Here is a 132,470-nt window from a genome sequence, read left to right on the forward strand (position 1 = left end):
GTTGAAAAATTATAGAGAACAACTGACACGGCTTTTATGAAAAGTTAAAGTCCTAAATAAGTTAAGTTTCCTAAAGAAAATTAAAATATGTTTGAATTAGCCACGCTATTGTATGAATAAGAGAGAAAATTACAAAAAACTAGAGCCTGAACTGTAGGACTATCAATCAGAAAATCAATTGATAATAGACGCCTGAATTATGGAAAAATCCCCAGCTGGAGAATGTAGAACAGTAAATAAACAATTGCCATGCCGGCGCCACAGCTTTATCTGCCAATCAATCTTCTCCCAACCAAAAAGAAAGTGTACCTGTTTGACTACAGTTACGTTATAAACAATAGTTAAACTAGTTCTACAAACTGTTGACAGTTTTGTTTTAACGGTACACGCACAGCTTCGCGTTATTGTAACCTTCAAAAGAGAGAACGTTGCGTCGCCAGCACGTCCAATGTCCCAACTCTTTTTATGTGGTGGTTTCGCAATTTTTTTATAAATAATTTTGCCTTCGACCTTTGTGAGCCGCCCAATTTAGCCCGATTGGTATTCCTGAGGCGGCGCCGCGCCGTGGGCTTTTCGTAACGTGTGCTACGACACTAGGGTTGACAAGTCGGAAGGGACTAGCTAGAACGGTTTCAAAACCAATTACAGCTAAACCGTATGAAACGAAATTCAAGAGAAAACTATCCAAGAGTACACACCATAATGCAATAGATTTGGTTTAAAAATTAAAATTCAGCCAATCGCAACAGACTAGACTTGTTGTTGTTAGCTCTACCTAGGCTTGAATCTGAACGGTTTATGAAAAGAAGTACTTAACTTTTGCTTCTTTTCAAAGTTTTTTATCATTTCCAATTTAGATGTAGTTTATAATATAAGATGTAGATGTTAATAATGATAGCAAATCTGAATACATTTTTTTTTAATTGAAAAAATCCTTTCTAACTGGAACTATTTCATACTAGGTGTAAGAAAATATCAGACAATGACTGCAAGTCTTATCAACCCTATAGGCTGCGCACGCGCTTATGTCCACGTGACTGCCATAAAGTAATGCTCACCCACGATACAAGATCCATTTTTGGGGTTTACAAACGCGATTTATCAATGTACCGATGAACGTGCTACACGAGACTTTATTGTTGGAGATATCATATTTTATTGAAGATAAATCGAATAGTACGTCCTTAACATTAACAACGCGACAATTTATTAAAAATAAATGTCAAATAAGAAAATATTAAAGAAGACATTGCAACATTAAACGGTGCCTGTTTATTTACTTTTATTTATTAGTTAGGTAGGTTTTTTATATTCGAAATCATACGAAACGGTGGTTAATTTAACTGAAATCACAGAAATTTAATAATGCCTGGTACATAAAGCTGAAAGAATGACCATTATGAAAAAAATATAATGCTCTTAGGTTGTATGTAAGTATTTTAGCTGTTATGAATCACAAAATGCTTTATTGAGTGCAGTTTGCAATATGATGGCCAAAAACAATAAAATTAAGAGAGCCATTTCACCTCAGCATTTCTTGTTTTATTGTTACCAATTTTAACCGTACCGTTAAACGTTGACAATTTCTCCGTTCACTTCTTTGCTTATTCTGATTACACGTCCGTAGAAAGCGTCACATTGCTTATACAACTCTTTAGCGCATGACAACACAGGCCCTGCTTTACTAACTCTGGTGGTTCGCGAACACCTCATAGGGTTGTCTCTATTGTTCAATTTCATGTATTGATTTCAACGTGTGTAAAAATAGACACAAGACTCAATCGAAATTTTAATAAACTAGTTTCAGTCTACGGCGTCATCCGCGTGGATTTCAGCGTTAGAGAAAGTTTTTATCATGAACTACACCTACGAGTAAAATCAAAACTTATAAAATATTATTTCATCACGAGCTTCATATCTCTAGCTTGAGAAATGATTGTTTCTACCTGCAAACTTTCATAGAGGCTCTTTGATTTTATCATCCCCTTTAAGTTTTCTGGAAAGGTAGTCTACTATGTCCGTCGCCAAGTTTCAATGTCTATTGTCTATACTAAAATTAATTAAAATTGTTCACCAGCTTGTTTAGGTAGTCAAATCGACGGACAGAGTTACTTTCGCATTTATATTAGAAAACTTATTGCAGTTTTTTTAGTCGCTGTCACCGCAATGGTAATAATAATTAGGTCACTGCTTTAAATAACTTTCCAGTAGCGCTGAAAAACTTCTGGTATGGTTTTTCTACCTGAATTTTAGTTCGGAATACTGAACCAAACTACAGGTGCTATGAAGAAGAGGCCGTTAACTTAGAAATTAATAGTTAATGGTTGAATTATGATGTCGATCCAAAAAATACACTGAAAATTGCACTGAAACAACATTAAATTGTATATAGAATTATGAAAATTAATGAAAAATGGACATAAATAAAGAACGTTCAGCTTTCAATCCCCTTTTTCAGGGATATCAAATGTGTGCCAGTGACCAGAATTTTAAGTTGGACCAACCCTAGTGACACAAGGTTCATTGACCATGCTGACCGGCTCTAAGATGATTTCTGAAACAGCTGCGCAACAATGTTGGCCCGCGGTCGCTGCTGCGGTTGTCATGTGTGATACCGAGTTTTTACGAAATGAACCTGTAGTAGTCTACAGGATTTGGTTACATTAAAAATCGTCCAATAAACTGAAGAAAAGTATGTATGTACTTAAAGTTCTTGAGAGTTTTTTGAGTAAGCTCTGAAGAAACAAGTAGATGAATATTGCCAAAAGTGAAGAAGTTGGTACGTCTTATTACAGAGAACATGAAGGTGACTGTTTCACTATTTCAACCCACAGTTAGGTATCAAACACCATAATAACATACTAACTTGTTTATAGGTATGCTAACACTCTATTTCACCAAACTCAAATGAGAGAAGTTCTCACGCAAAATACCAACGATTCTAATCGCTTGAATCACGAACAGAATGACCTTATTAAACTTTTCATGGCTATCCAGCGTAGGTACGTACCCAAATTAAGGAAAAGGACCTTGAAAGGGCTATGCTGTAAAGCCATTACTTTGATTGACAAGCCCTATTAATTTCGATTGCAATTATTTAAGCGTATGAATGGAATGTTAACGTTAAGAATTTGATTTTATGAAGGTTCAATGCTATATGTTGATTCAAGGAGAGTTGGAACAATAAGCTTTGTTATGTTGAACGGAGATCAACGCTAAGTTAAAGGCGTGCTAGCATTGCTACACGTACCTACAAAATGATCGAATTGAACGATAAGATTTAATCGGTACTCTTTAGTAGATAATCTAGAGCTGCTATAATCCCTTTTATCAAATGGTAGTAACGACAGTACTTCCAGGATAATCATCATAATAAAACCCGCGTGACCTAGGTAAATGACTTCTTAATCATTTATTTTGGTCATGCTAACCACATTTTCTTATGAAAGGTGCAATAAGCCTATACCATACTCGTTTCTTTTGTCGAGGTGCATAGCAACAGAATTCCATGCGTCGGATTATCGGTGCAAAACGCGGGCGCCGGCAACTGGCACCGGATCGCACGCGTGCACGCAGCCTTTCACGCACTTAATTTGGCAGGACCCCCTTCTCACCTCACCGGGCTGCCCCTGTCGAGAGAAAGTAGCTAGCCTACGCAATGCTAGGGTCAACGGCCGAACTCGAAAATACATACTTCTGACGAAAAGTGACACATTAACAGTACACATTTCATATTCAGTGTGTGCGGCCAATTTCTTGCACGGATGTTGAATGGGCACTATTAGCCTCGGAGCTTGAGACCATTGTTATGGATAGGCACGTAGCCTACGCAAACCATGGCATATCCCCCATGTTTGGCGAGTTGCATTATAAACGTATCGATCAATAAAAAGGGTTATAGCGCATTGTCCGCTTTTATGTCGCAAATACCATTGAGTGTAATCCATTTGTAAGAAACGAACCTGCAAATCGATTGCTCGTAACTTTTGTGATGGGAATATTTTCTTTACTAATAATTGTATACACCATAAAGCTACATAAACGGAGAATGTTATCAACATCTTATTTTAATAACACAAACATTATTTACCAGCATCATTTAGATGATAAATTGGGCCCTTAAAACATAACAGTCGATCTCATTCCGATGAGAATGTGAACGGTTTTTGAGAAGCATAATAGCGAAGGGCTTAGCACGACTCGTTCAGGGTCATCGGTTAAAAAAAAATAACCGTATTAATAATAACTGTAATAACTGAATAGTGCTCCACTACTCTACTAAGCACATAGCAACGCGAGCGCATTAGAGGCTGCGCAGAATTTATGAGTGAACGAGGTTGAAAAAAAAAACGATTAAAAAACGATACCAAACAAATTTTTTTCGAGAAGCACTCACGTAACACAAAGCTGAAGATGCTGTTACTGGAGACGCAAGTTGGTCTGCTATTTTTAAAAGATGCACTTAGCAGTAGGAACAAAATTCCCCTTTTCATTTAAATAAGACAATGGAACATAAAATATGTATACGTTGGTAATCTTTGTAAACATAGGTTAAGCTTTCCGGTGAATAATGATATTTTTGTTTGTGAAATTATCAATATTGCTCGGATTATTTATGGTTGGCCTTAAGGTTGCCAAATTAATGCCCCGTTTTCTAATAACCCTTATCAGGTGCCGTTTATGCTGAAAATATTGATAACGTTTCTTTTCTATTCGCTCGCGTTTATAATGATCGTTTATTTTATGTTGGTCATTTTATAAAATAGTGAACCAGAGTAGGTACATGTATCTGCGCAGTTGTTTGACTAGTCGTGTCTTGTCAGGCGATAATTTATTGTATAAGCTTGCATGAGGAATGAGAATAGGCAGCGGAGTATGTAGTAGGCACCGTGCTCTTAGCTACGGCGCGTGCCATGGAAAATCACAGAAAACAAGGACACAATGCAATGGTTCATTCAACCTCACGTTATTATTCAACGAGCGGTCTGTGATGAAACCATTGATCTTCATTATTATTAGCGGAGTGCCGTGTCGAAATATTGGACCATGTACGCGCAAGTCCGCGCAACCAACCTAAGGGCCAGCCGAAATATCGCGTGGTACTTAGAACAACGCACTTGCAATAATAATAGGTCTTAAACGAATATGGTGTCGACACTACGAAGGGCTCACTAAAGAGCCACTACTTTTAATTTATAGTTAACTCTACATTTGTAAGTATGGGACATACCTAATGTAGTCTTGTTTGAAGGATCATTAATTTCAATATGTAATAAGTAGCACTTTTTACGGAGGTCCTGGATTTGATTTTCATCTGAAAATGTAATGTATCTAATGTACCTTATCTGAAATCTGATAAATGTGTATTGTGTACTTATCTATCTACCTACACACTTTGAAAAAATTAAGCAGGTTGAATTGAATCAAAAACATAATTATGGCGGTTTATGATGATAATCCAGTGTTCCTATAGATAGATTGACCAACTCGAACGAAGAACGAATGTTCTAAATATCGGCGTTCACAATTTATTAGTAGATAGCCATTGCTATGACTTTCCTCATGTAGAGTCGTATTGTTGAATCCCCTGATATACTGAAATCAAATTCCTAGACTCATTATTTGTGTTTTAACTGAGCTTTTAGTAAGTTTAGTATATTGATCAATCATCAATCAGTCACGCACGGCTGAACTGAAGATTTTAAACTTTGTTTAAACTTTAACTTTTAACTTTGTTGAGTAAGCTTTTCGTTATATAGGTATCTATATGTAGATTTCCTTTTGACAGGTTAGAAATTTCCCAATCTCACTGATAAATATGTATACTTTCAAACTAACTAATTTGCGGTTTTGAATTTAAATTAACAAACTTGCGGAATTTTATTATCCTCAACAACACGTGTCGTGAAGATTATGACGTTGGAAAGAGCCTAATTTACTGGTTTATGGTTGCCTAATACAATGTTACATAAACGTTAAACTACTTTCCACTTTTAACATCGGAAATAACAAGGGAAAAACCAACCACAAATAAAATGTGTTAATGTTAAACATGACGTCCACGATACCACATGATCGAATTTAATCTATCATTGTCTTGATCCCCTGAGAAATAACGGAATTGAATGATTTATACGGCGTTGAGGGATTACAGATCAGGCAAAAGCTGCATTATTAGGCTGGGTTGCACCAACTTACTTTGATCGTAACTTTAACGGTAACCAGTGTATTTGTGGTCAATAAAGAATTTATTTATTTATTTTGTATGGAGTTCGGCAGATTTTTGACTTTTGAGACTCCATACAAAAAATACCGGTTATCGTTATAGTTATCGTCAAAGTTAGGTGGTGCAACTCAGCCTAAGTAGGTACTCATTTGGGAAACATTTAGCGCTATTCAACTGTACAGTTTGTTTATGCTTGTTAGTATGCTAGTGAAATAGTCGTAGATAGAGTTCGAAATTATCTACCTTTTTGTTTTCTTCAGTGATTATATTGACTAATTTCTCAATGATACTTCTATACCTACCTAACCTACTCATTAATGCGTTATATTGCTCCGGTCAGTAAGTAGGTATACTTCGCTGTTCAATGCCAAGCTTTATACCCACTCACCCATTACCTAACACATTCATGATCTACCTGAATTAAACCTCGAATGGCATTGGCGATTATGTTTTTACTCTCTTATCTCTTACTGCAACAAACGTAAGGCTCATAATAAGGTGTTCAAACAGAATCTGCTTGACTATTTACGTAGCACCATCAACGTTACAATGCGTGTAACTACTTCCAAATAGTTTTTATTGTGGGACCGCGAAGATTCGAGACGTTCGTATAAATAAATGTTTATTAATAGAACAATAGAAAAACAACGGTAAGCGGTGCATCGTGGAGAAATCTAAACATCGGGTACATAGGGTGATTAGTATTCATACCTACATCAAACGTAGCCAAAATCGAGTTGGGTGATGGTGTAACCGCGTGAGTGCGGTAGTAATGGCCAGGGTTCGTTCGCCGTGGAAAGCGAAAGTGCGTTCACTGGGACAACGACCGGCTCCTGCCTCTGCCCGCTTCCTGCGCGATACATTATCATCGGAGGCGCGTCACACCTTTGCCGAACGGGCTCCATAGGCGCGCGCGCCTCCCGCTTCCTTGGTAACCGACGATCGGTGCGCTAGGGTTGCCAGGTCCAAAAACACAAAAGCCAGACATTTTACCCTAAAACCCGGACATATCACGGGGGGGTGGGTGCAATTAGTGTCATACGTGTCATACTCACGAGTGAGTACTCTCATCATCGGATCGGCGGTTGCCCAACATCTTGATGCGTGCGCTTGATAATTATTCTATAGCTCGACTAAAAAGCCAAACATGCCAACTAAAGCCGGCCACCTGGCAACACGTCTATCGTAGAGTACTGTTTTATTTGAAACTAATAAAAATAGATGTGTTTTTACATTACACAACTGAACCGATTAGATGCCTAATTGTCTGATCATAAAATTTCACTGACCGTAGAACCTTTTCACGAAAATATCCTAACCGAAATAATGAACTAAGCTTTGTAATTAGCCTTGTTAAAGATAGGAGGATGTTGTTTTCCTAAATGGTCACTTCAGCCCTAATACCTCCGTATTAGGGCTTTAATCAAGCTTTAATTAAGTCGGAATCTCAGGGCTCTACTTTATTTCCGTGTGTTGGAGGTGATTTGAGAATAGGGTAGAATATTAAGCGGATATCTGGGAAACTAAGGTAGTAATCGAGGCGAAGTAATGAGATTTTGGCAATGTCTGTTACTCCCAGGATAGAGTCCTGAAAATTAGGTAGAGCTGTAGCCTTTGTTAGAGCTGGAAAATAGATAGGTGGATGTAGAGCGAGTCAGTAAAATTTTCAGCGATATATTCTGCGCCTAGTGAAAAATATAGATGGTGTAATCTGTGTGGTATAGTTTGTCCTAGCGAATAGAAAAGCCCAAGCAATCTGAAAGCTAACGAAAAAGGGATGAAAGCAAAGCGTCGTTTCACAAATTAGGGATCTGAAAGTTGATATTTATGGTTGTGGTTAGTAATGTTTCAGAATAGTTCAGAATTTACGACCCCGTTTTTTAATGCGAGACGCCCATTAAAGATGTTTGGAAACGAGAATCCAGGAATCTTCGCGGACAACGCCATAGCATTATGCTAGTATTACGAAATGTCCGTAACTCCATTTTTTTCAGTGAGATTTGAACCCGTAACCCCTAGGATTGCAGATGAAAACGTATACTTACCTACTATTAGCTATTTACTGGACCAGAAGCCTATTCAGTATTTTTTATTTTAAACCATTAAAAATGAAATTAAGTAATTAGATACCTACATATAAGGTAAAAAAACAAATCGATTCGCTTTTTCTGACAAAATAACGCCACCAACAAGTTAATTTCATAATTTTAATGGATCTAATGAATACAAATTGGCCGGTTTATGATTTACACGCTGAAATCTACATCCTGAATAAAAGAAATCGCAGGAATGATTTGAACACGCAGAAATTTAATTTTAACAATAAAATTTAATTCTTGTTTACCTAAAAATTATTGTTACCTATATATTTTGTGTTAATTATTTAAGCGAACACCAATCTGCAGACCAAAACTTCTCATCGCTAGTAGTTTTTGTTTGTTTCTATTTAGAAAGGAGTCAAAAGTAGGTATTATTTTTATAATTAACATTAAATAAATATACTTATTGCTTACGTAGTTTCAGCCAACACTTTATAGTTTCAGTTCGATACGCGAGTTATCGAGTTGTACCGCTTAGCTTCCTGAAAAAAAGTTTTCACAGATCTTAGAAAATTATGTGGTCCCAGTAGAAAATCATGCACATCATTATATTTGGGATTTTTAATGGATAATACGTTCTACTCACTTTTTTAATACTTAAATTGATAACGGTTAATAACGAGCACCTATGTAATGTTATCGCCTAAAAATGATAATGCTGCAAATTCGCCTTGTGAAGAAAGATTGCTATAAAATAGTGGCAAGGAGTAAAGAGTTGATAAAAAGAATATTATCACTGCACCCTAATAGAGAAGTGATTCACTAAGCAAGAAGATTATTGTTGTCAAATTAATTAATCAATCTTAATATAATCTATAAGATAAATAATAATAAACTTAACTTATTAGGTAATTCACGATGACACACGATACACACCCAGTGTGCTACTGCTGTGCTTAATTCACGTAATTGTGGGTAAAATTAAAGTAATTTACTTGAAATTACTTCTAATTCAAATGGAGATAATATGTCTCAAATATTATATTCTAAAAGGATCCCTCTACGTATCATATTAGACTCTAGTTTATGTTCTTAAGTGTAGCCTTAGTACCATCCTTAAATTACCTGAAACTTTACGAGAATGTGGTCTATTAATAAGTTTCAAAATTAAATAACTCTCGTGAACATTCTTAAGCATTCACCATTTTTTACTAGGTAGAGATCTAGTTTATAAAACTCCGTCATATTCTGTAAACAAAAAGCTATCAAAACAAACAGCTAACAATAACATAACAATGACGCATACACTGTTAGTGCTGCATTGTTCAAATTTCCCTCTTGCCGATGGAGACAGCCAGTCGCGTACCTGTCTGGCGGGCGCAATCGTTACCGCGTCGGTCTGCATCGACAGGCATGCGCAGTGCGCACCACCGTGCGAGCATTCGACCAAGTGGGAAGTGAGGAGGAACGGCGCTGCACGCTGTAAATGGTCGCCTCCGAGCCGCTCCGCCGCGCCGCCCCGCACCCGCAGTCCTCCCGCCGCGCCGGCTTCGCACGCTCCTCGCTAACCGCATCATGGTGAGTCATACCTCAGTGCGAAACTATTCATTTACGGCGACCTTTATACGATAGACACGGGCAAAAATAAAACACGACACCAGACCTGCCATAAAATCAACGAACGTGCTACAACGCACCTATCCGGCTTCGACGCGAATTGCAATAAATAAATCTAATTATGTGAATATTGAACTTAAAGAAATCGAGGAGTCTCACGTATAAACACTGAAAGTCAATTAAACGTTTCGCCTAGAATCATTTAACAAAGTCTAACACGCGTTTCAGGTAATGGACAACCGGATGAACGAAGAAACTGACAATGAACACAACTCCTCGATATTCGTGACCAATTTTCAAAATGGAGAAATAGTTAATTACTCCCTTGTTTTGATTAAAGGATTCATAACAAGAGGTAACACAACAAACCAGGACCAATTGACATGCACATTAAAAAATGAAAAAACACAAACAAAATCACAGTGGTCAGTTTATAATGGCGAATTTAAGGTCATCACTGAATTAACCAGAGGAAACAACACGATTGAACTAGAATATGCAGAACAAAAGAAATCATTTATATTGGAGTATGAGCCTCGTAAAACGAATCTCAGAGTTACACCAGTTTACATAATTTGTCAAGGCCATGACGGATGCTTCCAAAGTCCTCAAGATGTTGATTGTTCTGTAGAAAGTGCTAGCTCTCGTATAGTCCTCGGATCAAAATTAATCCAATGCTTAACAGCTGAAAAACTTTTTGAAAGTGGAGTTGGGAGAAAAACTTTCCAACTTGAACATGAAGTAAATTCCAAAAAGCCTGAGTGTGTCATATTCAGCAGCAGCTTAAATGTAAATAAAGCAAGAAAAATGAAGCAAGCAGAACTATGGACTCACTTCGGAAGAGAACTAATGCTCTCTGATTTAGGGAGTAATGAAAGGAAGTTTCTGGGATTTATATCATGTACGAGATTTAAAGGGACTGACATTGAAAAACCAATGACTCACGATGAAATCGTTTCACTAACAGAAGCTTACGCCGCACTTGGAGGCGGAGGTCTAGCTCTGTTTGGTACTGCTTGTTTATACACATGGCCCACAGCAGTGGATGATATCATCCCAAGATTCATGGACACAACACCAGTAAACAACCGAAGATTTATGGACGACAGCGGATACAGAGGAACCCTTGGAGGCTGTTTTGCGACAACATTGGGCTCAGTTTTCCATGAATTAGGTCACACCTTTGATTTAGGACATACTAAAGATGGTATCATGGGAAGAGGATTTGATAATATTGACCGTGTCTTTACTGTTGGAGAAAGAAGGTCATCGCTGATAAAAGATAATATGAATAATTATAGCGGTAAACCCGTACAACATTCCACAGTTTCACTACAGCGAAACATTAGTGTTACCATGAACGTGGCGGAACCACTACGCTTGTTGGGGCCAAGAAGTAAAACCACGTTAGGGAACTTTGCTTCAATGTCAAAATCTGACATCGTACGAAGAAGTCCAAATGTTACACCAATAACTAGACCATCCAGTGTATATTCAAGCATTACAAATAAACTCACAGACTCCAAGAGAAACATCAACCGAGTAAACGGAAATGATTCAATTTACTGGACCAGAAATTGTGCAGTGCTATTATCATATCACCGATGGTTCAACAATGAATATGGGAGAGAAAGACAAGCAATAACGAGATATCTGAAATTTGACAAAAACAAAATGCTGATTATCTCAACGGCTGGCATAAGAATAGTTGAAGTAAGAGATGAATCGAATGGAATGGTGTTGGATTCGTATGAATTCACTAACCTATTGCCAGAAAAAAGATTTTTGGTCCCATTTACCTTTTCTCCTAAGAGCAAAGTCTTGACCATTGTCGTAGAAGACGATTTGGGCAATGTATTGAAGCAAACATTTTCTTATTGATTTCATTCCAAGCTAAGAATAGAATAGATTAATGTATTGACAATAAAGTGAAAATGTAATTGGGAAGTATTAATTTATGAGAAGGACATGTATATAAGTAATTTACGTGATAACAAAAACATGTAATTTTAACTTTGCCTATGTTATTATATTTATTAAGATTCTCAGTAACTAACCGCGATAGCTTCGCTTCTGTGATTTTGAAAGTGTACATTTTCAATTTTAAATTGTGGAAACATCGCTCTGTGTAATGGCAACTGGAAATTTGACAATTAATAACTGGCATGACATTAATGACATTCCGTGTTGTTTGTTTACACTTAAAATTTTCAGGAAACTGGTGGGCTTATTTTATCAGCTTAATTTTATCATTTGAATGTAAATACTCATTTGCAATGACTTAGTTATCTATAGGTAACCAGTGTAGAAATTTGGCGTGCAGATGATAAATGGTTTTTAGTCATATTGGACATTACTAATAATTTCTTACAAATGGCAAGTTCTTCGGGTCAATTATCGCATCAAAGCAGTTTCTGGAGAAACATGAAAGAATTTCCACCTGTAATTGATGGAAGAATACATTTTGTGAGTTTCTTAGAAGCTGCAAATGATTTGATATCGTTAGTGGGTATGTACGTGAAATGTATCTGCAATGCACTGTAATAAAAATCACGTAAAATGTTTAGTTAAAGGCTTAAATATCAATTACAATTTATTACAGAACGTCTTGGCAAGGTGTTTGTGCCAGTTAAATATGATATGCAAGGGAATATTGATGTAAGTGAACATACAAAAAATATTGTACCTACTTTACAAAAACTTTGTATGTTAACTGGTAATAATTATTGCAAATTGTTCACCTACATGTATTTTTACATTATAGAAAGTAAAGAAGCATTATCAATACGATGAAGCATCCTGCTTGCTTGAGTTAATGCTTGATGAATATAGCAGAGGAAAACTGAATGCACTAGAGGGCATATTATGGCTTAATAGGTGAGGGTTTTTTCTGTCTTATATTATTATACTTCACCATTATCTAGTTACTATGCCTTTATCGACCTTACTAAAAATGTTAATTATACTTCATTATGTCTTATTACCTATTAGTCTGTCATTTTGTATACTTTTGCACTATTTTCAATTTTAAATAGAAGAGGTATGTAATTTAACTTTCTTGTTTGCATATTCCAACTGGCAATATCTGTCTTTGTTCACAGAGCATTCTTGTTTTTCGAACTGGCATTTCAAGAAATAATTAAATGTCTGCAGTCTGGTAACTATGATATAAACATGGCCAAAATATTTACAGTGGCATACGAAGGATCTGTCAAAAAATACCACAATTGGGTAACACAACAAATATTTTTTGTAAGTTGATTGAATGTATTTGGTAATGACAAATTGAGAATGATCTTTTAAAATTTTATTTAATAACTTTGATAATCAGAAGTCCAAAAAGACATAATCAGTAAATAGAATAGCATGAATTATTTTTGTGTAATTTTAATTTTTCAGTTTATCTGCAAAATGTCTCCGTCGTTGCTTCAACTTTTGAAATCCCTTGAAGTTGATAGTGATATGAAAACATTTGAAACGAAATTAGTCCAATTCAACATAACATTGCATTTAAATAGGTGTAAAATTGATGACTTTTTTAAAGATCACCAATTGTTCGAAGATTAGATGATAAGCTATCCAATTCAAATCCCAAAGTGTCCTAATTTAAAATATGAATACAGTTAGATTTTGTTATTTGTAACAATAAATTGACTAGAAATAGATTTTGTATATAATACACTAAAAATTATTGTAAAGGATCACTTCTATTATTATTATCAATTACCTAACTACTTAATTTTTTTAAATAATCATGTAATGTGTTTAACCATTAAATAGAGGTGGTCCTAACTGTAACCTAAGATAACCTACACCTAAATGCTGTGTTAGTACCTATAGAGCAAGAGGCTATTATAAAATAGATATTTATTAATTACATTACCAATAGGATTTTTTGTATTGTGAACCAAAAACTTGTGTATGTATAATAAATCGCATTATTTATTACTCATATTATACCAACTAGAAGTGGAATATATTTTTGTGTAATAACATTTCTGTTAACATCTATGGAAGCAAATACACACAGATTTTCGAAGACTAGTGCCTTGAGTGGTTGACAGCAAGAATTACAAATTATTGTGTATAAGAAAGGTTCAAAACATTTTAATGAAATACATTATGAAGATGTTATATTTTGTACCAGTAGCTATAATGACAATGCTCTAAAAATAATTTTAACCCAGGATAATTAAGCAATGAGATGTGTAGAGTATTAAGGTGCTAGTAATAGTTTGAGAGATGTCACTTAGATCTTTGTTTGTGTATTACAAAATTGTGTTAATTATATATTTATTCTTATAAATATTACTGTAAAACCGATTGGAGCTTTGCTGCTACACATGTTAGCTTATAATGAATTCATTATAAATCTTGAGTGACTATGGAAGTTGTCAAACAACATAAATAAACATTTTTAAAATGCTTTCATTTTGTATTTATTACGAGTATTCTTAATTAACTTGTAACATTATTCTTTGGAATGTTTTAAATATACACTTTTAGCAATATTAGAGGCCTGTTTCAAAGCTAAATAACTAAATATAATTTCCGCAATGGTAATGGACCATAAACATGCATGTAAAATAATCTCTGTGGGTGTACTCAGTAAATAAGGGTTAAATAAAAAGAAACTAACTAGTGGCATCTGCATCAGGGTTGTCAACATCAGAAATCCAGCAAGCTCTGGCACCTGGAAAGTGGGTAAAGAGGCATTTCTATAGGCAAAATTCAGGTGGTGATGATGTTGAACTTAATAATTTATATTGATGTTTTCTAAAACTCTTACACCCAATTTTTTTAGACTTGAAGAATTGAATAATTGAGCTGTAAAAGACTACCCATAGATTTTGTATGACAAAGGGAAGCTATGATTTTAAACCTAAATAAAATAGGACGCACAAGTGTGTAAGAAAAAAATTAAGGGTAAGAATGAAGTTTAGTAAGATTGTCTTGAAAATACAGTTAATTCTTCCCACCCTATTAATAATAAATAATTGTGTCAACTATTAGTAGTGGTATGTGAGTAAACTAAATAATAAAAATAAAATACAACTTACTCTGCAGGATAAGTTCCCATAGTGACCTAAGTAAAGTCTTGCTGATTCTATTATTGTAAGTAGCATAAACACTGTGAGAGACAGATATTTTGTGAGATGGCCCAAGACATGTAGCTGAAATAAAAGAAAATAGTATTTAATTTTCATACATAAATCATTCAATAGATTTAAAAAACATTTTCTTAAATCAAACTCTATATTGGACTGTAAAAGTTTCATACAATACAAAAGAATATTAATGTTATCGGATCATACCGTTAATAAGTCTATGAATTTACCTTATCGTACAGAAAAAATCCAACTACGATTATCCAAATCACAAAAAGGTATACATTCAGGTAAAGGCATTTTTGGAGACGCAGCATCGTCCGGTATTCCATGATTAAAGAACCTGTTCACTAACATGCATGTTCTGGCGATGAGTCTACTTTAAACCATGTTTAAACCAAAATGATTATTTCCTCTATTTCATTCTTGTAATTCGAAAGTAAAAACTTTTTCTCACACAACAACAAAATCAAAACTCGCAAACAAAAACATGTCACATATTTTTTTAAATAAACTTTACAGCCTGTGAACTTAACAGTTTAGCCAAATCCACTAAGCTAAATTTGCGGTCCACCAAAAGAACTTTGTATAAAACCGGTAAACCGGTAAAAGTTCTACAGTAGAACCGGTAAATCGCATGTTTGTGGCGACCTATTTTTTTTTCATGGCAATGAATCTGACAGTCGGTAAAATAGCTACACTTTGCATAACCTCAAAATTTTTCGAAATCATTGAAAAATAGTATTTTTCATTTCAAGGGAATAAATTAATAAATAGTCTGAATCAAAAGGACAATGATTTTATCACGAACATTTCGTTTTACACTAGGTAACGTTCTTAAGTTCAAAAGTTGCAATATTAAAGTTTATGCCATAATATTATCTTTTATTTTGTGTATAATAAAATATATTTTTAATTTAAGGCTTACTTCGACCAGAAAGTGTTGAAACAACTTTGAGTGCTGGTATTAAGTATTTTGCACCACCAAAAAATTATGACCGTAAGTTACCCAATAACAATGATCATTATAGAGAAAGGCACAAGCAGGAATAATTCTCATCTTTCACATTTTCAGACATTGAGATACCTGAACGTCAAAGGCTCAAGGTATACGAGAAAGTCCCAGTGTACCCACCTAACTTGAAACCACCCAAAATGCAAAAGAGACTGCGATACATGAGAGGACCTGAACCTTTACACACCACTTTACAGTTGAAGCAATATGGTGTTATTGTAAGTAAATATATAGAATAAAAATAAATAAACTAAACCTAAATTAAATAAAAACCATCAAAAGTGTTGTATTTTCCCTAGTCAAAGCTAGAGTACAAAATGCTAGACAATTTTGGGGTTTCCAAACTGTGCGTTGCAACACCCTGGGGCGAAGTAAAAAAGTTTTAGCTTTCTGTTCCTTTGATAAAAAGATGGTCTGTTACTTTTTTAACACTACAGTGTAAAGTACACTGTAGTTAACAGGATACACAGTTACAACAGGGTAATTCTCAAAAAAGCTGATCACATCTCATAAATAGGGTGTTTTTTTTAGAGGTATAGAACTTGAAAATGAAATAAAATATGTAAAAATATGTTTGATTCACATGGTATTGGTTTTGTTTAACAGATGTTCTTATGCCATTTATGCTTCAAAATGATTTTGGGCCAAAGGGCGCCACGGTTGGCTCAAATATAGCGTAATCGAGATGTCCAATTTTCAATTTCTTTTTCGAGCAACTGGGGCCATACATCGGCAATAACGCGACGAATGTTGGTATTTAATTCCGTAGTTTATCTGCGCAGTAGTGGACTTCAGATATCCCCAGAGAAAATAATCCATATGTGTGAGATCACCCGATTGTGGAGGCAAATTCAAAGATCTATCGAGTGAAATATTGCGCTCATCGAATGTTTCCCGCAATAAATCGAATGTGTCGCGTGCTGGTTGGATGGTAACACCATCTTGTTGAAACCATAGCTCTGCCACATTAATATCATTCATCTGAGGAATGAAAAGTTACGAAAATTACGTCGACCGTAATATGGACGTTTGTATGGAAAACTGAACCATGTTTTTTAAAATACATTTTTGCACAATTTGCAAACGTTTTTCTGAAGTAATTCTATTTAATTATAAAATGGCAAAACCTACTAATGTACCACCAACTATCAAATTAATTATCACTAGAAACAGTGCAACCAATTTAAAGTTGTATACCTGTAAAAAAAAACACCCGTTATTTGAGTTAATCTAAAGATTAAGTCAATGCCTGGTGTTAATATTAGTGGAAAGTTTAATTGATTCCATGCATTCATTCACAGCATTAAGTTCACCTTGTGTTTCAAATTTTGGCATTAAAGTTTAAATAATTAAAAAAAAATCATTAAAAACCTTAAAATTTCAGGCAACTGGTGGAGGTAGGATGAGCATAGAGCATTTTGAAATGGCTCGTCTGGTTGTGGCTCGCAAACTCGACCAAAAGAGAATGTTCGCCATCTGGCGGATCGACCCTCCATGGCAGCCGGTGACTAAGAAGGGGCAGGGACAGCGTATGGGTGGAGGAAAAGGTGCCATCGACCACTACGTCACTCCTGTCAAAGCTGGCAGAGTGATATTGGAAGTTGGTGGCAAATGCGAATATGCTGAGGTAAGATAATAACTCTTTATTACATAATATCTCTTATTTTTTATGATAATTTTCTATGTAATATCGATAATCCAACCTTCGGAGGGTGGACTGTATCGGTGCTCTATGGATTTATTTATACCTACAAACATAAGCCGCGTAGTTGCTCGCGCCGGAAAATCCGCTTAGAACAGTGAACGCAGTGCTATCTGCCACCCACAATACAAATTTGCTTAGTTTGGCACTAGATGGCGCTGTGTAAAGTGTTAAGTATTACAAGGGATATTTTAGGTACCTATTTAAATAGTGAATTTAAGTATAGGCGCCCGCGCATACTAGGCGACATGCGACAGCTCAGCGACTAGACGCCTATTTTAAGCCTGCAATACATGTTGGCCGAGCGTCGCCGAGTGAACGCTAATACCAAGGTGTAGGCAGGCAGTAAGTTACAACTTGCGATCACTCGCGACCACTTGCCGCACTTCGGAAGGTTGTCGGTTTTTCAGCACAAATCAAAGGCGCTCGCGCGCACTCGGCCAATAGTGTTCACATGTTTGTCTACGCGGTTTGCATTGGCATTCGACAAACTTGCCAAACGTCGAGGCAGTACCACTTGTCAATTTCAAACATTAGCTTGTCGTCGCGACTCTGCGACTCTGACGCCAGTCGTCAAGTGTGAGGAGCTTTGAACAAAGTATATGAAAGTTTCGGTCGCAGCCTGTCGTCGCGTCTAAGTCGCCGATTTATTACTGTAGCTGTCGCGTGTCACCCAGTGTGTGCCTACACTAAGCTGGAAGCACCAATATTTACTGCACAATTTCTCAAGAGCTCCTTTATCATTTTCAGGTCCACAATATGCTGAAGATTGTAGCAGAAAGATTACCATTCAAAGCAGAGGCTGTATCTATGGAGATTTTAGAAAAGAAGGCTGCCAAAGAAAAATGGCAAGAGGAAAATAATCAGAACCAGTACACAATGAAGTACATCATCCAAAACAACATGGGCGGCTGCCACAAGATGTTGTCGCCGGTCGACCACAAGTGGTATGGAAAGTACTTGTAATTATGTTATTTATTTTAATTGTTGTAGAAATATATTGTATAGTTAAGTAAACAAATGAGTTCTTTGTTCTTGATAGGTATACCATCTTTTTTACTCCTAAATAGACAGAGAGTTGATCAGTTTTCAAAATCAAATTCATGACTTTCATTTGAAAAAGTGATATTGTTGAATGTATATACAAAACTCGAATCTACTACTAGGTGTGTGTCTATGGAAACGCATTCTTGATGTAGGTAGGTAGTTGTCTATTATACAGTTCAGTTTAAACGGAATAAGTATAAATTAATTAATAAAACCAGTCAAATGTTTTATAATGGTTTATTAAATTTGACATTTTATGAAAGGATCTGTGACAAGCCTCAGTTTGCGTACATGTATAAACCTTGTAGCGTTAATCGTTTATAAACTCCTTTCTCATATAATTACGGTTTTAAATTCAACAAAAACAGATGTTACAGTAACAAATACTACAGCATAGAGTACTTATGTCTCGTGACTCCCTAACCTAACGACGAAAGCCAAACAACACGCTATCAGTAGTGAGCCTGTTCAGACAAGCGATATTCGCTTCTGTCGCGCAATATGGATACAAGATATAACACGAAAACGCGAAATATCGCTTGTCAGAATCGGCCTAAGAGTATCGATACAGGTTCCTAGACTCAATCGTTCAGGCCAAACATGTTTGACACTGCACAACCGCATGCTAAATTAATATTTCAAATTTTCTGACATTGCGTTTTGCTCTATTTAGGATTCACATTAATACACAAATACAAGATCAAAACATTTACTATTACGATAGTGTACAACTTGTAACAGACACATCATCTCCTCTGTGTGCAACTCTACTCCGTCCACATGTTAAGCGATTCTACCACATTTATTTTCTATATATGTGTTACAGGAAATGTATGAAATCCGTCATTGTACACAATTCCTAGGAATTGTGTATAAATCCTAAAATCACCCGGAAATGTGTGATGTAAATTATATTAGACACATTTCCTAGGAAAATTACACATTTCCTAAACAGCAATCGGAAATGTAATTAAGATATTTTTTTTTTACAAAATCATTTTTATTACGCCACTTTTGGTTCTCCGAAACTTAAATGGCGCTACCGCGCCGCGGCAGCTGTGTATGTGTAAGGTCGCAAGTCTAACCTAACCTAACGGAGACTTTGTTATCCAGCTACAGGAGTACTAAAACCTTCATGCCAATAATAGTTTAATAAAAGAGATGTTAAAATTAGGCATTTCCAATACTTCAGCGTAACATGCGTGATGCCGAAAGCAAGGTATGCCAATAAATTTTAGGCAAATATTTTTTTCGATCAAAGTATAATAGTGCGAAAACAACTGTCAAGCTAAACAATAATAAGTAATTATGAGTTAAAAGTACCTATCGGCCAATGTGGTTTGGCTAAATGAAATTTTAGGCGTACCGAGGGGCACCCGATCACACGACCGCGCTTGAGCCGCTTAATTTTATACATTTCCTAATACAATATTGGAATTCTATAAAATTCCTAGGAAAAGTATACATTTCCTAGGATATGTGCGTATTAAAAAATCTCTGAAGCAATATTTTATACATTTCCTAAATAGCTTCGGAATTGTATACATTTCCTAGGAATAGTATACAATTCCTAGAATTCATACATTTCCTGTAACATATGCACTGTCTTCTCCACGTACCTATAAATTATATAACGTCATAACAATATTTACAAAGCCTAAAGAACTAACTTACGAGTAAATGCAATTTACATCTTCAATAAATTAAATATAGTGTTTACAATATCATACAAGCACTAGATTTCATATATGATATGGCTTTTTTATTTATAAAATCGACTGCATACAAAATAAACCCCAAGCAGTCATTTTATCACAAGTAGAAATTATTTATCTTTATCTGTTATACATATCAATGGCTATTTATTGATTATGATTAACTTACATAAAGTGTATACATTTATGGAATCCACAGAAAACAATTTATAGCCTGACCAGGAACATAAAAACCCTGGCATAGAGGCGCGTCAATTGCATTTGATAGTGCAACACTGAGTACAGTCGTACCTGTGTTAAAATAATAGGCTAACCACAAGGCTAACTTTATGTATCAGGATTCAGGATTACGGGCTACTTTGATATTTTCATAAATTAACGAAAAAAGATAGGTAACCTGGTTAAAATAAATTACCTAAATGAAACCATCAATCGAGCTAGTAGGATTTATTTTATTATTCATCAATAATCAAATTCAGAACTTGAATATTCAACTGCAATGTCTGCTCATGAACGCTTCAAACTCGGTACTTCTTTCCCAATTTCATAAAATTCAACACTTAGAAAGTGACAAAAAATTTTAAAGTAGGTAGTTGAAACAAACCACAGCTAATTTTCATAGTGGACTATACTATACGATAAACATGTCAGTCCATTTGACAACCTTTGTCGGAAACCTTATTCAATGAAAATATTCTCCGAACCCTTAGTATTTCTCTTCGACAAATACTTTAACACATTGTGAACCACTTTTCTTTCACGACTATAAAAATATTTTAGCAATTTAATTCACAAAATCAATTGCGCACATTTAAAATAAAGTTTGTTTACACTTTGACAGCAATAGACTGACATGCAAGGTGACATGTCAATGAAGTTTTCAGTTACTGTTGCCATTAAAAGAAATTAGTACCATTAGTTTTCCGCAACATGGCGAGGGTTTTTATGTTCTTGGTCGGGCTATACTACATATCATAAATAGTTACCTTACATTTATTTAAATAGAACATAAGTTATTATGAAAGTATGTAATAAGTAATAAATTAAACCATAACGGTGGCAACAATAAGGAACTATCAGTCGCGGGACCGACAACGTAGATGAGTAGAGGACAGTACAACAGACTTGAGAATACTAAAGCCCCTGGCACACAGCTGGCGTGAATGTAGCGTTATATTTCTATACAATTCGAAACGGAACACATGAACGAACACGCTTTCACGTGACTTTCAATTTGTACAGATCTCACGACCGTGTGCCAGAGGCCTTAAAGCTCACATTATAATAAATTTGACTAGTTCTGTGTCTTATACTCTAACCTTACCAAACTATAATTATTTCCCTAACACTGGCAATTCGTACTCATAGGATCATTGATTTTATATCAATCAGGTAAACAAACAAAACATCTAATTCGAAAAGGAGAAAACAACGTACAAACTTTGCTTAGGTTTGCGGAATCATACATACGAATATTATGTAATAGATACAAGCTAAGCTATATATAAAGTTAAGACAAAAGTGAGGTAGCATTTTTACTTTCTAATGGAAAAATATGTACAGATCTAGTTCAAATGCAAGGGTGTTTTGTATTTGGTTCGGGATATTACTATTACAGTAGCGACGACGCTAGGCTAGGCAAATATACAGATTCAGATGTCTCAAGTAGCCCACGATAAACAGGAATAATTTTACCAATACAGATAATACAACGCGTGTATTACAATCTATTATAGTCATTGACATAATGAGTATTAACTACATGCACACTATTAATTACTCGAATATGTGCAGCTTTGTAGATGACTAGAGTAAATATGTTTTAACGATATAATATATTATGTATAAAACAGTTACATTTTGTATATTCGTTTTCGATCACTGCAAGGATCCATTGATAGACACATATTGTGAGGATAATACATTGACGTTGCAACAATTATTCGTACGCCTCGCTCAGATGTTCCAATAAAAAGGTTAGTTGTCTTTTCATGAAAACGTTTTTGTGAGCGATGGAGTCGCATAGCGCCTGCGTGGGCGCCGTGTTACCGTCCGCGTTGTTGTTGTCAACAGTACTATCCTCCGGTGCCTCAGCGGCCGCATTGAATACGTCGATCGGAGCTTTGCTGATATGCTGATATTTAAACGTAGACAATATCTGCCGGATCTTTGCAATGATCTGCTCTACTCAGGCGTTCGATTCCTGCGAAAAATTTGAAAACAGACGTGAGTCAGATTCTGTGAGACAAATCCACTACAGGATTTATTGATTCTAATCGAAAGTGAGGTTCACACTCTACTGCTATGCTAATGAGATAATCAGCTGCAGTCTAGCTCGCTACGTTGATGGGAGAATGAGGGATCGAAACGGTGAGTGTGCCAGTGATCGGGCGAAGTCTAAAGTCAAACGCTGCAGGGCCGTGACGCTAACCTTATCCGTACTTAAATACCGTTATAATAATACTGCGCGGTATTAAATGTATATTCGTATAAAACGTAGTACTCATATAAAATACTATGCTAAGATTCATTTTAAATGCATCAAAATTTAGGCTCTATCGTCATAAGAAAGTAGGAGGACATCGAACATCGAGATAGTGACAGAGCGGCCGCGCGACGCAAGCGACACAGCGATACTATGCTAGAAGCGTGGTGGGACGGCGTGTGGTTTATACCTTGAGGTTGTGGAAATAGTGCATGATCTGGTCGTAGTCCATGTGGAGGTCGTCGAGCCCGAGGGACTCGGCGGGCGGCGCGCGCGGCGCGTGCTCGCGCGAGTACATCGGGTTGCCGACGATGGTGGCGCGCTTCACCTCGGGCGAGTTGCTGCCTGTGGATAGAAGCATTGCATTAATATCGGAAAAACTGGATTATATGAAGAGAGAGGCTCAGGTTGTCTACTTGGGTTAGTTTATCAAACAAGTAGTGCGTTGTACAAAAAAATGTCCGTGTCATTTTTAAGTCGCATGTTTGTGTCAATATTGTGTAGGAATCTGTAGGATAACTGCAAAGTTGGGCTGTGAGACTTCTAGCACTTCCATCAGTTTATACTGCACTCTACGTGTTATGACAGACTCATTTAATTACTATCGCAATCTCCCAAAATGTAAGCAGTTTTTTTTATCATAAATAGTAACAAAATCTTGATACCTTTGTTCTGGCTGGAAGCCTCCACGAAATCTCCCTTAGGCTCTTTGGTCCGCTTGTGCCTCAGTTGTACCTCTGGCAGTCCTGCAAGCAATCCATATTTATATTAGCGATAGCCTTACTTCAACTTCCTTTGACTTAGCCAGCTTTTGCGTCTATGAATTCGGGAAGGGGAAAACTTGTGTAGGGTAGAGGAGAAGATCATTCACTAGGATTAGCTATCTCACAGGACACCTACAGTAAAATGATTTTCAGTATCAGACAACAAACGAAACCTCTAAATCCCAAAGCATCCAAAAATTTTAAGTCTCACCTATTCCCGAATCGTGCATGTAGTCAGGACTTTGAGGCTTAGCGAACGTGCGCCTGGAGTCGTCAGTTCCTCTGTTAAGACCGACGATCTCCCTGTAATCCTTGTTCTCCATCACGAGGGGGGCGTCGTTGTCGAACTCGAAGAGCCTGGCGCAGTCCTCCTTGTTGGTCAGCTTCTCCACTGGGTTGTCGTCGAATTCCGGTCGTGAGTCTCGCTTGTAGTCTTTCATGTCTCGGCTCGATATGTAAGGGGCGTCGGTCTTGTTCAGATCAATAATTCTGGAATGGATAAGTGGGTGATTTCAGAAAAGCAAGTAAAAAATTCCCCTCCGTCGTACTTACTGCTTTGGCGGTCGGTAGTACGACGGGATTTTTTTACCAGTACTTATAACTACTGGTAGAACGATTGGTGTTAAGAAAACGTACAATACATTTTAATAATTTGTAAAAGATTCCAATGAGGGTAACATTAGTCCTCATAGTTGAAAGCATCGCTGATTCTAATAGGGTATGTTCCGGATCACTGGATTCGGAATTTCCTTGATCACATGTGCACATAGATATTCACTGACTCGGTACTAGATTAAGCCTTTATTACATTGTTGCTATCCGGTATGCTAATAATTTGGTAATTAGCCAGATAGCATAGCAAATCATAGTTTATGGGATAGATTGTATTTTTATACTAGAAAGCAATGAAGATTGTGTTTTGATGGCAATGTAAAATAACCTTTATGTTAGAGTGTCAGAGCTTTTTTAAACTCACCTGTCGGGGCGGCGGCCATTTTCCGGAGATATCTTGGTGGAATCGTGCTCGCGGTCGTGTTTCTTGTGGTGGTTGCGGGAGTGGCTCCGCCTTGAAGGAGGCATGACGGTCTCGGGCAAAATCTGAAAGATAAAAAGATACAATACTTATTTAATTGTAACTAATTAAGAATGTTATTCTTACAATTAATTTTACAACTTACATTTAAGTTGTACTTAGACAAGCTCCTTAAAATTTCTTACTAAAATGTTTATCGTGGCACGGGTAAAAGCTAAGAAAATAGTTTTAGCTGTTCAGAGGGCTGAGTGTGAGTTTTCGTCAAACGTTAGCTCACACTCAGCCTACTGTAGTAATGTACTAAATATCATCAACAAGAAAGCTTTTTGAGACTCTCCATAGAGTCACTGTATGCTGTAAGAACTTTGTTTAAAACAAAAATCTGAGTAGGTAGTTTGAAGTTTAATAGCTATTATATTTGCTATGTTACTAATTTATTGCTTCTAAAATCTAGATTATTAGAAAGAAATCTCACTTTGGGGTTTCGCGGTGGCACTGGCACTTGCGGCTGTGGCGTGGAGGAGTTTCGGTGCGGCGGCACCGGCGGTCGGTAGTCGTCCTGGCCGGCGGGCTCGGTCCTGAAGACCAAATGTAGTAAATTATACCTCAATTACACAATACAAACAGTTATCACTACCACACTACATAAGCGCTATTAATTCAAGCATTTGAACAATGATTTTGACAACACTGAAAGGCACACGTTACGATATATTGCAAGTTGGGGAAAACCAGGATTACAAAAGATAGATTTGACTGTGACCTCACGCAAAACTAGTTATAATTCATCGGAATTTATCTCGAGAATTATCACACAAAAGACTTGATAAGGTTTTGTACAGGGTGTGCTAGGCAGTCACAATATTAATAGGCTCACTCACTACATATTCAGTTCCAGAATGCATGCAGTCTTTTAGTACTTAATTACAGCATTGCTGTGTATGAAATACTAAATCACTACTCACTGCCAATGAACGTCTCCCGACTGCGTACGCGCATGCCTCGCCGGTTTCTTGCAATACGTCGTCGAGTCAATCGTTCGCTTCTCGCTCTGCGAAGGCAGCTCGATCGAGTTTGGATTATCGAAGCTGGTCACCATGACGTTGCCGTTCTCTCGTATAGCGTCGTCTGGGTCTACGTAGTTGTAGTTGAGAGGATTAGCCGTGATCCGCATCTCAGTGGTATTGCCGTTGTCGACAGGTTGCGTGGAGTTGCGATTGGCCGGGTGACGGTTGCCGTTGCGCTCGATGGTTGCGCGTCCTGAAAGATAGCGATAGTCATTTATTTTTACTGTCAACTTAAAATAACTGACGGCTGAGTGTGAGTTTTCATCAAACGCGCTCACTAATGAGCGCGTAAATGACATAAAATGTACGACGGATTATACAGCGCCCCTAGCGGAAACTTTCAAGAACTAAAATTTTCATATATTTTAAACGCGCTCTGTGATGTAAACTCATACTAAGCCCTCTGATAGTGTTTTTTATTTTTATTTAAGTTTTGTTTAGCATTCCATGTAGAAAAATATGGTGGCCGTGTGCTTGATTTAAGAGTTTGTTTAAGAAAGTAGAATTCTTATGCAAATCGTGTCAAATCGCGTGCTCTTGCCACGTAATGCTAACCAGATTTCGTGACACGAGGGAATTATAGAAACTTTTGCCACTTTAGACATGAATTCTTCACATAACTAAAGTTTAATTTGGCGACCGATAGTGAGTTGTTCGTATGCCTACAGGTCTTCCCTCTGTATGTAGTATACCCATCTACGTGAAGGTTACCTGAAAAATATTGCTTTCTGGCGATAAGATCGCCAATAGCATCTCAAATCATATTTTCTGAAATTTATTTTTTACGGTGCTCAACAAATCTACTTACCTAGCCAAACCCAATCGTGAGCATTGGTAGTCGACTCCCTAGACTGCTTGTCGCGCGCCAGCCCAAGCGTGGTCCCGACCAGCCCGGCAACTTGGATCCGTCCGCCCTCCGCCACCGCCGGCATTGCCCGCCCGCCCCCGGTCCCGCCCTCGGCGCGAGTCGGCTTGAGACGGAACGCGTAAACGACACAGGATACGACAAAAACCTGTGAGAGATAAAAGGTTTGGTTAGAGATGTTAGATAGATAAAGATAGAACAGTCATCCATTTAGGTACAGTCAGCGTCAAATAGTTCATAACACCCAAAGTGGTCAAAAAGTTGGCAACCCAACCTTATTCTAATTGTACCAAAGACGTGTTACGAACTCTTTTACTACTTACTTTGGATCCAACGAACTATTTGAAGTAGACTGTACAACAATCAATAATGAATGATTTAGAATGAGTGACCAAATGCTAGAGATGCTAAACTAATGGTAAATTAGATAATGTTTATTCCTGCAATGGAAACTAAATGGCCTGATTAAACTAAAGATTGTTTAATTACTTAGTTGTAAATTTTTGTTACTTACCACAATAGCCAGGCAGAATACTCCAAGTAGGACTGACATTCCTGAAAGAGTACATAAATTGATTAGTGTCCCCGATTTTTGAGTCTCATTTTTTATAACTGTATCATTTTCTTAGTTTAGTGACGTACCAATCTCAACTGGCCTCATGTTATTGGCGGGAGGGTGTCGATTCTGAATCGATGGGTTGTTGCGGAAGATCGAGGAGCCATACTGCTGCGCCTGCACTGTAGGCTCGTGGTTATTCTCATCCTTCATGTTGGAGTTGCCATAACCTGCAAAAATATAAGCTAGTATGAATCAAGTAAAAATGTTGATAATCTGACGCCAACATTTTCTTGAATGAGGGTTTTCGCGTATGAAAAATACGTAGACGCGAGGTCCAAATGCTACATGATTAGTTATTTTTGACATGTCAAAATCCACCAATCACGCAGCAGTCAGACCCCACATCCACGTCCCGCCATCTAGCGGATCTTTCATACGCGAAAACCCCCATTGAGCTCTACAGTTTATACTTAAGTATAAACTTAAAGGCCATTTAAAATGTAAAAAGATATCTCAAAGTAAGAATCACCTTTAAGCATATCTGTGAGATCCGCGATCCCAGACCTGAGTCCGCCTCGCACCATGATATCGTCATTCTGTGGTGTATCTGGTCTCTGAGGAGCGTCTCCACCGCTGAAGTCCACGTCCACACTCGCAGCAGCGCTGGCCAAAGCACCAGGAATGTTCTTGATGTTGGCCGGAGTCTTCGCATCGCCTTTCCCTGGGAGGGCTACCCTACGAAGAGGACCATTGCGGCATTGTTCAGGAGTTAAGAGGGTCACACGGAGTAGTTCGCCGCTACCTGATAAAGTAAGAAAAAATATTTAGAAATCGGGCATTAATTCATTATCATCATGTTCCAACGAAGACAGCTTTGATCCAAGTTTTTAGTACCCCTCATAATGAGGTCATTTTAGACACGGTCATAAATCTCAACTTTACAACCTTTACAAAGTGGAACATTAAAAATTAAACAGCATTAAAAAGTTCCTAACCTTCACCGACGGCTATAACTCGTGGGTGTTTCGAAGCGAGCATCGGGGCGAACGCCACGACCTCGGGGTCCAGGCTCTCGACCAGTAAGAAGTAGTCTGTGACGGCAACATCCCGTAGGGCTGTACGACTGCCGTCCGAAAACTCGATATCGATGTCCAGTAGTCCTTCCTGTAAGATTCCCAATGTTTCAGTTGCAAAGAATGTTTCTTGCTTTAAGAGGCTGTTATTTCACACTTGCTGAAGACTTAAATAGAGAAATTAACTTATCGGTCAGACAAATTACAAGTTTTGGTTTCACGGGTAACAACAAGCTCTACCTTTAATGTTAGCTGAAATTGTTTCAGGAATCGGTTTAATTACTGGCTTAACTTAATATTTAATATTAGAAATTCTATGAAAGACGAGACATTTTGAAGGACGGCGCTAATTAGTTAAAACAAACGAACTTCGCCTTAAATTCGAATTCTTGCCCGTTAACCGTTTCCTTGATAATTACGGGAAGCGTTTATTAGAATAGTTTCAGACTCACTAAAACTTTGTTTCGGCAGCTAGTTGAGTTTCGGATAGTTGAATGAAAAATGGCCCTAACTTACTAACCTGATACTGGGCTGTTAGTCGCCTAGTGACGGTAGTTTCCGAGACGTATCCATCGGTAATGGCGGAGTCGGGGGAAATGTTCAACTGTAGCCCCGATATGACGCGAACTAGCAGCCGCGAGATAGAAACTTTGTCGTTCACCACGCGAACTTCGCGCAGCCCAATCACGCGACCTGGCAAATAACAAATAATAGAAAAGTTTAGAACTGAGCGAGTACGGAACCAATTCCCTCAAGGCTATTTGTCTTTTAGGTACTATTTTTGTTACGTTTTGTTGCCATTCGATGGAATGGATTGCGCCTGAAGGCTGAAAAATGTACACGCTACGTTTTGGATAAAATGCGACAGTCTGTTTTTGAAATAGGCATGTATTAAAACTGTGGTGCTGAGCTACGGACAGATCCGTAGATATTTATAAGAATCAGTTTTTTCGTTTTTAAAAACGCCCTTATGAAACGCACGTTGCCGCTGTGACGGCAGCTTTTTAAGCTGTTTTTGTATATCGAGATAGTTATTAAAATCTGGTTAACTGCTCAAAATCCCATGAAGATATTCTGACTACTCTACATAAAAATATTATAGAAGTTAATAAGAAGCAACTCAACTCACCAGTAATAGGCGACAGCACTTGCACCTCAGTGCGGCCAGTGCTCCGCCCTTGGAGGACGCGTCCCCGCAGCGACGCGATGCGAGGGTCGGAGACACGCATCAGGGTCAGAACCAACTCCGTGACCTTGAGCCACGTGCGACGAGACACGAAGTACGACACACGCCCCGAGTCGTGGTCTTTGGCTAGGAAACGGGCGTAGACCTGTGGGAAGATCGTGTATTTATGATCCCATCCTCTACATAACTATATTTTGTTCGCCTTTATTATAAAAAGATAGTACACGTAACTGGATACTAGATAAAGGTACAGCTTAGGGCATTTTAAAATACTCAACGTGTGTGTAGGTAAGTTTTTTCCTGTAAGTGTCTTTAGCTAAAAAAATATGCTATCAATTATTTGCGAACCGAAACCTACCAACGAATAATTATTAAAATTATACAACTGGTTCAAACCAATAAACCTGATGATCTGATAAACTGAAAATAGTTTATTGTCCCTATTTAACTAGCCGTTCAAACACTAATATCCTAAGGATAGGTATACCTACCCCACAAAACTTTTTCAATATCGAAACTTCACACAATACCCGTATCGACGGTTTAGGGCGAGAAATATACTAAAATAGTCAAATTTTTTTTTTTTTTTTTTTTTCGGCACTTTTTCGATTTTGGTTAAAGTACCTAATAATGTGCTCACAGTTTTTATTGAACTTCGAAAGTTCTGAGCTCCAAGGGCGTTTAGTTGCAGTCTGCTAATGGATACAGTCTGCTACCAAACGTGAAAAGAGAGAGAGATCCAACAATACGTAGCTTACAAGCTATGTTTTGTTGATCCCCTTGAGTTGATGGACTATTGAGTTAATGAGGGCTATGAACGTGACGATTGGTTGGGATTTTGTTATGATTTGTTGTGGTTTATAGGGGTCAATCCGTAAATTGTTGCATGTCATCTCGTGCTCATGCCGGAGTCTGCTAAATATTGGGCAGTCTCGCATGAGATGGTCAATATCCTGTAAGCTGGAGTCATCGCAGGGGCAGTAGGGGTTGTCTATGATCTTGAAGCGGTGACTAAAATAGAGTTGTAAAGTTGTTTGCGAACTATCCTGGGCTACTAAACGGTACCGATACAATTTAAACTTAATTAAGATACGAATTCGATTAACGTTTTTGCTAGCTGTAGACTTTACATAAAAGTTATTTTCATTTTCTATCGCACAATATCGTTATTTTAAGACCTGTCACTATTACTACTTCGTAATTATTTTAGTACCTAATTAACGGCGTCTGCAGACGAAACTAATTAAAGTTTTGATTCCACCATATTTTACGCGAAAGCGTAAGTTTTCATTGAATATTAAATGAAAATCTTTAAATACAGAAAAGTTTAAACTTAAATGAACTGTTTTTACACTATAACTCCTACAATTTAGTTTATTCGACAGCAAGTTCTTGTAAAGAACAACGGATTTTTTATTTTTGCTGTCACCATTGATCCCAAAGTTAAATTTATGCATTCTGTATATATTAAAAATTATCCTGCATGACATACCCTGCATACAGAGTAAATTACCCTGTAAACAACTACACAGGGTAATTTTCAAGATAAACATCTAGTAACTCACCTCAACGTTACTCTGCTGGTATCGGAGCCGGCACGAGCGCTGGTCAGTCAGAGCGTTAGTGCCGTCTGGCCTCGCACCACCCCATCCTCGAGCTGACAGCGACCTCTTCATCCGATCTTTCGTGCCTGCTTCGTCTGACACCTTCCAGCCTAGACACAATAATTAGTTAATTATCAAAGACTGTTACTCATATTGATGCGTTGTTTTGAACCAAGGTGAGACTTATTAAAACGATTGTGACTCGCAAATCTCTCAAGATAATTGTAGTCGACAGTTTTATGAATTCGATGAAACGTTGCCATTACTATCGTGCGCAAGTAATATAAAGTTATTTTAGTGAAAATGTGCATCTAAAGCACCTTATGGTTATTGACAAAGACAAGTAGCTTTAATTACCGTAAGACTAAATTAACTTCTACAAGTTAGTCACTGGTAAATTACCTTTAATTTGCGACAGCCTATTGTCATCCACGTCGATCTCCAAAGGGTACTCGGGCATCCAAACGGTGAACCGAGCGAGGCCAGTGTATGTTCCGTACTTCACGATGACTGACGCGTTTGAAGACCCTCGGATCTCGGAGCCGTCTACGTACACCGAACTGCATGACGAAGAGACCTAAAAGAAATAGAAGCTTGAGTAGTTATTTAAAGTAAGGAGGTAAAGGAACTCAATTTTGAAATCTAAGGCTTTACCTACTTATGTGTTTGACCATCTAAAACTATAAGTAACGGCAAAAAATACAGAAGAGCTAGTCTTATTTTGGGAATAAGATTTTGATCGACCTTGAAGATTTGGAAAAAATATGCTCGCCATAATATTATTATCAATACTGTGGCCACTATAAGTCCGACCAATGTTTTCAGATTTTTCAGATGAGGCACCTAAATAGTTATTTAATTTTTAGCGTTAAGAGTCGCATCTCAAACTAATTTGAAAATTATAAATAACTTGAACTCGTGGGTTCAATTCCCGCCTTAGGCAGTTCGATTTTTTCAAGAGGCACCTAAATCCTGAAAATACCTACTTGAATAATGTTCTAAGCACTTCTTTGACTTTATTAAATCAATAAACATACCTTCAAAACGCTCTCATCTTCGGAATGACAGGAGCTCTGCAGCGTGACGTCAGCAACCTGTCCAGCCTGAGACACGATGAGCACCTTCATGGCTTGAGACACTTGGCGGCCAGTCAGAACCGCTGTGTTCAGCACTTCCCAATTCTAAAACAAACATAAAATATAAATGTCATAAAAATCCAAAACGTATACAACTTTGTAATCGTCTAGCTATCGTAGAGCTAAAATCTTAAGGTAACCTCCAACAGTAGAGACTTAAATTGTGTTTATAACTTATTTTTAACCCATCCCTCTACCAAAATAGAAAGAAAAGAAAAGAAAATAAGTACCTACGTAGGTAACAACAAAAGCTCGGATTAAGATTAGCTCGATAGAGACGATACTCGTATGACCGCCCACATTGCCTATTAATCCTCCAAGGGTAGTATTTAATGCCTATTAGCCAGCCCTTCGACTAGAAAATAAATGTTGGCTAAGATTGCGGCTCACTATTAGAAAAGGGTAGACTAGATTACTATTATTATTATAATAATCTATATTACATTTAATTGGTAGCTTCTAGGCATGTTCTGTGCAAATAAAGTACCCACGCAGCTTTGATATAACATGTCTGTAATACTTATTTCTCGGTAGCACTGTAATTAAATAAGTGTAGGTGCCACCGAAAATAGCATTTTGTCAAAGTTCATTCGACTCTACTCTTCAATAAATAAGTACGAGTATAGTATAACATGCCTTGATGTGTGACCTCTTGGTACACTTGACTCAAATAAATGTGCGTAGGTGGTCTTAAAATAAACGTTTTTCGTATAAATAGCTTAGTTTTTTAAGTACTTAGTTATAACAATTCTGAAAATGATCAATATGTAAGACAAGTGTGTTAATCAACAATGTTGTAAGACTGTTTGTGTGAGTTAGTGAATCATGTATGTATTTATGCAAGTGTAATAGGATTTGCTTAGACATCCAGTACAATATACTAATCGGATGAACTTCACAAGGGGACACCTCACAAAGGTGTGCACGACCGACGATTGTCGTCACAGTTCTCTTACTATCAGGTTTAACAATGGGTAGTAAAACTATACTAGGTATATTCCCTCCATAAACGAGTGAGTAAAGTTCTCCAGTGGTTTATGGTTCGTTTGAACAATGTTCAACATAAATGTGTGGACCGATCAGCCAGGGAGCTCAGGGAGTAACCTGTTCCTACATAATATGTATTATTTTAACTCCTATGTAGTCAAATTGTAGACAACTTGACCGCCAAAAGCAGTACTTAGTAAAGGCTAATTTAATAAGCACCACCAGGAAAATGATAAAGACTGTCTCTGGGCTCGCTCGTAACGAAATAAAAAATAGGAATTGGATTGGAACCTAAAGATTGTCTAGTACCTAGGTACTTATTGCAAAATGAGATGTGAATTTACCTACAATGTAGGTATTAGGTATTGTGTCCGTGTAACAATTTTGTTTTTATCTAACTACTAGCTGACCCGGCGAACTTTGTTCCGCCTTAATGGCAATAAATAAGCAGACTTTTTTTTTATTTCGAACGGGACAAAAAGTATCCTATGTCCTTCTCCTGGCTCTAAACTACCTCCCTGACAATTTTCAGCTAAATCGGTTCAGCCGTTCTTGAGTTATAAGTGGAGTAACTAACACGACTTTCTTTTATATATATAGATAGCGATATTGTGCTTAATTACAATACACTTACCTAATTAAGAGCTACCTAAAGGTGATTAATAGTCCACAGCTGAACAACTCTGAACGGACCTCGTTTAAAACAAGTGACAAGCGGGTAGAGACTGATAAGGACTTTGTATCTAATCGAAATACACTTTAGAATTGTGGTGTATTAATTTCCTGAAATAGGACGAACAGCATTACTTAACCTGGAAAATTCCCTGTAGAAGTGCTTTTCCATGTTATCAAGTTTGATATCAACTAAGGATTCTTCAAAATTTCCAAGTAATTACTTAGGAATAGACGTAAAATGTCTCAACTTCACAGAATAATTTTAAGCGCAATTTAATTTAGTTAAAATAAACCATTTCTAAAGTTCCTGCTTTTGACACTTTCAACCTAGTTACAATTTTATTACAAAAACATTTTCCTGAGCGAACTACGCTAAAATTCACAGCACATTAGATATTTCCTTTGAAAAAACGCCCTTGTTCTAAATTACCTTTTAAAATACATTAAAACTCTATCATTCTTCTTTATAAAAAAAAGCATTTTAATAGATATAGAGACACTAGGTAGAAGACACATTTCCATGTAGTTTTATCACAAATATACAATAGATGTTACTGGCAAAAAGCTTTATCAATACACAAGCAACTTAATTATCTTGTACTATACCGCTATTCTTATTACATAGTGTGTAATAAACAGTGCCTATCTATATGGACGTTGTAATCGCTTTGTCGACTTCAAGAGTCATTAATCAAGCCGAACGCCGCCTGAATAACAATAAGTGTATTGTCTATCCTCTATCCAGACCTGCCAAAGTCATTCACAGACTAATTACTGTAACATGCATTAATAACATCGTTTGCATTTCATCACTAGCACACAGCTAAAATAGTACAGCCCCAACAACAGACCTCACAGTCTAGTCTAGTCATGACTCATACAATCAGATATTACATAACTTTATGAACAATAATAGCATAAATACAGCTTCATAATCTACTCCTTACTATGCTTAAAGTATGTTCCTAAATACTTCATTATACGAATTACTAACAACACTACTCTAACCATCGTATACACATTTTTTTCAAGTTATTAAAAATTTAAGTATCATGTTCTATACCTTAACTAAAAAGAAAAAGATTCTAGTATTTCATTAAACTTCAGTCGTGTGAGTGTAATAAAAATACTCACATCAGTATACAAAATGGAGACTGAAACTACTAGCACATAACTTGGTTGTTCCTCCCCAGCTATGCCGCCTAGTTTAATTACTCCAATCATGTAGAGTACGTATAAACAAGGAACCCGTTTATCCCTCATTGAGCTCCGTCTACAGAGGCTCAGCCCGAGGCAGCTTTGAGGCTGCTAATATTCAGATAAACTAATTTGTCCCAAGCAATACGAGAAACTTGTTTAAATAATTGTTGTGCTGTGTTGGGTATGTTGATTGTTAACTATGTTACAAACAGTGAAGTTTATGTTTAGGGGTAATTAAGAGCTAGGTCGGGCTTTTCTCGTTTAGCTGCAAGTTGTTAAAAGTTTAGGCACAAACAATTTATATTCAATTTATAATTTTAATTATTTTTAACATTATGAACTAACGCCCGTATTCACAAACAATCAGCAAATGGAACACATAGCATTGAATAGAGCTCTGTGATTGGTTCGTGTGTCACCCTGTGCATCCACGCGCACTGTGAGACCTCATAGCAATGTTTGTGAATACGGGCGTAAATGTACTTAGTTTTCCTTTGGACAGCTTTATTAATCTAAGCTTTGGACCATAACCATAAGAGTAAAAATTTGTTTCTTTATTTCTAGTGCCATTCAAGAAATTGAAATTCATTACATACATTTTCACTTTGGTGACATGTGAATCAGTTTACGACACGTTTAGGTACTCACTTAGATTCAAACTTGCTCTCATATTCAACAGATTTAGGTTAAAACAAGAAACCGCTAGAGCTCATAAAATTCTAATGCTGTCGGCAAAATCGGGATCGGATTACAATACATTTCCTCAAACCCATATTTGAGTACGCCCACGCATACACTTGTACGTACAATTGTTTAATTCCATACCACGTGGGTGTCGGGTCCGCTCCTGGCTCATGTTTGTCTGTCATCCCGTCCCATTAATTCATAATTGGTTTACCCACAAGATGTGATCGTTTAATTAAGTTTTCCCGTTGTTGTTCTACGTATTATTTCAATGGAATTATTTGCTTCTTACGAGTACATCAATGGTGCAAATGTACGAGAAGGAATGGAAGGTTTTGACTTGGCGGGAATAGTGAATGTGATATATGCGTATTTGCCGCATTTACATAGGATGAAAGCCTACGTCTACCCACTTTTCACGGGTAGGTAGGGTGGGTATTTTTTTAGGGTTCTGTTACCTCAAAAAAAGAAAAACAAAAAATTCTGTCTCTTGTCTTTAACGTCTATACATAGAAATACATTCCATCCATTTTTAATTTGTGTTGCTCTTATGAGAAAATGCTTCATGCCCATTTCAGTCTCTACATTATTCAACCTTTTTCCAAATATTATTTATTTGTGGAAAGTTTTTCCAAATAATATTTATGATTATAGAATTGATGAAAAATTAAACAGCGCCCCCTAGGGCGGCTATAATATAGGGGGCGCTGTTTAATTTTTCATACAAAATTTTTCGATGGCACTTTGAATACGCAAACGAAACGAACTCGAAAGTTTTTCGTAATAGAGGTACAGTTCGCGATCCGCCGTCGGCTGTTTTTATCAGAATGATTTCGGAATATCTAATATTTATGCTGATATCTGATATTAACAAAGTTGTATATCTTCGCTACAATTTATGAATGACAGTTGCTGATAAATCCAACATACAGAGATATACGAGTATTCTATATTACCTACGGATGGATTGAATTAGATAATAGTGATTAAGGAAGAATAAAATACGTCACCCGAGTCGGGAATGAAAGTAAATTTTAAATGCAGGGAGGTACTATGTATAAATAAGAGAAAAGGGTAAGCCCTTTTTTCATCAATCTTCCTATGTTACCAAAACACGGAAAACGAATTCGCAGTTTCATTACCTCGACGAAACGGACAAAAAACATTAAACATGATACATTGGATTCGTGGCATCAATTATGGGATTGTGTATGTTAGTACTGCGGGCTATAATGCCTACCACATGACAGAGTAAATGTAATTAACGAGATTTTTCAGCGCAAAGGTTCAGATGACATTGCCTTTAATAAAACGGAATTAATTCAAGCAAAGAAAATAAAAATATATCGCCAAACAAGTTGCGTTAAAATGCGGCAAAGGCTTATTCAAAAATTAATCGTCAGCAACAAGCGAGGCGGCGAAAGGCGGCGGCGTCGTAGGCGGCTCTTTCCCAGCCTCCATTAGCCCGCTATAAAGCCCCATTACACGCCACTTCATTCATGCTAAGAGTACACCATTAAACGCTAATCCTCAACATTTGCTTGCTTCTAACCTTCGTTAAATAATTGCAACCACAACATTTTTCCAGAATAAGACACGGGAATGTCACCATTTTTTCTCCTTAATTAGATACTACGTTTTACGGTCCAATTAACAGACAATAGTGGCCGGCCGACCGTCTCGTAAAGCCCTTGAAACCCGATAAAGATATCGTTATGGCAATAAAAGGTGCTCTTGCCCCACCATTAATTACTAGGAAAATACCTTTGGTAAATTTATCGCCACAATCGATGTCTCTATAAATTGTTGATTCCCGGCATCTGTGACGCTCGTAATGACCGAATAATGGAGTGGGTTGTCGAGATTGTGGCCCACATTTGCCCGTAATATTCCCGCGTTGGACAATATTTCCATAGCGCTCCATAGTTTGTCACGTCGACCGCGAGATAAAATAATTTAAAAATAGCCCGGTGCGTTTCAGCGTGGAACATATTTACATGAGGTTCGAAAAAGCTTTTTGTTGTATTATTTATAGTGAATGCTAGACTATCGTTGTCAACATAACTATGACCTGAACTGACTTTTACTACAAAAATATTAATTTAGGATTCAAAATTATAAATTGAAACTTACCTTTGATATAGGCAGGACTGCTTGAATATCATCCTTTTCGATGTCCAGGCGAGTGTTGACGCGATGCTCATGCGGGGGTTCCTCCGTGGTGGACGTGGACCCTGGGTTGGTGGAGACCCTGGCGGACCAGCTCAAGCGTGCTGTCCCCCGGCCAGATTCGCCTTCAGATCCCTCAGTGTCGCCTTCACCTTCAGCTCCAACTTCGACTAGCCACGTCAGGATCTCTTCCCAGCCTGGACCTCCTGCACCACTGGTTTCTTCCACCGCTCTACACAATATGAAAATATTTATTAGGTATATGAAAAAACACACCAGTAATCCTAGTTCGTAAAATTGTCATCGAAAAGATATTTACGGAGAAAATACAGGATAAAATAAGAGTAGCACAGAAAAAGCCGATTCAGGACTGCTTTGTCAGCAAAAATCAGCGATCCGCTACGCCTCGTGTCTGACCCACCCCGTATTGTGCAAAAACAGATTTTATCCGGACAATATTGCTTGACACATAATATTTCAGCGTATGTGGCGCGGCGCAATTTTTAACATGGAAATTGAATTACCCTGCCTCTGTTTATTTGAAGGTTCTACAAATATTCACTGCAATCATGATAGCATTGGTCAAGCTGGTATCTAGTATACTACCTCAGAAGGGTATAATTTTAAAAGTCGTGACATCGAGTTTCATTAAGCAGCACCAGCGCCAGTCGGATTTATGGCCTCGCAAATGCCAGCTCCAAGTAAATACACAGTCGTGAGCGAAATTGTGAACAAATTCCACAAAAGAAATGAAAACGCGGCTTTATTTCGTTTCTAAAGAAATATGTTTTCATTTGCGTATAAAACTCGTTAACAAGTACGAGGGGGGATCAGTAAATAAATTCCAGATGAAATTTCTAAGTGGAGCAAATGACGCGCGTCTTCCCACAAATGGTGTGATTCGCACTTGGGTCTTATAAAAGCGGCACACCTTGCGGCTTTATTCGGTTAGCCTTTTGTAGTAGTGTTCCCTAGCCTGAGATTTCGTTTTACTCGAAGTTGACCCACTTACTTTCAATGGTGTCGTGGAATGCGAATAGCTGGGAGGCGAAGATGGAGAAAATAGAAACGAAATGGCTCCTTTAAATCCGCGTTGAAATGCGCCGTGGCCGTAAGCGAGTCTGCAGATGCGCTGCCCGCTATGAAAGCACAGCCGGACTAAGACGCTTGCAATCCCATTCCTATCGTATCTCGCTCGTGCAATGCAAACGCAAGCCTGTGTATGTAATAGATGCTACAATAAATAAATCTCCGAATTTCTTGGGAACGTTTGCAATAAATCTTTGCTCCGGGGAATGCAACCAATCCGTTCATGTTCTTTGAAATAAGTTTCGGTTTCGAATTTGCTTGGTTACTAAAATACGAAATATTTTATGTGAGCGCAGAAAATGTTCAATTAAGCTACTCCTAATATGGCGTGACGGGTAGGCTCTATAAAACCCTCCAGTAATAGACGTTCGCCGAAATAAACAGCTTTTCGAGAGAATGGAGGTGACACGGAATAATCGTATAAAATACTAAGCTACCATCTACCTGGCCCCAACTGGTGCCAAGATTTCTTTGCGGACGGATGAAATAATGGCTCACGACATAAACGTGTAGAGCCGCCGCTTTTCGCATAGTAAGTGGAAATGTCTAGATTGATGTACCTACTCTTGAGCCGGCTTCTTACCTAAATTCAACGTGAAAATATACCGATACTAAAAGAAACTGACAGGTTTTTTCGTTAATTTAAACTTATTATTGTTTCATTTCTTTCAACTTCCCAATGACGTCAAAATAATTATCCCAAGGCACACAAAAATCTACACACTCGTAATTAATTCATGTTGTTTACCTAGTTTCCGCTAATAACTGCAACATAGTAGACCTTGCCTCCTAATCATGTTACAGTCCTAACAGTAGGTAGAACAGTAGCTATTCAGTATCAAAGTTGCAAACTGCAATTACAACTGCAGAGTTTTCACCGTCATAACTCCAACTGGATACCATGATTAATTTACTACAATTTTATAAAGCACTACATACCTACCTTACCTATTTTTCTTTTTCTAGCATTTGCGTGTTTCTTTTTTTTTATTTGTGGAACAATTAATGCAATTTTATCAAAATTCTTCCACTTCTCTTAAAAGATGTAGACTGATGTATGACTTTTCTGATTAATTCAAAATTATTACACTCTAGCTTGAGTTTAGAGTGACCAAACAAAAACAAAACTGCAGTTAATAACTGAAGTCCACTTACGTGTCAGTTCCATCGTCATCCTGCAGCGGCTGTTCAAGTCGCGTTGCGGTGACGGTCGCAGCCCGCTGCTTCACCTCCGCGGTCACCGCCCACCGCGAGTTGGCTGCGGTCACGCTCACCAACCGAAGGCCGGACTTCACTTTCATTCTGGTGACAAAGATTGATCTAGCATTAATTTGTGCTGCAAAAGTCATATTTCAAAAGTAACCTAAATGTCGCTGATATTTAATTAAAAACTTTTCTTAAGGTACCTACTGGCAAAGAAGCAAACAAAAAATATATGACGTATTTGTAACTTGTTGTAGCCACTGCACTGAAACCACGACACCCATTCAAGTAAGAACAATGTTTTTTGTTAATTTGGATTGTCTGTGTTAATTAAGGTATTGTTACTCGTATTGTAAAATAAAATACTTGGATATTGCATAGATTTAAACCGAATAAATACACTGCAACCAATACAGTCATTTCATCGGCTACCTATACAACATCACATAAATTGAACGGCTCCTCACGTATGAATATCGTCAGCCGCAGCGCTATACATCACACGGGTTATCAAAGTTTCGACACAATTTCAGGCTGGCCCGCTGTAAGACATTACAGCGTATTGTGTGCTATCTCCGGCAGAACCGAAGTAGTTATAAATTTCCATTTAGGCGCAAACGCCGTTCCCGAACGCCCCGACGGCTATAACTCTGTGAAGCAGTTTGGAAGCAGGTGGCGCGGGAACTGCCAGTCTCTATCGTTCTGAATCTTTGGGAAGATTTTCTAGAATACAGATTTTATGATATTTTAGATATATTTTATGGTTTTGAATTGTAGCCTGTGTTACCAATTATGAATTGTAGCCTGTATCACCAAAAAGATCTTATATAAAATTTTATTTACTTCATTGCACTATGTAAGTAAACTATGCCACACGTGTCCAAAACAAGGACAAAGCTTTTTAAGGAGGAAGTTTGCTCCAACACGTTTAGTAAACAGAAACGTGTCTAGATAGTTACTTTATTTAGAACTTAATGAGTTTCTGGGAAACCTATGTAAACAAAGGCAGTTCATGTGACGAAGTCCACGAGCGTTAGGTTCTACCTAGGTATTAAAACAATAGGTTGTAAATTTCTCGTACTACGCTCGAGTTTACGCGACGGCTACGCGACGCGCGTGTCGGGCGGTCGTATATCAAAATTTGCAGTGTTCTTTGCGGTTTCGTTAATAGCAGTATTGTTGTAAATTACTCTGACGCTACATCACGCTATTTCCAACTCAACACTATGTTGATTTGAAGTTTCATATGTAGTAACTAAACTTCTATCCTAACACTCTATAATCTATAAGACCATATTCATCATATCTCACTTATTTGTTACGAACACATTAGCAGCTATGTTGTTTGTTTGAACATAACGTTGCTTAAGTTTAATCTTATCAAAATCAATCCCCTTAACATAAAATGTTAACCGCGAATAAGAAAATGTATAAGTCCTATAAGTTTGTCTGAAACAATAGGGCTTGTACAAATAAGCCGATAACGTTATATTATGCCATTTACATTAATGTATTCTCCGAACTTTTCTCGGCGGATTATCTTGAAAAGCTCAAAGGAGTCTAGAAATGGTTTACAAACTAACGTAAGTTTGTAAAGTAAGATTAAACAAATGTAGAAGTCTTGTTTGATCGACCTTTGCCAAAGAATGATTATTACAGAGCTTAATTTTCGGGGAGGGGCTTAACCTATAGAGGAAAAGTTTTAATTGGAGATTCGAGGCCAACACAGCGGGCACTTGAAGCGCATTGTGGAATACTAGCGCGTCTCGAGCGCCTGTTAAAAGTTGCAAAGCGTTCCAATAGCCCATTATTTTTATGAACGTCAATACCGCGCCTACTCCATGGGAGTGTAACGGGTTTATCGTGGAAATAAAACTAAAGCAATCCACAATACGTGTTAGCTTTACGTATCGCGTGGGCTTTGTGAACCTAACAGCCAATCCATTTAAGCTGAAAGACCTTTGTGAATGTATCATGTTTCAAATTCTTTGGTAACGTTAATTGCTTTTGGTTTACCTAGCGGGATGGACTGCGGTGCGTGTTGCGATAGGTCGTTAAAATTGTCAATTACGTTATCAAGGATACACATTTATGCTGTGTTATTGTTTAATTTTGCACCAAATATAAACCTAACGACCTGAAAATATGCATTTAATTATGTAGATTTCGTAAAAAACAGTTGCACCAATCTGTTTGTTCAATGTCGTTTTAAACTATTAAAGTGTTATCACAAACTTAATTCAAATCAAAACCAATGACGAGCAATCTCGGCTAACGGAACCCAGTGTGTGGTGTGTTAAATCGTCGCCGTGACATCAAGTGCCTGCCGGTGACAGCATTTCCACTGCTGTGGGCCGAGACGTCAGGCTGCCGGGTAGGCGGCTGCATAATCACTTACCAATTGACAGGTCTATCTGGTGCGTGCTTGTACTAGACGTGTAGCTTGTGGACTTGTGTTTAACTAAATATTCAGTGAGCTTTTCATTAACTAACGCACTTTGGAACAGTGTTTTGATAATGCGCTTCTTAATACGATGGTGGTCCACATCCCACATCATACATTGTTTTTGCAAAATCCTAACTATTCAGTTCGATTAACTCATGTAGTACCATTATAAAATTTGTTATTGATTGGGTAAATTAGCCAACTTTGTAACACATTAAAATTATAAAACTTCGTTTTGGGCAAACCTCCAGTGAATCAAATGGTTAATGTAATCCCAGTTCAATATGTAAGGCCAGTCTTATTCCTTACCTACGTCAAGCCTTAATCTGGCTTATTTGACCCAATGCCTCTTTACACAAATCTTTCAACGGGTCGATTTATCCCTCCATATTTATATGTTTTATCTTTTCAAGTCATATCTCACAAAATAAACTACCCCTTGTTGAAATCTTATTATGATTGAAATTCAATTTAGCATCTCTATCGACCATTTATTGTTTTTTACAATCGCCATTTGTTGAGAAAATTACTAGGTACATACTATGTTCGTTTATTTAGTTGTACGTATATCAAAGCGTTTCATTTCAGAAAATGAAACAGGCTGTCCTAAGCCCTTCTCTACCTACCAATTACGGCATAACGTTGCTTAATTTCAAATTTTTGTAGCATCGGTAATCGAAGTAGCTATTCGAAATTTATTGATCAGTGTGTAATAACTGCTACTGTGTGGTCGAATGTCAGCTGACGGTTGCCTAATTTGACGAACTCGAGGCGGCCAGCTCGATTTCAATTAAAGATTACCACTTTAGAGACGGGTTCGAAGAGTGCTTAACTCGTTTTGAACGATGTAAAAGTGTAAGAAGAACTTAATCGAATATGATAGTATCTAAAACTATGAATATAAATGAGAATGAAATTCTAAGCTGTTTTACATTGTTACTCTTTAAAACTATTCATGTATAGGTAGGTTCCTATACAGTAAATTAGTTACATTGTATAATTGTATGTGTTTCAAACCAAATAAAGCGTTTTGAAAACTGTTGAACTAAAATAAACATCCACTTTCCAGCAGAAACAAATATTTATTGTTATCATAAAGCAAGTTGATCAAGACCGACAGTCTCTACTGCGGACTAAAATAAACGAAACTATCCACAACTTCGGTTTTAAAAGCTGTTAAATTGAAAACGAGGCGCTCGGTGAGTGACAATCGGAGAGACGCTCTCGGAGAACTCTCGACTCAATCAATAAATGTAAAGCAAAATAGCTTCTCCAGCAAGATTTTTCGACTGACGCGTAAAAATAGAGCGCTGGAAAAAACTTTTACAAGTCTGGCTGTGCGGAGTTACTAGGTTCAACTTAATAATGCACAGAGCCTAAGTGGTCAGTTGAAATCTAGAACGATAAAATATAGTATTTAAAAATGAAATACAATTTTTTACCTGATAACGACATGTCCAATAGTGTGGCTGGTGTCTCGGCGCACAACAAAGGGAAGATGCAGTCTTGAGTGTGGATACAATGGTGCTCGCGGTAACAGCAAGGCAGCGTCTCCAGCTCGGGCCTCGCGGTAGCCAGCGCGGGCGCCGGCCAGCGTCACTGAGCCCAGGGGCCAGGCTGGTTGCACAGACACTCGTCCACAGGCCCCGTCACCTGTCTCGCCACTTCCCGCTTCCGCAGCGCTATATGCCAGCTTCACAGTCCGCGGAGGACGCTTGCCCTTTCCATCAGCGGGCCACCACGCAGCTGGCACAGTCAACTCGGCTAAGCACGCGCCCTCTTCACCCTCCGGCCCACATGTCGCAGTTAACGTTCGCGAACCGAGACTCGCGTGTAAAGTTATGCACACCCGCCTTGGACGAGCGGCCGCTCGTCGCGCGCCTCCCTCACCACCAGTGTGGAACAAAACGCGCAGAACGGGAGCATCTCGAGGAAGCTCCCGAAAGACGAGATGAGCTGACACATCTAGCCTGTGGGCGGTCGCTTCTTGTAGTTCTAACAGTGTGGCATTTCTTCGGGGTGGCTCTAGGGGATCGGGCACTGCGTATCGAGCTGGCACGGTTTGCTTCGTGGAAAATGGGCCGTAAGTAGCTCGCACCGATGCTGGCGCAGACCCTTGCAAGACCGTGAACCTGTCGAGAGACAGTAGCGCGCCGGGAAGGGCCGTGCCCATCGGTTCGGGAGGTGGACCCGCACCGCTCCATCGCGCCGTGTGCTTCAGGAAGAACCCGCTGTCTTTGTTCTCGAAGTGAACTTCGACGGCCAGCGCCGCCCCTGCAACGAAAGAAAACATCCCATTACAAACGTGCATAAAACACTCATCAGCGTAAAAATGTATGACATGTGTAAAATGTTAAGTAAGTATTTTATTTTCATTCCCGACGTGAGATAAAAGGGCGCCAAACGGAATATCTGGCACGTTTCCAACTGCATTTGTGTTCTGCAGAGTTGTCAGTTTACGTCAGTTTATGTTTACAAACAAACCAATATTCTTAAATTAGGTTATTTCAGAATCTAATCAAAGACAATTTACGTAAGATTAATTCCCACAGTTTCACATTTTGTAAGAAAAAATTCTGCGTGTAACGCAGAATTTTTTAAGTGATACGTATCATTTCAATGACGGATGAAATAACCAGTCGTCCTGCTGGCTGAGGCCTCGGCAGTTCCTTGAGCTAGATTTGTGTCACGCGCCGCATTGATGGGATGCTTCCAAGAACTTATTATGCTGCTAAAATATTCAGCAGGCGATCATTATTAGAATGTGTTCTATTTTGTGGAGGAACGCGTGTTTTTTCTGACTATAACAAGATAATTTAGAGATTATACGACAAATGACAATAGTTTAAAACCTTGAAGAAATACTTGTAGGTAGGTACTCTGGTTTAGCATAATTATTTCACTAAAACGCATTATTAGAAAACTATACTGGAAATACAAACACATTGTAGTTAGTGTCAGAAGATTTACGTAAAGAAGGTTCGAGTATTTAGTACACTGCAAGATCTAAATAACCAAGCCTTGTTTCAATTAGTGGGGTTAACCGTGGGTTTCAGACGTGCTTTGATTAGCTACAATAAGAAATGGCTCCTTAATCCTGCAAGATTAACCCTAATAATGGTCGGCGTGAGAAAGTAATGAGCAAATCTCTGATTAACTTAGACCTCTGCACAGGTAGCGCATAGTTTTTGGTAGGACTGTTCAGTTCAGCTCAGCTTATGAAAATAGATGTTATAACATAACTTACAAGATGCTCGTTTATTTTCAAGTAGGCTCTTCGTTTAAAAAACTTGTTGCTATAACGGTGACATCTTGTAAAGGTGCACTGAATCAAAAGAAAAGTTTTTATGAAAAGCGCCCCACGTCGCGGACTTTAAAATATCTCTACGAAAAATGGGATTCGCTGGAAAACTTTAATAAAGAGCGGACTTTAAAAACACTGGTTCAAATAGTAGTATTACTTAAGTAGAAAGCGATTGCTTCATTTGCAAGCAAAGGGCACTATTCCGGCAACGCTCACACCCGCGGAGAGGATAATAAAAAGCTTTAGCACGTGACGTGCTGGAACAAAGAAAATTCACACCGCTTTCTGGTTTTAACCCCTTCAGTGGAGATCTTTTCATTAGGTTCGCTTGTTAACACGTCAAGTTTTTGCAGGAGATGCAGGTGCATGTAAAAATAGAGTTTTCCATTTTGTTCCGGAATCTGGTGTATTTTTTGAGGAAGGACCTGGTGCTTTGCTACTTTTCGTTTACTTTTTGAACAGTAACGCTAGTCGTAAAGGAAATTCTTTTCTTTCTTTTCTTTTTTCAGCCAAATGACGTCCACTGCTGGACAAAGGCCTCCCCCAAGGTTTTCCACAATGAACGGTCCTGCGCTGCCCGCATCCAGGCTCTTCCCGCGATCTTTACCAGATCGTCGGTCCACCTAGTAGGAGGCCTGCCCACGCTACGTCTTCCAGCCCGTGGTCGCCACTCGAGAACTTTCCTGCCCCAACGGCCATCGTCTCTACGAGCTATGTGCCCCGCCCACTGCCACTTGATTTTAAAGGTAAAGGAAATTATTAGTTTGGAATCGAAAAAACACTACATTTATCAAATGTGTCACTTGATTAACCCTATGGTGTTACTAAAGTATTATGACGTTATAAAATAGTAGATATTATGACGTTATGAAATCTGAATATTTTTTGGTAAATCCAGATGGTAAGAATATGAAATACTGAAGAAAAAACTGGCTACTGATGCAAATAAATTCACTCCACCGAGATATGAAATGCCGCGCTCCAAAAAAACTAGGTAGAAAATGTTAAAAGTGACGGAGTCTAGTAATAAAGGTGAGGCGCAAGGATGAAGGAGACTGCGAATTCAGAGAGCCAACTATCCCTAAATTAAATTATAATATTCATCGTGACAGTATTTCACACAAGCCAGATTAAAAGTTACTGATGAAAGATATATATATATACTTGTCGGCCGTTTGGTGTAGTGGTTCAGAACGGACTACTATGCCGAGAGGTCCCGGGTTCGATTCCCGGCCGGGCAGAAATTGAAATGATGAATTTTGTCGGCCGTTTGGTGTAGTGGTTCAGAACGGACTACTATGCCGAGAGGTCCCGGGTTCGATTCCCGGCCGGGCAGAAATTGAAATGATGAATTTTAATTTCTGTGACGGGTCTGGGTGTGACTATGTATAATATTTATGTATTTAAAAAAAAAACAAAGTATACATATAAGTAGTATACCCGTTAAGCTAGCACCCATAACACAAGCATTAAGTTGCTTACTTTGGGGCTAGCTGGCGCTGTGTGAAATTGTCCAAAGATTTATTTATTTATTTATTTATATAACCGGATTTTATTCAAAAGACGGAAGATTTTATGGATAAATTAAAGATTAAACTTTCTATCACTCTTAATAAAAGCCTGCACTGAGTCCGGTGGTTTGTGTGGTATTACAGCTGCCTTTGCTTGCTGGTTCCAATCCCACTAAAGCCAATTTTATGCTAAAACATTGTGAATTTATATTTGAATTCATGACCGTTTAACAGCATTAAATTTACTTTATGTTTATTAAACCATTCAGTTCTTACGTAGGTATATCGGCTTATAATAGGAACCTAACGTGCCCATTTTGTTTAAAAGGCACCCCAGTTTCCCATCCGTTGCTCCAGTGAGCAGCGGGATTGGAAACGTGACTCGTGCTAAGCGAATGGCCTCCCCGGGAAAATTAAATAAGCAAGTCCTTGCAGGCGGCCAATGCAAACACTGCGGTGCAGCGGTAAACACACAGAAAATGTGGGTGCTAAAACTATCAGCAGCCTTTACTTAGCTAAAGTTTTATGGATTTACTTTAGTTTCTATACAACAATTTGCCATTGCTATGCCACGGCTGTATAAAAGAGGCTTTTATTATTTTAATTTAAATACTATGGTAGGTAATTTAATGCGTAGGTATTAAGGATTATTTTTAAATGAATACTTTGCTGTCGGTAATAAATAAATAAATAAATAACAAAATAAAAATACTTATTTAACTGTGTAACAGAGAACACACAGAAAATAAAAATTTTAAAACATTCAACGGTTAGCTGAGCTTAAAACTGAAATTTATATTTTTGCTGTGTTTTAAACAGTAAGCGTCCAGTAGAACAATATGGCCTTGCTGAAGTTCTTTTTACCCGACTGCGCGACGCAAAGGAGTGGTAATTTAGACTTTTAATAGCTTTATATAAATCAATGCAGCGTTTAAGAAAATTTAATAAGCGTCTTACAGCCAGGTCATGCAAATATTACGGTGCAGCGGGAAACAAACGGCAAATGAAGAGGGTAAACCTCGGCGGCCAGCTGAGCTTGCTTGCATACCAAATTTTAGGGTGTTTCAGTGTACGTTTTACGGCTCGAAGGACTCCTTTCCAAGTTGCCAGTGTTATTTTTTGTGGAATATGATTTGCAGTTGGTAATTAAAATAAGTTATTGAGCTTTTTCTATTTACCAAGTTAATTTTCATTGTGTTAACATACCATAATTGGAAAAGTACTAACTATAACTGGAAAATTATTTTACTGGCAGAGAACAATTTTAGTAAATATCAAAGTGATTAGACAATGGACAGCGATTACATTACTTACGGTAAAACTAGTAATTAAAATTTTGTAACCAATTTATCAATAATTACCTATTTTTATAATAAGCATATTACTTAATATAACAACACATGTTTCGTTAAAGAAAATACCCCATATTAAGTAAAATACTACGAGTGTTAAGAGATTACAATGGTCAATAATGTATTTCAGAAATTCATTATCGTATTCAATATCTTACCTTGTTAATTAATAAGTACTTTTGTTCCATTATGAAACAGCTTAATTTCATTTCATTCGTAAAAAAAAACATTTTAAGAGTATTGTTTCCTTTTAAATCCACCATTAATAAAATCAAGATCAATTTGTAACTTTTCATTTTAACGCATGAATAAGTATCATTTTATCCTGGCTACTGCTGAAAAACAGCTCTCTCAACTATCTCACCAAATGATCGACGAAAATACATCGTTCAGAAATCGCTATTTTATTACCCTTGTAATTTATGAAGATCTAGATAGCTCTTATTTTCTCCTCGCCAAGGACGGAAATTGCTTTCACGTGAAATCTGTATAGCCCAACTTCAGCCCTGCTATGTAAATTCGGAGTAATAATGGCGTGACGTCAAATAGCCAACGCAGCGGCAACACGGCATGACAAATTAACAAATATTTGCCCGCTAATGGAGTCCACATATTACGGGATGGTGTTCCACTACTGCGATAATACGCGCCCGAAATTAAATTCAGTCTGACGGCTTCCAAGCGCTTACGGGTATAAGAATGGATTTATGTTGCTGAAAATATTGTTAATTTCAGGATCAACGTAAAAACATATTTAAGCTTTCACTTTTTTCATAATATGTGAACAGGCTAAGAACCTACAGTAGGTATATTGTGTTACATTGTTGCCACTGTGACTGTGGTGTGGTACATATGTATGAATTAATATTATATATAGTGAAATACATAAGGTTATTCCAATATTTATTACATGAATCTTCATGTAAACATCTGTTTTCAGATTCTTGACCCTATTCAGTAAAGTAGTTAACGTTTTATTTGACGAACTTTTCACAATTGTGAAAAGCTTTCTTTCATTAAGTGATATTGCAGCGTATAGTGGACAGCAGGCTTAATTGTCGTTCCAGGGTATAATATCAATGTTCCTACCGTTCGAAACACCAGTTCATCATCGGAATCCATGTTCTGCTATTAGTTTTGAATGATACCCGATTATTTATTGTTGTCATTGATTGATTCGGTGTACCGTTGAATGAATAAACAAAGGTCGTATCGACGGTCTTTTAAGTACTACCTACTGAATGTTTAATTTAAAGATAGCTACTGCATTCGTTGTTAAAATAAACAGAAAGCTTTTTCTACCTTTTCACTGTCCACATTTAACTGGGTTCTGTGCATTTCGTGCTGAATAAAACACGATACTGCAAGTTTCATGAAAAGTTTTCAGTTCGATTGTAGATTCGATCGGTCCATTTCTGCTCGCAATCACAATCGGGTTCTACGACCAAAGTTTTTCAATACACATTATTGTGACAACAGTCCGCTAAAGGTTTCAGTTTGACCTTTACACAAATAGGTAAGTGCCCTCCAAAGACCCGTGTTGATAAAGTCGGCGATACGGCGTAGCGGTCGCGCTGAGCCGTATCTAAGGATTAGTTCGGTGGCAGTTATTACACCCCATCACCCCCACCCGGAGGGAGGCGATCGAGAAACGCGATATCAATTCGCGAAACTTCTCTTTTTGTATCAACCGCGCTACCGCCGAGGAAATTAAAGTGTAGTCGAATTCGGACAAACGAATACATTCGAGCTGCAAGCCACTGGTTTTGTTCGAGCTTTTACGTGTCTATTTTCAAACAATGTTTTTGAAATAGAATGACTGTAGGTACCTGTTGTTTTGCCGGGCTTTTACGTCTATATTAATGATTGCAAACTAAACTATTACAGCTAAAGTTACTCTTACTAACACTTATTAATCTGGGTATATGAGAATAAAGTTTAGGTTCAAAAGATCTAGCAACGATACCAAAAATTACGAGTTTAATAGGCTTTATCTGTATTCGTGAAACAAACGGATTATTCGTGCAGTACACGACTCTCGTTATCTTTAACTTGGCTTATTGCAATATTGTTAACTGCATCATAAAACAATACACTTTCAGTGGAACCAAACCGAAACGCTCCTAAAATTTGTATAAAACGACAGTAAAATGGGAAAAATTGAGGTAAAAGAAGGCCGCGTAAAAAATAATGGCCCACCCACAGGCCTGGGGAAGGGTAGCCTGCTAAATAAATTGTTTGCCTTTTTCAATTCCACGCCGCCCAGCCACAGAGGGCACGTGTATCCACAATTATAAACACTTTTTGTATCAGAATGAAATGCTTATTCCATACGAAGTAATTCTTTTTTGCTGTGATGATGAATATGGAGGTTTTCACGTTTGAGTAGGTATCTGAAAAAACAACGACATCTCCGTCATTTGTTTTTGTCTGTTTGAATTACATGAGCTTAATAAAAGTAGGAAGACTTGTTTACCATTGCTTAACAAACGTAAACATACTAGGTTGATTTTCGACTTCAAAAGCATGTGCTTTATTTTAGGTACAGAAGAATGCTACTAAAATTTACAAAGACTGAACGACAGCATTTAAAGAAAATTGATAGGTATGCAAAAGGTAGCGCTATCCTATCAACATCTCAACTTGGGTAAAAGTGGAAAGTAGCGTTACAGAATGCAGAACAAAAGTCTTTTCCTGATTGAACAAAGAGCCATTCTGTAGCAGCTCCCGATTTTATGGAAACGGGTCTCATTACTGCCATCAATAACTCGGCATCGGATTTGAGGGCTTTGTAAGACGTTTATTGAGCCCCGGTCCATGTTTGCGGTTGCCGAATGGATGTCACGCTGTATTTCGTTTTGCAGAATATATTTTTCGTGTCGAACAAGCTTTCTTGTGTATTCCGCCTTTCAGATTACGCAAGTTGATGGATTGTGTCAGCGTATGGAGAGTTTACGAGTGAGCTAGTATAAGACGAAATTGATATTGATTGTGTGCTAAGAGTATGAAGGATTGGTTCGTTCGAAATGGAAAAGTATTGGGGCAAGTTGATATTTTCATCGACTTAAAAAGGAGTATTTTATACGTTCACCAAACCAATATTTTTTGGAATTATCGACTAATTTTAGATAGGTAAGAGTCTGGGTTAGAGTCCTTGATGTAGAGCAATAATTTAACGATACTTACTTACCACCGAATACTGAGAAAGATATACGAGTAAATATATTCAATTATTTAAGCCTGGTAGGCACAATAATATTACGTGCAGTTCTCTACACAATCTACTCATTTATTCACACGGTTCCCTGAAGAACGATATTCGGAATATTCAACATTGCGATACATTTTCATCTTGGTTATGGCCTTGCTAATGTTACTTTGTGAGTCTTTAAGTGAAATTGGTTGCGTAAAATCTTGCAGAATTCCTAACTTTTTACAAGGTGCTAACAAGTTTGTTGAACTTGATGCTGATGTTTATTGACAGATGGTGGTATGTCTTTAGTAATAAAATGGTTATGTAGTAAGGTAAAAACAAAGTTCTATTGTTATTAATAGAATAGATTCCACAATTTAATCTTATTATAGACTAACTAAAGGTAAGGGGATTGATTTTCGAATTCAAAAGATAGCAAAACACAAACAGCAGGCGTGGGCGGGCGAGCTCTCATTAATCAGCCAGGACTGCGGTCCAAAGACCTTCCAATATCTTAGCACCGAATGTATCTATCCATTGTTTGCCCAAAGAGTTATTTCGCCACACAACTTTGCCTCCCAAAATTAAGGTACCTGCACTACTCCAAGTCTAAGCAAACAGTTGTTTTCAGAGCGGTGACGTCACTCGACTCAGCAACCTGAACAGCAAACCTTTTCTCTATGCTAACAGCAGTTCGCAGTCTTTTTGTCCACGTTGCGATAGCGTCGAAATGCAGCATTCGTTCCAGTACATACTGGATTTAGTCAGACGTGACAAACATCAGACACGTTTACGAAGACTAACTGCTTGAGCGATTGGAGATAATTTGACTTCTTACATTTTACAACAATAAATGTTCAAATAGGACAACTGCTTGCCCGTAGAGCAAATGACCTATAAGAGAGGCACAAAGGTCCTTTTATTACACTGATTTAAGATGTAAGATAACACGAAAGTAGCGTAATCATTATTGGAAAGCCACTGTATTCAAAAGCCCCTAGCATGCAAGCTTCTTCTTTTCTAAATAACTCTTTTAGGTCTTAGAGATAAAATTTCATTATGTACTCGTATTATGTGAATGCTAAAGCTACCTAAATCGAAAATGGAACTAACAGTTCAAAGCCATTGCGATTTGCGATCTGGGTACATACACCTCCGGATATTCTTCTCTTATATCCGGACAAACTACAATGGATTGGGACATTTCCATTGCGAAGCGGGCTAAGTTAGCGCGAGCCCCTGTCGCCTTAGATTACTGCCTACAAACTGACCTAATTTGTGCGCACTAAGGACGTGAGATGGAAATAAATCAGATTGTCCCAAGGGACATGGGTACGTTGATTGGTATGCCATCTCAGCCTTATGCGATGAGCTAGAGTCTCAGTATACTAATGTACATTGACTCCTCTGAAAAAAACAATGGATACGTTTCGTAATTAAAAGCTTTCGTATTGAGAAAATCGACTTCTAAAAGTGTTAGTCATGGCCATAAAAAATAATTCTTTGTAAGTAACTCGATAAACAACTACAGGTGGTTTAAATAAATAATGTATTTTAGGGCTTCACCGATGAGAAAGCAATAGAAATGTAGTCACTTCATAAATCATCGCCCAGCGATTAATATGCGCACAATGCATGAAATCGAAATCAAAATATGAACGCAGAGTGCAATCGGTGAAGGAATGCACGACTCGTCTGAGCGGTCCATACCTACATGCTTTAGGGATGGGAGTATGAATTTCGCGAATTTTAATTAAGTTGATTGAGCTGATTTGGTCACGGTGTAAACACTGTATGCAAATGCAGTGCTAATAACACGTAAATGTCTTCTCAGACTTTGCAAGTGTTGCTGAATTACCCATAATTACACGTTGGTGGGACACAAAGTTTACGTTCATTAAAAGCCAACTAATACTTATATTATAGCCAAGAGAGTGATATTTTTTGACAAACTGAATAACTAGATAAAACAAATTCAACTTCTCATGAGGCCATCATCTGATTATTTTTAAAGAAACGAAAAGATCACTAAGACATAAAATAAACAAGTGTAAGTACCTGTATAACGCCGATATAAAAAGAAAATAAAAAATATCTACGAACAGGTCCACTTGTCAATTTATTCAGAAACGATACGTTGTTACAAAAGTTTTGGGTTTTCTGAGCTGCAATCATCCCTTTTTCATTGGTGTGCCGCAACTTTTGAATAGACTCCGTACCTTGAGTTACAAAGAAACTAACAACGCGTCATTATTTTGTAAAGCTCACAAATGTCGAGTGGATGTTACATCCCTAACTTATAACTGGAGGCGGATTCCCGGAACGGGTCCCGGCTGAGTCACGGGATGCCGCGGGCGTAATACAACATCCAAGAATAGAATAGCTTGGTATTTGTCAACATCGGTACCCGATTGATGCGTAATAAAAGTCCGTACCTACTTTGTAGATCGCATCACTAGCGTATTGTGTTGCTGCCCGTGGATTTATGCACGGTATTGAATGTCGATGCTAACGTATCGATTAATTGTGATCAGAGAATGCTTTGGAAGCATTGCATGTAAGCGATTCGTCATAGCATAGATAGAAGTTAAGTAATAGTTTTAAAATTTTGCTTTAGTGGTTTGCATAATTCATAATTCAATCAAGTAAGGATTAGATAGGTACCTTCTATTCAACTTATTTCAATTTTCGTTTAAAGTTTTGAATGTTTAAACTTCTACATTAGAACTGTTTTAGTTTGAGTTTCTTATTAAAATTACGATTTTATTCTTATCTGAAATGTTAAGCGAATAATCACTCTACAAAGTTTTGTTATTTATAGACGTGCGTGTGATGTTCGCAACTTCGCATCTACGTCGATGTTGTATAAATCTCGCTACTTGTAATGTAAGGAATCCCTTTAATATGTGCTCGCAAACAAAGCCCGGTATTTCATTGGCGTATTAACTAAAACCAGATCAAAGTGAAGTGGAAATGTAGGAAGATTTCATCGCAATATTGTTACGTTGCGCCAAAAAAATGGCTTGTGGAAGGCGTCGTTTGCATAACTGTCGCTAGATAAGTATCAAATATACCATTTCATAGAAGACTAGCTTTTGCTTACTGCTTGGCCTGTGTGAATTTCGGTTTATCACTTCTGTGATAAACCGAAAGATATAGCAAAATGTTATTCAGAAACAATGTTTGAAAGAATTTTTGGACTCTCCTACATCTTGAAATAAGCATTGTTTACCATTAATAAAAAAAATCCATAAATTAAACTGTAAATTGACTGGACAAGCCTTCAGTTATAGAAACAGCCCGCAGATAAAGGTATTTGTTAAAATAACATTGATATAACTCTTAAAAGTTACTATTTATACGAATGTAATGTAAACAAAATCACAGTCAACTCAACAAAACTCGACAGACGTCAACCTCTCCTACGTATCCACTCGACTCGAGGGCTCTTCTATGAAAGGCTTCTACGCGCAATATTATGCTTCTCTGAGATGATTTAAGTTCGCAACATTATTTTGTAAGGGCACAGGCATTGGTACCTATGTATTAGATGCAGATGAAAACTGGTTAGAGTTAGAGTTTTGTAAAATTCTACAGAAAATGGTAGTGTCTTAAGCATCTCGTTCCACAGTTGGATAAAAACAATCCCTTCCTAAATCTTCCTGAGTTTCAGAACAGTTAGGCTTCTTCAAGGTCAGGCATCCTGACCCTCTTATGAGACCTCTTTCTTATGACCCTCCCTCTCAGATGGTTACTCCTTACACTAACTGCGTGATCTTCTATAAGGACTATCTTAACCATTTCGGCAGACAAAGCGGTTTCTCTTGTTCAAATCTGCCCCTACTCCAAACAAAATAATTTGACACATTTCCTTTATCTTAGTCTTTCCACGCGTAACAGATTAAGCTCAATTAGAGAAAGGAGTGCCACGTCCTCTCGCAAGTAACAAATCGGCGTACATCCTTAGCGGAAGACTAATCGCCCCCGCACATTCCCGACTCATTTACGCGTTTGTCAAAGGGCCGTGAGAGCGGGCGGCTGCGATGCGTGTGCACACCATTCGCATTGTTGATGCGTGCGTAGGCCCTTAGGTCCGGATAGCCGGTAGCCGCTACACCTAACGGTGTACCTTTATCGTGTTTGATGTTGATACTTCTTGTCAATAAAATTATAAAGATCATTTTTTAAATCTAGTCGTAACTATTATATGTATATTATGGTGAATCGAACAAATCTTTTATTAAAATCAATCACCGTCTCATAAAACCTCGTAAAGGTTGCAGGAAGGCGATTGATGTAGGCCGCTACCAAATGTCTGGAAGAGATCTTTTTGTTAGAGAATTGTGTGTGTTGTTTTAGAAAAGTTTAGAAACATTAGTATCAAAACGAATAGATAGATAGGTAACACAAGTTACATAGCTACCCATTTTGGTACAATACAACTGCGACAAGCCTGTTTGATAGAGACGAACGAGAAAGTTTAAGCGTTAGTAACTGTGAATGAATGGATGTTAAACCGTTAAAACTTGAAGCACTTGTTGAAAAATAGTGTCTTGCGAGTGAAGTCTTTGTGGAAACGTTACGTCGTCGCCTCCGGTAACGGGGGCGGGGTTCGGGCAAAAATAAGCGACTCCCATTTTTCTGGCGAGATGAGAAGTCGGGTTTCATTTCACCTGACAATTACTTAGGCGGGTCGTTAGTGACAGTAATTAGTTGGGCAGATTCGGTGCGAAGTAGCGCGGGTGTTTTGAGGTGACGAGGGCCCACGTTTTCGCTTTCAACAATAACTCGCAGCGCCTATCTAAATGCAAATACAGCCGAGAGGGCGCCCCTTGATCTTCGCACTCATCCCTCATTTGTCGTTGCGCAATAAGGATTTGTGAATGACTTTCGAGCTTGATTAAACAAACAGTCGATTATGATGTTTACAAATACAACCGTTCAGAGCGCTGTAAAATCAACTTAATGATCTACAAGAGAAATTACATTTCTGTTATTCTAAACGGCTCCATTTAATGAATTTTCCGAACATGCAGCTACAAATAAAAATGTTTAGGTTTAGGTGCACGTATCACAAATTTTATTATCATAGGTACTTCGTGTTACAATTTTACGATCTTGATTAATGGGCATTTTTATAACTATTCCCTACTTTATAATATAATGTAATATAACTTTATAACTATTTAGGAAACAACATGAAATACCTCATTATAATAAGAAGTACCTGGCATGCAAATAAGCTTTTAACGTAACACGAAACCACTGTTTGTTTTGGAATTCAATTATCGCGTGAAGCACGACCCTCATTCACATATTGAAAGGCGATTGTTCTCGTATATAAAGTCAGTTATAAGAGTATTCCTTATATGCCACAAAAAGGGTCTAATGTGTTCAATATTTTAAAGAGCGAGCTGAAAGAATTCGATCCCGGGGTTGAGTTTGCCCGCCGAAGGAAAAATAAGATTAGGTGGGGTAAGAGCCATGAACGGCCATCGGCTCTTTGTGGAGAAAATGTAATTGCGTAAAAGCCGATGCACAATGGGTTACGTTCGCGAACGGTACTGTGCATCTCGTACAATATTCTTGAGAAGATTTTGTATACGAAATGTTTAGAAGTGTATATGAAAGTTCTACGAAAGACGTTACTAAGGCTGAGATGTAAGAACTTTGACCGTAACTTTATCGCAGGTGCTTTTTGTATGGAGTTTGACAGATTTTTGACGTTTGTCAATGTTAAAGTAAGATGGTGCAACGCAACTCAGCCTAAGTATGTTACAAGGAATATGACACTAGATCCTCAGAGAGATCAAATTATGTATGTAGATAAAAGTGGGATAAGGCCTACGGAGAGACTAACAAAACTTAATTTGGGTATGGCATATTTTTATTCTACAAACTACATTCGATCCTATTCATAAGTATATCTCGTTTTGAATAGGAACGTTTTGATTGAGAAACTACAAGGAATCGAATGAGTAAACCTAATTATATCCTCGTCTGTCGTCTAATTATATCCTCCAGCCCAAATTACATAACAGCAGGCAGTAGGCATCCAATTATTCGAGTCAGGTAAACCGTTGCATCGCAGTTTGCACGTTGGCTTGGCACGCTGAACAAATGTCACCGCTTCAAATAGAGCCGGCAGCCGGTAGGCTGCGGCACAAGCTCACCAAATCTTGTTAGTGGCGAAGCAATTTAACTTCCGCCCCAGCTGACTTATGCTAAGATAATTATTAATATCCACTTACGAACTCGTTGCAAAGCCGTACACCGCAATTTGGACTCGGCTCTATATTTGGGCAGTCAATTAAACAGTTTAGTAAGTCTTTAATGCCGTGATTAAGTATTTCCTTCCAGGGAGATTGACACGCGTGAATTACGTCGTAATGCTAAGAATTATTTGCAATAAATACTGAAAATTGCGTGTGGGCAAAGTGGAATGTGGAATAGGATACTGTAATAAGTTATTACTTACGTAAGATGCATGTCGGCCGTTAACCTAACTGTAACCGCGTACAGAATAAAGAGTCGTAAAAGACCTGTGACATTATTCCCGGTTGAAGTTTATTCGGTCAGTGAAATAGTAATCGTGACCAATTGCAATAAGTAACGTCGCCCCCCGCTGTGGCCGGCTGTTGACGCTGCGGGGTAGCGTCAGAATGTACACATGGATATGTCAAAACCTTTTAAACCATTGAAAACCTTATGCATTCCTTATAAAGGAGATAATGGAAATAAAGATAAATCGATGATGCAGCACGCGAGGCACACGCCTTGAAAGGCTAAAGGATTCGACGATCATGAACCTGATTAGTCACTGTAGACGATTTAAGTCGAGGAATTCCAATTAAATCACAAAGTGACATCGTACAAAGAATTACAATGTACAGGTAACATTAATATTTATACCTTTTCGTTAGAACAAAAGCCTTTTTACGAAGCAAGAAGATTCCTACAATCCCTATAAGAATAAAAAAAGATTCTTTGCATTTAAAATTATAGGTAAGTCTCTATCCAATAAACAAATTTGTACGCTGACAGATTCGGGTTAAATGGAGCTTGTGCTTGAACGAAGTAGCTTTGTGATTTACATAAGGACGTTATATCTAACCGAAATAAAGTGCTAACAACAGAGCTATCCACGCGAAGAACCCGCGATTTATATAAATTTCATGGACTTAACGGAATTGAGAATATCCCAGAAAATCTTCTCTTTCAAAGGTGCGAGGTATATTTACTTCGCATTATTTTTTATGATTAGATTTGTTACGGTAAGACTCTACATCTTACAGATTTCATCAAAGGGAAATTTTTGATTCTATTAAATAAGCCGACACTTTAAAGTTTAATGGTCTTATTTTCTTCTGATAATATTAGTTATGCTTGGAGTATTAAATAACATACATGGACATCATGGAATCTCAAATAAAGACATAAATGACTAGGTACGTCACTATGTATAGGAAAGTTTGCAGTTTTCTGTGCAAGGTGCGCGCTTTTGTTTGGATTTTTAAGAATTTCTGGCAAACAGGTATGGCACCAAAGATTTTCTCATCAGCCAGATTGATACAGTTGCGGTTGTATACAAAGCCTTGATGGCTCTCTCCCTAAATGATGCACCTTCGGCTTTTAGGAATATTGTCTTGCTCACTCACGTTCATTAGAAGAGACAGGTTTTAAAAGACTGTTTGGGAAAATAGTTCACATAAACTTCCACCTGCACGAAACGCTTTCTTTAAGGATTCAAGAAAAAATATGAAACAAACTCGTGAAAACAAGGTTGCCACTAAAGAAAAGGTAAATAGATCTTGCAAAGTTACCAACTCTGAGAGGCAAACTTTGAATAGACGGCGCTTTATTAAAGTGCATCGAGCCAATTGTTGGTTTAATTTAAAGTTTGTATTTGGTGATTGAATGGCCTCACTCAAGCAAATGGAGCACAACAATAATGGAGGTACACCGAGGCGTGCTCAATCAATAGCTTATACCAACCAATGCGCAACCAAACGACCTTTTAACTATACAAGTGCTTGTCACTGTAGTTATTTGTAATGATGAATATATCTGATATTTGTAGGTCGAAAAAATAATTATTTGTAACGTTATCGATTGACGAAATTTTTTTTTTTGGTAGGTATAGATTTTACACACTTTGAAAACACGACAAAGTTGCATACCTTTCCATAGTAAACATCTAAATTCTTTACCGCCAAGGAGGAAGGACAAATAATTTATTTCTATCAATTTCCCTTAAAAGAAACATTTCCGTTTCTCGCAGTCGTGACTAAATAAACAAAAACGTAAATCCTGCTTAAATTAACTACGCCCACTTAAATTAATTATTCTTCAGATATTCACTTAGTCCATTAAAATTCCCATTCATCAAGATAATTGGTGGCATAATCCATCAAACGGTTTTTGCGTGAGGCCTACTTAACTAAGTCACAAGAATCTAACAACATTACATACGTACAGGGTCTTAGTTCAAATAAGTATAGGTAGTACGAGTTCATTAAAAAACTATAGAGTTTTTCTGAGTATAGACTCTTAGGAACTATTGGTCCGATTTGAAAAAATATTTTTGTGTTGCGTTGCCCATAACATCACCCTGCAGCAGAATAGGAGCAGTAAAGAAAAATGTTGCAAAAACGGGAAATATTATTCCAACTATTTTTACGCGTACGAAGTCGCGGGCACAGCTAGTTATGCCTATGAAAACCACATAATCAGGAACATCTTCACTTGGTATTAAAAATGTGATCTGAATTTAATAAAATATGATTATGAAATAAGAGTGAAACCAGACGAATAGATCACAGAAACCAAAAAAGCAAAACTTTCTAGACACAAAAAAACTGGTTTGATCCGTCTGGCTTTAGAAGATATCGTAATCCACTGGTCGAGATGAAACGGCATTATCTTCTGATATAAAAGAGGCTTTGCCATTGTTCGGAACGAGCGGCTTAGGTTCCCAATAGGCGTTATTATAACACATTCCTTTTTTCTTCAGTTCCCTTTACATGGGCAATTTCATCAAACACAAATGGGGAGTGGAAACTTGATTTAATGGACTAATGACTTTAATGCATCTCTTGAACGGAAGCAACTTGGAACGGCATAGTCCCTGCACTATCAAAGCAAATCGAATATACTGCGGAAACGCCGAGTTAAAGGTTAGAGTGCTTTTAGGAAGAATTTAATTATCTATATTAAGTGGACATGGAAGCTAAAGTCAAAGCCGTGTTTGACTTAACTAACTAATGTTGATGCAACCAACATCAGTGGTACGTTAGTTATTTATTTATAATCTTCTTGATTTTATTAGTATTTGATAAATTTGTAAGTATGAGGTTGGAATTTAAATGAAAATTGCGTCGGATTTTCTAATTTATTAGAGCTGCATTTAAATAACTTGCCTTGTTTATTCTAGTATTAAATGATTCTGTCTGTTAAACGAATTATCCCTGCTTCATCACAGCTCTATCGAAGCGCGAGCTTTGTGAAACTGTAATGCGAGAGCTGTGTAATTGTCTACAAGTATTCTCAAATCTTCATTTTGCCTAAAGTCGATGGAAATCGAATATCTAAGGCGTTTATTTCGCTCCCGAAACTTATTTCATTAACGGGCCGTTAAAATTCTAAAAGTCCGATAAAGCATCAAAGGGTTGTTTGGACGCGGTTTCTTGCTCCTACACTGGAGGAGCTTTGAGTCTTGCTGGTCACAGTCAAAGTAAATCGAAAAACGTTTTAGGTGATATCACAATTTGGTACACTTTTAAAGCGTTCATAAGTAGCCCCACATGTTTTTTTTAAACTATGTTTTAATGAAGGTTTCAATCAATGTTAATTTTGTTCAAAGTATGGATTCAGGTTTTTTTAAAGCATTTTACTACTTTACCAGTCTAGCGCACACCAATTAGTTACATTAATATGTAGGTAATGCATTTTAAATAGTTGGTTGACTAAGTTTCCTCCACTATCCCTCATCAAGAGCGCAAAAATGTAGCGCTTGTACAAAGATGTTTTACTCTCCCATTTGACTGTGCCCCGTCGTTCAAGAAGCTTCGAGTTTTGCTTAGACGTTCCAGCAGAGGGCGTCACTCTTTGAGCATACTGCTAATTCAATTAAAGTGAGCGGGAATACTGATATCAAAGTAAACTCTAGAGACGCCACTTTTATCTAAGAAATGGCGAATGCTAACCACTTCTCTGCCATCTGAGATGAGAGTGTAATCGAAATTTAATCTAGAGAAATTGCAATCTGGTGACAAGATTATAGTTGTCTCGTATTATCTGTGGTTGTGCTATGAGCAGAAACATTTTTCATGAAGAATTTTCTTTTTGAATGATAAACTTGGTGGGCTCTTTCAAATAAGACTAAGCTTGACGTTAGTAGTCCATTTACAGGACCGTAACTACACGGGATATGAAAAATGCGTAAATGACAATTACCAACAGTAACCTATTAAGGGCTGATTTTTCAATCGTCAGATAACTTTTATCTGAAGAATAACCTTGTCATTTTAACATATTTCCCATACTAAAGCTGTCAATGTGCCAAACTTATTCTTCATTCTTCAAAGTTATCCGACGATTGAAAAATCGGCCCTAAGTGTGCGATCTTGCAAATGCACGATTGATGTCCTGTTCAAAACGTCTAATTTGTTATTTGATAGAGCCCTTAGATGAAATTGAACAAAATCTAATTTTCTTACTCATGCTTAAAATCAACATTTTGATTGCCATTATGCACAATGCTTCTAGCATAATGCATCAAAGATGGTCTAGTGATGAGAATGCTTCTATTGTTAGAAGCGCTGCATTGCTGAAGATTGTGATCATTGTGGGAAATGAAATGCACACGCCTTTCATGGCAGTTTCTATAGAATCTTTGCCAATGACTTTTCCGTTTTACATAATAGCCGTCAAGCAAGCTATGTAAAGGTGTCACTATTTTCAAGACCTTTATGTATTACTGGTGTGAGCTTGATAATTGATACCTACTTAATTACACGACTCGTTAATAATTTTTTGTATGTACCTATAAGACATTATTGGTGTAAGCAAATAATGAAAAACCTTATAGAATTTAAAAAAGAATAATAAAAAACATTGATGACATCAGAAATTATTCTTGTGGACCTATGTGTACATTTAATATTAAACAAAGCTTAAGCAAACAAAGATCTCGTCCCTCCCACGTAAACGCCCGAATCATTTATTATTTGATTTGGCAAAACGAAATCATTAGGGAAAACTAATGCCGTCTGAAGTTCAAAATCACATTTGGGCGTAACTAATTACTATGTTGTTGGCGTACGAAATGGGGAGCATAATCTATATTATGTTATAGGTATGTTTAATTACATTCGAGGCCTAATTATACATTAGGGCACGGCAAGTCCCAAGGCAATTAGTTGTATTTTGGCATTAAACGAGGTTATTATTAATAGATTTTGTATTTATATTGTTGGTAGCTTATCTTAATGTTTGAATTAAAATTAGGTTAGTTAATTAACCTAAATGTTTTAGTTAGTAAAACCTCCAAAACAGCCGTGAATTCGTTACCGAAAACCAGTGCTATTTCAAATGAAATAATTTTTCGGCCAAATCACGATTGTGTTCTTGTTATTTTACCTACATTTCAGTATTTACTTCTCAATTTGCTGAAGGAAGTACCTAAGGTGGTATAATAATAAGTGTTAAATTGAAACTAAGTAGCAACTGAGGAATGAAGCAAGAAAATAATGAAAAACGTTGCCCTTTTATTTCTGGAATTAAATAACGTATACCTACTTTTGATTTGATGTTCTAGTTTTTTTGGTTAAACCCTTTTAGCTCTCCGTCCCTTTGTAAAAGTAATTTTTCACGCGTTGAAAATTAAAGTCCAAAGCTAATTTTATTAGTTTATTACAGTGTAGTACTTCAAAGGCCTGCAAAATAATTCAGGTAGTAATAACAATGCTTCTTTCCTTAGAGGGCAGCCATAATCCGGGCGTGCTGACAGCCGAGATAATTATCGTTAATCTTGGATGAATTTTCTACGTAAAGCGAATTCTTCACGATACCGCCAATTTTTTTAGTCGTCTTTGAATAACAACAACGAGACTTCTCGCGGATTATGTTCTTTTTAAATTATTGTTTTCCCCGGATTTCCTTGAAGACGCCGGTAAATGTAATGTAACGGGAATTTTCCGGGAGGTGTCTGTTTTCGGATTTCAAGTCAAATTCAAATAAGTTTATGGTAAATGACAGGCAGAATGACAGGTAGGTATAAAAATCATAGAACTTCACTTGAAAATGAGAAAAGCTTTGACGTCATCTTTTTAACCGACTTCACTTATTTAGGTAGGTACTTTATATTTAATTTAAGATTTCATTTTCAGTGCCTGTTTAAAAATGAAATAGTTCAATTAGGCCAAGTAGATATGTTTCTTTAATATGCTATTGAGTTTTCAAATAAAATTAATTAATTTAATTGCCAAAAAAGTAATTTAACTATAGCTTAGAACAAGGTCTAGAAACAATTCTAGAATGTTAATACGCGAATAAGGATAAGTAAGTAGGTACCTACCTGAAGTAACTTTCCAATTAAATTATTATAATAAGTCAGATGAAATTTTCACATTAACTAATAACAAAGTCTCGCTCTGTTCGCATCACCTAAGTATAAATAAAGTTCTTATTAAAATTAATAATTTCAAAACTTAGCAAAATTTAATTACTGACTAGGTAACTTATACTTTACTTAAAACAATCAGCAAAAACAAAGTTATTAAAGTATCAAAAATTTAACGGTATTCGTGTATCAACATTGAAAACGAAAATAATGATAATATTAACATGATCTATCTAAAAACTGAAATGAAAAACATAATCGCCTTTTTGGAATCATTATGAAATGAAAATAAAGACAGATATTTGTTCCGTAAGTCTACAGAATTGTTTACATAAGCAAGTGGAGCGGTACTACAAATATAATATTAAAAACGACGGACGAAATATGCCTCAAGCACTATTATACAAGTATGCTTAAAACTCGACAAATATTCAGGGACTTCATTAACCGAGATCAGAAGGGATTCAATTTGGGTGTGTTTTGCTTGACGTCACGTGTCACCCATCGCTACGCAACGAGTTCTCGACTCTCGCGCCAGCTGAAGGGGAAAGAGAAAAAATTACAGGTCATGATAGGGCAAATGATAGCTGGATCGGACGTGTTCGACCGGGAAACGGATCGGCGAGAACCGGCGCGGCTCAGGCACGGACTGATTTGCATGGCCGGACGTGTCACGAATAAAATGGAAATGACCCGGGCGCACTGAGAGAAACGCTTCAGCCTCCAGCCACCGTCACAGACAATATTGCTCCAATTTACAACCAGAATACGACCTCGTTGGTGCTAACAAAGTGACCGCATTAAACAACAGGCGCTGCCCGTTTTCGGGTATACTCTGGCGTTTTGAGCAATATTTTTTTAAACAATAGTTACCTAAATTCATAGTGAGAAAGCTGCCAGCATTTCAATTAATTATTGTATTCCCTTGCGCTGGTAGATAAATGAGTCTCTCGGGCGGCGTCGGAGTGAAAACACGAAACTTTGCAACACATCCTCCCCGCCCACGACAGCTTCAGGATCACCCCAACTTTTGAATTATGTATCCTTTCAAGTTTTTACACGAACCGAAAATGTCAAATAAATACGATTCACTTTGCTGTGCTTTCAAAGTTTTGAAATACATGAATCTCTCACACAGTTCATTCCCTTCACGAAAAAGTGCACTCAGGGCGTTGATATCAATAAAAATAATGGAGGCACTTTGAAAACCACTTTTTTTTTAATTACTTGCCCATTTTTTAAACAATCGTAAAAATCACATAAGGCTTTACATTTCCTATAATGCAATTCTTCAATCCTAAATAAATAGTTAAGTACTTAAACAGTATGTACGAGTACTTATGTGAATCTAGTTTGACCAATGTAAGAAATCTGGTCAGAGGCGTATGTTGGTTGCAATGAATCAAGCCTAAAGCTTTCAGTGTAACAAGCTTTAGGCCCAATCTAACTCACGCCCTGAAACTGTATCCTCGTAAATACCGAAAGTGTACGCATCGCACACAGCACATAAAGCTAAACTCTGTGGCCTCTTATGTAGTTGTATTAGAAGCTATTTTGCAATAAAAATGTGTAGGTAATTTGACTTTACATTCGTAGCGGCCAGATAGCTTCGAACACTAACTCCAGCGCCGGGTCGAACTCAATTTCACGCGTGATTTGTGCACTTTTATTTCATTTCCACTCTGACTGAGCGGTTGGCGCGACAGATCCAGAGATCAAACCGTATAAACAACAGGATCAAACGAATTTGATAACGACAATATTTCAGAATAAATAAAGTACCGTTAAAATATAAAATATCCCATTTTGGACGCGATAAAACAGAGTAATAGAGTATAAAATACCTACATTATGTGACTTTAAAACAGTTTTTGAGAAAAATGTAGAGTTTTATTCAACATCATCTATTCAAGAATTTCCTTTCAAAGAATGTCGTAGTACCTACGTAGTTTCGTTCGTAGCAATACTTTTGTAAAATATCGTAATTGAAACAAATACCATTAAATTCGACAGGTTTCAACGACCCAATGGAACAAGGCTAAAGTGATTACGTTACAATAACGAATAACAACTTTACGCGTGTTTGCATTTAGGGCTATTAAACGCTTTCGAGGCAACTTTACTCGTGTACAATGGTGTCGCGTAACTTGACAAACAGCGGCTCCTGTAGCAAGAGCGCGGCTCGCGCCACCGCCAACTTGATATATTGACCTGCTTTGTGAGGGAGCCCCGGTAAACAGACGCGCTAGCGTTGCGTCTCGAGATAAGAATAAGACCCCCTGACTCTAAATTATTTTTATCTTCAACTTCCACGACTCACTAAAACTTATCTCGAAAAATTGTTTACGTGTGACTACGACCGCGAGTGCATTTGAATGCGGTAAAATTTAGCACCAGCCACGGTGTATGTACAGAATACAGACTACACGGCTTGCACGTAGCTCGTAAACGAATGGAGTCGGCAGAAAGCCAAGAAAGCACTACTAGCCGAAAACGCTACAATTTTCAGCAACGTTATAACTCTTCAATAATAACGAAAGTTCGATATCCATCGGTATATTTGTTGCGGTTTCAAAACATCAGGGATGAAATTGAATAGAATCGCGACATTCATCACGAAATGGTCGTTTGAATATAGCAATTTTAATATAGCGGCAAAATTCCACGGCTCGGTAGACAAGCCGCAGTGGATGGAACTTTATGACCGGCAAACGACGCGTATGTGAACGACAGAAAAAGACGGTGCGTCGATAAAAACTCCATTGTCGACACCAGACTCGCTTAAGGGCTTCGCAAATGACAGGAGGAGCATGATAAAAACTACGGACGCTCGTCTGGCTGCTACAGAACAAGTAGGGAATGTTACTTCGGGATATCGGCGAGCGTGAAATTTGATTGGCGTCTGAAAAACATTTTCTGAATGACGTCTTGTCGGAAACATTTCGCAGAATCTTCATTACTGAAGTAATTTTTAGTCACGTAGAATGTTGACTCATATTTACCTGAAACAAAAAAAGTCCTGCTTTAGTTAAAGCACGTTATAAATAAATAAAAATAATTTATCTTAGCGGTACAGGCAAAAAATGAAATAACAAGACAGATCTTTTTAAAAGCCTTTGATCAACAATGGATTTTCTCGGTTCATTAACGAATTCTTCTGAAAAAATGTCTAATAAATTTTTCACAAAATGCCTGAAGGAAAAACGGAGCTGTCGGCTAAGTGTGTTGTGCTCTTTTGTTATTTTGTATTTATGTTTAAAAGGCGATCAGTTTGGTTTTTGTTTGAACAACAGTGTAATTAATTGACCTAAATGTTGTAGTTGAGGTTTTTCTGAAATGGGTTAATTCAAAATCGGTCGATTCGTTGCGTGACTCGACAGTTGGCTGAGGGAAGCTTGCCTTTTAGTTGGAAAATGTTTCGCTTTGGAAATGTGAAATAGTTTTAGGAAGCCGAAACCGCGCCGAGCGTTCGACTTAGCGGCTGATTTGCAGGTTTCGAAGGGCGTTGTCTGTGTCCATTATGCAAATGGAAGCAGCGTCGACAGTGTTCGTATTTAGCTGATCTATTCACAGAGTTTGCCGTCGAGCAGCAGGGATTCAACTGCTACATGTTTAATCACTCGGCCGCCATCGCCATGAATAGTATAGACCGTCTATTTTCCAATGCAAATGCTAGCAATCTAAATAGAAATTGAACAGTGCAATGAAGAAGCCCGCAAGTTATCTCAGCATCAAGAAGACAAATATTTATATTCTATTCTCTTCCAAAAGGGAAACTAGGTTAGCTAGCCTTTCTGGAAAATTCATGGATTGCAAATAGTTTAAGAATGACCGTCACTACATCAAGCAAAGAACACACTCAATATTTGAAACCATTAATAGCACTCTTGTATTTGTTACGTCTTCGTTAGTCTAACTACTTACCTACTTGGAAAATACTTTCATCGAGTAAATATTCTAGTCAATTTACACACTTCAACAAAACACGTTAATGTCCATTTACATTAGCAAACATTTCATTTGGCAAGTTCCACATGCCAACGAATGGAATACTGGGCCAAATTCCTGTCAAATAAACGTAACGGGGGTGTAGTATCCTTTGGGAGTACCCTTATAAACTATTTTATTTAGTTTTCTCCAAACAGGACTTTACTCGGGGAAAAGACTGGCAGAAAATATCGAAGTATTTTTGCAGTTTCTATTGCTGTGTAGTGTTCCTTAGAAAGGCATAACCCAATATGACCCCGAAGGGTGCGTCTGCTTATACTCCAAACATCCGGCGAGGGTAACATGTGATACCAGGGGAACATCTGTACATCGAGTGTACTTGCCCGAACTTCATACTGAGACAAATAACTTCCTCGTGTAACAATAATATTGTCTGTTGTTACTGACACTCCGGTAGATAACATTGTTCCAACCTTACGAAACTCACAACGAATGATTAATGTTTTGTTATTACGTTTAACGTTTAAATTTTCTTCATTATTCATGCTTTATAAATTAGGTAGATAGGTAGAACATTAGTTGACGTACATAAAGAAGCGTGACAAATCACTTTGGGCGGAAAACTAAATCTCATGCTCATATTATGCTGTAGCGTACTCCTTCTAAAAAAGCCTATCAAGCCCAGCCTATCAAGTGACATTAATAGGTTTTCGCGAAAAACTAAGCTGCATAACCTCTTGCCTTAGTCAAAACTCCCCCAGCCAATAAAATGACACCTAATGACCTGAAGATTCCGAAAGCACACCGAAATAACATTACGCCTGAACACTTTCCATGTGAGTATCGATCACGTCGGAACACACAATGCGTCAAATGGATTTTCGCGAAAAACTAAGCAGTCTTGCCTTAAATTAAGTACGTAGTCAATACAAGAAAAAAATCTCCCCCAGCCAATAAAGAGACATCTGATGACCTGAAGATTCCGAAAGCACACCGAAATAACATTACGCCTGAACACTTTCCATGTGAGTATCGATCACGTCGGAACACATTAGCGAGATAGCATCAGAACACTTGTCGGGCGCGTGTCGCCACTCCGCGTTATGGCGGGCCAGCACCCTGGGGACTGCGGCGCTGATTATATTGCTTTTTAACTGCCTATATACTTCGGCAATTCCTGTTTGTTCAGTAGTGTGACAGTTAAGAAGAAAACTTGTGCAGAACAGCGGTTTAGAACGAGAACACTTATGTGTGATTCATATTTCCTCAGAGATATGATATCGTTATAAAGTATAGCATAAGTTATTCCTAAGAAGTTATACACGTTTATTGCTTTCCTGGAAAATATTATTTTGTACATATTTTTAGATAACGTCATTTTATCGCGTATATTATGTACTGGCAGCGTTCTGTACTACTATGCTTGAAAAACACAGTTGACGAATTCACAGAAAACATAAATGTAGCTGCCATTTCGAGCAGATAAATAACTACGTATTTTACATGTGCATTTCTCGGAAACGTGATGCAATGATGGATTTAATCAGAAATATGTAGTTTAAAAAACATTATTGATTGTGCTAATATAAAAATATTTTTTCTCGTCATGTACCAGATCCGGCTGTAAAAATTCGATTTCATGATAAAATAACCTCCTGTGATATACGAGGCTTTTCAATTACACTTTCTCCAGGCACCTGCCTATTTAGTTCTTGTAAGTCCACAAACATCTTCAAGGTAGGAAAGTAGAAACGTATAGCGAGTTTAAATGAGCGAAGAGAAACTCTAGGCAGTGATAATTTATCTATTCAAGCTTTTAACAAGTCAACGGTTTTAGTGAAAACCACGGTTAATTAACCACAAATGCCAATAACCTGTAAATTTAAGTGGAAATATCGAGTTAGTGTCCAATCTCCCTTGATAGTGAATACCTATTTAAAGTAATTACTATATGTAAAATGGCGTTGGTTAATAGTCAATTTATGTCAACAAAAACAAATAATTCTGTGAATTATTTGACTCTTAGAATCATTATCAAATTGCAGAGGAGTTGGAATATCAATTTACAAGTGAGCAACAACATCATTAATTAGTGTTTATTTAGGTATTAAGCCATTTAGAAATAACGAAGGCAGCTTAGATAATTAAGCTGGTGAGCATGGTCGTAAAGTACAAATTAATATGAACAAGGCAGCAGGCTTACGAGTGGCTGGGGGAATCTTGTGTGCAAGTCTGTGCAAAAACACGTTCAGCCTTGCTGTGTTTGCAAAGGCTCATAGTCCCAGCAGTGCTTTCATTTGCAAATATTACGACGCTGCAGCGAATCCTTTGTGGCATACCGTTTATATCTTTAATAACTTAAAACGCCAATGCCAATAATCACGGAATTCCAGTTTTATCTATGCTATTAAAATGTAGGTCATGACACAGTTCAGCGCTGTATTCAGTTTATTAATATAAGTAGTTGCTGCATTGTTCCGGTAAGATCAAATTAAGTATTCTGGATTTTTTAAAGCTGCCATAATTTTAACTCCTCACGAGTTTTTAGTGCTACATTTTCTTGCGGCTCTGCGCTCTTTTCAAGAACAAGTGTCTAGTATTTTCATGATAAAGCAGACCGTGATTTTCAATGATCGTTTAAATCAAGCTTTTATTGGTAAAAGGGCTATGAGGTTAAGTTAAGTTAACCAGCTTTTTGGCATTACTTTGTACAAACTCATGATGTTACATCGACAATAATAGTAAGGGAGGAAAAAATACATTATCAGCCCATTACACTTCACATTGGAAATATTGGCATTCAGCCTGCGCGTAGCGGTCCCCTCGCTCGCAACCAGAAACTCTCGGAGAAAACTTTAATTGGAAAATAGTCCCGCCTCTATGGACAGTTTGCAGTTCTCCTATTACGTAATACTGAGGATTGGAACTTAATAAGGGAGCTTGTGAGTGGCACACTTAGTTCCTAGAAAGCCGTCGGCTCGCGAGACCGAGTTGACCACTTGTAAATTGTGTTACGAGTTTTCAGCATGGAGACGATGAATTAATGATTTCGTTTGACCTAATTTCACAAGAAAACTATAAGAATAGCTGTCACTGCATTTCAGTAGAGATTCTTAGAAAATAAAACTTTAACACCTTTTCGCAAATTCCAAACCAAACGGTTTCCGATATATGACAATTATACCCTTACTCAGATCAGATTACCATGGAAAAGGTTTATTTATTTGATATTGAAATGACGTCCCTAGCAAACCTGACAAAATAATGTAGGTTGCCTTAGAAAGGTTTTTGTTGAGCGTATTTGACAGGTAAATATAATACGAATACCTGTAGCGAAAATAAATTAATAAAAACAGTTTTAACCGAGGCGATTCGAGCTGCATAGTAATAGAATACAACACGAAAGCAAAATGATAATGTAGCTGTTGCTATGAAGTGTAATGCTCCGAGTGCACTCGTCGGTTTTCGGCCACATTCCGTTTCCCTTTGTTCATAATAAATATGAAAATATCAAACATTTAAACTGAGGCTTGATATTTGTTTGCAAGCTTTCCTTTATTCCCATTTTTATGGGAGAGCATATGGTGCGGAGTTGTGGAATCTGACTGTAATGGCGCCCCTAAATCTACATACAGCAAGGGCACATACGGAACCTAACACGACAACCACGATGTAAAGCAGCTTGCATCGCCCTTAATGCACGCTACCCCCTATAACGAGGCCAAATGAAAACCACAGCAGCTTCATACGAGCGTAAGCTCCTTCGTTTGCTATGCTAATTGGCCGGATAAGCCGCTGGCGGTGCCAACACGAAATGTTGGTACTTCGTAATTAGAAAATTTGGCGGAAAATGGTTGACGCAGAAACAATGCGGCGTTAAGGAAAATTCTATTTTAGGTGAGACCTCTCACGTTCATCTAATGGGCAGGCGGCATTAAGACATCCGGATTGTTTTATTCAATTTATATTCTGAATTTGCTAACTTCATCAAACACTAGATTACCGAATTTTTACCAGAAATCATAGTAGGTACTTTAGGTGTAATTAAGGTAGAGAGGAGTAAGGCTTTAGGACAGTATACGTTTTCTCGTGGGTTTAAATTTTAACTAAAATAGGTATTATAATTTAACGTTCACGCTAGCTTAAATTTTCCTTTGTTAAAATCAAAATATGTAACCTATAAAAACGAAAGAAAACGAGTTTCCCCCTAGGATGTTGAAAGCTTCTCGGTGCCATTGCGTACCACCGCCTTCAAAATTACAGTCATTAATTAAGTTTAATATTATTACTGACATGTCAAACTTGCTTATGACTTCAAGCAAAACAAACATAATAATAGGTACATTACTTATATGCGTATTTATTTACCAAGTATACATATAGGTATTTTCTATGCAAAACAGTGTTTATTATCATACTTATTTCGATACCTACACTTCTTTTTCTCATTACTACTATATAAGTAGCCCAAAGGATTTCCGTTTATACCTACCTATTTCATCTCCGGCTAATAGGGATTGAAATGTTAGTCTATACATATTTATAGTCTTTCATTAAACCACTCTGTAGGCAGGCACTTAATAAGCGAAGCTAAACATGTTTTCCGCTAACTAATTAATGAACCTGTCCAGACGTAATCAAGTACTTGTACAACAAATTTTCTTCTAAGATAAGTATTTTTAGCATAAATACCTCCATAATGAACCGTTTCATGATCAAGTTTCTTGCGCCAGGAACTTGCTTCTTTCACATAAAACTCTATGTGAGCTCCACTTTATCTTTTCCATATTATTCATGTATTAATTAATCCCTAAGGGAGTTGTTGAATTAATTGAATAATATGTAGCCTACGATTTGTTTGTTATTGGAAACTTAATGGCCCCTAAGATTTCACGGAATCGAAACAACTGAAAACTTTGTGTTTGAGTTTATCATATAACTTGAAGACAAGTTTACATAAATAAGTAGGTAGGCTCGTGCTAATATGAACTAAGTTATTAACTTATCGAATTTTATATTTATCTAGCCATTCTAAAATTAACTTTCGATTAACGTGTCTATATTACCGTGATGTCTTTTGTCCCGAATCTGCGTTTGTATTTACATAATGTCTTATTACAGGGTAATATAGGTAAGATAGGTAAGTACCTACCTATAGGTAGAACTGAAGATTGCTGTTGAGTATCTTCACCTGAGCTCCACTAATTGGGTTCGCGTTGTATCTCTTCCATCGACTGGAAATCACTAATTAACGCTGTAATTTAATTAGAACTTCACTCAATTTAGTAACGGAACAAAGCCATAGTTCATGCTGTTATCAATAATTTTAGTCATGCTTAATCATTTTGACGAAAGGTCGTCGCTAATAATGTTAATAGGGGTCCGGACCGCACACAAAGTAGTACGATGATTAGTTGTAGGAGTTAATTACTTTTTCGAATGAAGGAATAAACCCAAATGAATGAAGGAATAAAAGAATGAACCCAAAGGTAAACTGGTCGAGAATGATTTAGTGCATTAAGTTCGCCTTATGTTCTAATTTTATTTGGCATTAAAGTTTAAATAAACAAATAAATAAAGAAAAGCAATTTACGTAACTACACACTCGTACTATGTATTCACTGTGAAACGACTCACGTTCATGCCTGTAAATGAAAACGAAATTCTAAAAAGATACTGCAGCATATAACTACTAAAATACACCCCCTTTTAGTAAAAACGCTGAAACCGATCGCTTATCACTTTTTTATACGCAAAGGAGCCATTACGGTCATTTCAGTCGAAACCTGTCGTGGGTTAGATCCATATCTCGGCCTCTATACATCCAGGTCACCATACAGCTTTTAGTACATTACAGTGAAGCCACGCATTACCTTAGGGCAGGTGATTCGTTGGGTTTATGTTAAGCTTACTGGCCACTTCGTCACATGCGTGATTCCGTATTGTATCTTTGGCTGGACGTAACGTGATCTCACAATTTATTCAAAAGCCCCAGGCGCGGTACGCGAGAAATTTTCTGGACAAAAGCGGAATACCATTTATGAACAAGAATCTCGCGGCAAATTTTAATTTTAAGGCAGCACAGGCCGACCCCAACGGCCATAAAAAGCTACAAAAAGTTTCATGTGCTCCTTAAGTCGCAGGTATTAATACAATTGCAATTTAACACGCATAAACGTCAGGCGCAAAACGAAAGGAGTTTGGAAGTTTAATTGGAAATGTCTCTTAAAATTGATAGGTCGCTGGTAGCGCCTTACGAAGTTTAGCCAATTTGCTCCGGGAATTCGAGATCGACTTCGAGTCTTATTTCCGTACCTACTTCCGACTCCGAGAACTTTCGTTTTTTTTGTTAAACGAAACTTGAAAACAATATCATCTGTTGCAATACGTTTTTGTTACCTTACTCACTTTATCTAACTGGCTAAGAGCTTTTACCAAGAATTCGTAATGTCTTAAATATTGTATTGAGGGAACCTATTTGCTATGTGGCGTATTGTTATAATACTCATGGTGGATTTTTTCCATCTTATGCCGTAAAATTACGCAGATTTTTCACTTTCTTTCAAAGTCAAAGGCACAATTCGTTTATTTGATTTGAAAGGCAAATTAAGCCTCTCTCAGCCAGTTCGAAATGTAAAAGTTTGTGCGCGGAAAAATCCGGAAACCAGAAAGGACTTTGAAACCTAACTAATTAGGCAGATTCGACATTTCACATTTTTCTTCGACTGTCCGACTGCCACTGTGGCGGAAACAGAATTAGTTCCTTTTTAAATTAAGTCAATGACATTGTAAATTCGGAAACTTTTGCAACTGAACCACGAACGTCAGGTCATTTACCCTGTAATATTCGTGTTAGGTATCAAAGGGGACCTAATAAGATAATTGAAGCCAGTGAGTATTGTGCATGTATGTGAGGTTTAATGCTAATATACGTCTAGAGACTAATAATGATATTCACTGTGCATAATCTATCTAGTTAAATTGAATTAGCACCTGATGCATGTGGTTTGATTTAATTCACTCGCGCATATTCGTTAATTCCGTGGGGTTTTGTTATTACAGCCTATGAAAATAAACGCACCCGCACGTTTAATGTAATCAGGTTATTGAAACACGCTTCATCGAGTGAGCGCCCGGCTGCGTCGGAGTGGTGCTCGAAAACGCATTAGCATTGCCGACCCGCCTGATGACGTTGGTCAGGGATGCCAACACAAAAAACATGTTTATCATTTGTTTCGAAGCGGCAACTTTACCTAAAAAATTCAGCCGTTAATCTCAACCGATAAGATTGGATATAAAGCCCGGAGATTTCCTTTCATCATCATCCTCAGGCCACTCAGTCCCCTCTGTAGGATAACTATCCTCTTCAATGCAACACAGGCTTTGGCCTACACTCCTCACGCCTGAAAAACGAGTTAGGGCTTGATGCTGTTTCATAAACAAGTATTTTCTTATTGTAGATCCATAATATAAAGTAGATTTAACTACTTCTTATATTCTAAAATGTAAAAAGTAGGTACCTACTTGGTTTCTATTTTCATCAGTTCCATCCGATTTTATTCGATTGGACATCCAATAGTTCCGAATGACAACCCTGATACTTGCACATAGTGTTCGACAGAGACAGCAATGTCACAAGAAAGGGTCAACAGGTTTCATCTCTCTACCCGGGCCAATGCTCAGCAAATATTTGCGGTGCTCTTCACAAAAAACTCTAAGCAAATACCTTGACGCAAGTTGAATTAAATAAGTAGCTTATTCAATAAATACTAAATGGGTCGTAGCATCGTCTAACATAAAGTCTTTACTCAAGGAAACGGCTATGAATTGCATAATAAAATAATGCATTAAATCGGACGTAAAATTAACAGTTCCTCGTTAAACTATCCGTGAACAAAGGCCTCGTTTTCAAAGGAAATCGTTTAAGCTGAATCTTAACTGGCCTTGCAAGATGGGCTATACGTGGCCGGACTACGGAAGTGTTTCGTGACTTTCATGACTGCTGACATGATAGCTGGAGACCCTTTGGGCATATGTTGCTGTAACTCGTATATCTTCAGGCATCATTTATTGTGTCCAGTTCATTTACAACAATCAGTTAAATGCAGATGTGGCTGCCAAAAAATACATCACGGTCAATTAGTACGTTGGTACAAAAGCTTTGCATGTCACGGTGAAAAGGGAAAGCTTCAAAAGCAAACGTTACTTTACGAATTGATGTTATTTTTTATGACACAACATTTTTTTTACTAATTAAACCGCAATGAGATTTCATAAGTCCCAAGACTAAATCAACTAAATGAATCGTAATTTCACAACTGCGAGGTTCTAAAACAACTGACTTCCTAAAACAGTGGTGTTAGCTTAAATTTTCGTAGCGTGAATATATTTGTGTCCAGAGGCGTTTACAGCTTGTGACAATATTTGAGCTATGCACTGTACAAATGTATTTAGACTGGCGTTTATTTTAAACTATGTACTCAAATGAGACGAGACAAGATAGCGTAGCGGTGTCAACCTGTAGTTTATTATCACGGTTAAGCCACGTAGAATTGGAATCTTCACTAACATTTCTACTAGAAATTGTAAACTTTCCTTTTAAGGATTACGTTAACGTTATCGCTGGGTAAACTTACTATTTCCCATATCCGTCTGTTACGACATACTCGTACTCTAACAATGCATTTACTTGAATCCCCTTATAAAAGGTGTAAAGTATTAGAAAGTAACGCGTAATTCACAGTTACAGAACTTACAGAGCTTTAGCATTCATTAATAAAATAAGCTCAGAAGAGCTATTACATGTTACTTAATCACGAGTCGTTGTCAGTCTTGAAAAAAAACAAAGATTTTAAAAGGATTTACAAAGATGGTACATGAAAGTGTCACTGTGAGTTTACTCGAACGATAGTATTAAGCTTATAAAGTACTTGAGAAACATGATTGACTTCAAAAACACAATAAACAAGGCAAAAATAGCGTTCGTCGCTAGATTCTTACGTCGCGCGCCAATCCCCTAGGATAAGTTTTATTACATTCCCAACACAAGGCGGGAATTACACAGTACGTGCGCGGTCAAATATTGCCCTTCCTCGTACACTTCATCACAATGGTCTATTAGAGACAATGTAAGTGTAACGTCTCGCCCTAGCCGCCTTAGAATCTCATTATAGTGATGTGTGTAGCTAAATCTTAGCAATTATTCTACAATTAAGATTTTCCAAACATCTTGTCAAATAAGATCTGAAATCGAAACACTCATGGACGCAGGTCACAAAATAAATAACTTAATAAGTTAAAAAGTAATAGACTAAGTACATTCAACCTGCATATACTTAAGTGTGAAAAATCTTTTCATCGAGACAGCTTAGTTACAAGTTTAAATGTTTATTTTATTATAACAAAATAATTAAATTTAAACTATCCAATACGTAACAAATTAAATTACGTGGCACAACAAATAATGACATATGATGCAAGTGGTTCATGTGAGCTTTTATTTAATGGCCAGAATTACTCATCAACTTAAAAATTATTCATTTAAGTGCAGCTTAATGGTCTGCTAATGGCAATTTATAGCGCACTTCAGGCTGCAATATAACGTTTATTACACAATTTCAGTCACACAAAAGGAAAAAAGGGTGCTGGATTACGAGCATAATATGTGTGGTGGTAAACATTTCATAGAAAGACCGCCTGGTTAGAGCTTAGTTTCCCTTACTATGACGCCAATAGTCACAGATTCGAATACCGGTTGAATTATAATCATATTGCTATTTTGGTGTGCCATCGTTAATTTTGTAAATACATCTTACGCTTATGTAGCTACTGTCGTTTTTCCAACAGTACATCACGTACAGGCTGTTCTTAAACCGATCTTAACTTAATAAAATTCAATTTAAAGTCATTCAATACACATTTGAGTGAAGGAGCACTGCGTTACTAGACACAATGCAGTCGCCCCAGAAATTCATTCAGAAAGGAGTGCCCATTCTCCGGTGATACCGTATGCAGTCGTTCTGGCGCTCGGGAGTTCGGGACTTCCATTATCAATAGTTCACACTTCAGTTCACTCGTGTTACTATCTGCTGATGGATGCGAGTTTCGAGTACGGCCGGTTTTATTGCTTTTAAGTGCTATAAAGTAATTTTTAAGCTTTTTTTAATGTATGCAAAGTGATTTGGTTACGAAATTCTTTCTCGATTCATAAAAAACACTTTTTGACAAATGAAAATGAAATGTTTTATTCAACGACACAAAACAACATCAAGAAAATGAAACAAAACTAAATAAAGTAATGATGAAATGTAAATAAAAAAAGCTTTATTTAAGTTCGTTCGTTCGTTTCAGCCAAATGACGTCCACTGCTGGACAAAGGCAAGGTTTTCCACAATTTATTTAAGTGTATTAGTTCAATGTAATATTCTAGGTTTGCTAAACTATAGCATTTTTTATATTTTCAAAACACTGTAGAAACCACAAGAGTAGTAAAACGGCTATTAAGAGTGATAATAAAACTTAACAGTATTTTTATTCCTCTTTGTGTTATAAATGAGATAATAATATGGGCCTTTAATGCTGGTCTCTTGTCCCGTAAATCGACGTGCTCCTCGAGGAATGTTCTATTAATATTTATGACCGGAAAATTATCATTAAAATATGTTTTGACCGACCGTAACATTACCGATAGGCCCCATTCAATATACGAGGGCCCTACAAAGGCCCACCTAATACGCTTTTTTATTTAAATCAATGATATTGTTGATGTGACATTACGTTAAGGACATTTTTGTAGGCACGACAACAATTGGAATTATCTTACACGGATAGGTGCTTTTAAAAGCTTTATATTTTAAAGACTGTATGTTTAAAGTTTCTTATAATCTTCCCGTAAACCTACTCGTATTTAAATACCTAAGTTAATAAATCTAAGTGAAATGCACAGAACTAATATGTTAATTACAAAATCTTCACAGTGCTTATTCAAATTCCCAGCTACAGAAGTTATAGCTCAAGAGATTACATTGCCGTTACCACTTGAAGCTAGAGCAAACTTCGCGAGTTTCTGAGTTATTACAGCAGTGGATGGGGATGGATACTAATTTGACAAGAGATTTAATACCTATTTTAGCTAATGTTATAGCAATATTCATGTTTAGTATTCTACACACTTTGGCATTAAGAAACGTTAAATTTAAGCTTTGCTCTTACTATTTCAAGTCATTGTACCAGTGTACCTACTTATGTCTCTTTCGGGATCAATATCTTTGTAATTGTGATTCCTTGTTTATACAGTGTGCTTACCATGAGTTTACGTTAGGTGAGCTCGCTAGCGAATACGTCAAAAAATTCTATGAAGATTTTATTTCTTGAAAGTAGCCGCTAGGGGCGCTGCACAATATGTCATACATTTAAATGTCATTTTTTTACGCAGTCGCTAGCGAGCATACCTAACGTAAACTCATGGTAAGGACACAGGTAGTAAAACGTTTTATAGTCCTTGTTCTTGCCTACTTTGCATGGCCATTGATCAAATGCATATTGGAATTCCATTCATTTAACTACTCAGTCACGTGCGCTTAGGAGCAAATGTTAGCTTTTCTATCGTGCATTGTAGGTAATACGAGTACCCACATCCACGTTCATGCGTGCACATATTTAATATTTATGTATCGACCTAGAATCCTTACTATAAACACTTACCAGCCGGCTGCCAGAGCAGGCCATAATCAATTTGCTAAGCATGTGTATCCAGTGTTGAAATTCAAATATTTATCGGCAGTTCCCATGGGCGTAAGCGCAGGCCGACCGTTGACCCTGCGCGCGCGCTCGCTCGTAAGAATGCGTCTGCTCTCCTCACTGTGCCGGCACCCGAGACAAATCTGAAGGCTGTGTCGGCGTCCTTACATGTTTATGCATGGGATCTACAATACGATAGCGAATTGGCATTTTTATCCCTGTAAATCTTGAAGTTTAGAAGAGCTCTATCGTCTTCCCAAGCATATGCACTCATCCGGTCTGAGAAGTTTAAAGAAAAAGGAAATGACTTATGACCCGTATACAAAACAACGCTCAAAACACATTTCATTCTCGGTCACAAATTCTGAATATTGAAATTCGACCAACTAAAAGCCTCTATCAATTTCTAGCAAAAATGACCGGATAAATCAATCAATCAAAAGTCTGTTAATATTAAGTGATTACACCACACAGCAGGTGGTAATTACTTTTTATGCATGGTAACCAGTTTTCTGTCGTAGAAACCTCAAATTAATAAAATAACATGATACTATGTGGAATACATTGCTCTTCTCAGAAATTGCGTTACCTACAGAAAATTAAGTAGAAAGTGTTGGTAATATAAGCTACGAAATTACGTAGTATTTTACACTGGCGTACATAATTAACAGGATTCATAGTTCCAGCTACTACACACTTTACATTTTCTGTGCACTTATGCAACTTATCACTCCTCCCCACTTCCATTTTGTGTATAATATCGCTGTCTGTTTATGATTCTCATAAACAACTAAAGCGTAATTCTGACCTAAATATGAAAAAGAACGTAATTTCTTTTGGAAAGAAGTACCTAGCTAAAAGTCTGAATGCCTTTGCGAAGAGAAAAGCGGCAAACTGACTGACTAAATTCAATTTAAAAGGTCAGATAACGACTCGATAAAAAGCAATTACTGGAAAAGCAAAAATAGTGTTCTCGGGAGTCGGGATGAATGGTTTCATTAAGCTTGAAATAAAGATTTTTCCAAAGTATTGCCTCGACTTCTTACGCTAATAAGACCAGTTTTAAGCGGCTCTTCATTATTTCATCCGCGAAGCTATTAAGGACCAAGCTAAAATGGGAGAGTTGAGGGCCTTAAAAGTCTTTCTTACATAACTATGCTTGGAAAATGTGAAACCATAAATTGAGTGAGTAATAAAGCATATCATTACTCAATTGTAAAGGTTAATTGGTCTCAATCACAGGTTTTGTAATATTTTATGAATTTCGGATTTACAGGCGACAAGTGAGAAGTGGTGACGGACATTAATAAGTGCCTTTTCGTAAAGGTATAATAAGTAACAATTGTTATTATTAAGTCCGGCCACATAAGTACACAGCTAGGTTGACCTATGAGATCCTGTAGACGGTAAAGGTAATTAACTTATTAACTCTACATTATATTTAGTCATACTCATGCTACATCGGTAAGTAATTTAATTTAATTTGTTACCTAACATAACTTAAAGGCAGGTACTGAAACCTTTCAGAAATCAGTTTTCGAATAAATTCAATTTAACTTTGTAAATTAATTACTGTTGAGTGCCTCAATATGCCTTTAATACCGCGCTTCAAAAGTCCGGACAGCATTTATCAGCAGTTTTCTGTTAAATGATCAACGCACTCCACGTTGATGAAAACGAAAAATAATAAAATGGAATTTATTGTCTATCAGGCGAGCGGGCCGGGTCAGCGAATCGCGGCGGACTCGGCTCAATTTAATTAAATGTCAACGCGGCCAATGCACTTAAAGCGGTGCACTGGATTAATATCAGTGTTCACTCAGAGACAAGCCACTCATACGCCAATCAGCATCGAATACCAATGAATTTGATATGCGTCAATACCAAATCAAGACACGTGCCTTAATACAGCTCGGTAGCTAACAAGCGACAACTTTAAGCGTGCCCGCATCAGACATTGGAATTTAAATGACGCTTAAACACTTGTCTTGTACCTACGTTTTATCGTTTAATTACATTCTTGCAACCATCAAAATCTTTGCTCACACTCGTAACTGGAATTAATGTACTTAGCATTCGCAAAATTGACTTTAATCTTTTGATATCTCTCTCATCTGTAGCAGTACATGAATACATTTTCTAAATCAACTGTTAACAAGCTTACAGGGTCTAACTTTACATTAAAAAGTACAAACATTATTTTCTCATAATATGTCTAGCTGTAACGATATAACTCGTTAACCATTCCCACCAGACACATCGCTTTAAAAAACATTTCCGGGGATATTTTATTCGGTTCGGTATCTTTATATCCTATACTGCAGCTGAGAAATACAGCGTGCACAGAGACATTCATTCTCTCTGTATGCTAAATAGGCATGTTTATAGGCTTATCGAAATTCGATAACAGAAAACAGGTATTGAATACCGGTCGGGTTTTGTAGTGCGTGCTTTCTTTGAGAATCAACTGATTTTATAAATTCAACAAAGGTTCTCCAACATCGGTGCGTTCATGTTTGAGTGGTCAATTACATGCTCATCTTTATAATCGTCGAAACTAAGGACCCTATTATTAATATCGAGTTAAAGAGGACTTTACCTGGAGAGCTCTCTGCTATTAGGTCGCGGGTACCCCATTATGGGCAGGTCTCATAATGGAGCGCCTTATGTTACGACGCTCCCTCCTCGCTAATGGCATTAGACCCTAATATTGTTAGGTCTCTTAATTAATACAGACTTAATTCACACAAAATATTAAGGAAGAAACGGACGTGCTTGTTTATTATATTACGTGGCGTCTTAAGTGCGCCTTGCTTTGTTTAATTAATGTGAGCAATAAGTAGTATCTACGACCACGACCTCTAACAACTTTGACTTCCATTCTCCATTAATAACATAGAGTCCTTTTTGATGTTTAATTTTTAAAACATCGATAAGTAGTCAAGTTAGTTTTAAATAAATTTTAGGCATTATAGGAATATAATAATTATCGGTATGTGAGCAATTAAAAACTTGGTAATAAAAATAAAGAGGCACTACGTTAGCACATTACCTACATTTTTGATAACTCTACATTAGAAAGAAAATATTTCTGAGTAATTATACCCACAGTTATCCAACGCAGCAAATTTTGTGAAAAAGCCTCACTTCTTAATGAAAACAAAGTGCCCAAACACTGAACTAATTAAATTTGGACAACGCCAAATGGGACCAGCACCTAAATTAAAATACTTTAAATCTTATAACTGACCCAGCCTCTTCCTTTCGCAAGCATTGCATTTTCTGTGAGAAAGTTAAAAGATTGCTTGGAACAAGTTTCCGAGATATTTTCACAGGATTCCGCTGCGAAATAACTTTGTAAATACCTAGCTCTCTATAGGAAACGTGAACGGTAACTTAGTCGAGAAAGAGGGGTATAAAAGCAAAACAGAATCTTGTAATATTTGCATATTTATTTACATTAAGTTTTCACACGCTGATGTTATTCATGAAAACCTCGGTATAAAACAACGTCATGAATATTAGATAGATCTATAGTAGCATTAATATTGAATTGCTCATAACGAAATTCTCAGCTTTTAATAGATATTAATAGTCACTGTTATCATTTCTTGGAATATTTCAACTTCTGAATGTACTTACTTAACTGGCGTATTATCACTCACATTGAAATCGAATTACCGACCTGACTTGTTCACCAAACGATAAATTATGCTTTTATCGGGACTGAATGAGATTCTAAAGGAGTTAAGCGGCTCCTCTGGCAATTGAATGGTTTTTTATTAAAAGTTCGTTAAGCGCTGCAGCCGTTAAGAGATCGAAAAGGGAGGGGAGTCTATTCGATATTGTAACACCGATTTTCATTATCAATTTTGAAATTGAATCTGCTAATTTCAAATAATATCAATTTCGAAATCGAAGCTTTTTTCAAAACTAATTTCAAATAAACGCGAATGGAAATGAATTCTAAATCTAAAGAATATTATTGCATTATCTGGGACCTACAATGTTTGATCACAAACATATTAATTTAAACAAGAATACTTAGTTACTTCAACTGAATTTTAAAAAATACCTCCACGTGAATATGCCTTTAAATAGAGTGTACTGAAGTGGTTTGGAGCTCAAAGCTCTTTTAATTTAAGTGGCTTTAAAATATTATCACTGTAATAGAAACGTACAATTAATCCACAGGCACATAAAGTATGATTAGTGTGACTCATGTGCCTTCTATTGACATGGAATATGTTTGGATTTGGAGTACCAACCTATGTAGGTAATTGGCACCTATTAGCCTTTATTGATTTAATGTTTAGAGCTTTTAACATGAAACACTAGGGCAAGAATATTTTAATAAAGTTACTAGACCAATTATTCTCTGTAAATTCTGTACAACAATTCGACTCAATTTCCTGGTATGGTGACCAAATGGTATTTAGCTACCTTAATTGAAATATATTGACGATCTGCTTCACAGCTCTAAAATCGGCCACGAGGCCCGTTTAATCAACGCCGTTAATTAACAGTTATAATAGAAATTGAGGAGCCTGCTATGTAATTGATCTTAAGCCAACCGTCCTATTGTAACCTATATCGAACCACAATATAGCTTGGCTTATCTTAATCATAGAGTTAATTTGATTATTATTGTTAAAATAAGGTGCTCAAAATACTAAAATAACGTAAAACAAATAAATTAGTTTGTTAACGTATATTTTTTTTAGTTTCTTTTCTTTGCTGATGAACTAATACTACAATTTATACTTGAACATTTTTTTCTAGTGTTGTAACGACTGAACACACGGCTGTTGTCAGACTTTATGAGCTACCATAAGCGTCTGAAATGGCTCTATCAACATGGCTTGATGTACAGTCAAAGCACAAAATCATATCTCTTCTTATGTTGAGACAAATAGTACTATTCAGGATACACATAATTAGCGAACAAAGGCCTGTTCTACACAGTTATGATCTATTCGAACCTCAATAACCATGTTAATAGTCTGAACTCTACCTTAGCTAGTGGGAGGATATCAATTCCGACTGATTGAACACCCGATCAGTAAGCGGCTTAATCACGCTGCACGGTGTGTTGCCTCATTGTTGACGTGTGTTTATGTTCTCGTAAACAGCTGAAACTACGTTATTTAAGCCTCGTTAACGGTCAAAACCGGTTTAAAACGCAGCGTATCTGACGTGTTATGGAAATCATTTTAATTAAGGCTCCATTTTGTAATCAACGTTGTAAAGGGCCTTTTGTAATCAGGATGGAACGAGAAGGGATCATTGCGATCGGATCAAACCGAATATTCAGGCAGCTAAGTGTCAGGACGCCCCGGATTTCTAGTCCTGATTTTGTACAAAGATAGACTCATCAAGTTATATCGTCTAAAATGTTGCGTACTGTGTAGGCGGTATTTACTTATCCTGTGACGTACATGCCCTTTTGATCTTTCTTCTATTGAAAATGGAATCAAAATAATAATAATGCTACCACATTTTCCTTATCCGCAAACAAAATTATCCAACCTAAAGCTATCGTTTTCATTTTCTCTTCTCGAAAATAATCCTCTTATTTATCGTCGAAAATGAAACATAACTGTTCTATGAAATGAAACTAGATTTTTCCCGAGCTTTTCCTGGATAAAACAAGACAAAATAATTAGCCGTCACAAAGGCCTGTCCGTTTAAAAAAGGCGTTTAAATTGTTTAAGTCAAGTCAACACAAAGCCTTAAGAAAAGATCACAACAGGAAGTTAAACACTAGACTCTCAGATAACTCTATTATATAAAAATTAAATTGAATTTACGAAAGAATTACAAATGTTGTTTGTATTGTACAAATATAATACAAAATGAAGCATCTAAATAAACGAATGAAAACGTATCTAAAGTTTTGTCATATAATTTGGTGAAACGTTTAATGTTATCTAAATATTATTTACATAATTTTGTACGAACTTTATCGTCACAGCTTTAAAGTTTTCCAGGCTAATCTACGCAGAAGTTCTGGGAAAATAGTGTACAACATAAACTATAGTCGTGGAGCGTTGGAATCTGAATGCCGTGAACGGTCCCCCGAGACAAGCATGGGTCCGTGTAGCGAAAGCTTTTGTTTCCCGTCAAAGCGTCAGTCCTCTAAGTAGGAAAATACACAGATATAAAATCTGTAAAATACTCCCATGAGTCGTAAAGTTACAAACAAACATAAACCTAAATGAGCAAACGGTTCATTCAATGAAGTATGCAATCTTAGTGTTAAATAAAATTTACCTAATTAATAGCATCTGGAAAAGGATGTGCGCCGTTATAAAATGTTATCGACAATTTTAAACTGATATCTGGGTTTATCATGCAAATCGATAAAATGTCCCGATAAAAGTTAATCGTGAGGCGCTTATAAAAGTTAATTATTCTTTTAAATGCGCCACTTTAATCCTCTTTGCCAACCCTAAACTTGTAGTAATAGATACCAGTACATGCCAGTCTAGTTTCTCCGTAAGTCACCGCTGAAATTATCCAAGCTAATCTCGTCAGATTTCCCGGAAAATTGTCTCGACACTCGACGGTGGCGATAAAATCTAGACACCGCAAAAATAGTACTTAACTATCCTTCTATACGACAGCAAGAAGGAGGTTAATTATGCTCAGTATACATAAATAAGTTATTGACAGAAGATTCGTAGTTTCATGTTGAGTTTTTTTTCATAACGCCCGTTAGTGTCGCTTTTTGTTTTTTGTGTATATTGTAAAAGAGTCCCAACTGAATTTAGTACGAGAAATATAATTCAAACGAGTATTAATAAATTTGCGCTAACTTAGTATAAACATTGTCGTTAGTCAAAGACTTCCTAAGCTAACAGCCTACATAACTTCGACTTCGCGTTGTGTTCATTATACAACTTACATAATTTTCATGATAAGGAAGTTTCAGTTAGAACAGAGTTTAATATCACGGCTTCAATATTATGGAAATTTTAATATACCTACCTACTCATACTCGCTTCTGGCGTTATTTATTATTGAGTAAACTAATCGTAATCATTATTTGTTTACCTTAAAACGAAGAAATGCTAGAATTTTCAATCAAAATCTGAAAACACGATCTTACCTGAAAATAAAACAAAATATTAACTTAGTTAATGTACAGAAATAAAATTAAAAAACATAGACATTTATTGTGCTATGCTGCGGCTAAAATAAAATATTATGTAGCAAGTAGAAGTATGCAAACCTTAGTGCCCCAATTTAACGTCAGCTAAGTATTTTGTAGGAGGTTCAACACCTTTTGTCCAATTCCCAATACAACTCTAGATGTTGACAACAATAAAAAATGTTTTAGCGGTCCTAATCTATAACAATACTGGTGTAAAACTCATCTATCAAAAGGCTTTTCGCATTCTTGTGTTAATTTTTATATGAACATAAAAATGTTTTCTTTCTCTCCAATCAACTTAAGTTTTCCTTTTGTGTAACTCTTCTATTCATTCCGAACCCGTAAAAGTACTTAACAAAATTAAAGGTAGACATTAAGAAGCATCACAACAAAAGTGAAAACCCAACTCGAGCTTTCAATAACAAAGGTTGTGGAAAACAAATAGAGACACTTAATTCAAGGGCCCTCGCAACATTTGAAACCGCAGGGGGTGTAGAAAAACCTTCACAATAAAGCCGAAGCTTGGGAAATTCCGTACGTGGAAAACCGGCCAAGTGCGAGTAGTAACTCGCGCACGAAGGATTATTTAATGACCATTATCCATTATCTAAACAACATTAGGCTCTATATGTATTATTTCTTTTTTCCCTGGTGTCTGTTTGTAATCACAGTAGGATTTTCCAATTGAATTACATATTTATTATTAAAGTGATTATCAACTAAATTTATCTTGTGAATATTTCAAGCGTCTACCTTTTGCCATTATATTAATATCGAGCAACATTTGTTTTATGGAAGCCTCATTTCAATATTTATTTTATTCTGTTTTTAGTAGTAGGTATTTATTGGTATAACGCAACAGAAATACAACGGAACCCTAAAAATGCGAGAAACAGCAGACAATCCCGCATTCGCTACCCTTACCCCGTTTCGTGCGTCGCAACGGCGTCGGCGAGCGACTAGACGGCCCGGCTCCGCTCTCGGGCTCATTAGCCAAACGAGCCATGTGGATATCATACCTAACACCTCGATGTTCTTTTGTTTAACTAACGCCAGATACCGCGAAAGAAAAAAGTTTGTATCGGAAAAAACTGTGTTGTGACGTCACGTCAAGAGCAGGGACAGCGTTGGAAATGCTACGAAGATGGGAGGGAGAGGGTGAATATTATTGATGATGTCACATGAGTAAATAGATGAACAAAACAAAAGTTCCTCCCATTAAAGAAAGTAGCAAGAAAGATGCATCTTTAAGATTCAATCAAGGAATTTTTCATAATCAATTTGATGAAATGCACGTATAGTATAATCGAACTGCGTAAGTTATACGTTTGCTAAATTGTAAATAATCCAACCACTAATCCTAATTTCCTAAACATAACTCCAGTTACTTCATTATGCTGTTCGGGAAGTGGTTACGTAAACGTATGTCAACGGCAGACAAATAGGACACAGAGTAATTTCCCTGCATTTATGGTCTTTTGCCAGCAAACACGGATCAAATTATGGTCCACAAACCGCAAGCTCGGTTTCTGCTGTTGGCCGGACGCGTGTTAGCAAACAACGGTCCAGCTACCTATAGCGACAAACCTGCGGGTGTGTAAAGTTATTTTATATGTAGGTTCCGCAAATATGTAACTTTAATGCCGCTAAGCCATCACCGTTATAAATAATTTAGCTAAAATGGCTCAATATAATTAAGTGGCTTGGTAAAACGTGTACATGGTTTTGTAATTTTGTCCTTAATAAAGAAGAGTTGAAAGCTGACAGCGAAACGCCAAGAAAATATTTAATTAGTCCAACACCAACCGAAGTTCCAGAAGCGGCTTTGGACTTTATTAAACAAATGAATTTCCAGCACGCCTGCAAAAAGGTGAATTCCTGAATTTTTTATTCATTAAAACTGGGAATAATGTAATGTCTTTGTGCTGGCGAACTCGCTTAATCGTATCTGCGCCGGCTTTGAGCTTTGTGGCGAACATTCGTAAGTCCACAATGAGCGCCATTCGTGCTAATCGCCGTTCGTTTAACCAACAAAAGAAACTGTTTAATGTTGCAGCACGCGCACATCGCATAGCTTCGCCATCGGAAATGCTTTAAGCTCGGATTCGTGTAATGGACCGTTTGTGTAAATAAATTCCTGACATTAGTGCCCGCACACGGCAACGCTCCTTGCTACACATGTTTCGGTCTTGATACGTATCGACCGCGGCCCGTAAGATTTGTTGCTTTACACGCTGGACTCATTGTGGTTTCTGTGTGTTTTGATGTCGTGATTTCGGCCCGTGCCGAGGCAAAGTTCGAAACTAACATTATTCAGAACAAAACTTCAGTGCTCGGTCACAAAACTTTACAACTGTGCCGCACAAACATGCGAAACACAAGTTAATCAGTTATCTAAATATATAAAAGGAGAAACTGACTGACTGACTGACAGATCAACGCACAGCCTAAACGGCTAAACGTAGGCACTTGAAATTTGGAAGGGACGTAGCTTAGGTACCGTAGAGGTGCACTAAGAAAGGAATTTCCGGAATTCCCACGGCAACGGGAATTAGCGGGAAAAACGGGATTCACGCGTACGAAGTCGCGGGCGGCCGCTAGTTTTGTATACAATGTACATTCGGGCACCTGCATTACCTCCCTATTAATCTAGTTACTAGCTTTTTGTCACGATGCCAAATATTAAGTTATGAAAGTTTGGCTGCAACTAACGAAAACAATATCGACTTGGTTGGAGTGAACGCTTGCAAAATTTTAGCAGGAAAACTCAACGAACGTCACGTCTTCGAAAGCACTTAAACTCAGCTGTTCTTATAAGTTTTGAAAGTTAATTTTTCGCCTAAATACAAGTTAGTAACAGTGCGTGTCCTGAACTGTGGGTGAGTAGGCAAGTCGTTAAGTTTAGAGCAGTTATAAATCTTGTGAATAGCCAGCTTTATCGGCTGCTACTAGACTCCAACCGAAGCCGACTACCACGCATTCAAGCAATATCAAAGAACTTTTTAATTACTTACTCAAACCATTCACAAACACCATCACTCAAAAATTTCTATTATGTGTAGTTATGTTGAAGATTTTTAAACTTAATAACGACGTCAAAATAACCTCCTCCTTTTTTGAGTCGGTTAATAAGGAAACTACAGAAACTACATAAACCTGACCACTTTTTAATAAGTTCTGGCATATATGAACTGATCTGGACAGTTGGAACTGCGGTAGATAAATGCTCCTAAAAACGGAAAACTAAAACAGTTCAAGATTAATGGAGCTAAAATTGCATTGCAACATTGCAGCGGCAATAAAAGTCCGCAAAATCAGCGGTGAGCACCGAATGCAGTTTTATCGTTTAGACATGAGAGGGTCCGAGTCTACTAAAATTAAGAGAGCTTTCCGTTTGAAAAGTTTTAACCGAAATTCAGCTACAAAAGCAAAATGGCAGATTGAAATGTATCGTTTCATCTTTACTTTCGTTATGTGCTTAGTCATAGTAATACTAGTAACCTTTGGTTCATTTACATTTTACACAAAAGCCTGAAAAGGTCGTTGCTCCAAAAATTTTAGTTGTTTTAATTGTCAAGCAGTCACGCAACGGACTCTTTAATTGACCCCATCTGGCAGGCAATTGCCAAAAATTCCTCTTGCAAATTATCTCATTTACAATCGTCAAGACTGTACCCTGCGAAATGAGCCGGGGTAAATGAACATTGACCGTTTCGCTTATGAAAATAACGGCGGAGGTCTGAAATAACACATTCGTGATACGTATATGACGATGATGAGCTCCCATGGGGCTTTACGATGACGTGTAATAATTGTTATTTCTTCTACCTAACGTTACACAAGTATAATGTGCACATACGAGTTTTAAGTCATTTTTTCATACTTTCCACATTACTTTTGTCATGCTCAATTTGCTCAATGTTAAAAAAATGGTTTGAATGTTCTTCCGACACTTCTTCTCGGCAAAAACCGATAATGTTGTCCCAAAATCACTGACAGAACAAGCTAGTTATTGGACGTGTAAAAGTACCCTGAAAAGAGCCTCCCTTTTACTAATAAAGAATTTGAACTTGTGGAAAGATTAGAAAGCTTATATCGTGCTTGTGTAATACATAGGACTCAAATCAGCGTGAGTTAAGTTTATGAAAGTACGTTCCTCAACTCCAGAATTGACATACAAGTAGCTACGAACATAAGGCAAAAGAAACCCAGCGAGTTAGAGTGAGGTGGAAGTTTGACGCGGAATTGCCCGACTGGGGCGTGTGGTAACTTTCAAGTTGCGTCGAGTTGCATCGTTTGAGTTGCTGATTGTATCAAGAGATACATTTCGGTGAAAAAGTAGGGAAGTTAAAACTTTTAATTAGTATCGTATGAAAATACTCACGAATTCCATTTTCAGTGGCCTACGTTTTTTTTAATAAGTGCCTAATTTCGTACAAAAATATTTTTTTTTATTTATTTCTGTCACTGAACTCAGCTCAAACTTTCTGTAAATGTAAAGATTTCTTTATTATTTTTTCTTTCTGTAAATGTAAAGATTTTTTTCCTACTCTAAATCTTTTGTATATGTAAAACAAAACGCGAAACCTAGAAAATACAAATATGTAGTTATGTATACTTAGTTCATAATAGAAATCATAGCATTGAAAAAAAAAGCTTACGCGTATGTACCTAGTACCTACGTCTCCATTATCATGATGTGTAATTAAACCATATTATGTCAGCCCTTTCATTTGTCATTAGTCACAGATAAATGTGTAATACTCTGGAACAGTTGGCGCCAGGATATTTATAACCAAAGTTTAAATTCCTTTGGTGTTCACAAAGCTGTAATACCTACGGTTTAATTTATTTGGGTGTTTGAAACCACAGCGGATTAACACAATTAGTTTCCGATTTATAATAACAATGTTATTTATTGTTTGCCGTTGCGGTAGAATGCGGATATAATCTGATTATCTACTTAATATAAGAGCTATTTAGCTTTTATTAGCCTTGTTTACTTTGTCGCTTTCAAAAGTGGGTTATTCGGTCTCTGGGCTATTTCAAACGTTTATTTATTGAGAATTGTACCTACCTAGGTATAATTAATTTTTCGTTTAGTTAATTAACTTTATGAATGATTTACTTTTTTGTAATACAGGATTAAATTGAAAGAAATATTGCCCCAAATCTATGTAAAATTCTATCTGGTTAACAAAGATTTTTTTAAACTTCTTGGATTTTACACATACACAAACCCGACTAATTCCCCAACGAAATTTGGGTCGCATACGGTTTCTCTGTAACATGTTTAATATGCGGAAACAAAACAGTGTAGGTGCAACAAATCATCTTTTATATAGGTCAGTTCCTGTTATCGGAGCCGTGATAAAGTTAGGTAATTAACCAGCTAATACAAAGCACTCTTAACAGCTTCATTTGTGTATGCTTTAAATTTATGAACAGTTACCGTCATTCATGCGTTAGGTAATAAATACAACGCGAAATGTGTTCACTAGACGTTTATGAATGAATACAAAGTTTAGTATCGTCAATTAGGTAAGGTTATCGCTGTTGTACATTCACGCTCGATTTACGTTTGTCGTGCCCGATAATAAGAAGTATAGCGTCATCGACAACACTAGAATTATTTATCTCCTTGAAAACTAAAAGATTCTACCACTTCCAAACAATTCCATTTTCCCATTTTGAAAAGCTTGGAATGCCAAGGGAGTATGTTAGTCTGAGAAAATTCCTGACATTCTAAAATGTGTTAAAATTGTAATCTAAAAACGAGAGCAAAGTGAATTGGTCTCTCGTCACCGTGGCTGAAAATTTTCAGTCGTTTTTAAATTTTCTCTTTGTTCTCCAAAAACGTACTGATAAAGTCACGTTATCAACATGAAAGCTAACGTTCTATCCGCGTTTGGTTTATCCTTTAGATAGCCGAGAAAGGGACACAAGCACAAAGACAACATCCTATGGGAAAAGCCGCAAACTTTACCTGTTTTTACCGTAAATTAAAAATTAAATGCATTTCGACGGCACGTGACATTATTTTCAAGAGAACTACGCCGTAGAAAGGTCAGTCGATATAAAAAATTCATCGGCTAACTAATCGATGCGTTGGCAATGTCGTAACAGCCCATGATATATGGAATGCGAGGGGGTAAATTAAAGTTTGCAGCTACTTTGGGGTTCAATATCTAAATAAATAAGTTTGGGGGAGGCCTCCCTCGCGCCGAGGACGCAGATGCCCACACACGAACCGAGGCATTACGACAGTAACGCCGCTTAATCCACAGCCCGGCTAAGGGCGCTGATACCCGGGGATTAAAACTCATAAAAATACATCCAACATTTTTGAACATTTCATTGCCCCAAATCCCCGAATTCGTGGTAGAAACTTGGAGTTTTAAAGACATTTTTGTGTTCCATATTTCTGGGTAACTTTATTTTGAAACTGTCGGAGTATTTACCTAATTGTAATAATAAGTTCGAGTGTGGTAAAACTTTCTTAGTAGTATTCGATGGTAAATATTAAATACTTACTACTAGGTAGAATAACGACATGAAACAAAACTTTGTAGTGTAACTGCGTAGTAAATCTAAAGATTCACCATCAATAGCGCCGACAAAACCATTGTCATTTATGTGACCGTAAACAATGTCGTTTACATCACGAGGCTGTTATGAAAGAGAATGCGAGGGAGAATCAATAGCGTATCCAGATCAGTGCAACAAATCGTAATAGGTATAAAATAAACACTCCATATAACGTTTGTCCTCCACGAGGGGCAACTAGTTCGTAATCCCCCCGCGTAGTGGCGCCGCCTCCGTCTCCCCGGCGCGACAATGTGGGGCAAGAATGGGGCTGCCAAGTAAAAAAAATATCTGATATGTCATGGCAATGGCAACATAAACATAATTTTATCGGCACGAAATTCTAGCGTTTAATTTTCCAGACAAACAAACTTCTAACGTTTTCTAAGTTTTCTTTAGATCTCTCAAGTCCCAAATTCAATACTTTCGTGTACATTTACTCGTACTTAGGTACACCGTTTTCTACTTTACGAAGGTACTATCGGGGACATATATCGATTTTTCCGAATAAGTATATCAGCTAAGTGGCTCTACACACCATGCACGGATCGAAATACATCCACTCCTATTGTTTGTCCCAAGGATTCCTGGAGCTAGAAGGGCGGGGTCCGTTTTCCTACTCAAGAAAAGGTGAGACACTACGCACATAGCAGGATATATTCTTATATTTTAGTCAATTTTAACAGATTTTATCAAATACCATCCATCATAATATAAATTAATCACTCTACCAATGCTTATTACTCACTTGTGAATAAAGGCTGTATTAGGTATACAGTATACCTAATACAGCTCGCAAAATATCCGAAAAAGTTTTAGGTAATCTTTGGTCGCTAACGACTAAAATATTGCTAATAATAACATAATATCTGTTGTGTAATTAGTCTTCTAATATTATTAATTACACCCACAATCCAACTAATTGGCAATCCTAATAATAGAACCACCTACCTCATGCCACGATTTGGTCGTCGGATATTTCCCGTATCGACATCAACATCTTCTGATAATGTAACCGCTCCGGGCGATGAGAATCCAACTTGGATTCTCAAATTCAATTACACATCCAATTTACGGCTTAAAGACTGTTACTTTGAGTATTGATGATAATATCCAGTTATCGGCGCAAATTAAAAAGGCAATTCCGATTAATATCTGACTTTCTCGATGATTTTGCAATAAAATTTCATTGTAGGTTCACTTTCTTGTTAATTTCTACGAAATTTTTCCCTTGGGCTGTCTATAAATGACTCTACATTCCATTTTTCGCTTAGACGTTAACATCTCAAGACAAAGCGATAGATTACAGAATTTGAAGGATTCTGTAAGTAAGGCAATGATGAAGAATGATGTAATCACTAATTGATTCTATATTCGAGAATTAGGTTCATCAATTTTCTCATTGAGACGATTACAATTATACTGTTTGGCTGAAAAATTGCTAGTTTACTTACAAAGGAAGAAATGGTACTATTTGTGCAGTCTTATTGCTAGGAAGTAGTTTTCTATCAAACAACATTTCATGAACTCCAAGCTACTATGTAATCGCGAACCGCAGTTTCGAATTACGTTTGACCTTTGCAAAAGTATCAGATAGCTTCTCGGTTACCTACCAAGCACATTGTGTGGCTTCGTCAGTTACCGCAACCGTGTACTCCGAGGTACTTAACCCGGTGGCGAGTGTAAAAACATTAAACCATATTCGAGGAGTAAATACTATATTTAGTATATTTACTACTGTACTGTGGTTCTCACACAGTTCTTCACATGTGGATGAACATCAAAGAAGTTCTTAGGAGTATTACATGGTCGCTGACATAAGATGAGGCTTGAATGGGGCTGATTTAGGTCATTGAGGTACCTAATTCATGACCCTGGTTGCGGCCTAAATCTACTAGAGTGCCTGGCCGAGCGATTACAGATTTCATTCCGAAGATTAATCATAATCCTTTAGGCAGAAGCGTGCCCTTGATTGATAGTCTACTTGATATAATTAATATGTAATACTTAACTCAACTGAAGTATCTATTACTGTAATTCTGCGTTTAATTTGCTAAAAGCTTAGTGATAACTGAAAAAAGCAATGATTTCACTCGTTTGTATGAAAAAAGCTTTCATGTTAATGCTCTTAAAAGCTTAAGAAGCAGGGCGTCACGTAATTTTTTTCACATATAGAAAAGATATTATCACACTGGCATCCATTAGGTACGATATTATAGGCGTATGAAATCAATCGAGATTTACTTAATTTCTGTGCTTTTTTGTACCTTCTAAACGTGACTGAAGTGTAAAGCAGCTTCACGTCCAGCTTTAAGCTCCGCGCATGAACGTGGCTTTAAAAGTATGAATAAACACCCAAGCAGATTTGATATATCATGTTCTATGCGAGATGATCGTGATATATGATTCTCGAACGGCACAGTATTGTAATCCGATCATAAAACAAACGTGTTTCGTTTAAAGGAATTTGGATTCAACAAATCACGTTTTGATATCGGGAGTGCGATCGATGAGGCGCGCTCGAAATGGAACAATGGGCTGTGTATTATTAGAACACTCGCTTTAAAATGCTTTCCATGTTTCGGCGCATCCGGTGGTGACCGTACTTCGGAACTAGTGACGTGGTGCGACGGTCATGAATTTACATGACTGTACTAAGAGCCGTATTTGAAACGACACTAGAGAATCAGTATACAATCAAGTATAGATGAAGCCTGTGAAACTAAGATCAGTAGTAAAATTATCATCACAAGTTTGAACCCAGACATCGTAATCTGATCACGTTTTATAGCTGAAGATTTTACGTGGCTTAAAATATAAAAAGTCTATGAGCCTTAAAAAGCGTTTGAAAAAAAGCTTTTCAGAGCTTCTTTAGACAGATTAATTAAGGCCCTATTCCTAGTTTCGACTTAGCTCCAGGCTCTAAAGCTGAGTTGCACCACCAAACTTTGACGGTAACTATGACGATAACTGGTGCTTTTTGTATGGAGTTTGACAGATTTTTGACCTTTGTCAAAGTAAGATGGTGCAACCCAGCCTAAGTGTTAACATTTTTCTAGTTGAGTTAGAGACAATAATGTTATAAATAAATTTAATGTAGGTGATATATATGTTACGGCTAAAGATAGGTGTGAACATAAACTTAAGATTAGCCGGCTAAACTTAAGTTTATCTTCGACGAGGTGTTAATGTTAGTTTCTTCTATCTTTAGCCGGCTAAACTTAAGTGTAACCGCAGGCCCTTGGCTAAAAATTTAGAAGGAAATGGAAAAGGAAACAATGTAATAATGTTTACTATTTTGGCTCCAGTCCACTATGACACTAACAATATTCTTCATACAAAGTTTCATACACCTATACCCGTACTGTTGTTCACAATATTTTGCAACAACAAGTCTGCTCTCTATGAAACTCTAATGTAAAATCGACGGTTGTTGCCGTAGTGATTTTTAGATTGATTTTCGTGAAAACGGCGAGACCCGTAGGTACTGCCATAATATGAATGAATTCCACTTTTACTGTACATATAATTATATGCCGTTACCGCGGCGGAACGTGTTAAAAAATAATCACTTTCATTATACATACTTTTATGTACCTATGTAGGTATTCAAAATTACAATTATTACAATAACAAAATATTAATCACTTAAAACAATATCTACCTAATCATTAAAATTAAATATTATGGAACCATTTGGTCATTACAATTGAATCTTCTGTAGGTATTTAAAAATATAAAATAAAACAAAATAAAACTGCGCGCGCGTTGTCTCCCCACCTCCCCCCTCAAGCCCTCCGCCGGCCTGGCGCGCCCATCGAATACATTTTTAGCCGTTTCGTTTTGGCTAATGTGCACATTAGCCGGCTAAAGATGGAATATTACAACGCAAACTAACATGTTATCGAACTTTAGCTGCTTCTCGAAGATAAACTTAAGTTTAGCCGGCTAATCTTAAGTTTATGTTCACAACTATCTTTAGCCGTAACATATATATATGATAGTTTAAATTTAATGAAATAAATAATAATTAAGGTTCATTTTTAGCCTACTCGAGTCGCAGCAAGTGGTAACCGAACAACGCTATCCGGAACTAAGACATGGAACTGTAATCACGTCCCTGCTTATCAGCGTCCAAACAGTCCGCTTGTACGACAATAAATAATCGGCGTGTCAAAGAATCATTAATTTCACTTTAAGCAGGATGTTAGCTATGCGGGAAAGCCGATATTGTACTGTGATAAGCGGTCTCTAATGAGGTTTATGAGCCTTTAAGCGCTATATTTGCTAAGCCTGCCTCTACTTGCACCACAATGAGGTATAAACTTCAAGGTAGAGGTAATACACTCAAGAAATAGACGCAAATAAATACAGTATATTTTTATGTTTCATTTTATTCACAAGGCAAACCTATTACGCGCCAGACAGGTGCAAGTTATTAGATCTTTTAGGAGCTTTTAGCAAAAAACGTTTCGCGTTATAGCATTGAATATTTTTTATCCAAGTTGCCCTCAGAAAGCGAGCGTGAGTTGACGGGTCGAGGCCTAATGGATCTCCCGATGATGACTCATGAGTCCCACGTGACAGCCAAAGTGAGCTTCGCCCGATTCGTTGAAGTTGTAACGCGGGTCAGGATTTGATATTTGAAGATTAGTTCGCATGAGGAAACTGGCACTACAAACCCTTTTTTTATACTTACAAAAACATTTCGAGCGTGTAATTTGTTTGTTTTTGAATTGTCATCAATAATTGTACTCAAATATTAATCATCCTTTTTAACCATAACGTCTTATCTACTCGAGCTTTTGTGTATCAGTAAATATGTAATTTGTTTCTTATCGTGAAGAACCCAATGTAGAGGCAATACGTATACCTATCAACAAGGACAAGGTTTAAGGTAACAGAAAAACCAATAATGTACCATTACTTCCAGATTAAATGGCCCCGTTAATTGGATCCTTAAAAATAAGTTCCCCATTAATTTGGCTAGACAAATGAGTGATTGATTAATAGGCACGTTGTGTTCAGCAGAAATAATTGATCTGAATTGAACAACGCGATGAATGCCAGCTAATTAACCGTCGGCTGCGAATGAGCGGACGAATGCTGTTTAGTTTGTCTAACAACAATGAAAACTTATGTAACGTGAGCTCTCTGTATGAATATCGAAATCATACTAGTAGATGCAAAATTTGGTTATTATGGCAATTCAATTAGCTTTCTGAGATAACAATACTTGAACGCAAGTCAGTAATCAATTCTAAAATTGACAAACTAAACAAAATAGCTGCTTATCTCTATATTATTCTCTTTTGAGAAGATAGCATTACTTAAGTGCAGATGTTACTTTATTTACGAGTAAGGTCTCAGTAAAAATATATTTGCAAATATAAAACTAAGTTTGTAAATCTCTTCAAAGGCAAAGATATTGAACGACTAATCTGCAACTGTCAAAAAGATTATCCGATTTTCGCAGAAGGATTACCAAAAGTGAGCGATGAATTTCACGGCGCAAAACATGGAATCCCGTTGCTCAAAAGCAATTCAATCCACTAAGAACACATGCGGACTTCATAAATCCTAGTGTCGGATCTGTACAGGCGAGTTGTGTGTCATAAATACCGCGGGTATGTATGTCAAAACATGGGGGATTTGGGCGTTCTCCCTGCGTAGACGGGCCCAGCCGACGTCAACCGAGATAATGAAAAAAAAAGATTTATGATCAACTCTAATCAAATTTTATTACTACCCCATACGATCCCTCGCTAGCTATTATACTGTACAGAGTGCTTTTATTATCAAGATATTTGTAGTTCAGTATGTCATCTCGTACGATACGGGTATTCCGAGTGACTATGCGGTAAATACGACGCTGCGGCATAGTCTAGATATAGGGGTACATTTCCACATAATTATGACGACGCAAAACATTGATTAATACAGCACTATTCAGAGCACAAGCGTAGCCAAGTTTCTTTAGCCAAATGGGACGTGGATCGTTCGTTACATTTCCATATGTTCCCTGAATATGGTTTTTGTAATGTCTCCGCAATATAGCGATTTGTACGCAACGCTACCCAATACCGTAGTGCCCCTTCTTTCATTTCTTTGACCCAATTACAGGGCACGTCTAGTTAATAATACATTTCAGCCCTAAGAGTCCCTCGAAATGTTTGTTAGACGATGCGGGTGTTGCTTTTTTCGATCTTGAAGCTTTTCCACTGGGAAATATCTAACTTTTTATTAAGTTAGGTTTTGATCAATAGTGTTTAGTAATTGTGTGTAAAACTAAACATGTGTGTTACATTTACCACTCAGTTACGTAAAGTCATAAAATATTTATCGATGGTATAGCCTGACCAGGAACATAAAAACCCTGGCATAGAGGCGCCTCAATTGCATTTGATAGTGCAACACTGAGTACAGTCGTACCTGTGTTAAATTAATAGGCTAACTTTATGTATCAGGATTCAGGATTACGGGCTAATTTGATATTTTCATAAATTAACGAAAAAATATTATTATAGGTAACCTGATTTAAATAAATTAAATGAAACCATCAATCGAGCTAGTAGATTTATTTTATTATTCATCAATAATCAAATTCAGAACTAGAATATTCAACTGCAATGTCTGCTCATGAACGCTTCAAACTCGGTACTTCTTTCCCAATCCCATAAAATTCAACAATTAGAAAGTGTCAAAATTTTTAAAATAGGTAGTTGAAACAAACCACAGCAATTTTCATAGTGTACTGTACTATACGATAAACATGTCAGTCAATTTGACAACCTTTGTCGGAAACATTATTCAATGAAAATATTGTCCGAACCCTTAGTATTTCTCTTCGACAAATACTTTAACACATTGTGAACCACTTTTCTTTCACGACTATAAAAATATTTTAGCAATTTAATTCATAAAACCAATGGCGAACATTTAAAATAAAGTTTGTTTACACTTTGACAGCAATAGACTGACATGCAAGGTGACATGTCAATGAAGTTTTCAGTTACTGTTGCCATTAAAAGAAATTAGTACCATTAGTTTTCCGCAACATGGCGAGGGTTTTTATGTTCCTGGTCAGGCTATAAATGTAGAGCACATGAATAATATAAAATGCAAGCATTCCTTCCTATACGCACGACAAGTCGGTCTAAGCGTGTGAAAAAGCTATAAAATTAGTACTTACAACTGAATTATAAGAACGCCGCCACAGTTAACAAAAAAGCATTGCAAGTATTGCATTTCCCACAGTCATAGCTTAGTAATAATGAGTATTTTATGGTGTAGGTAACTTTAACGTTTAACATTTCAGGAACCATAGTGAGCTTTACCTTTGACTTGAAGTTGAAGGTCGAAACCTTATATCCAATTAACCTTTAGGCGGGTATAGTTCCAAAATACTGGACTGTCCTGTCGATGACATTGACAGTGGGGCGCCACCGTCAATACCGGATCGCTGGTTCAGATTTTTGCCATGTTGGAAACCATATAGTTGAACGATGGTAGCGCCCCCCTGTCATTGAGTTTGGCGGGACAGTTCAGCGTGGGTCATCTATACCAAGCTTTTGTGTCACATTAGTTTACTTTTGTTTTAACTACCTAGCTTATGTATCTGTATGTCTAAATTATACTAATTTTATTCCCATTAACTCAGTTCAGTTCAGTCTGTTATTGTAAAAGTCAAACGCTAAAGCCATTACTTTCAGTAATTCATGAATGGATAATAAACAATCGGCTTTTAAAAGTATTTTATAAAAACATCCTTGAATTGACCCTCGCGACAATCAAGGCTGGGGTTGCTAGAAAGGCCCATTATGCGGAATGACTTGAATTAGTTATTCAGTTGATTACGCGTCCCCTCTGGCCACTCTATCATTGTCATTTTGCTCCTCGCACGTGCCACTTGTGGAACCCTCATGCTTTTCAAGGTCGATAATTATAGACCTTGTTGTTCCTTACTGTACTGTGTTCTCATTGTTTATCTTACCGGTTCGTGTGCACCGGTTTATCTTGGTTGTGCCTGTTTATAATAACGGATAAGTTTATATAGGTACATAATAGAATAGCACATTCTTCAATTTGCTACTGTCAAATAATTGAACGCGTGGAAATTTCGATTGCTTTCTTACGCGCCATTCACACGATTCAGTCTATTTTCAGAAAGATTTTTCAAGAGACTTTAGTATGATCTAGTTACAGCCATTGCCGGACAGTAGGTAAGTCTAATTCCCGCGGGAATGACAGCGGCAGTCCAGTCGATTCAGCTGCGGTTTAATTACAAATTCTGCTTCGAACAGTCATGTTCCACGACCACAGTCGAAAGACTTCAGCCACATTCGACGGCAAACTGTCCGAAAAATACCGCAACGAGTTTCTGATAGTTTAAATGCCACTAGAAATTACATAACTTTAAAGTTGTTCTTATATCTAATATGCTCTACATTAACGTATCTTTAGAAAAAAAATGCGACATTTGAATACCTAGGAGGAAAGCAAGAAACGGGGGAAAAGCAAGAAAATTATGAAATTTAAGTATTGATCCCGCAACAACAGCGTTTGAAAATCAAAAGATGAGCTTTTAGGCTCTTAACTTCTTTGTTCTTTATGCCGATTCTGAAACAATCATAAAACGTCCGACCGTTTTGCATAGCCTATGGCACAACTGTACATGCCCAGCAGATAGAACCGTTCCTATGACCCTGGGGAAATAAGTCTCTTATCTAATATTGTGTTGTGACCGTAGAATATCTGAACTAGGTAGCCATCTTTTGAAAAACGCTTTGCTTACGCAGATAACGAAGGGTTACGTAAATACGATAAGTTAATATCTATAATTGCTTCTGTATTTTATTTGCACAATGCAATTCAATATTTCTTTACCCGCTAGCTTATCTTAATGTATGATTTCACCTTCAGATGAATCTATATTCATATATACTCTACATTGTAGAGTATACTTAATAGTGTTATTGGATAAAGCTAGCAAAAACTGTCTGTAGGTACTGTATGTAGTAAATATTAAGATTAATAAATAAAATCAATAAAAGTTAACATAAATGCCTTTTTGAAAGTCATTGTTATCGTATATCATGAGCAAAATGAGCAAAGTTTAGAGATCCTTTCTTCACACTTCAGTTTATTTTAGATGAGTCGATTTTTCAGGGAAACTTCGAAGTAGTCCAACTGGGAAATCATTTTCTTTTGCACAGTAAAGTTGGGACGTTTCGTTTATCAGCCTAGAGACCAAGCCAAGGACTTTCAGACCAAAGTAATTTATTGCAGATCGCAGTCATTTATAACATATCTTTAAACGAGTAACAATATAATTTTTCTGTATTTGAGTGTTACCAAACACTTTACTGTTAGATCTGTTAGATAGATTATGATGATTATTTAAATCCCTAGACTGCGCTACATATTTCCGTGAATAGTTTTTAATGATTGAGCATCCTAGCCTAGACAATGTTTGTCGATTCTTCAGTAGAAGTTATAGATAGGCTACAAAATATAGCACACCATATTACCTAGTCTTAGAATGTAGTTACTTGATTATCGTTAAATAAGATACCGACTATCTAACCATAAATTGACTCCGTTAAAATATCAACACTTAGCAGATAGATACATTAGTAGAAACGATAACTATCGATTGATTAACGCCATGTGTCTGCCAACAAAAAATATGAATGAGGCTGAGAAATGAACCGTTATCAGAGAACATAAAAATAGTGTGAGAGCCCGGGCGCGACCCTTGCCCGCATACATAGAGATGAGCGAGCAACACTTATGTCGAAAATAGCAGTATCGATTTCTAGTGTAATCTGTTAAAGTATTTAAGTACGTGTATGGTTGGTGTTAACATTTTTAGGCTAACTGCAGCATTGCATTAAAAAGAAAGTATCAGAACTGATTTTGGGATGCAGCGAACCTGTAGTTTGATTTGCTCTAGAAGAATGGAATGGAAAAGATGGAAGAATCCATGCAGATACCTAAGAAAGTAATGCTCTACCTACTTGATTTTTGGTTAACGCCTCTTTCCCGATAAAAGCTAGAGTTCCCGAACACATACCAATCTTTTAACGTTTGCTTCATAGTCCGTCGCATGTGTACCTTTTGTGTAAAAATCTATTCATTATTTTAAAAAAAGAACCCGAATTTAACTGACGCGTACGCATCCCTACGCTTTGCGTAGACAGCGCAGACGCCGGCGCAGTGACGCGGCCGCAGCCTGCGAGTGAGAAACACACACCCGAGATGAAAGTCGGCGCCGGCCACTTATCGACTCCTGCACCCGTTCCGATTATGCACTCGCTGTCAGCACCCGAAATAGACATAACAAACCGCCCGTGAAGTTTCTCCAAACAAATTCAATGACGGTTACCTAACCGACGAAGGGACACGTAAATAATGGCAGTTTATTGCTTGCCCATACGTTTTCTGTCAATCTACAAAAGACGCGGCTCACACAGTATTCCAGTAATATGGCCGTCACTCTCGTGTCGTTAGCATAAAATAAAAAGATGCGTTCAATCAGGTTTTATGGCTTCTTTTTATTACGAATACATCTTGTTTTGGCATCTTCTCAGGGATATTTAGATAATAAAGTACGAACGTTACAAACATATTGCTCCAAAAAGTTTTTTTACCTACTAGATGTGTAGACAAGCACCAAAGTTAATTATTATAAAAAAACTAAAGCAAGCCCAGGTGCAGTCTACATCCGCTACTCGAAATGAAATGAAACAAAAAATATTGCGGCGGAAGGAATCAGCTGCGAAACTGTACCCAATACTTTTCGAACGTAAAATATGGATTTACTTTTGTTTCCTGTTTGCGGTTTCACAGAAACATTATTATTCATCATGCCTACGATGGAGTAGGGTGTTAAATTGCAGTGAAAGTTAAAAGCCAATTTGCACTGAAAAAAATTCACTGTTTTTCTGTAGGTTAAGTAAATACAAAGTAGATGGCTCTATTTAAATATCTTACTTAAGTATGAGTACCTACTTAAATAGACTCTTTATGAGATCTCTCTCTATATTACTCTTATCTATCTTATCTATCTATCTATCTATCTTATCTTATCTGCCATCAAATAATGTAGAGTAGTAAGTACCTATACAAATACAGAAAGAATGTGAAGATAATCTGAGCTTTTAGTTAGATCAAAGCACTTTAATAATATAACTTTGTATCCGAGCAATATCCTTTTAACAAAACGGTTCGATTAGCTCAGACAGTTTACCTTGGAACAAAGTTAAATATTATAAACGGAAAAGTTTTGTGACTTGCTTTAAAAGTTGTCAGTCTCGATGTGGACTAGCAAATTCAATAACAGTAGATTGATGAGGGTGCACGGAGGTCGGCTTTTTTTTTTCGAACTTTTGTATTTTTTCACGGCGAAACTTCGCGATTTATCAAATTCCCTTCGGTATGGTTTTGGCGACAGATCGCTCAAGAACAATTTCCAATAGCAATTTCTTGTGGATCGCGCAAAAAGACTCACGGATACGAGTCTATTGAAACTAAACGGAGAAAGATATTACGAAAGTCGTATGTATTATGTAGAGGTACGTTTACAATAAGAATTTCTCATGATTGTATAGGTACGGCAAGTTACTACGCGAGTACCGAGTTGCCTTTGACATGCGGACAGAGCTATTCTTTGTGAAAATTTTCGCACGGGTATTTTAGTGTAGGTACAAAATAAACTTGGAAGAATTTTTGAACAATAGTTCTCGGGCGGCCGGCCAAACCGATGCGCGTTCTACCTGCATTGAACACCTGTCGCAGCCTGCCATAAATAAAGAAATAACAGCCTTTTTTGAGATTCAAGGTGTTCGAATTTTAAATACTTAACTAACACAATCTTATTTCACTAAGGGCTGATTTTTCAACCGTCGGATAACTTTTAACTGAAGAATAAGTTTGGCACATTGACAGTTTTAGTACGGGAAATATGTAAAAATGACAAGGTTATTCTTCAGTTAAAAAATATCTGACGATTGAAAAATCAGCCCTTAAGTTAGAATTCAAATGAATTTAAGCTGCAAAGTTTTGTACTGATAGAATTTGACTTTTATAAAGTTTTAATTAAATGTCCCTATTCTTAAAAGACGAAATCAAGTATCTCAAACACGGGCTAGGGCTACAAGGGCTTAAACCTTTAAAACAAAATTATTAGATAGTTCTTATTGGTTAAAGTTTGTAAATCCAAGATCAAAGATTAAATTGAGAACCCGTAGGCAGCGATTCATTACATAAAAGCTTAATAGAAAGGGACTAGATATTAGAAGCGTTGAAACAAAATATGTAAGAACATAACCAAGTACAGTTTTCTAATAAAATTTAATTATTCGATCAATGGCTTACAAAATAGAAAAACGAACGTTCACATAATTGCGAGAGAGAGCTGTTTAGTGCCTACTAATAAAGGAGGTAAGGAGGCTTAATTGATTGATTACCGTAAAACCATTCGTTTTACGATACAAAGGTGTATCGAAATTGAAGCTATGAATTTGCTGCATCATAACTATCTAACGCGGCGGAACCAATCGCCGTCGACGATACCGGCAGATGTTCGGAACAATAGTCTCAGAGACCGACCACAACTACGTAATAGAGAAATAGTAGACTAAAACCGTGCCTTTCATCTAATAAACATGTCAATAAATAAGAGATTACCCGCAAACTAAGCGCTAACTAAAATCGTAATTTGTAAGAGCGCAAGCATAAATAAAGAATAACCGCAATTGTTCATACGAAATGAGATTGGTGCGCGCAAAAAATTGCTCTTTTCTCTCCAACCGTCCCATTTGTTCCTTCGAGCGGCGGGACGAGGGTCTTTTGGCAGTCTTATTACTTATTTTTCACGAGCCATGATAAATAGAGAGCCATGACAATGTTACGGCAGTAAATTTTTGCAGGTTTAATGCGCGTGCGTGCTTGGATCGGTTGAACGTGCGTGCGAGTTCGTGCTGTGATTTCGTTGGAGAGGATATTTATCAGAATGGGTTGCAGATGTTACATTTGTAACAGGTGCGTAATTAACACGGTATAAATAAGATCTGTAGTAGGTAGGTATAACCATGTGAAACTTAATGATGGTCAGTAAATGGACCATAAAAACATAAGAACACTACCTTAGAAGCAAAAGATGTATCATTTTATTTATACTGATTAACGTATCAGTTATTAAAACATTTTAATTCCTACTAGTCCAATACCTACTTACTTATCATGCAATCGTTGCTAATACAGTTAATTCTCATTCATTTATCTACGAGAGCCGAAAGCTCTACTACGCTACGAAAGCTTGTGAATGAGTAAGTTGGATCTATGCGAAGAACTACTTGATTAACTTGTTTCGAGGTAAAACTCTTATCAATCTTGAAAAACCAGATTTCAAAGCTGATATAACAGTACTTTTAACATCAATAAACAAACAAATTAGAGAGAAACAAAACAGGCGGGAACTAAGGTAAAGTTTTAAACTCAGGAGAGACGATCAGGCAAAGCAAATAAAATCATATGCAAACTATGCTACTTAATTAAACCTAATCTAGAACTAAATCTTACCTGTCAATAACAGTAGAATTAGACGCCGCATGTTGAGCTCCTCACGAGGTGCGATCTAGTTTTAGGCAGAGGTTATCTGTGCACCAGCCATCGCAACAGTCCCGAGAGTGCGGCTATGCAACGCCAATGTTTACGCGACTCAGCTGACGCCCTCGAGTTCGCCAATTAACCACACACTCGCGCACTGCGGGATCCGCACGCTGCAGTGTCAACGGCCACGAGCTTACGAGAAAAACTGGACACTCGGCGAAAGCTGTCTTTGGTGGGTGCTACGAGCCGCGGCGCACTTATCTTCGCGTTTAGATAAGTTGTTCATTCATGTCGGGAGACGAGAGTCGACGGTTGACAGATGGCTTGTGATGAAAACATCACACATGGCCCGAGCGGCGAGAGACAGCGCGCGCGATCGCAGCGCACGGCGGCCGAGTCGCGAGTTGCGTGAGTGGGCCGGCGCGCCGGGGAAGGGGCCACGCCTGCGCACCGCTCCCGCGCCGCACCACCTCCAGTATTGACCGACGACGCCTCCTTCCTACATTTCACATCCTTAACTAGGTACTACGAATTCTCCTTTGAAAAATTCCCTAATTCCTTCCGCGAGATTGAGATAGGCCACGTCTATGGACCATGAAAGCTCGCCCACCAATTTGCGTTTAAGAAAGCTTTTGAAGATTTTTAAAATGTCACGCGAGATTTTTATACTTTAATAGATTTAGTAAAAAAATCTGATATTTAACATTTAAGTACTTTTATTTTCCTTTTTTGTAAATATTGTATTTTTTTTTTGTATATAGTATAGTTTTTAAGTTTGTAAATTACCTGTACAAATTCAGTTTGTTATTGTTTAATAAAAATTAGTACCTACCTACTTGCATGCAACAATTTTCTGCAATATAATGAAATCATTGAAATTATTTAATACCCCCGCGCACCATAGTTCGCTCTATAAGCGTAAAGTTTGTAAGATACTAACTTATAAAATGTATTTCCCATATAAATTGCAATATCTATTCCTTTATTTGTCTACGAACACGATAGATTATTTATTTATAAATACATAATGAAGTTTATTTCGAAACAATTTTTTATTCACGATCGATAAAGTACCTATGCAGAAAACTTGTTCACGAAAGCCTTTTGCATAGTAATCAGACCGGTAGGTAGGTAAGTACTACGTATGTATAAGAACGCGACTGTGAATCTATCCACAGGGCCACACCATCAATTGTTTATGGCGCTATAAATTAGCTAATAGGCCGTCGTACTTTGCCATTGATCAAGTCTAGGGGACAGCCGAGTTGGATCTCGGCCTACAAACATACGCAGTTGTAGTGACGTCAGCGTAACTTGGCAGCATATACTTGCCAAGTAAATTAAGTTATTATGGCGTAGAATCTTATTGAGGTCAATTTCGTAACCTTTTTTGTGCGTATATTCTGACAAGACGTTAGGGAGAGAGGCGGAAATTCCTAAGATTTTTCTACAAAGTCGAAATGAATTAAGATCCATAAATGAAGTTCTAATATCAAGAGACCACTTTATCTGGCAAAACAGTGAGATATATGACCTGTCTGATGCCTGGACTGCCTGATAAATGTTTCAGGGCGCTATTAGATGCAAACCTCTCTGGATCGCTCTACTACAGATCCATGAAAAGGGCCGTATTTACTATTTATCAACTAAGACTGTCGCGTATCTCCCGATAACCATGCATAGGTACACTTTATTACTTCAATGTGTGAAAGTTTAATTTAGGGCAATTAAGGGCTAAAACGCTTTATTAAAACCTCAATTTGATAATTATGTAAGATTACTTTCAAATATTATGAAATAGGTACAGGTGGTTAGCGCCATCTAACGGAGACTACAGTTTGATGGGTAACTAAACCACCCTTGCGTGATATGGCGAACTTTTCAATGAAAGCACGCCCACTTCTATTGTCTTGGGTTCGATTCTGGGGGCAATCCAGATAAGTCTTTTGCGAGTATCTAAAAAAAACTTATTCGTGTAGTTATTTCGAGACTATAACATAATTAAATGAGGAGCCTGTCGCTAATTTAATGTATCTTATATCTTACTACTTAAAAAAACTCATATCATACATTTTCGATATTTTTTTATGGTGCACAACTAAAGAGACCATGAGAGCGTTGAGACCCGTTTCTCTATTTTAGTTAAAATACCATTTTTGGTGTTATGAATTTGAAACTGAAACAACATACCAAATAGTATGTCAATCATAAAAGTAATAAGGTACCATCTAGAAGGTAAAATAATACATGCAAACTACTTCTAACCTACAGATTTATCTAACTACATATGTATGTATGATATAAAGTACATAATAAAAGACATAATACACATTTATATCTTAGTATAATAGCACTATATTCTACATGAGATACTATTTACAATCAATGGGCAACAATTAATTCCTTATGTGGCATGGGCAGCTATTCTGTCGTTTTTGGCCTTGGTCCAAGCTTCTATGAGCTGCCTCCTGATTTCGAACGCAATAACTGACAGCGCCATTCCAGTGTTAAGACTGTCTACTCCTCTTTGGAGTGGTATATTAAGCCTTAAACCATTCTTCTGTGCTGCTAATCTGAAAAAAAAAAGATGTTTTAATTAATAAACGTGAGTGTTGCCAGTTAGGATGCTTACTTAGCTTTTTTAGTAAGTATTATTTAATTTTATTTTTAACAAAGAAATAAAGGATACATTCTTCCTATTACATCTGATGACTGCTCATAATGAACAGCAGTGCAAACTGTGGTTTTAGATAAAACTTCAGTTGGAGGCACAATCAGTATTTTAAGGTTGAGTTATAAGGAGGACTACTGTATTATCTTAGTGCTCACTAGTTGGCGCCACTGGCAATTGGCTGGACTGGACATTACTCTTATAGTGACCACAGTGAGTGCAAATGCGATCGTCGTACTACCGTTCAGAGTTCACTGGTTGACGGCACTCTTAGCAACTAGCAAGTGACAAGACCTTACTCTACAGTGGCACTAATGGTTATTGCCTAATACAGCTACACAAATATTTTGTAGCATACAATAATAGCTTTTTTAAATAACTTACTCATAACTGTTCTCACTGATCCCCTCAGTCTCACCACCAATTATCAGGGTGACATGCTTGAAAGAAGGAAACTGAACACCATAGTATGGTAAAACTGGAATATCCCCATCCTCTACAAGGTTATCTGAGGTTTCCTCATAAACCCTGGCATTGCTGTCAGCAATGAATATTGATGTGTCTTCTTCAAGCAATTTTGGCATCTCTTCCCACTCAACAGAGCTGTGAATCGGTAGTCGGAAATGAGCACCAGCTGCGCTTCTGATTACTTTTGGATCCCAAAGATCTACACAACCTGTAAAGCACATTTAGTTTATGTTAAAAAAACGTTTTGTACAAAAAAAGTATATTCTTATCTTATCTACTATGCATATTATGGTCATACATAGTATTTTATTCAGAATGTATATGGTAACATAAAGTCAATGCATAAAGCAGTGACCTCATTTTATACAAACCTTTAGAAAGAAGAACTTTTCCACACCCAGATCCTACAGCTACCCTGAGAATGGCTCCCAAATTGCCAGGTACCCTAATATTGTCACATATTAAACTGAATGGCAAAGGTTTTGATAATTGTTTTACATTCTCCGGTTTTGGCATTTCAAATACACCTGAAAAAAATGAGATTGTTATTTAGGGCATAAATAGAACATATTATTATTTATATTTAAAAAAGTCCAACTATCACATGCCTCAAATGAAGCAGAGCTTAAATTCTGGAGAGGAAATTAAATACTTCTTCGCTTTAAATAAAAATACAAATTCATGCTTATCAAAAACTTAATAACTCACCAAATATTCCTGGGGATGTCTCCAAGTCTGACCATAATTTGATCTCTTTGTAAGGTATTTTATAAAATACTACTCCTGTTTTAGGCAAAAATGGCCTCAAATTGTTTAAGTCTTCAGTTTGGCTAAATATAACATAATTTAATTTACATTTTGCTTCCAAGCCATCGACGATCATCCTCCAGCCTTCAACCAACACCTGTCCCATACGTTGTCTGTCTTTTTTAGACTTCAACTTCACAAGGAGATTACTATAAAATAAAAAGAGACATAACAATTTTTATATTGCTTTTCAAGAATATTTCAGTACTGTTAAAAAAAGTTACAACTTAATCACAAAAATTCACCACTTACCTAATCCGACCATCATTTTCTTTGAGCTTTTCGAAAATAATATCATTATTATCATCAAACACCTTTTTCTGACTAAGATAAAAGAGTCTCTTCTTCAATACTTCATCTCTTTTGGACTTAATTTCTTTGGGCTTCTTTTGAGGTTGGGCTACTTTAGGGGCAGCCTTTTCCGGTTGTTTAGGCACTTGTGGCTTATCCTCAAACTTTTTAAAACTTGAGGGATCCAAACTTATCACCTTCTCCTTCTTCAGATTAGGTTTACTTTCGGGCTCAAACGGCAGCAGAACCTTAGCCGGATTCCTGTTCATCCATCTAGCATATAATCTTACAGATCCAAAACTCGGCTGCGGCTTTTGTAATACTATTTGTGAAATAAGATTGAGAGCTCTAGACATTTTGATGTTAAAATATTAATAACCAAAAAGTCTGCTGAAACACAATGTTCGAAGAATAAGATTTAACAGTTAGGTACCTTTATAAAGTTTGTTTCAATTCCTTACAGTTGGTGACTGATTAAATACATAAATAATTTTGAAAAACACTTTTCATGAAAGCAACTGACACCATCACCACATGTTTTTCACAAACAACAAAAAACACTCGCTCCCTCTACTCCCCTCCATTCTCAGAAATGTCACAAATTCTGTATCACCCAATCAACACTCGCCAGCTACCGGTGTGTTTATTTTGTAAACCAATCATAAGCGACAACGGTAAAATATAGCTTTATGAAATGGAGTCGTTTTTAAAAATGTCAATGTTGTCACTGTCAAAATGAAATTCCAGAGGTGACCAACTATTATTTGGTTATAAAATATAATGATAACGAGTCTTAAAATATTTTTAATGGTACTTTTAGTTATGTATGTACTCCAAAATGGTGATCATTTCGATTTTTAGCTGTGAATACAGATTTATAGGGCTAAGAAATCCTTAATATACAGTCCAAAAATTTTTGTTCTATAACAAAAATTGACGAAGTTATGGCCAAATTACTAAAAAAGTTCACTGACCGCCCGGGAACGATGACGTCACTATATCCGATCCGATGCCGGCGTACTGCGTAGATAGAAAATATTTTTTTCTAGCCAAACTATCAGTTTTAGAGAAAAACTTGTAATGACATTTATTCATCAGAATAAAGTAAACTATCGATAGGTAATTTTTAAAAATAGAAATTGTGAAAAATATCGCAAAAAATCCATACGCTCATATGATTCAATGGAACGCGGAGACCCCTGTAATTTTTTTCGAAACTTAGTTATCTACACCATCTTAATCAATTTCGCAAGACGAATCGATCTGTCTAATCGCCTGAAAATTTTGCAAAATGTCAGTTACGTACTTACGTCAGTTAGAGAGGCAAGCGACGATATTTGGCGATTTATTCAAATAAAGCGTTCATGAGTGTTGTTATAGTCATAATAATAATATTATTATCTTCTTCTAAGTAAAATATAAAAATGTATAAGTATTAATTTATTTACTTCTAACAATAAGGTATAGCTGAGGCAGATACACACTGCCTAGGCTACAAGACATTGCTATGAAGATCATTTCGATGTACACGCAATACCTATCCGTTATTTAGTTTTTCTGAATTAAACCTACGTACCTACCTATCTTTTCGCCGTTCCCATGGGCGGGCCAGCTGCTGCAGGAAAGGACAGCATAAGCTGGGTATGACTCCCCCTCGGCCAGAAGCTGGGTATGACTATGTTTATTACTTAATATCTTCGTAAGTAATGGTCCGATTTGGATAATTCAAAAAGATATATCTTTCTTATGTCTTAACGATCGAAATTAATTAACTAGTTTTATTGAATTTTCTACAACAGTAATGATCATCATTATGCTCTCTGTATGCTGTCTTTATTTATAGTGAGTAGTAAATACGGAAATTAAGGACATCATTTAAAATTGTTATAAAATGAGACTGCAAGATTTAATTGGACTGTTGCTGACACATAAACCTTGTTTGAAATTGTGTCACAGCATTCACAGATTAATCACAGCACATAAGGCGAGCTTAATGCCATTCGTCATTCTCCTCCAGTTATCCAAAATAATCTTAAATACAAACAATAACATTTATTTCATTAAATTGTTGTAAACCTCTGAATTATGTATTACTTTTCTCTATGCTCTGAATAAGATTCAGTTTGACAGTGACAGTATTTGTTTTACCACGACCACGTGCCTTGAGTTCGTAGCTTCGTAGTTGTTGAAACCAAAGATAATGCATTGAAAAGACTATTCACATTTCACACACAGCGGTTAAAAATTCATTTGGGATACCGGTATTATGGATTATTGGTCGTATCAATTACTCAGAGCTCGTAATTTTGTTGCGCTCGCGATGCTTAATTACATTTGTGTATGGATCTTTTTTCAAGGGTACAATGGTTATCTGACTAAAACTAGTTAGTTATTATACCACTTGTTAAAAGTATAATCCTCAACTGATTTAAGTCGATTATTATAAAACGTGTTACCGGTATTATGATTGAACCGGTATTATAAATTTCGAGATTTTTCCATTGCATATCCATCCATAGATATTCTCTCTCATCCATCGACCAATCAGACATATGGTTTACTGTCAGTTTTATCAGCAGACATTTCGTCAGCACGGCTGAAAATCATTTGGATGCGTAATTACAACTGTGTTTATTTATAAATTGGCTAACAAACACTAGGCAAAATGGCAACGGGATTAAAACCTCGTGATGAAGAATCGCAACTTACTCGTTCCGATCTTGAAGTGATACAAGAGGCAATGAAAAACAAGAAATTTCGAGATTTGCTGGCCGATTACTGTGAAGAGGTACGTGACCCGGCGAATCAAGCGATCTATCAGCAAGAAATGACCCAACTAGAAAAAGAGCGTGGCTATGATGTTACTTTCATTAATCCCAAAGGAGGATATGTTATCAAAACAAGTGTCGCAGGCGACAGGAAAGCATTTATAAACATTTGTAGCAACGAAAACATCGGCAAACCGTCTTGCAAGGTTCAGGAGGTTAACGGGCAGAAAGGTATGAATTGGCAGCTACCGTACTCAATTATTCCTCCCCGAGAAGATTATGATCATAAAAGACAGCGCTGTATTATTTACGATGTCGTATTTCATCCCGATACCCTGCGCATGGCTGAGGTCAACAAACAATTCCGGGAGTTGGTAAATAAAACAGCCTATGAGGGATTACAAAAAACCTACAACATCCATTTTGATAGTAATAACTTCCGTTTTCCAAAGTCCTATTATAAAGGAATGAATGTTCCTGCTGTGATTAGAAAAGAAGATCCGAATTTCAAGCCACCGGTAGAAGATGAATCTGAACAATTATCACCTGAAGTACTTGAGAAATTGTACCCTCAGCGCAACTATTCTGAGACTGAAACTGCTACAAATGTACCTACTGAACCCCAAAAAGAGAAAAGAAAAACTAAGACTCAAAAAGCTGAGTTTAAGCATGCTTCTGATAATGGTTACACCATTCCAAAGTATATTATCAAACAACAGAAGAATGTTGATTTTCAAGATTACACCTATCACAAAGATTGTAAACAATATACAGCCATTCCGAGTCATTTAGTTGTTGAAGTAAACCTGCCACTTCTATCTTCAACCAAGGAATGTGCGCTTGATGTTGAAGAAAAATCATTGTGCTTAAAATCTGAGAACCCAGCAAAATATAAACTAGATATAACTCTCCCTTATGCTGTTAATGATGAATGTGGTAGTGCTAAGTTTGATAAAACCAAGAGGAAATTGATTGTGACCCTTCCAGTGCTAAAACAAAACCTGAATGATGACAACTCCAACTCATTAAAAGTAGACAGTGGTGTGGAGAGTGAAGAGAACTCTGGCTCACAGAGTGATGAAGATTCCAAGACTAATAGAATAGAAGAGCTATCTTCTACTGTCAATGAAACTTCTAAGATTTCTGTTGAAACCCCTAATCCTGTGAAGTTAGAGTCATTCTTGAAAGACTGCCTTGGGTATACACTACCATCATACACCCATAATGTATTAGATGATGTTGTTGCATTTACTTTTCATGTTAAAAATACTGAACCAGATTCTGTAAAAGTGGAACACATAGACAGCAAAGTCTTAATCAAATTCACATCCGTTGGGTCTGGTTTTGTTCCGGTACATTATGCTGCTATTATTAAGTTTGATGATTGTGTAAACTTTGATAATGTGACTGGGGAGGCTTGGGATAATAATGTTATTTTGCAGTTAGAAATTGTGGGTGATGCTCCCCAAAAGTTCCAAATTGGTTTGAGTGAAGATTCAATGACCAGTGAACATTTTGATATGTCTCAAATAACTAAGACATTCAAGGCTGATGTGCAAGTCTCCTCCCAAGATTCTAACATTGATTCACCAGTAATAGAAGTAACAAATTTGGGTTCTGAGACCAACATAGTGGTTTCATCAAATCAAGATGAGGAACTTGATGAAGGTGATGTTGAATCTCCTACTTCTGTTGATAAGGGGATAGTCTGGACAGATTCTAGCAGCTGCGAATATGGAGCCAAGAGTATTTTACGCAAACCAATGTCAATGAACAGGAGTTTCTCAGAGTCCAGTGTAGGTGACATAGCTTCTTCCATGGACTACATAAGTTCTGATTACATACCTGAAGAAGGCAGTCTGAAAAAGTCTGTTAGATTTAACGATGTTATAGCAAGGCAATTTTATAGGTATGTTTTGAATTTTATCTTGTTTGGATACTTTTGCTGTGAAGGGATACAGATGATAAAATATTTACGTAAACAGTGTAATCTTTCAGCTTATCAAAATTGTGCCATTGAACAGATATTATTAATAGCCTTATTTTGTTATTGTATGTAATAAAAAATATTTAAAATATTATTAAGAATTGACCTACATAAATCTACTAAAACCTCATCTTAAGATGCACATACTGAAATTGAAGTTTTATGGAATTGTTTTTAACAATGCATGTTTATAATTTTCAGATACAACTCATCAATAGAAGGTCAGAAAAAGAAAAACCAGCGAAAGAAAAGTAAAAAACGTAGTCAAGACCGACGCCGCAGTGAAAGCGAAGCTGAGGATGACATTACAACTTCAAAGGTATGATATTGACTAGAGATTGCAAAATCCGGATTTTTCTTAAATCCGGTTTTCAAGATTTGTGTTACGTACAAATCCGGATTATCCGGATTTTTCGAAGTGGGTAAATTTTTTAAACCATCAATTTAATTTAAATAAAACGTAGTTTTTTTCAAAAAGATGTAAGTATTTGAAGAAAAGCGTTTTATTTTATTATCGCGCATGAAATTTATTCCTCTTTTTTTCGGTTTGCGCTACAAGCTTTCGAAATTATTTGAACCTTGCATTATTTTTTTCGTTTTAGTACAACTGCATTTCAGAATAAAAACTTGCTTGTACCTATAAAATATTTTTTTTATTCTTCTTGTCGTGTCGACAACAAACCTACACAGCGTCAGCCCAAAACTCCACCACAAGAGTGGCGTTATCAGTAGCCTTCATTAAATCTTCCTGCTTGCAGTTGTTTGGGCACGCAGGGCACGACATCATGTGCTTCGTCGACTGGGGAACAAAACCACACTTGCACTCCAAGTTTGATCCATCCAAGAATCCCCACCTTTTCCTTACTACGGCAGACCTGTCCGAAGTCTATAAAGATTTCCAGGTAGGCCAGGGAGCTCATTTTTTTTATTATAATTTTATTTTACACTTTTAAGTTGTATTTCAATCTCAGGGCACTGGTCATTATTTACGACCAAAGTGCTCGGAAAGACGAATCCAACGAACTCAAACTCTATAAGTTTCTGCCGTTTCGGTTAGGAGTTCCTATGGCCAACTCCTGACTTCATCATCAGGACCCTGAACATCATCTAGCACTTAAGTGCTTGAAAAGACAAATCCAACAAACCCAAATTCGATGAGTTTCCACCGTTTCGTTTAGGAGTTCCTATGGCCACCTCCCGAATCCATCATCAGGACCCTGGGCATCATCTGGCACTAAAGTGCTCGAAAAGACAAATCCAACGTACCCAAGTTCGATGCGATTCCGCCGTTTCGTTTAAGAGTTCCTATGGTCACCTCTTGACTCCATCATCAACCCAGCTAAATTGTCGGCGGTATAGTCAACAACCTGTTTAGAACTCTTTTAAGGATTTCTCCACAATTACCCCCATTCTCATACAATGACATTTCGAGATGAATTAATGTAAGCAAATCGGATCCGCTGGGTGAACTTGATGGGCGAGGTTGAAGATATATCTTCAATATATCTCTACTTACACTTGGCCTGCGGATGAATATGGAGAAAACAAAGCTTATGTCCAATGTCCATGTTGCGCCCTACCCAGTTTCGGTTGGGAGCTCAATTCTCGAGATTGTTGACAAGTATGTCTACCTCGGACAAACGATTCAGCTGGGTAGGTCCAATTTCGAGAAAGAGGTCAATCGTCGAATCCAACTCGGCTGGGCAGCGTTTGGGAAACGACGCAACATCTTTTCGTCCAAAATACCTCAGTGCCTGAAGACTAAGGTCTACAACCAATGTGTGTTACCGGTGATGACTTATGGTTCGGAAACGTGGCCTCTCACTGTAGGCCTTATACAGAAGCTCAAATTGCACAGCGTGCTATGGAGAGGGCTATGCTCGGTGCCCGTAAACGAATTAAAGTCGCTGACATACTAGCCCGACGGATACAAGCTGAAGTGGCAATGGGCAAGGCACATAGTACGCAGAACTGACGGCCGATGGGGCAGCAAGGTTCTGGAGTGACATGCAATAAATAATTTGAATTTGAATTTGGCCACTCCAAAACTCCGGCCGCGTACCGGAAAACGCAGCGTGTGACGTCCACCCACAAGGTGGACCAACCAGGCAACATGGAAAGCATTGGGGGGGCCTATGTTCAGCAGTGGACGTCCTATGGCTGAGATGATGATGATGATGACTTACACTTGCAAGGGATATTTGCCGATTTAGCTGCTCTTTAAAACTCGGCGATATGGTGTTTCAGAATCAGCGTCTCGTATAAAACTTACTGGCCGACCAGTGCCGTAACTAGCCTTTTATGCGCCCGGTGCGAGAAATATAAAAAAATGTAACCTTTTTGAATAAAAAGTAACCTTCTACGGGGTGCGGGGGGGGGGGGTGCGGAGCGTGCATGAAACAAAACTAGATACTGGTCTGGTCATTTCTGCGCCCCTCCAGGGTCTGCGCCCTGTGCCTGGGCACCGCTGGCACCGCCCTAGTTACGGCACTGTGGCCGACTAGCGAATTTACTTACGCATGCGGCATGACGCGTCATTGTGCAGGCACAGTGCAGGTGTGAGTGTTGTGCGACGAAGTGCGGGTGCGTTCAATCAAAACTTCGCTTGTTTTGCATCCATGTTGCATTCAATAGATATTTTGGTTTATGATTTTATGATACAATTTTTGGGGTAAAAATATTCGAAAAAACCGGATTTCAAAGTCAAAATCCGGATTTTTTTATAGCCTCAAAATCCGGATTTTTCAGATATTTTCGAATTTCGAATAATCCGGATTGCAATCTCTAATATTGACGGTCGTAATAAATAGCAGCAAATGTAATATTTAATCAAGTGTATTGAGATGTGTAATGTAGCAATATGTTTGCACAGCATAAGCCAAATACACCATGTTGTAGTTTTTTTTACTAGAAGCATGTAAAGCTTGTAGAATAAAAAGTTTGAGATATTTTTTTAAATATACAATTCTTACAAGTGCCGAAAAACAGAAACGACGAATTGTAATCAATCTTCATTATAAATGCGTTTTCGCGGTCCAATTGTCGAGATGTTTCTTATTAGGATTATAATGAGAATTTATTTTTTTCAGGTTTCCAAGCCCAGATTGAAATCTGTTCTAAAGCAGAGGCGTGACAGCGGCCTCGCCGATACTTCTGATGCGGAAACTGAATGCAAAAGTACACCAGTGTACTCTGAACCTTATGACATTGCCAATGTCACTGATAAAGACATCAATAATGGAAATGCACCAATAAGTTCTATGTTGAATATTATTGATAACAAACATCAGGGTGAAGGGTCTGAGCCAACCATATGGAAATCGGACAATGATAATCCCAGTGAAAAAAATACTAAAGAAGATAGTAAAAAAAATCGTGAAAAATTCACCTGTGATAACATCAAACATAACACCGATCTCTACAACCCTGATAAGTTAAACAAGGGCAAATACTTAGAAGTTTTGTTCAAGAATGATCTCATATTTGATTTGGACATGTGAGGTTTGCTGTTTACTTTAAATTATACTTTTCAAAATATATTTACAGTACTTCAAACTGCATTAATATAGTTAGAATCCAGTGGACTTTATGTATTTCTTAGAATTATGTTGTTTGTATTGTGAAAATATATTATTATCATGTATTATTTTTCTTTATTTGCAATGTTTGTGGCAATAGTTTTTCTTTGTCATGTTTTTGAAACATATTTATAGTGTGTTCAATTTAACGTCAATTAATTGTCATGAATATTTGTAGTGTCTGTGTGTGCATGGTATTATAAATTCTGAAAATGCACATTTTGTGCAAAAAAAATCTGCTAAATAAATATGCTCATTTTAGACAATATTCTTAATTGAAATGCATTTGAATGGTACAAACTAGATTTATGTAATTACTGGTAAGAGGTAGGTAAAATTTGATTGAAACTAACTAGCCTAATTTTAAATAGTATTGTAGAATCACACACTATTAGGTATTTTGCACTAAACATATACACACTTTGAAAGTAGAATATATTATTTTATTGTAACACTATTTGTTAAATCTTTTGTACACACTGAATGTAAATTTTTACACTAAATTATGGACTCATGGGTGTGAGCGGTGTTTACATTTTTTTGAATCTGCTAGTCAAACTTAAATACTGGTGTCTTTAAATTATAAATTGGATGCAATATGTATTATCAATAGAATTTACGCAATAATATTGTGTCTAAATTAATGAAGTTTCGTAGAAAGCCATCAAATTTACAATTATGTAACAGTATGTACACTTTATATGATGATTAATAATTTATCAATGCAACATTTGCCATGCAACACTTTTAGTGCCTTTTACAAATGAAATTATGAATGCAAAATCCCAGTGAAATGTTTATGGGAAACAGAAGCTGTTGTCATAAACAATACAATTGTTTCAGTGATTTTTATGTAATTTAGAGAAAGAATGCTAGAATTTATGTTCGAGTAAAGTTTGAAACTTTGTTTATTATTAAAGATTGTGATTTGTGACGTTAGTTTTAATATAAGAATTCATGAAGTACATTGATGTTTTATTATACTGGCTGCTGTTAATTAGTAACTACATTGACTAACGTGTTAACTCTCGTACAGCGGAACGGGGGCAGTATTGAGAAAAAATACCTGCCAAACATTCAAACTTAACTTATTTTTAATTGCGAAAATACTTTTTTTCAATACTCGATTAGGGGCCATCCATAAAGTACGTCACACGAATTTCATGATTTTTTGACCCCCCCTCCGTCCTTATCACAGGTGGTCACATTTCTGAGACCCCCTCCTCCCTAGTGTGACGTCACACATGTTTTGCAAATTCACATCGAAAAATTATTAAATTAACAGCAGTTCCGAAATTAGTTTTATTTCCATTTAAATTAAGTACTTTTTTTATGAAATCAACACTATATCAAATATTTGAAACAATTGAAATGTGATGTCACGAAACTTAGGACCCCTCCCACCCCTTGTCACACCATGTCACACTTTGTCAACCCCCTCCCCCCCTCTTTACGTGTGACGTACTTTATGGATGACCCCTTACCGACTTATTTTTTTATACCTAAACTTATTCATTCGGCAAAATGAAGATCCGAATAATAAGTGGTCGACTTTCTTTTCTTACTGATTTTAGAGAACATATTTTGCCAGCTATTATAGCACGTAATTAGGGTGTACGTTGCTGAAAGACGAATTAATTATTTAATTGTATAGTTAAGTTACGTCCCCCGTGTGCCGTTATTAGTGGAAAATAACATCAGGCAAATTACCACTACGACCACGCTTACAGGACCATATCCTTTTCATGAAATTTTCCATACCAAATCGCAAAGTGCCTGCCCATAATCATGGCCCATAATAAAACCCTTAAGAAGTAATAAAACTAGTGGTTTTTCAAATAATAATATTTATTTCACATATCCCTATCAATCATTATAGAGTCAAGGAAGGATGCTGGAGCAGTAAACCCCTCATGCTTCGCATAACCTAAGCCTACCATACGATGGACACAATAGGTATGTGCACAAGTGCCCATCGTACGTCGCCCGGTTAAGCATGTGCAATAATGTTGAATGATATTATTGTTTTTGTTATTTTTGTTGCATGACGCGACTGGATCCTTCCGCGCAAGAGCCAGGCATCTTCATATAATGCCATACTTAGTCACATTTTCTATAAAGATACTAATTACACTTGTGTAGGTAAGTAATAAATAAAATAAATAAATCTTTGGACAATTTCACACAGCGCCAGCTAGCCCCAAAGTAAGCAACTTAATGCTTGTGTTATGGGTGCTAGCTTAACGGATATACTACTTGTATACTTTTTTTTTTTTAAATACATACATATTATACATAGTAACACCCAGACCCGTCACAGAAATTAAAATTCATCATTTTAATTTCTGCCCGGCCGGGAATCGAACCCGGGACCTCTCGGCATAGTAGTCCATTCTGAACCACTACACCAAACGGCCGACTTATTAATCACTATTATGTATATCTCCGAACGCAACCAGATCTGAGGCTGGTGGCCATAGTTATGTTGTTCGTCTTGGTAAGTAAGACCTTTCAAATGACACTACAAACATAACTAAGTATAGGAGCCGGGTACCATTCTGCAAAAAAGTATGTTTATCTTCGAACGCAACCAGATCTGAGGCTGGTGGCCATAGTAAAAGTTGTTCGTCTTGGTAAGACCTTTCAAACGACACTAAAAGCATAATATCTACATATTGGAGCCGGGTACCATTTTGCCCATTGTCCTTTACTTGGCTCTTTATTGCTTTATGCTCATCTCTCGAGATGCTAACTGAAGATTCTAAAATCATGATATAATTTAGGTACCTACTTACTTACCTACCTACATATTCACCTAATTCGTGATTAGTGGTTTGAAAGATGAGTTCCCTCGATCCGAAGGTTCTAGGTTCGATTGTGGGACATACCTACTCGTAGTGTAGGTAAGTACTTAGTTACTTTCCTACGTACTTAATTGCTCCGTGTTTATTTAGAAAATTGCCTGTCTATCATTTTTTGGTAATACAAAAGTTAGTTTCGAAACAAATTGCTTTTTTTGTTGTTATATTAATTTACCAAGTTCATGGTCCTTCTAAAAATGCCAATTATTAACAAGGAAAATACTAGTTATTTGTCGTCTGAAACCAATTAAGTTTAAAGTAATTACGCGGAGAAATGGCTGGAAGCCTGAGATGCTTGCGTAGGTACTTCGAAATTGTAAATTGCCTTGTTTGCGCGATTTTGGGCGCCATTTTATACAACAGCATAAAGTTGGTAAATAATATTTTATAAAGGTGTCAATAATTTTCTTTGATTTTAGTTGAATTATCAAGCGAGTTTTAAAAAGAAAACTAAAGATTTCGCTAGGATACAAAGATTTTCAGAATAAATAAAAAAGTGGGACGAACTTGCGCCTAAAGAACTTCACGACAACAAATAAACGCACTCCTTCTTAACAATAGGTAATGACAAGGTTTTATCGATCTCGTTAAACATTTATTTATTGCAATAAAATACATTGTACACTAAGAAACTTGAAACTAGGTAACTAATGCACACCCGATACAATGATAGGGAGAAGGAGGTAAGATGGGGTGGCGGGTAAGACGGGGTACCCAGCAAAAATCACAGTTTAAACTGACCAATCACACTCGTTTATACATCGTTCGATGCTCCGCCATGACACCTATCAGTCGCCCGGCCATTAACATCACAAGTGCACGCGTGTAAAATATATCTTGAAAAAACTGTTTTGCTGCAAATTGCTTGTCATATTCTCTTCTGTTTTGGCACGTGACTATGGTTTGTTTAATAACGCTAGCTGATGATGTGTGGCTGTGATTGATGCTTAAACAAACCTATAATAAGGTAGGCATTGTGTTTTCTAGAGATTGCCGTTTGTTTTTTTTTTCTTTGAATATTATTAGAAAATGGCTTAGCAGGCAAGATGGGGTAATGACTTCTCCAAAACATCTCCTTTCCCTTCCGGTTACCAAAAAAAACCTTTCGTGTTACTAAAAAACGTGGGAAAACACAAATTATCACGTCGTCTCCCTACAAACAAGAATTATAAGTCACCGCCCAAAAGAAAAAAGATGCTGAACAGAAGAAAATTGAGAAAGTAGAAACAAAGAAGAGAAAAGAGGAATTGAAAAAAACAGAAGAAAGCTACTACAAAAACTCCAGCAAAAACAGCAAAACGACGAAGAGTTACAGAGACTTCATCTGAAAATTAAAGTGAAGAAGAGGATACACCATGTGTGATGCAGTGAAGTATATTCCGCTTCCATTGAGGGATATCATGCTCACATTGTAGAAGATGGTCACATAATAGCTGTGTGGGAATTGATGACGATGATGGCGAAGCCAGCCATCATGTCTGTGAGTTCTGCCACTCCAAATAATTATCTTTTTGCCTGATAGTTCTCATTACCCCATCTTACCTCAGGGGGGTACCCCATCTTACCAGCACCATGGGGTAAGACGGGGTGAAACCCCTTTTTTTCTATTTTTATTTTTGTCCTAAGATGGATAGTTGAAAGTTCCTAATATTGCCAAATATTAAAAGAGTATTAACTAATTGTTAATTAAAAAATAAATATGATTGTCTAACTATGTATATTTTTCTTTTATTGATCTTCAAAGCTTAAGTACCCCATCTTGCCACCCTCTCCCCTACTGTACTTATTTATGTAATATTTAAACTTGTATTAAGTGTTTGTCGACTGCAAACTTCGCGGATCCCGCATACTTTTCACTATTCGACTATTTAGAGTAGACCATAATATTAATCAACACCTCAGTGAATATTATCAATAATCTTCAGCACAATCTCTTTGGTAGGTCTAGGTAGGTCATGGTGGAAGTGAGAAGTAGGTAGCTATTTGATGAAAATTGCTACTTTACCTATTTTAAATGTAGCGTAAGGTAAATTCATTCACATCGAATGCCAGAAGAACATTAATAACTGGTTGCTGTCAAAATCGTTTTTCTTTTTGGATTAACTTATGAAAAATGATGACACACACGAAGCTAGGCACTTTTCTTTTTTTATAGTAACTAACGTAATATTTTTCTAATATTATCTTGAGTACGTACACACACCGAAATCACCCACCGTTTTTTGCCTTGAATAAAATCCTAAGTAAATACGTATGAGATTCAAGAAAAATGTGTGAACAACAACTAAGCCAAATAATAATATAGCGTAAAATATGTTTTGTAGTAAAATAGAATCAAATAATAAGTGCCTATTCTCTTGTCGAAACTTTCTAGTAGGTACCTAATAGTAACGTTGTTTATTAGATTGTTTATTGTGTAGAGTAACCAGATCCAAATAAATGTCTGGGACATTTTACCACACAAAAGTTCTTACGAACTTGCAAACCAGACTACTTAACATGTTCACGTTTGTTTACCATGATCCATTGTAAAGAGAGGTAAATCACCTCTATGGTATAAGGTCGGTAATATCATATTTGCGGAGCGCGGCTTAAAACACATATTTTATTAGTTTTTACGCTGGTTTTGGTTAAATAACCAATTAGGCATTCAAAAATGCCTAGGTAGAATGAAATATTCATAGGATAGCCCTAAACGCCTGGTGACTTTAGCCTTAGTTCAGTGGCACACAGGTGCGCGAGCAGTCTCGCCGACAAAAGCTCGCAGGCGAACGAACTCAATATTGACTTGTTAGTTTCATCACTGAATAACTTTTAGGCCTGATTTTTCAATAGTCAGATAACTTTTAACTGAAGAATAAGTTTGACACTTTGACAGGTTTATTATAGGAAATATGCCAAAATGACAAACTTATTCTTCAGTTAAAAGTTATCCGACGATTGAAAAATCAGCCCTTAGTAATACTAATTTAAACTTCAGAGTTGAACAGAATATGTTATGAACACCTAAAATAACTCCTAGTAAAGTATACAATTTCTGAAATGTTGCGTTACAAATATTTTAAAAATAGAAATCACTGAAATACATTTAGATTTATCGTCATACTAGCTTTCCGCCCGCGGCTTCGCCCGCGTGGAATTTTGTCTGTCACAGTAAAACTTTATCGCGCGCGTCCCTGTTTCAAAAACCGGGATAAAAACTATCCTATGTTCTTTCCCGGGACTCAAACTATCTCTATGCCAAATTTCATCAAAATCGGTTGCGAGGTTTAAGCGGGAAAGCGTAACAGACAGACAGACAGACAGACAGACTTACTTTCGCATTTATAATATTAGTTGGGATTAATACCCAGATTTATCTTATTTATTGTAGGTAGGACTAAACCCACTACGTAGATAATATAGATTTGCTTAAAGATTAACTGACTGGTTATCTAGATTCACAGTAGTCCTAAAATAAATAGAGTAACAAATTGAATTGCTACAATTTCACTATTATTTTATTCCTTGTTCTCACTCTGCGAGGTAAAATAAGACAATAAAATTACCTAGAGAGGGGACGATCGAAAGGGAGTGTTTTCGTTTGATTTAAGATAACGAAAAATCCCTATCTTCGGGCGGTCGGATCTTTTCTTTACAGAATAGATTGCTACGCTTTTTGTTTCACATTGACCATCAGATCTTTTACTGGGCGAGTGTAGGGTTACTAAAAATTTATGTGCTGCCTAAAATGATGACTCTTGCAATCGTAACTACCTACCTATGTAATAAGTCGTTTACCTACCGAGGCAGGTTTTCATTGATATGACATCTGACCTTATCAACATATTTTTAACATCTTTCAATAAACAGGTAAGGTGTTCATGTTCAACGAGATGAAATGAGACGTGGAATGAGCTTTTTCTGTGTACTTAGTTCTTCTAAAGGTCAAAGACGAAAAAACACGTAGAGCATTTGTGGCGCGTGTTTACTTCATCAGTGGCTCTTTGACTATTCAACTTACCAATAAATATTATTCATGCGGCGTATTGCGGGTGTCACGTTGGTCGCTCATAAACGGCAAAGCCATGGGGCTATCATTACAGCGATCCACCTAACTTAGATACTTAGCTCTTGGTGGTAAAGTGGACCACACTGGCCCTTATTTAGAGCTTTCTAGTCGTAGTTACAAAGTTGCTGACTGTCTTGAACATTAATCTGAATGAGTAATGGTTCCTTTAAGAGGTCTGATGAATAGTTTCCACAACATAAACGTGATCATTTATCTGGCATGGTAGCTTCATTAGTCATTGATAGAATAGTCTATTTAGCTACCAATCGAGAAAATGGTAATTTCTTAGTTAAAGCACGAACAAAGAAGTTACTGCAACGAAATAAAGTTAAATTAACTTAATTTGTTATGAACATCTAAAAAGAAACTAAAACAAATGAAAATGATTGTTTGTTAGTTGTCGTTGGTAAGTTCTCAGGAGAAGCTTTATTAATTGAGCGGGCGGAAAAAGAACTAGTTTTCAGCAAGGAAAAACATTTTCAGTCCAGGGGCTATTTTTCATAGAATATATTTTTTAAGTTTTTGGACTTATCCTCGAGAACAAACTTTGTAACATAAGTATTTTTATCGGATAGTCGAGTTACTTTAAAAAGCTTGGTCGAGACAAACTAAGATTCTAACACAATTTTTTTCAGAAATGTCGTCGCCAACACTAATTTCTGCTTGGCCCAAAGGTTGACTGCAGGAGAACGCTGTATGGCATTAAGATCGCCTTTTTACCCTGTTTAATGAGCATCTTTAAATAAATAAATTAATAATAAACGTATTAAGCAAGTCAAACGCGATGCGAAGCGACGCGACGCGCGTCTATGACGTACGCATAGAGTGGCACGTAGGCAGCAAGCACGGAATGGCATTGTTTTGATTAATCTCACTCATCACGATGGCGCGTCGGGCTGTTTGTCGCTGAAGGACACCGCTTTAATCACTTGGGTTTGAACGCGTTGTTATAGCGCTTTATACATACTTTTATAAAAAACACCCTGTATTCATATTCATATTCATTTATTTGCTCACTAAGTGTAGGTACATAAGGTCTTATAACTAAATACAGTGCTTAAAACTTAGTAACCTAGTTTAGGTATTGCAAATTTTTTGGAGAGCTGCATGCATGCTATATAATTATTTATTTTGTAGGTAAGTATAATATTATATTTTAAGTATTTATTTACAGTCCAGAGCGCCATTAAAAGTTATTCAGTTTACGTTAGTGTATTAGTTTTATCACAAAATCAGTCCTGTATTATTATTTTATTTATTATTTAAATATTCATCTAATTTATAGTAACATTTATTTATTAAGTATTGTTTCAACTTTTTATTGAATGTTGTGTACTTTTGTTCATTTTTTATTTCTTGTGGTAGTTTATTAAATAACTTGATGGCCATGTAATATGGGCTGGTATTTAACATTTTTATTCTGGAGTATGGGAGGCATAGCTTTTCTTTGTGTCGAGTATTAACGTTATGTGTGTCTTGCATTTTTTTGAATAAATGTGTATTTCTATAAACAAATGAGCATAGGTCATGGATATATATTGCTGTTAGGGTCATTATTTTGTATTTTATGAAATAAGGTTTGCAACTCTGTGTGTTATCTATTTGGGCTATGATTCTTATACACTTTTTCTGCAATAGAAATAAGTCATTGGCATTAATCTATATATATAAAAATGAAACCCGTTTCGCGTTGTCACGGCATCACGTGTGAACGGCTGAACCGATTTCGATAATTCTTTTTTTTAAATGTTTGTGGAAGTCCAAGGATGGATCTTACGGAAAAAAATATTAAGAAAATCTCTACGCTAAGGCGGTACGAAGTTCGCCGGGTCAGCTAGTCCTCAATAAATCAATCATCTGCTATCTCATCTTGCAATCAATGTGTATGTGATTTCGGAACTCAAGATATTTTTACTACTTCTATTAGGTATCATACTTTTGAACTTCAGTGTAATCTACTAAAGTATTACAATTCATCATGATTCATCACTTCAATCTTATATTCTTTTAATAGTTTAACAGGGAAGTGTCATAAATAAAGTTGTATCATCAATCACTCGGCAACGGCTGAGTGTTGTAGATTTATCCTATTGTTCGCTTTGTTTCGGGTGATTTCAGTCGATCTACGTGGGTACTAATGCTAATGCTCTTATCGTCCCGACATTGGGACCATTTAGGTACTGTTTTTCTAATGGAAATCGATACGTGCGCAATCTTGTGGAGAGCTTTATCGCATTCGCTGGACCAAGTGCCATAGATTAAAAATGAAACAGTATAAACATAAAATGAAACACATTAATATAGCTCTGACGTGCGACAGACATGAAGTAGTACTAGTACCTACCTACTCGTACTTACTAGAACAATACAACTGCGTATTATAACTATAAAAAAAAGCAATCTGATTGCATTGAAGTAATTTGTTTCATCTCACTGCACTTTTTATCTTACTTCGATAACATTGTTAAAATCATCGTTAATATTTCAGACCTGTCAATTTGAAAAACTAACTTTGTTAAATTCATTTCCTTGAAGCCTTAAAATACACTATTGTCAAAATTCTACATTATTGTTTCTTTCTAGGTAGGTCTTTATATCTGCTGATTTTACTACTAGAGATTTTCTCTTTTTCCGACCATTGTTATGGAAATCGTTTCAGTAAATAAATTGGTCAATTTATAGCAGAGACCCCTTGTTAACTTTTATTCCAGTTTTTATTTAAAGTTATGTCGGTAAAAGACCAGTGGGCTAATTCAAATGCATTTGTCGAGAGTAGAAATCGTCTGTCAAATAATTTTCTAGTAATCAATTTTGAACTGATTGTCAAGGTAATACAGTTGAAAATTGAATATCAAAGCCAGACTACGCCTAATGTCAGATCAGCCGATGGTAGATGCCAAATTTCCAATATAGCGTACGAAGACGGAGAACTTTGTCAATATAGTGGTACATAAGNAAATAATATTGTCCCTTAAATTAAACTCTAAAATAAAGTGCGTGGGCGGCCAATCTAAAGGTCAATTTTGAAACATAAACATACACTTTATGATAGCTATATTATTATCTTCTTCTATATTTATATTTTATTCATTGTCATGTTTATTGTTTCTGCCTTACTTAAACTTATGCCAAAATGTGTATGTGTCACCGTTGCTCAGTTGCGTATTGTTCTTTTAATGTTTACCTGCGCCTCTCCACCACTACAATCAGGCGACCACTGAAAACCAGCGTCGTGGTGCTACGCACTGCGGCATTATGCTGAGTGGAAGCCTATTTGGCATAATTTTTAAATTAATTTTTTTTATTGTATTAACATTCTGTAATTTGTTGTTCTAGTGTGCCAAATAAATGTATTTTCTTTCTTCTTTCTTCTATATCTATAAGAGCGAAAGGTCACCGACTCATTCACTCATCACGAAATCTCAGAAACTACAAGTGCTAGGAGTCTCAAATTTTGCATGGGGGTTCCTTTTAGAACGTAGGTGCTCACTAAGATGGGATTTTGAAAAATTAAACCCCTAAGGAGGTAAAACGGGATCCACGCGTACAAAGTCGCGGGCGGCCATATTTTTTTGTTTTTATAATAAACCATACATATTTATTGCACATACTCTATTAAAGTATTTAAATGTGACTAGATTCATATTAAATTTTATCTCTTGACATGTTTAACAGAGGAGTTCACTATCCTCACTTAGCTTTTTCCTGCACTAGATTAAATGTCCCAGATTTCCCCTGAACTTTTCCAAAGCTTGGTGTCGCTCCCTCTAGTGCATTGGTTCCCAAACTTATTTGAGACGCGACCCCTTTCAACCATACAAATAATTCCGCGCCCCTCCTCCAGTCAAGATTATTTTATTGGTCGTATCGAGCAGTCTGAAATGCATTCTCTCAGCGGTCGCAGGTTTTTTATACACAGATGGCCCGCGCCCCCTTTAAAGGCCTTTGCGCCTTCCCATGGGGGCGCCCTCCACTTTGGGAACCAATGCTCTAGTGCATCACATCGACGTCAAAAGCTTAATGAGGTACGGAGTTTTGTACAACAAGTTTAAATATAAGGAACTTGGAAGACGCTGAAATATTGGATATTGGATGGTTTTTAAAAGGCTTTTTGCAGAATATGGAAAGGATTTTACGTTGAATAAAGCACGAAATATAAAATAGAGACACCGTTATTTTAGTTAGCGAAAATTTTTCAGTATTTAACTAATTTTTACATGTGGCTCAGCCTGCTTGGATTCGTTTGACACGAAAGTCTTTAAATTACTTACTTGTATCCTATTAACTTGATGAATGGTTAGTTCCCAAAAAGTTTTCGAAGTCTATTTCAGCCATTATTATTTTGTGTAAAAAAAATGCATGATCCAATCTATCTTTTTGTCACAATTAATGAAAATTTACCAAGCAGTTTATGCGGTAAAATCATAACATGCTATCATTGATAGGTACTTTTGCATTTAAGTTTTTTGTTTTTAAGTTGTTATAGAAAAGACATAAGATAAATATCCGCCAGACAGCAAAACAATTTGTCTTTGTCTCGGAGTAAGGAACTGGATTCTTGTGTTACAGTCTTGCAAGGTGCCAGACAATTTGCATAGCTCATCCAGACATGCGCCAATTTTAAAAGCATCCTTTTCGAACGTCGTGCGGGAATTTTAATCAAGACACAAACAACTTAATTTCATTAAAGAACTTCTTAATCCTGAAAATTTTGTTAGTTTTCTATTTGCTCCATAATTAGATTTTTAGTAGCTTTGAAATCAATAAATAGTAGAATTCGCGAACTACAAATGGGTTTTGTATGGTGTACCAAATTTTTTTTCTTTCTTTTTTTCATTTGCTTTTTTTTTTCGTCTTTGAATCGCGAATTTGACAGGTCGCAAGAAGTGTGTCAGTTGACTAGTGCTGTATTAGTATAGGCACAAAATATAACAGAAGACAAACTCCATACTAAACGCGCTCGAGCCACGCACACATAGACACCGCTCCTAGCAAGACTGTCTTGGACGAATGCGAGCGCGACGTGGCGCGACAGACGTTCGCCACACGTTCGCTGTGGTTCGCTTGAGTCACGCGCCGGTCAACCGCCTGTGATATTATTTTGTTTTGCGAAATTGACGAAAATGAGTGAACAGAAAAAGTCGTATTATAATTGTTCGGTATTATTAAATACCGAATTTTCATTTTTTAAATTACCAGTTGATTCGGGGAGGTAAGTAAGTTATTTATTTGAATTTCAATTGAAATGGATCGTCATAAATTATAGCTAA

The 132,470-nt window shown here is 37.0% G+C and overlaps 5 protein-coding genes and 1 long non-coding RNA gene across 7 annotated transcripts; 3 read left to right on the forward strand and 3 right to left on the reverse strand.

The window, feature by feature from the left end:
• The first annotated feature begins 9,614 nt into the window (after window positions 1-9,614).
• LOC114361701 (glycolipid transfer protein) lies at window positions 9,615-14,267 on the forward strand. Of its 2 annotated transcripts, XR_003656618.1 has the most exons (6): window positions 9,615-9,843; window positions 10,111-12,391; window positions 12,485-12,540; window positions 12,647-12,759; window positions 12,984-13,134; window positions 13,282-14,267. XR_003656618.1 is itself a non-coding variant. In XM_028316832.1 (5 exons), the coding sequence occupies exons 1-5, from the start codon at window positions 12,256-12,258 to the stop codon at window positions 13,447-13,449; spliced, it is 624 nt and encodes a 207-aa protein (XP_028172633.1). In that variant the 5' UTR covers window positions 10,135-12,255; the 3' UTR covers window positions 13,450-14,267. The 2 variants fall into 2 exon arrangements, 1 of the variants encoding a protein (XP_028172633.1); XM_028316832.1 differs by lacking the exon at window positions 9,615-9,843 and having other exon boundaries at window positions 10,135-12,391.
• Window positions 14,156-15,471, reverse strand: LOC114361702 (uncharacterized). Its single transcript, XR_003656619.1, has 3 exons — window positions 15,221-15,471; window positions 14,943-15,056; window positions 14,156-14,575 (listed from the first exon to the last, which is right to left on the reverse strand). It is a non-coding gene; the product is annotated as an uncharacterized LOC114361702 (long non-coding RNA).
• A 209-nt stretch (window positions 15,472-15,680) lies between these two features.
• On the forward strand, window positions 15,681-18,724 carry mRpL16 (mitochondrial ribosomal protein L16). Its single transcript, XM_028316830.1, has 5 exons — window positions 15,681-15,818; window positions 15,913-15,990; window positions 16,066-16,223; window positions 17,390-17,632; window positions 18,458-18,724. The coding sequence occupies exons 1-5, from the start codon at window positions 15,785-15,787 to the stop codon at window positions 18,671-18,673; spliced, it is 729 nt and encodes a 242-aa protein (XP_028172631.1). The 5' UTR covers window positions 15,681-15,784; the 3' UTR covers window positions 18,674-18,724.
• A 2,931-nt stretch (window positions 18,725-21,655) lies between these two features.
• dtn (transmembrane protein 132C dtn) lies at window positions 21,656-108,133 on the reverse strand. Its single transcript, XM_028316827.1, has 21 exons — window positions 107,689-108,133; window positions 44,137-44,968; window positions 40,201-40,347; window positions 37,921-38,188; window positions 32,143-32,286; window positions 31,508-31,682; window positions 31,067-31,215; window positions 29,445-29,646; window positions 28,836-29,008; window positions 28,238-28,406; window positions 27,772-28,044; window positions 27,326-27,469; window positions 27,198-27,238; window positions 26,627-26,831; window positions 25,717-26,011; window positions 25,227-25,329; window positions 24,695-24,816; window positions 23,930-24,207; window positions 23,620-23,700; window positions 23,145-23,299; window positions 21,656-22,672 (listed from the first exon to the last, which is right to left on the reverse strand). The coding sequence occupies exons 1-21, from the start codon at window positions 107,717-107,719 to the stop codon at window positions 22,658-22,660; spliced, it is 4,002 nt and encodes a 1,333-aa protein (XP_028172628.1). The 5' UTR covers window positions 107,720-108,133; the 3' UTR covers window positions 21,656-22,657.
• Window positions 108,134-110,041: 1,908 nt separating this feature from the next.
• Window positions 110,042-112,703, reverse strand: LOC114361707 (rRNA methyltransferase 3, mitochondrial). Its single transcript, XM_028316843.1, has 5 exons — window positions 111,917-112,703; window positions 111,566-111,813; window positions 111,229-111,384; window positions 110,774-111,065; window positions 110,042-110,291 (listed from the first exon to the last, which is right to left on the reverse strand). Exons 1-5 carry the CDS (start codon window positions 112,309-112,311, stop codon window positions 110,123-110,125), a joined length of 1,260 nt encoding a protein of 419 aa, XP_028172644.1. The 5' UTR covers window positions 112,312-112,703; the 3' UTR covers window positions 110,042-110,122.
• A 1,599-nt stretch (window positions 112,704-114,302) lies between these two features.
• Nop17l (PIH1 domain-containing protein Nop17-like) lies at window positions 114,303-121,251 on the forward strand. The gene is made up of 3 exons (XM_028316828.1): window positions 114,303-116,632; window positions 116,912-117,029; window positions 119,800-121,251. Exons 1-3 carry the CDS (start codon window positions 114,621-114,623, stop codon window positions 120,208-120,210), a joined length of 2,541 nt encoding a protein of 846 aa, XP_028172629.1. The 5' UTR covers window positions 114,303-114,620; the 3' UTR covers window positions 120,211-121,251.
• The last annotated feature ends 11,219 nt before the right edge of the window (window positions 121,252-132,470 follow it).

Source organism: Ostrinia furnacalis, unplaced genomic scaffold (assembly GCF_004193835.3).
Source record: "Ostrinia furnacalis isolate ACB-3 unplaced genomic scaffold, ASM419383v2 OfSCF5921, whole genome shotgun sequence".
NCBI classification, from domain to species: domain Eukaryota; kingdom Metazoa; phylum Arthropoda; class Insecta; order Lepidoptera; family Crambidae; genus Ostrinia; species Ostrinia furnacalis.

Coding starts and splice junctions, on each gene's coding strand:
- mRpL16 (XM_028316830.1), top strand. CDS start 15,785: ATGATTTTATCACGAACATTTCGTTTTACACTAG. Junction 15,991..16,065: donor ACCACCAAAAAATTATGACC/GTAAGTTACCCA, acceptor TCACATTTTCAG/ACATTGAGATACCTGAACGT. Junction 16,224..17,389: donor TGAAGCAATATGGTGTTATT/GTAAGTAAATAT, acceptor TTAAAATTTCAG/GCAACTGGTGGAGGTAGGAT.
- LOC114361707 (XM_028316843.1), bottom strand. CDS start 112,311: ATGTCTAGAGCTCTCAATCTTATTTCACAAATAGTATTACAAAAGCCG. Junction 111,814..111,916: donor GAAAATGATGGTCGGATTAG/GTAAGTGGTGAA, acceptor TTTATTTTATAG/TAATCTCCTTGTGAAGTTGA. Junction 110,292..110,773: donor ATCAGTGAGAACAGTTATGA/GTAAGTTATTTA, acceptor TTTTTTTTTCAG/ATTAGCAGCACAGAAGAATG.
- LOC114361701 (XM_028316832.1), top strand. CDS start 12,256: ATGGCAAGTTCTTCGGGTCAATTATCGCATCAAAGCAGTTTCTGGAGA. Junction 12,392..12,484: donor TGATTTGATATCGTTAGTGG/GTATGTACGTGA, acceptor AATTTATTACAG/AACGTCTTGGCAAGGTGTTT. Junction 13,135..13,281: donor TAACACAACAAATATTTTTT/GTAAGTTGATTG, acceptor TTAATTTTTCAG/TTTATCTGCAAAATGTCTCC.
- dtn (XM_028316827.1), bottom strand. CDS start 107,719: ATGCGGCGTCTAATTCTACTGTTATTGACAG. Junction 27,470..27,771: donor TCTCACAGATATGCTTAAAG/GTGATTCTTACT, acceptor ATATTTTTGCAG/GTTATGGCAACTCCAACATG. Junction 24,208..24,694: donor AATGGCCGCCGCCCCGACAG/GTGAGTTTAAAA, acceptor TATCCATTCCAG/AATTATTGATCTGAACAAGA.
- Nop17l (XM_028316828.1), top strand. CDS start 114,621: ATGGCAACGGGATTAAAACCTCGTGATGAAGAATCGCAACTTACTCGT. Junction 116,633..116,911: donor ATAGCAAGGCAATTTTATAG/GTATGTTTTGAA, acceptor TATAATTTTCAG/ATACAACTCATCAATAGAAG. Junction 117,030..119,799: donor ATGACATTACAACTTCAAAG/GTATGATATTGA, acceptor TATTTTTTTCAG/GTTTCCAAGCCCAGATTGAA.